The sequence below is a fragment of the Pipistrellus hanaki genome (genome assembly GCF_964339955.1).
Source record: "Pipistrellus hanaki genome assembly, chromosome: 9".
Lineage (NCBI taxonomy): Eukaryota > Metazoa > Chordata > Mammalia > Chiroptera > Vespertilionidae > Pipistrellus > Pipistrellus hanaki.
In genome coordinates this window covers 73,659,106-73,803,284 of record NC_140511.1, presented here as the reverse complement: position 1 = coordinate 73,803,284, position 144,179 = coordinate 73,659,106, and the positions used below count along the sequence as shown (strand labels likewise).

Below are 144,179 nucleotides of genomic sequence, written 5' to 3'. Positions count from 1 at the left end.
GCTGTGCATCCCCTCCCTCTCCCCCCTTCCCCGGTGTTTTCTTGGTAGCACCACCTGCTGACAGGGCTCCTTCCCGTGCCCTCAGCTGCTCTCCGAGAAGATGTCACGGAGGCCAGAGATTCCAATCAGCCCTGTTCTCCCTGGGGCGCCGTGTGCTCTGGCCCTGCCAGAAAGCCAGCCTATTTTTACCTATCATTCTGATACTATCTCGGGGTGTAATTGGAATCAAGCTCCCCATGTGGCAACTCTTAGTCAGAACACAAAGAATGGAAGAGCGCTGGGAGGCTGAACTCCGGGAGGACTCTTGCCGGAGGCCACTTGGCAGGGGCGGCTCTGGTTTCTTGGAGCGACAGTATGGCCCACAGGTGGATGTTTCCTTCGGGAGAGATTTCCTGGTGTTTCAGTAGCTGTGGGCCATGGCGAACACGGCCCCTTTCTGCCTTCTCTGCATTATTGGATGACTATGTGGGTGGGCTGTCCCGTGGTTTCACTCCAATGGCAGAGCACTCACCCTATGTTGGTTCTTCTTGTCCCCATGGGAGCTCTGGTCTGCTTCCCACTGTTTCCCTGATGTTGTCTGTCTGGGGTCCTTCAAACTCCATCAGGGCCCTCTGACCGAGGACACTAAGATTTCAACAAGACACTAAGTCCACGGTCTTACCCGGGAGAGCCACCTGGGTGTGAAAAGTTTTATGAGTGTTACGCACACCAGTAACATCTGCTCAAAGGTGTTCTCTAAGGACACTTATTTCGATGATTCATGAGGTTTCTTTTCTGAGTTTTCCCCTGCACTGTATATGTGCAATGATTTAAAAAATAAGATCCAGTGTATTCCCCCTCTTCATTGTATTTCTCATGTGAGGTTGGTTCCAGTACAATAGCAAACAAATGGATGCACATTTACTGGACAACGTCGTGATTTCATGGGTGAAAGGGGACACAGTGATTTCTGTGAATCCACATGGGATCCGTCTTTTCCTTTCTCAGGTGATATGTCAGTTCTGACAATGCTCAGTAGAAAAAAATCAAGTCGTGACACTTATTTATTTATTTATTTATTTATTTATTTATTTATTTATTACATTTAACTATGATGGAACTAGAGCATGGACAGAAGTTGGCAGAAAGACAAATAGAGTTCTAACTTTGAGCCTCTCCCTGCACAGTGTCTGATCCCCAATCCACTCCCTGACTGCAGATTCTTTTGAAGCATATCTTAGGCATCGTGTCATGTCACACCTAAGTATTGCATTATTATCTGGAAGAGGTAAGCATTACCTTTCAAAGTAGGTACACTAGTATGTACTTTGTAAATGAAGAAAAATTTGAGACATTTCACAGAGGACTCAGGAAGGAATGGAACTCTATTTCTTTCATAAAAACATGTATGAGACAGCTAATCTATGCTTATGTTTCTAACCGAGGTCGCTTTGCAATTGTTAGATAAAATTAAAGTGGGGCTTTATGAAGAACATTGTTATAATTTTTAGTCATGGCTTGAAATCAATAATTTTATTCTTTAGAACACAGTTATTATCAAGATTCAGAATTATATACACGAAATGTATTTTCCCAGAGGTAAGCTCAGATCCGGTCAATTTAATTTTCCATTTGCCCAGCTGGGTGGTTAACCATGTTAGTTTGGTCCAGATGGGTGGTCTCCAAGATTTTTTGACTGCACATTTCTTTCCATCAAGAATGAAGTGTGTACTCATAATACGAACTATTTGTTTTTAAATTGAATATACACTCTGTTTATGGTGGTAAATGAAATTTACTATAAAACATAAAGTAGAAACCAAAGGATGAAATGATAAGCAAAAATGAACAGCCCTTCTAAGATTTTCTCCCTGCTCTCAGTGCAAGGACCCCAATTTGAAAACCACTGGGGAAAGCAGTGAGAGGCAACACACACCACACAGAGGCATCGCCGCAAAGCTGGACTATCTGGGTTCAAATCCTGCTTCACCACACCTTAGCTGTGTGATCTTAGGCACAACACTTAACCTCTCTAAATCTGTCTTCCTATCAGTCACATGAGGGCGTTAATACCTCACAGGGTTTTGTAAGGCTTAATCCTTATGCAGTGCCTGTGCATGGTAAGCATTTGATTCATTGTAGTTAATGATAATTATGAACATAATAATGACAACAATAGAGGGCTGGGCTGGATCTAAGTTTTTATTGATTTTTAAAAATTTTATCTTTATTGTTGAGAGTATTACAGATGTCCTCTCCCCCCTCATCCCCCCACTGATTCCCATCACCCACTATTGTCTGTGTGCATGGATTGGTAATGCATACATGTACATAAGTTCTTTGTAGGTTTTTATTGATTATTATAGAGTACACAGCATGATGTGTGCATTGGCACTTATTCCAGGGTTGTGGTGCTTGTGGTGCTGTGAGGATAGGTACAGGGCTGGTCATGCTGAGTGTGATCAATAGCCCAGTGCACATGTCAGTTCCTTAGTTTGATTTGTGCTGATGATAGAGGTGACAGCGTGACGACGGTTACAGGGATGGTCACAGTGGGGTGGATGAATACGTCCAAAAGAGGAAGTTAGTCCCTACCGGAACTACATCATCAAACTTGCAACTGCCTTTCCTAAGAACCCTTCCCTTAGCCACCCGACAGATATGCTGACTAACTTGTTTGGCTGTGTTTCCCTTTCTGGCCTCTGGTTCTTGCTGATCTGTTTTGCTGCTGTGCCCTCCTGTTGTGTTCCTGTGTCTGTGTCTTTCTCTGCAGTGCTAGCCTGGACACAGAGGTGGATGGGGCGGCGCTTCGTGTACTGCAGGGCCATTCATCAGCCAGTGGCTATTTGGTACTCACGTGGAGGAGCCTGCCTCTCAAGCCCTTAGGACTATGGGAAGAGTGCTGGACCGTGTGGCCCTCTGTGGCCTCATGCAAGTTGTGGCACATGTCTTTTCTGTTGAGAGAGAGAAAGTAGACATTGTAGGGAGCAAACTCATATATTTGGGCAAACTTAGGGCAAATACCCAAACCTGGTCAGGCGGGAGCACCTGGAATGCAGTTGTCCAGGAAATCTGCCACTCAGCTCTGCAGCTTCCACTGCCCAAGATCTCAGAGGCTGAATCCCCGATGATATAGGATCTCAAGAAATCTTTCCCCTTTCCAAAATCAGGACAAAGGAAGGTCAGTGCTGTGCCCACTGGTGCCAAAAGGGAAGACTGAATTAAAATAAAAAGGTGCCTTCAGCTCTTTGTCTGGAGACTTGCGTTTTTCCATTAACTCTGTCTGTTGGGCTTTAGGGACGTGTACCCCACCTTCTCCAAGATGTATATTTTGAAGAAATGCAAGAGGCTGAGGTTAATGCATCAGTGGAAGCACCCAAACTCGTTTGTTCTGGATATTGATTCGGGAATTAATCTCTTTAGCAAATTCCAACCCAGTAGCACCTCATGCCCTCTTATTTTTATTTATTTATATTTTTTACTTTTATGTCCACCCAGGGTATTCTGAAAATGAGCTGTGGCACCTAACAATGTATGCTTATTTCTTCAAAGCCATTTTCCAACTGGGGTGTTGCCTAAGCCTCAAAATTACCTGGTTCCAATTCTAGGGGATGGAGTAGCCATTCTGTAGAATGAGACACCATGTTCTTAGAACACTAACTGCACACACATTATTCTTTAACACAAAAATATTATTCTATGGATTTGAAATAGTTTATCAGTTCTGTACTTAACTCTAAATATTCTTGGGGCTAAACATACCTAATAATAATAATCAAACAGTTATTATATTCCAAACAATTTGAATTTGCCTTCCCAAACTTGTTTTTTTTGTGTGTGTGTGTGGGGGGGGGGGTGGGGGGTGGGGGGTGGTTCCGAGAGCGAGTTTCCTCAACTGGCTGAGAGACCCCAGGCAAGGGAAAAGGAAGAAATTTCTTTTTGTGACACTGTTGGAATGGACTATATCCTTTTTTAAAAAATAAAATATTTTTATTGATTTCAGAGAGGAAGGGAAAGGGAGAGATAGAAACATCAAGGATGAGAGAGAATCGTTGATCAGCTACCTCCTGCATGCCCCCAACTGGGAATCAAACCTGCCACCTGGGCATATGCCCTTGACTGGAATCGAACCCAGGACCTTTCAGTCCGCAGGCTGATGCTTTATTCACTGAACCAAACCAGGGAGGGCGGACTACATTTTTTTTGATGGTCACACAAACAAGGACTGTCACAAAGCTTTTTTTTTTTTTTTTTTAAGTCAGCACATAGAAATAGAGATTATGTGTTTCTTTTAAAAAATATATATTTTCTTTTTTTCTTTTTCTTTTTTTAAAATATATTTTATTGATTTTGTACAGAGAGGAAGGGAGAGAGATAGAGAGCTAGAAACATCGATGAGAGAGAGTCATCGATCAGCTGCCTCCTGCACACCCCCTACTGGGGATGTGCCCGCAACCAAGGTACATGCCCTTGACCGGAATCGAACCTGGGACCCTTCAGTCCCCAAGCCGACGCTCTATCATTGAGCCAAACCGGTCCCGGCTCTTTTAAAAAATATATATTTTCATTGATTTGAGAGAGGAAGAGAGAGGAGAAAGAGATAAAAACAAACATCAATGATGAAAGAGAATCATTGATCAGCTGCCTCCTGCATTCCCCACTGGGGGCTGAGCCCACAACCTGGGCCCGTGCCCTGACCGGGAACTGAACCATGACCTAGGAACCATGGTTTATAAGTTGACGCTCAATCACTGAGCCACGCTGGCTGGGCACAGAGCTTATTTTTTAAACGGAGGTAAGAACCAGTGCCAGGCTGCTGCCTGGCTGGTGAGCTGGCGCTTCCACCATTACTTGGCAGCATTGTTTTGGCTAAACACACTCAGCCCTGGGAACAGGACTTGCGATGTTTTGGTTGGTTGGTTTGCCTCTTTGTAGTTATTGTAAGTCTTCTAGTCCCAGGAACTGCTTTTAACCATGTTGAAACAAAAAAGAAAAGAAATATCCGTTCAAGACAAAACGAGTTAAAAACATATGCCAGTGTGGAGTGTGTCCGTGGCATGCGTGCGTGCCAAGACTGACCGGTGGTGGGGACCTTTCCGTATTCACGCCACAAACGAGTGCAGGTCACTGAAGTTGTTGCTGTGTATGGGGCATGCGGTGTGTGCCAGGCTCCCTGTTATCTCAGTGAATCTTCACAACAACCCGGTGATGGAGGCTCTTAACCTCCTCTTTGCAGACGAGTAAACAGAGAGGGAGGTGCCTTGCCTGGGTTCCTGCAGCCGGCCAGCAGCTCGTAGGTGTGGAATGAGGACTCAGAGCGGGTCTGCGAGACTCAACATCTCGCAGGCGGCACCTGGCAGGCTTCCTGCCTTCCCTCTGCATCTTCATCAAGTATTTTTAGCACCTCATTGCCCCTGCCCCGAGCTGGGCGCTGTCAAGGGGAGTTACACAGGCACCCGGGCACTGTGGCTCTGTGGAGACCCATTGTCTTAGCTTTGGGACCCAGCAAGGAGGAGGTGCAGAGTCCCCAGGGCCCTATTGTTGGGGGACCTGGATGCTAAAGTGCTTCAGGGATGGGGGGCTGGTGGGCAGGGATGTAGAGGAAGGGAGGGGCTCCTCTGGACCAAGCAGAACCCTCCATCACCATGGAAACCTTTCCACTTCTACACATTCTCTCCCAGCCAGGCTGTTCAATTTCTCTTTCTGTTCAAGCCTGGCGTTCTTTAGGTTTCAGAAGCCGATTTTGTTTTTTCCTTTCTTATGAAAGAGCAAGGTGGGCCACTCAAAAATATTTGAGAAATATAGAAATAGAAAAATAAATTACTCAAACACTGTTTGCCATTTCTCATCCTCTTTTACTTTCAATTTATTGCTATTTGTATTACCAAACAAATACATGGTCATAGATTAAGACATTTAAATAGTACTTCCTATAGGCTTAGAATGGCCAATAGTAGCCCGAACTCCCTTTCTTCCCAGCCCTGTTGTACCCTTCATTCTTTCCATTGATGTTCTGGATTTGTACCTCCATGTTTCTTAAAAAAAAAAAAAAAAGCTTGAATGGCTTTATTTATTTAGCTTATTTTTAAAAATGAGGACTTAGATTCCTTCAAGTGGCCTCTTCCCTTTGTGCCCACTCTCACCACTAAATACATAATCCTCCTTCCCCAGCCTCCAGGTAGTAATGGCACCATTTTTTGGGTAAGCCTGGGATCAGTGTTTACATAGTAACTTTGCCAAAGTGCTCACAGCTGAGCCACATAATGTGCTAGGAGTATATATTCTTTCTTTCACAACTCCTCCTCCTCCCTTACTTCCATCTCACCTTGGCATTTACAACTATCTCATTTCCCCTTCATTTCATTTTCTAAATATCTCTCCTCAACTCTTTTTTTTTTTTTAAGGTTTTATTGATTTTGGAGAGAGGAAGGGAGAGGGATAGAGAGACAGAAATATGATTGACTGCCTCCTGTATGATCCACAAAGGATTGAGCGAGCCCACAACCCAGGCATGTGCCCTAACCTGGAATCAAACCAGTGACCTCCTGGTTCATGGATTGATGTTTAACCACTGATCCATACTGGCTGAGCTTCTCCTATCTTAATACAGTCTTCCCATCAGATAGTCTACCAGCTGTATCGTCTCCCCAGGTGCCATCTCTCCCAGAATCCTCCACCTGACCAGTGGCGCTTCCTGCCAGCTGCTCCACTGTCTTCCTGGGTTTTCCAATCTCCCATCTGGCTCCCCAGCAATTCCAGTTGCCCAGTTTCCATGTTGGATCAACTGCGTCCCATATCCCATGTCTTTCTGTCCCTTGCTTTGATTGAACTCACCATCTATGAACTTCTTAAAAAAGAGCAAGAGGTAAATTGTTAGAGTCCTGGACTGAGTTTTGAAGTCACAAGCCTAGAAGCTTCATTGTGCCTTTATTTATACACCAGGACTCCCCCTGGCACTTCCCAACCATAGAGATTCCCTCTTTTGCCCATCTCCCCAGTTCCTGGTGAACCCATCCCCTAGGACAGTGGTCGGCAAACTCATTAGTCAACAGAGCCAAATATCAACAGTACAACAATTGAAATTTCTTTTGAGAGCCAATGTTTTTAAACTTAAACTTCTAATGCCACTTCAAAATAGATTTGCCCAGGCCATGGTATTTTGTGAAAGAGCCTCACTCAAGGGGCCAAAGAGCCGCATGTGGCTCTCGAGCCACAGTTTTCTGACCACAGGACTAGGACAACAGCACTGCATGTCCTCAGCTGGCACGAGGCACTGCCCATGCCCAACAAGTGCCAATCAACAGCACTGTCTTAATAATACCTTAGCCTCAACACCCAAGGTCTGTGCTGCATTAATCACCTAATAAAGAAATCTTCACAGGTTTCTAATTACCAGCCTCATCTTCACACTAGGCCCATTTCAAGAGGTGCCATTTTATATGCTGGAGTGCTTATAGTCATTCAACAAACATTTATTGTCTACCATCTACAAGACACCATGGTAGGGCTTTACCATGGTTTTTCTGATTCAGTCTTTACGGCAATCCTGTGAAGTGGGCATCATTGCCCTTTGTAACTGAGGAAACTGTTTCAGAGATGAAAGCTTCTCCGGCTATTCATTCAAAGCATTGCCTGAGCACCTACTGTGTGAGCACCTACTGTGTGCTAGGTGCTGGGGATCCTGCAGGGGCAGGCACACATGTCCCTGGCTTCTCGAAGTGTCCGGTCCAGCCAAGGACTACGGGCACAAAACGAGTAATTTTAAAAATAGTTTATAAAATGCATTTGAGACAGTGTCATGAAAAAGAAGTACGAGCTGCTGTGTCTTGGGCTGAGGAGTCAGAGGCGAATTTCCAGAGGCACTGCCTTAGGTCTGAAGATCAGTCAGCAGGGAGAGAGGAGGAAGAGCACAAGCGAAGGCTCAGAGGCCTCTGAGAACATGAGGACGCGATGCAATGAAGTGATGAGATTTGCTGTGTCAAAACGCATTCGGTTGTTGTGGGGCCACTACCCATGGAGGGGGTGAAAGTGGACACAGGAAAAGTGGACACAGCCAAGGGGAGGCTGCTCCAGACATTACCCCTGAGGGGGTGGCTGTTTCGCACGAGGGGTGCAGGTGAGGATGGGGAACGGTGGGGGGACCCAGGAGGCATCTGGCTAGAGGGCTTGCTCAAGGTCATGTGGAGCAGAGCCGGGGTCTGCAGCCAGGTCTGGTGGTGGAGAGCTAACACAAAAGCTGCGTTTTCCTCTCTGCAAGGGCGAGCAGGGCCCGGCGCCTTCCCTCCCAGCTCAGAGGCTGGGGGTGCGAAGTAACCGCCCAATAATTACGGGGGATCCCCATCTTCCCTGTGCCCTGCTCACTCTGACAACATGCCTGCAGCATGTCAGTCATCTGGGATGGAGGAGGAAACGCAGCCACGGCCTTTGAGGGCGCACAGCCTAATAAAAACGGTAGGAATGTAGACAAGGCCCCAACCAACATGAAACTCGAGGACATCACAGAGGCTCTGGAAGCATGTCCAGTTCTTCCCAACTCCAGGGCTACAGTTGACTGTTTGACTCCAAACCCCCATCCACCGTCTCCTCAAGCAAGGCCCTGAATGGTCCTGGAACTAGGCAGCATTTCCCTAAAACAGACTTAACATAGCCACCCTCTCAGACTAGCCCCATTCTTGTCTTGGCCACACATTGTCTTTCTCAGGAGCAATAGAAACACATTTGAAATTTTTTTTTTTTTTTTAAATAAGTTTTTATTTTTCATATTATTACAAATGTTCCTTCCCCCCCCCCCCACCATTGCTCTCCTCCACCAGGTTCCCACCCCACCCTCTGCCCTTTCCCCTCTCCCCATTGTCCTCATCCATAGGTGCACAGTTTATGTTCAGTCTCTTCCCACGCCCCCCTCTCCCCTTTTCCCCAAGAATCGTCAGTTCACTCCCCTTCCATACCTCTGATTCTATTATATTCAACAGTTAATATTGTTCATCAGATTTTTTTAATTTCCTTGGTTTTTAGATTCACTTGTTGATAATTACGTATTTGTTGTTCATAATTTTTATCTTTGTTTACTTTCTCTTCTGAAAGAACCCCCTTCAGCAATTCATATAATTCTGGTTTGGTGGTGATGAACTCCTTTAGCTTTTTTTTATTAGTGAAGCTCTTTATCTGGCCTTCGATTCTGAGTGATAGCTTCGCTGGGTAGCTTATTTTTGGCTGTAGGTTCTTGCTATTCATCACCTTGTATATTTCTTGCCATTCCCTTCTGGCCTGCATGGTTTCTGTTGAGAAGTCAGCTGACAATCGTATAGGTGCTCCTTTATAAGTTACTACCTTCTTTGCTCTTGCTTCTTTTAATATTCTCTCTTTATCTTTTGCTCTTGGAATTTTAATAATGATGTGTCTCGGTGTGGTCCTCTTTGGATTCCTTTTGTTTGGAGTTCTGTGCACTTCCTGGACTTGTAAGTCAAATTCTTTCACCAGGTGGGGGAAGTTTTCTGTCACTATTTCTTTCAGTATGTTTTCGATATCTTGCTCTCTCTCATCTTCTGGAACCCCCATAATTCTGATGTTGGTTCGCTTGAAGTTGTCCCAGAGGTTTCTTACATTATCTTCAATTTTCTGGATTCTCTTGCCTTCTAGCTTCTGTGGAGGAGTGTCTTCTGGCTCTTTATGTTCCAAATCTTTGACTTGATTCTTGCGATCTTCCCTTCTGTTTTTAGGACTCTGTAGAATATTTTTTATTTCAGACAATGTATTCTTTATTTCTTGTTGTTCCCTTATCATTTCTTGATGGTCTCTTTTCATATCCTCATAGGCCTTATCCATCTTTTCTAGGAAATTCTTGAAAAACCTTATAAGCGTAGATTTGAACTCTATATCCAGACGCTTTTTGTCCTCCATTGCTTTCGTTTGTGATCTATTTTGTTGTCGCATTTCGCAGTTACAGATGGGACGGGGTTTCAGGGTGGAGCCTGCAGCTTTGGCTTCCGTCAGCCCCGCCCTATGCGGGTCCTTCAGTGCTCGCTGCCGGCGCCTCTGAGAGAAAGGTGCCCTCGATTTTCGCCTGCTGCCAAACAGTCTATGCTCTCCCCCAATGAACCCGGTGTTGGGGTTCAGTTCAGTTGGAAGTGGAGTTGGAGGTGGCGTTCACAGCAGTCTGGAGCCCCAGTCTCCTTCCCGTCAGGGCAATCCCGCGGCACAGCCGACCGTCCCTTCTCTGGGGGCAGTGTGCGCGCCTCCGGGACCTCCTTTCTCCGCTTCCCCGGGGTTCCGACTTACAGCCCAGCTCCCTATGGCTGAGCCTGAGTCCCCGGGGTCTGGCCCAGAACGGGGGTTCAGAGCAGTCAGGGGCCCAGCACAGTCGGAGTTTTATCTCCTTTCCGCTAGGGAACGCCCGCCAGGCACTCGGCCTCCCTCCTCTCCGGCTCCGTCCTCTCCGCGTGCGCCGCGTGTCTCCGTACCTTGGGCTTTTACCGCTCCTCCGTGCTTCCTTCTAGTTTTCTCCTTGCTTCTTGTTGTAGGATTTCCAGTCAGTCGACTTTCCTGTAGTTCTGGGTAATGTCCATTTTATATTTTAGTTGTATTTTATTAAAATTGTTGTGTGCGGCTGCGGCTAGTTGCCTACCCGAGCAGCCATCTTGGATTCTAGAAACACATTTGAAATTATTTTTATTATTTTTTCAGTCCAAATAACCTCTAAGTAATTGATCTGCATGAATTTTATCGGTCCATGTCTTCAAACCTTTTCATTAATGAACTCTTGGTCACGGGGGCAGAACTCCTTGGTCACGGGAGCCCAAGTTCTAAATTTCCTGCAGCGTTCTCAGTTTCCATGTGTAACAACCATTGTTTGACCATGAACCCAAATTTGGTTTTGAAAATAGGATTTACCTCCCCTGAGGGTAGGTAGGGACTTAAGGTAGGGACTTAAGGGTGTGTGTCTCCAATGGAAGCTTTTTTTTTTTTTTTTTTTTTGAGTCCCTTGAGTCCGCAGGCTAAGACTCTATCCATTGGGCCAAACCAGCTAAGGCTCCAACGGAAGCTTTGAGGTTCCGTTTGCAAAGGGGATTCAGGGACCTGCAGATCTCGTGGCTTCTAGACAAGGGACTCCCTTGGGAACGTGGGCTGTGCTCCTTGGGGACCTTCCCTCACCTGCCATGTGGAGAGGGCCAGGATGAATGGGGGCCGAGAGAGGGGAGCACAACTGTTGCTTATGGCACATTGTTTGTTCTCGAAGGTTGTAAAATTCAGTGTTCCCTCGTCCAGGCCTTAACAAAATAGTTTGCAGTACATAAGGAAGTGGTGTTCAGGTTAAGTGTTTATCTCACATAAATAATGTGTCAACACAATTTACAAATAACTCCAAGTGATAAAACATTCTTTATTGTAAATTCCTTATAGCCATTGGATTCCCACAGAATGCTTTTGTTGACTTTTGCTCTGGGCTCTTGTATCCGGAGTGTAGCCAGCCTATTATTTCAATCCATGAATGAGTGTAGTTTTTCACACGAGTTTAAGTGGCTATTTCCCTTTGCGAAGAAGTAAGAAAAAAGGGAAACGGCAAAGCTGTAGGTCAGGCCTTCCATCATTTGTCTGTGACATGAGCAATTTCTTTGCCAAACTGAAAGATAGTTTTCGAATATCAGGATTTTTTGCACTCAATTGTCTGTGCTATTCACAACATGTTGATGACAGACACATGATAAAATTGAATCTGAATTTTTAACATTTCTCCATCACTGTTTTATATTATTTTTATTTTATTTTTTAAAATATATTTTATTGATTTTTTACAGAGAGGAAGGGAGAGAGATAGAGAGCTAGAAACGTCGATGAGAGAGAAACATTGACCAGCTGCCTCTTGCACAGCCCCTACCGGGGACGTGCCTGCAACCAATGTACATGTCCCTGTCCGGAATCGAACCTGGGACCCTTCAGTCTGCAGACTGACGCTCTACCACTGAGCCAAACCGGTTTTGGCTCCATCACTGTTTTAAAAGTCTCGATCAGGGATCAATAAACCATGATCTGTGGGCCCAAGTAAAGTTTATTGGCACAGAATCTGTCCACTGGCTTTCCGCATTGCCTACGGTTATTTTTGCACAACTGCAGATTATACTGTATGGACGCAGAGCTGAAAACATTCATTATCTGGCTCTTTACAGAATAGCATATGCCAACCCCAGGTCAACAAGACAATAAGCCAAGCCTTGGTCTGCAGTGTTTGATTTGTAATGTTTGCTGATTTGTAGCGTTTGGGGAAAACCCTGCATTTTGAAGGGATGTGCTAGTTGGATGCCCAAGACGTTGAGGTATTGAGTAGACAGCTGCATAAATGAGTCGAAATGCATATGGAGAAGCTAGGCTGTGGGTGCATAATTTAGGAATCACCAATAGGTAGGTGGCATTTGAAGGCATGAGACTGGATTGCCCCATTGTTGAGGGAGATCAGATACAGAAAGGATTAGGTTTTGATGAGGATCCAGTAAAGGAGACCCTGTATTTATAAAATGAGGAGGTACAGCCCTGGCTGGTGGATAGAGCATCAGCCTGTGGACTGAAGGGTCCCAGGTTCGATTCCAGTCAAGGGCACATGCCTGAGTTTCAGGCTAGATCCCCAGTAGGCAGCCGATCAATGTTTCTCTCTCTCCCTCCTCTTACTCTCTGAAATAAAATATATTTTTTTAAAATGAGGAGGCACAAAGAATCTTCTTTGTCGGGGCATTTATAAAAACATTATTTGAAGTGGCTTGGGTAGTAAATGGACAAAAAGCCCTCTTACTAGTCCCATGGACCCAAGCTCGTGGCCACTGCTATAGTGAGTGCTTCTTGCTGTATCACTCTTTCTCAGAGAAGACATAGTAATATTTGACAAACTTTCTCCGTATGAGTTTTAAATTAAAAAGCAAGTCATAGGACTTCCTAGTATGTTCTGCAGTCAAGCAAAGAACAGGGGTGGCTGCAGGAACACTGGATGCTTCCGCAGTGGCCAGGCTAGAAGAACAAGAAGTGGAGAGTCCCGGAGGGCCGTGTCCCAGAACCATGCGTGGTGCCTCGCCCACGGTAGCTTCCATAGTAAGTGTGGTAGCTGTGTGGCCTCAGGAAAATTGCTTAACTTCTCTGAGCCTCCATTTCCTTATCAGTAATGACTAATGATTTCCACCATAGGGTGTTTGTAAAGATTAAACCATTTTAAATAGCTTAAAGCAGAGCGAGATGCAAATATAGAAGTGGAAATGATAGCCACCTGTCATAAGGTGGCTCTATGGGCAGAATAATGGATTTTCACACTTTGTATAAACAGTCAGGATTTCTATTCATACTCAACGCCCTTACTACCTTCAGGAGTCCCAAATTCCAAACAGACGTGAAAGCATCCCCTATGGTGATGTCATACGCTTCCTGTTAGCTTGAAGAATTAGGAGGATGAGCTGACTGATCAAGCACCATCACAGCTGCTGACTCCCGAGCTGGAAATATAAAGCACAACAGAATCTCCAGTTCCCCAGTTCATCCATGCTCTTCCCCTCCCGGGTCTGATCTGCCTTGTCTCTATGCCAGGGCCATTGACAACTCCCCTGCTCGTACTCTCCTGCCTCCCATGAAGCTGATGAGCAGCAAGCGGGAACGTGTGGGGTGAAAACAATTATGACCATGCAAGTCTTGATTCTTAATTCATTTTAGGCTAATGCATGGGGTCAATATATATTGAGGGGGTTAGACAGATGGGAGAGAGCTGAATTTCTCACTTACAGGGTCCGTGGATCTGGGTTCTAGCCTTGACATTCACAATCCATCTCTGTACAATGCTCCCATTACTCAATAAAGAAGTGGGATCCAAGCTCCACGGAGCCTTCTAGTTCTTTCTTTATGGAATTCTGTGACTCCACCTTTTTGGAGACCAGAAAGCCATCGGTCTCAGTCTAATTATTTCAATATCAGTCCACCAGGTGGTGATGTTTCCTTAACCCCAAAGCAAGCTTTCACTGCGGGGGATGGGGTAGAAGCCAAGTTTTACCCAGCTTCTTTCCCCCTGAACCTGCAAAAGAATGATTCTCCAACGCTGTGGAGGAAAAAAGCAAACTTGTTTTCTGAACAACGTGGGCAGTTTATGCTGGAAACCGACAGGTACCTTCGTTTAGAGATTTCTCCTCTCTTCAGGGAACACCAGTAGGAACTTTATCTTCTGTGGTTACATACTAGTAAAGAGAGAGCTGGGAGAGGTTGGAACTGGTGGGCCATAGGAAGGCGCAGTGGGCAGTGCAGACATACCCTAGCTGGTGGGCATGTATGAGCCCTGCAAAACTCCATCCAGAGAGGGGCATCAGGTGTCCCCAGGCCACACAGGACTAGGAGTTGCTGGAGGAACGCATGAGCAATGCTGGTTCTGGCAGAATCAGACTGCTTTAGGTGAAGGTCAGAGATGCAAGAGAGCAGCATGTGGGTCCAGCACCCTTCTCAGGCAGACGGGGAAACTGAGGCCCAGGGTGAGTCAGTTCTCCTGATTCTAATTTCTTGCCAAATTACTTTTACTTGCACATTTCAAATAGGCTTTTCCAATGCCTCATCTCATGTTCCTGGCTACCACACCTCACCTTGGTTAAACTGCTGGCCTCGGGCTGCCAAGCCCCTGCACGTGTGCACACTGGACATGCTCACTGAACAAGACTCCAAGAACTGACTGATTTGTTAAAGACAGTAGGGAGAAAAAAAGCCTTTTAAGGTAATTGAGGTAATTGTTTATTCACCTGCAAGATAAATCTCATAGTAGGGATTGCTGTTTTGCTGTTTTTTGTTTTTTTTGGTTTTTTTTTGGTGTGTGTGTGTGTGTGTGTGTGTGTGTGTGTGTGTGTGTGTTTTGTGTTTTTTTTTTTTTTTGCATTTAATAATAATAACAAGCATTTAGTATTTCCTATGGACTAAGCTCTGTGTTAAGCTCTTGACATCATTATAGTAATCCTCCTACCAAAGCTGTGAAGTAGCTATTACTATTCAGTTATTTATAAAGGCTCAGAGAGGTTAAGTAACTCTCCCCAGGTCACACAGCTGGAAAGAGCGGAGGCAACCTTCACACTCTGCCTAATGCCAAATTCACCTCCACATTGTATTTCATGACACTGTCTCCTGGATAGGATCTGAGATAGAAACTTACTGGCGTTTCTTACATCACTTTCCTGTTGTGGCATGAAGGCTCGGTGATAGTGAGCCAGCTCAGAGCCTAGAGACTTGGTGACATCAGTGTCACACCCACAGGACACTCAGAACATGGACCCATGGTTGATGAGAGAGACTCCCAAAAGCTGTCAGTTTCAGAATCGAGGACTCATTAGAAATCTGTTTGGAAGTTCTGGAGGCATGACCTCATTTGGTCCTCATGACTACTGTGTCCCCGTCTCACCGGGGACAACGTCGCAAATACAGGAAATGGTCCCAGAGAAATGGATGTCAGACACTAATGGCCTTCCCAAATCAAGGTTCCTGGTTTCCCCCTAAAGGGTGTGAAATGGAAATCAGATGTAGATGAATTAGCAGTCAGCGCCCAGTGTGGTGCTTACTGTCACAGAAGGAGAGGCGAGGATTTCCAGTCTGACAGAGTTGGCTTCCCGACATCCCCATCCCCTTCTAACCATGGGACCTCGGGCAAGTTACCTCACCTCTTCTGAGTCTCACTTTCCTCATCTTCCAGAAGGGGGTGATTTTATACAGTGCGTCCCAGGGCTGCTGTGACACTAAAGGACATTGTGGATGTAGAGGGCCTGGCAGTAGTTTCGGTAGCATAGTCCGCGTTCAGTAAATACCCGTGATGATGAGGAAGGTGGCTGCTCTCAGTGCTCTTCCAGCTCACTGCCTGCCCTGAGCCCATGTCCTTCTTTATGACCATCGGGAGCCACTTTCGAATCTCTGAACCCATTAAAGCCCAATTACCTCGAAGGCCCCGCTCTGTCTGCTTGCTGAGAGCTCACTTGTCTCTGGATGACCTTCATCCTCCATGTTTCTGATCCATTTAAAACAAAATTTTTTACACCCGGGTGGGTGGGGCTCAGTTGGTTGGACATTGTCCTGGGCACTGAAAAGTCACCTGTTTGATTCCTGGTTGGGGCACATGCCGGTGTTTCAGGCTTTATCCCCAGAAAGGGGGAGGGAGGGTTGCAGGAGGCAACAATCAATGATTCTCATCATTGATGTCTCCCTCTCTCTCTCTCTCTCTCTCTCTCTCTCTCTCTCTCTCTCTCTCTCTCTCTCTTGCTCAATTTAATGAAAAACATTTAAAATTTCTTATTTACTCATTCATTTATTTAATTTTTATTAAATTGATTGGGGTAACATTGGTTAATAACATTATCTACATTTCAGGTGTACAAATTTATAATACAACATCTGTATGTGTTTTTGTCAGACTCCAGAACTGAGGTAGTGAATTCTCAGGGCTTCAGCAGCCAGGGTCTATGATGCAGTTATTCCCCATCCCCAATAAATGTTCAATGGATAAATAAAAGACAATAAGACTATAAAAACCAAGAGTAAAAGTAAGTATCCTTCCATGTGCTTTAGGTCTTAAATTTATATTCAGGCTGCTGAGAGCCAAACGTGTGTCTGGGAAAATTTTACAAAGGGCTGGAGTTGTGTGACCTAAGGAAAAGGGAAGTACCCATCACGGGGAGGCCGGATAGACAGCCACCTGGGTCAAAGGGCAGCTCCATTTTCCATTTTTTGAGGAAACCACCAGTTGGCATTCACACCAACAGTGCACCAGGGTTTCCTTTTCTCCATATCCTCGCCACCACTCGTTGTTTGTTGATTTTATTTATGATAGCCGCCTGGCAGGTGTGAGGGGATGTCTCATTGTGATTTTAATTTGCATCTCTGATAATTAGTAGTGTTTAGCATTTTTTCATATGTCCATTGGCCATCTGTATGTTCTCTTTGAAGAAGTGCCTATTCAGGCCCTTTACCCATTATTTTAATTGTATTGTTTGTCTTCCTGGTGTTGTATGAGTTCTTTATAAATTTTGGAAATCAACCCTTTATCAGATGTATCATTGGCATATATGTTCTCCCATATGGCAGGTTCTCTTTTCAATTGGTTGATGGTTTCTTTTGCTATGCAAAAGCTTTTTAATTTGATGTAGTCCCATTTGTTCCTTTTTCCTTACCCAAGGAGACATATCAGAAAAAATATTGCTATGAGACATATCTGAGATTTTAATGCCCATAGTTACTTCTAGGATTTTTATGGTTTTGTGACTTATATTTATATGTCTTATTCATTTTGAGTTTATTCTTGTGTACGGTGTCAGTTGGTGGTTTAGTTTCATTTTTTTTTTCCATGTATCTCCCTAATTTTTCAACACCATCTATTGATGAGACTCTTCATCCCATTGTATGTTTTTGCCACCTTTGTTAAGTATTAATTGACCTGGGTTGATTTTTGGGCTCTATGTTCTGTTCTATTGATCCATATGCCTGTTCTTATGTTAATACACAGCTGTTTTGATTACTAGAGCCTTGTAGTATAGTTTCATATCATGTATTGTGATATCTCCAACATTGTTGCTCTTGCTCAAGACTGCTGAGACTCTTTTGGATCTTTTTGGGTTCCATATAAATTTTTGCAATATTAGTTCTAGATCTGTGAAATATGTCATTGGCATTTTAATGGAAATTGTGTTGAATCTATGGGTTGCTTTGGGTATTATGGACATTTCATTGATGTTAATTCTTCCAATCAATGAACAGGGTACATGCTTGCACTTATTTGTATCTTCCTCAATTTCTTTCTCCAATATAATATAGTTTTTTGAATACAGGTCTTTTACCTCTTCAGTTAAATATATTCCTAGGTACATTATTTATTTTTTACTCAGCAACAGAAATTGGATTGTTTTCTTAGTTTCTCTTGCTGATAGCTCATTATTGGTATATGGAAATGCCTCCAATTTCTGAATATTAATTTTGTATCCTACTGTCTTGCCAAAATCATTTCTTAGATCTAGTACTTTTTTTGGTGGTGTCTTTAGGGCTTTCTATGTACAATATCATGTCTTCTGTGAATAGTTATAGTTATACTTTTTCCCTTCCAATTTGGATGACTTTTATTTCTTCTTCTTGTCTGATTGCTGGATTTCCACTATTATGCTAGATAAGAGTGGTGAAAGTGGACATCCATGTTTTATTCCTGAACTTAAGGGAAATGCTTTTATGTTTTGCCCATTGAGTATGATGTTGGCTGTGGTTTTGTCATATATGGCATTTATTACTAATATTCCCACTTTGTTCCTTCTATTCCTAATATTCCCACTTTGCTGAGTTTTTTTCTTTTCTTATCATAAATGGGTACTGGATTTTATCAAATGGTTTTCTGCATCTACTGGTATGTTCAAGTGGTTTTTATTTTTCATTTTGCTTATGTGGTGCATCATATTTCTTGATTTGCAGATATTGTACCAATCTTGCATCCCCAGAATAAATCTCACTTGATCATGGTGTATGATATTTTTAATGTATTGCTAGGTCTGATTTGCTAATGCTTTGTTGAGAATTTCAGCATCTATGTTCATCAGAAATATTGGTCTATAATTTTCTTTTTTTATAGTGTCTTTATCTTGTTTTGCGGTTAGGATAATTCTGGCCTAATAAAATGAGCTTGGGAGTTGTCCCTCCTCTTGGATTTTCTGAAATAGTTTGAGAAAAATAAGTTGGTCTTTGAATGTTTGATAAAATTTACCTGTGAAGCCTTTTATTTGTTGGGAGTTTTTTAAGTTACTGTTTCAATTTTACTAGTTGTAATCTGCCCATTCAGATTTTCTGATTCTTCCTGATTCAGTTTTAAAAGATTGTTTGAAGGAATTTATCCATTTCCTCCATATTGTCAAATTTGTTGGCATATAGTTCTTTTAATATTTTCTTAAAATCCTTTGTATTTATCTGGTGTCAATTATTACTTCTCTCTTATTTCTGATTTTATTTATTTGGGTCTTTTTTTTTTTTCTGTGATGAGTCTGGTTAAAGGTTTGTCAATCTTATTTAAATTAAACAACAACAACAACAACAACACCCTGCTCTTGGTTTCATTTATCTTCTTTTGTATTGTTTATTTATTTATTTATTTATTTATTTATTTATTTTAGACTCTATTTATGTCTGCTCTGATGTAATAAATAGGGAGTCTCTATGGTCTCTTCCGCCCTCCCCCCAGATCCGTTAAGTGTAAAATTAAATTGTTATTTGAGATATTTCTTGTTTCTTGAGGTAGGTTTGTAATGCTACAAATTTTTCTCTTAGGATATCTTTTGCAGTGTTGCATGGATTTTGGTTTGTTGTGGTCTCAAGGCAATTTCAAGTATTAAGAAAAAGTAACCATGATGTGATTATATTAAAAGTACAAGCCCTAAGTAAATCCCCAGTTCCCACTGCCAAAAGGGATATTTAGTGATGTCACAAGGGAGTTTCCTATAGGACTCAAAGTGTTCTCTCTCTATGGTACAGAAGCCTGAGGTTCCAGAGGTCTGCAGGGGGCAGGAGAAGGAAGGCAGAACACACTCTGAAAAAGTGAATAGGTATAGAACTCATTGGGAATATCAGAAAAGACTGCTTACAAGCACAATTTACAATAGCTGAGATCTGGAAACAGCTCAAGTGCCCATCAGTAGATGAGTGGATAAAAAAGCTATGGTACATTTATACCATGGAATACTATGCAGCAGTAAAAAAAAAAAAAAGAAGAAGAATCTCTTACCCTTTGAGACAGCATGGAGAGTCCTGGAGAGTATATCCAGGCTAAGTGAAATAAGTCAGAGAAAGACACATATCACATGATCAAACTCTAATGTGGAATCTAAGTAACAAAGTAAACTGATGAACGGAGTGGATCCAGAGACAGGGAAGCATGGTACAGAGTGCGCAATCTCGGAGGGAAGATGGGAGAGGGTGGTGGGTAGGAGGTAATCAACCAAAGACCCTGTATGCTAAAGCCTTGGGGCAGAGGGGGATGGGTTGGAGGAGTCAATGGGGAAAAGGGGGGTCTTTATAATACTTTGAACAATAAAGAATTATTTAAAAAAAAAAAGAGAGAGAAAGGATTGCTTAAGACTAGACTCAAACCCAAGCCTTTGTTCCCTAGTCCCAATGCCCACTCCTAAAATCAGAACTTGACCTCCACTAACCCATTCCTGGCTTCGGGTGTACCATACATGCTTCTAACTCTGGAGAATGGAGACTGTCTATTTGGGACACACAGAACAGATAGGGTCAAGACAAAACATAAAAGATTTAAAGAAAATGAGGAAGTGCTTAATTCTTAAATATGAAACTACTGAACTGGTCTGTCTAAGTGTGTGTGTGCATGCACATGTGCATGTCTGTGTATATGTATGTGTAGACAGCATGCATCATAAGTCTCTGTGAAGTTTTTCTAACTTCAGAAGTGTAAATGCTGCTATCGTAAAACGTATCATTTGGAGCTTTAATTTTTATATTTTTATTATACTTATTTTGTGAATTTTAAGTAACAAATCATTATTTCAGAGTGAAAATGGCAAAGGTTGATGAAAACAATAACAAATTATAGAGACAAATTTAAATAATTATAACGGAAAGGGCAACTTCTGCATGATGAAAGTAAAACTTATTACGTAGGGAAAATAGGCTGAGATTGTAATAACTGGATGAAACCGAAGGGCATTATGCTAAGTGAAATAAGCCAGCCAAAGACAAATAGTGCATATTGTCACTTATTTGGGAAAATAAAACATGCATACAAATTCACAGAAAGAATAAGAAATGACTGCCAGAGGCCGGGGCTGGTAGAATCAGCAGAGAGGCTGGTCACAGGGTTCACATTTTCAGTTACAAGATGAAAACCTGGGATCTAATAGTTGATCACACTGCCTCGTATCTGATATCTGCTGAGAGTAGTACTTAAATATTCCCCACACACACACAAAAAAATAAAGTCAATATGTGCGGTGAAAAAAAACATGGAGTTGAGGACAGAGGAGATCCCTGTGAAATAGCCCAAATTCCCAAGAGAACTTCAGACTTTCAAAAGCTATGGAATTGGAGTTTGGTGGATTCAAGCCAAGATCCCCAAAAGACACAGAAACCAGGCAATACCTGGCTTCCAAGTGGAATACAGAGAAATTGATGAAGGCCTAGGAGGTCCAGGAGAGTGAAGGGTGGAGCTGCTAGGCCGGGTGTGGGCGAGGAGCTGGGGTCCAGCCTACTCCCCTCTGCCCCCTCCCCCACACCCAGGAGCCCTTTATGACCAGACCACAGCCCTGTGATGTGACCCCTGGGCCTGCAGGCCGCAAGCCACTCCCTGCACTCTGTTGCCTGAGGGCAGCAGTGCAGTGCAGTACAGACGATGGAGAACACCCTCTTTTCTCTGAAAAGCGTTATTACTACCTGGCAGAACTCCAGTCCTTCCTGGGTGTTGGACATCGTCTTTGGCCTCCTGTGTGGGCTGCTGTTCTTCTTTGTGTCAGTCTATTTCTGGGGCAGAGGTCAGCCCTTACCACCACCAAGGAGACATAGAAACAGCAGGAAGGTAAGGCACCCTGGGCCAGACACCACAGAGATTATCCTTTTTCTAACCTTCTTTCCACTTTCCTGAATCACCTAGCTGGAAGGGATAGAATGCCTGTTCTTAGGAGAGAATTGAACTCCCTCCTTCACGGAACAAGCCACGTTGGGCAGGGGTCAAGTGGAGAGGATTTCTATGCAAAGATCTCAGACCAGGAGGCCAGGTGTGGTGGAGTGCTCTAGGGCACAACCCCAAATGCAGTGACCAGAGGCCAAGGATCAGATACTAAGAGTTGGATCTCTGTGGGGGATGGGCCCAGAGCCTGGTTCACCAGCCACCTTCCCACAGCAGGCACCTCGGGCCAGCCTCTCCTCTGTTGGGGGCTGAACAAAGGGGTTGGGGCTGGGGCCACAGGAAGAAGAGTCATGCTGGAGGGAGCTCTGATAGGCCTGCTGTCTGAGAATGTGTGTGTTTCTCAAGAGGAGGAACAGTGATGGAAGAAGTCCATGGTCAGTCTCAAATAGAAAATCTTTCTTTACTTTTTGCAAAGAACAAAATCTGGGGTGATGCTGATCCACTTCAAAAATAAAAGGGGGACACCCAGAGAGCCCCAGGCATTTAATGTAGAAAGTCACATTGTTCACGAACCCTGAGCCGCCTGCTGCTTGTCTAGAGAGAGGAGGGTGAGCCCGGGGTCCCAGCCCCTCGTTTGTTTTTGTCTCCCAGCGTTCAGTGGAGCCTAAAAGGAGAAGCAGGAGCAGGAACAGGAAGAAAAGTGGAGTTTTGAAAGGTGAGCTGCTCCTCAGCCCTGCGCCGAAGGGTTTGCCTCCATCCGTCCTGTCCCCAAGGCCCCAGGGCCAGGGCCCGGAGGATGCCCACGGCAGAGCTGGGGAAGGAGGTCAGAAACCGGCTACTTCCCAGCAGGGATGTCAGGGACCAACAGGGCCTGACGGGGAGGTCGGACCTCCAGGTCCAACTGTGGGCATGGTGTTCACTCCCCTCAGATTCCTCTGAGGTGCCCTCTACCCTCCCCTACCCCAACACACACACACACACACACACACACACACACACACACACACACATGCACGCGCACACACACACACGCACACACGCACACACACACACAAGTTGGGCTCCGAAGTCTACTCTCCCAGGTTGTCTCTCTTAAAGGGACACTGGGCCCTGCTCCATCATGTGACCCAGTGTCCTGCTTTGCAGCCTGCAGAGAGTGCCTGCAAGAACTAGAGGAGGCTCGGAGCCTCATTTCTCTTCTTGGAAGGTAAAGCATCTTCCCTTTCTCCCCTGAACTGATGTGACCCGGGGCTATAGGCGGCCCTGGACTCACCTGATTGGGGGCGAGGGGACATGGGTTTGGGTTTGGCTATGGCCCTGGGTGAGGGACAGCAGGAGATGGGGAAGTCAGCATGGGGGCCATGGAAGACCCTGCGCCTCAGGTGCCTGCCACCTCTAGGCCTGCCCATGTGCTCCTGGCTGCAGCTTGTGCCTCCATCCCCTGCAGCCACCTGGGGAGGCCCCCCGAACAGGGCAGCCTTCGTCAGTTCTCCTGTCAAGACTCTTCTGATGAGGTGTGCAAAGCAGCGCCCGCTGGAGCACACCTGCCCGGAGAAGCCCCTATGACCGGTGGAGCTCCTCTGCCCAGCGGACCCCCTCTGCCCGGCGGAAACCTTCTGCCCAGCAGAGCCCCTCTGCCTGGCCGAGCCCCTCTGCCTGGGGAAGCTCGCCTGGCCAGCGGAGACTCTCTACCGGGCAGATCCCACCTGCCCAGCGGAGCCCCTCTGTCCAGTGGATCCCACCTGCCCAGTGGATCCCACCTGCCCAGTGGATCCCACCTGCCCAGCGGAGTCCCTCTGCCCAGCGGAGTCCCTCTGCCCGGCGGAGCCCCTCTTCCCAGTGAAGTCCACCTGCCCAGTGGATCCCACCTGCCCAGCGGATCCCACCCGCCCAGCAGAGCCCCTCTGCCCAGCGGAGCCCCTCTGCCCGGCAGGGAGCCTGTGGAAGATCCTGCTCCTGCCATATCCCCATCGGCTTCCCTGGCTCCTCTGACACCATGTCCTCTACCTCTGGCCTCTTCCCTGTCAGCAGAACATCAAGACCAATCTGACTTGAAGGACACCCCACTGGGTACCATTGTACAGAGCTCATCCCCCAGTAATGCCCTTGTGCCACTTCCCAACCGCGCCATCGTAGGTGTTGGCCGCTCAAGCCGTGCCATTTCAGCCCTGACCTGGTGGCAGGAGGCTGCCCGAGCCTTGTACCTCTCAACCTCATCACAGTGCAAGTCCCAGCAAGAGCACCTGTCCCACCACCCACCCGAGGCCTCCCTCCTGGGAGACCCCGCAGACAGGCAGGTGGAGCCTGGGAGCCTCTCAGTTGTCAACCTTGGCTTCCAGAGGCTGCTGGAGATTCTGCTCACTAAGAGGGCAGAACCGAAGACGTGGCAGGAGAAAGGAAAGGAGGGGTCACTTCCCAAACCAATGGGCCCGGAATGCCACCTGCGCTCTTTGGGGAGTATGTGGAAATCCCTGGGTGCTGAGCAGGACACCACAGCCCCCCAGCCCTTCTGGAGCCTGAGGGACAACCAAGAGCAGCTCTCACACATCAAGTTCTTGGAGGAGCATCTGCAGCGGAAGTACAGCCAGCTCTTCTGGGGTCTCCCCTCTCTGCACAGCGAGTCCCTGGTGGCCACTGCCTGGGTTTCAAAAAGCTCTTCTTGCCTACAGCCTCTTTCAGTTTTATTCAATGGAAACTCGAACAACTTCCCAGTTCCAATTCAGCTTATAGCACCGGCAGGGCTTTCCCAGGCCCCGCCCTTGCCCTTTCCTGGGACCCAACTCCAACCTCAACCCCTGAATGGAAACCTGACCCAGGCCCAGCCCCCACCTCTGGCTCAGACCCAGACCCAGAATATCAGGGCCTCCCTCTCAACCCCACCACCTTCTTCTCCGCACCAGATGGGGACCTTTGAGGTATCTTGCCCTACAGCCCAGAACAAAAATCCCCCTTGCATCCCAATTGAAATTCAACATCTGGAATGTTCCTGGTTGCAGAAGCAACAGCAAAGGGAGAAGGATTTGCCCTCTGTGACCAAAGGAACCCAGGACGTCTTTAGCCAACCCACTCCCAACATTCCCCAGAATAGTGGGGTCTCCCAAGACCATGGGCCAGTTTCTGATTTTCAGAAAGACTTTATCAGCCCGAATTTCCAGAAGCTACATCTTCAAAAGAGGCTCGTGGACGATGAAGGGCGTGGGGGTCTGCACTTCAAGGTCCAGGTGTCTCTGGAATTGAAGCAGCCTCAAGGCCAAGACCCGTGGGTGTGTCAGGCACAAGACAAGCAGGGGCCCTTGCATCAATCTGTGTTTGCAAATAAAAGCAGCCAGAACCCACAGAAGATGGAGTCCGGGTGCCAGAGAAAGTCCCATGGGAAGGACCAACCAGGGAAAGATACCAGTGGGGGTCTACGGCAATGTCGGAGGAAGAAGAACCCAAAAGGTCTTTCCAGAGACTCGGCCACCTTTATAGTGAAGGCTCTGGGGATTAGCTCCAAAAAGAAGTCAGAAAGAGACGTGAAGCCCTCAAAGAGTAACCTGGGAACTTGCTTACCCAGAAGCACAGATCAGAAACACTCAGAAAAATTCATAAAAGACGATTTGGTCAGGAAGTTAGAGCAGATCGATCAGGACTTGGACCCTCTGAGTGGGGGGCAACCCTGGCTTGCTAACAGCCATGCTTTTTTCAAGGGCAACACTCACACTGAAACAAAAAATCTGGCATCCTCGGAGAGTCAGGAACATTACGTGAACACCTCCTATGAGCCTTCCTTCCTCAATCCAAGCACTCGACAGACATTGGAAGAACATCTTCTAAAGTTTCAGGGGAGGCAAAAGTGTGGCCTGCCCCTCCAGGCCTTGGAGCCCATAAATCTCAGGCTACATGAGGCTCAAGATATGCGCCTTTCACAGTCCCCCTTGCCCACTTTCATTGCTTGTGCACCTGAGAAACACTCAAAAGCCAAGTTCACCAAGGCCTTGGGAAAACCTCGTCAGGGCTTTTCGGAAGAGGTGATAACAAAAGAGTCAGGTCGCCTCCCCACCTCCTCTGTGTCTGCAAATAAAAGCACCCAGTGGTCATTTGAGCAAAGCCAGAAGTCCATTAAAGGGACATCGTCTGGTTCTGGCCATGGGCTCTCAGAGGCACCTCAGACTAGAGAGGAGAGCAGGCTGCCTTCTCAGTCCCTCACACCCAGCCTCAGTGGAAAAACCCAGCAGAGTGGCACTGTCATGGATGGTAAGAAGAAGAGCCTGAGGCCAAATCCAAGTTCAACAGGAGCCAGGAAGGAGTCCAAGCGGGAGAAAGGGACTCAGACTCCAGAAGATCCCTGCCAGAGGCCAGCAATGCTAAACATGAACGTATCATCCCACTCTTTTAGGGCTGAAGAGTCCAGGAAGGCAGAGGAGGCTGAGAAGGACCCTGCTTGGGACATCATTATGGGACCCAGTGTGCTGGGCACGGTCCAAACCACTACAACGGATATGAAGAGGTCAGGGTCTCCAGGACCCAGTCAAAGGTCCTCACCACCTGCAAAAACAGTTGCCCAAGATCCAAAAGAGCCGTGCCTTCCCACGAAGATGGCCAATACGTTTGAGCTCCAAGGGAAGGCAGGGCCGGGGAGCCAGCTTCCAGGAGGCCATGCCCGCAGCTTGTTTCTTCCAAACTGTTGCAGTGATGTCCTCCTGCAAGACTATGCCACCGGCATGCTCATCCAAGACGACGTCACCAACGTGCTCCTCCAAGACCCTCACACGGACGTGCTCCTTGCTGCCGACATCTTGGCTTCTCACTGGACCCCGTGCGGTTCCCAGAGGAAAAACACCAGCGGGGACAAGCCAGCTGCCCGGGAGCCCTATAACCTCTTATGGAGCAGACAGAGCAGCCAGGGGCAGCAGGCACCTCGGCTATCAAAAGTTAAGGCCCCGTGGAAGAGCCAAAGAAAAATGTCGGTCCCCACGGATCAGAGGGAGGACCAGAGGAGGCCCAAACGAGGACAGCACAAAGAAGGGCTGGCCGGACGGAGGACCTCACAAGCCAGAGGGATGAGCAACCCTCCTCAGGTGAGTGGTCAAGGAAACATCCGAGGGAGGAAATTCCCCCAACCCCTGCCAGAGGAAGAAACGGCTTTTGAAGAATCCAACTGTACTAAAAAGATGCAGCGCCTGCCAGAGGAAGGAGTGGTTTTCGTGGAATGCAACTGTACAGGAAAAAGGAGGCACTGTCTTCAGGACCAAGGACCAAAAGACCCCCTTCAGAAAGGCCGACCTGCCTCAGCCACCGGCTGGAGCCAGGAACCAGCCCAAAGCAGATCGTGTATGGACACCGGGCCCCTCGGAGCTCAGGCGATCATGACAGCTGTGGGGCAGATCCTGGCGCAGAAATTAGCATGTCACCAAGAACTTCTTGCCCAGGAGGTCAACCAGCACACGAAACAATTCCAGGCCCCAGGAGGCGGGCTTTCTCACAGGTCCTATCCTCTCCAAAGCAGGGAAGAGTGATGAGAGGGCCTCTGGTCTCCGAGCCTGGAGGTGGAGGAAGACTGAGTGGGGATAAATGGTGATGGAAAAAATAATTAAACAATTAAATTTAAAAAATGGTCTCTCCTATGGTCAATTGCAATGTGCTTCTCACCTTTTTCCCCTGGTAGAAAATTAAAAAAAAAAAATCAGTTCATAGAAAACCTGTTTTTTTCTTGTTAGCACATCCCCTGCACTAATGTCTTTTTCCTGCCATATATTTGTTTCCAAAATATATGATTCTCCTCAGAGCTGGTGGCCTCCGTCTGTGCCCTGCAAGGGGAAGAGAGGGATCAGGGTTCGCTCTTTCTGAGAGCTTGCTTTGGATTCTAGAAAGAACGGGGTCATAGGGGGAAGGTGACAACACTGAGGCACACCCACACTCACCCTCATTTCCTCAATAATTCATCTTCACAGACAAATGAAAGCATTTAGGGGTTGTCAAGATCTGGCTCAGCTGTCCTCTCCTGCCTTCTCTCTCTGCTTGAACTTGTGGGCTACAGGGGGAGGGATTGCAGAGGCTGACATGCCCTCGGGCCCCAGGAAGGGTCACAGTGTGGGAAGGGGCCTTTGGGAGTTGTGCTGACCCTGAGTCTGGAGGTGGGAGGGATCTTGTCCTGGATCTCTTGGTGGGCAGTGATGCCTGCCCCGGGGACCCCTCTCTCCCCCAGGAAGCTGGGATGCCGATGGACCAGCCCAGTCCTGTTAGCTCAGTGCTCAGTGTCCCCTTCCTCTGCCTTTCTCATGCTCTGGAGCAGCAGTGAGGACTGGGACAGTGAAATGGCAGCAGGGGCCACTGCTGTAATTATGTTGGCAGCGGTGGCCCCTGCTGCCATTTCACACAGTGTGGGTGGGCCTCAGTGTTGTCAGGCCTTGCGCGGTGCAAGGGGCCAGGGGCCTACAGGAGTAAGTGGGCCAGCAAAGAGGATCAATTTGTGCTCACCAGCTGTGCCGCCAGCACACCATTCGGCACAAAACAGCTCGTGGCAGGTTTGTGAGGTTTGCTTTATTTTTATTATTTATTTATTTATTTAATATATTTTATTGATTTTTTTACAGAGAGGAAGGGAGAGAGAGATAGAGAGCTAGAAACGTCGATGAGAGAGAAACACCGAGGATGTGCCCGCAACCAATGTACATGTCCCTGACTGGAATTGAACCTGGGACCTTTCAGTCCGCAGACCGACGCTCTACCACTGAGCCAAACTGGTTTTGGCATTTGCTTTATTTTTAAATGTGAAAGGACACCTTTTGAAACAAATGAAGCTTTTTCACAAAGGAGAGACAGATTTTTGGAAATATTTCTATTACCAAATAGAAATATTTATACTTCATCTGGAATATTTATACTTACTGCTTAATAATATTAAATAATTAAATGATATGGTTTACATTGCTTCGTTTAACATGTGGTATTATCCTCAGATGGTATTATGCCTATTTCCAGAAAGTGCAATAAATAAATAAATAAATAAATAAATAAATAAATCCTGATGTTCAGCTAACATAACTTAAACTTTTGGACTATTTAGAAAAATTTACATTTCATATATTTCTAAGAAATGCACACTTTCCAAGACTCAGGAGGTTTAGGCTCTGTTTCATAGTCATTGTCTGGCTATAAAACACACCTTGCTTAGAATAATTTTGAAATCTTAGAAAATATGTCTTTAATTTATGCTTGAAATATACATTACCTCAGTCAAATTACTTCAGAACTGGCATTTTAATATATTAAAGAAAGCACGCATTTCATCGCCATGCCTATCATAATAATAAAGGTCTCATTGTCTACCTAATACTTTCCAAATTGTGCACCTCTTTCTCACTGGTCATAAGAATCCTGTTGCCCTTGACTTGGTCAAATCTACACCAAGAACAGATGTCAAGCATGTGTCTGGTTGAAGCTCTTAGGTTACTCAGTGACATCATCATGGCACTTTCAGAAAAGCGGGATGAGCTGATGTGGGGCAGGTTGAGTTCAACTGCTGCTGAGAAGGATGAAGAGGGAGCACTGAAGATGAGGGGAGTGCCAGACATTTCCTCAGAGGGCAGCAGCCCTCTCGGCACCCTTTGGACGGCCATTCTGAGGTGAGAATCCCCCAGCCCTGCCTCCCTCAGTCTCTAGCCGGAGGCTTCACTAGCTGAGCTGATCCAAACAGCAGTGTCAACAGAATGGTGACCAGACACGTACAGCAATGCACTTGGAAAAAAAGCAAAGGCAGCTCAGATGATGCAAGATCCCCCAGATGTCAAGCACCCTGTGCTCGCACACTTGCCCATTCATGTCGGTAACTTTTTAAACATTTGTGATAACAATGCCAGTTGGGCTTCTTCCCTTGGGGCCTCCCTGGATGGATTAATACAGACAGCTGCTGCTTTAGGCGTTCTGATTGGTTCCTACTGGTTTGGGAAGAAACCAAAAGCTTCTGAGCCAAGAGCAAGGTAGAAGAGCATCCAAGAGCCCCTGGGGAAATGCAGGACAATCAAGAAACCATGGGGAACCTCACCTGCCAAGAGACCTTCCTAGCACCTGGGAGGATTAGAAAGGGGTGGGGGAGGGGAGCCCTCCATTCACCTGCCCCCTTTGCAGCTCACTGGCATCTCATTCAGGATAAAGCAAGAAAAAAATCTCAGACCTCTGGGACAGAATGCCCCACAAGGAGCCAGCTCAGCATATAATTATTCCCACAATTGCTTGGAAATGAAGTGGGCTCCATTCTGGGAAGGATGACGTGGATTGACAAGAGCCTGGCTTTGTAGCCAAGCAGAACTTGATTAGAATTTGGGTCATCGCTAGGAGACCCAGTGGCACCTTTTAATCCGTGTCTCAGATTTCTCATGAATAAAATGGGAACTATAATATCTACTTGTAGAGTAAACAGAACCATGTATGTGTAGTGCCTGAAACTAAGCCTGACTCATAGTTGGGTGTCAGAAGTGGTACCTCTTAGGGGGATAGAAGCCTGAAGGGCTGGGCTTTTTTTGATTGGCCAGAAACCAGCCCTCTTATCACCTTGCTGATACCTCCTCCTTATATGTGGACAACGACTACCTTTCTCTTTCTCATGGAACAGTGACCCTCAAAATTTTTTTTTCAGGGGAATCATATGGATTGCTAGTTAAAAATATTCCTTCCCAGGGTCCATTACCCAGACTTTCTATTTCAGTAGGTGAGGATGGGGTCCAGGAATCGCAGTTTTACAAAGAATGCCCGTTCCCCTCCAAATGTAATTCTGAGAAACACTGCTAGTATTTATCATTCTAGGACTTACAGAATGCTGACAAAGCCTGGTTGATGTAAATGCAAAATATTCTCCCAAAGCCCCAAGTAGAAATGAATACTCCCTAACACCCTTGGGTGTGCAATTTGCATAGTTATAGCACCCTTTCACCACGTGCAAATGAGACCCAAATGAATCCTTCTTTGGACCCATAAAGAATGTGTTCTGGTGGTGAGGTTGGGAAGAGAGAAAAGGGCCTGGATGCCATAGGGAAATTACCACCAGCCCACAAGACACATGGATTCTACCTTTTGGTCCATAGTTCACTAGCTGTGTAACCTTGGCATAGTATGTTAGCATCTCTAGATCTATTTTCTCTTCTGTAAAGTGACCATGGTATTCCCTGTCCTGTCTATGTCTCAGGGATACTGTGGGCTTAAGTGAGATGAACAGGTCATGCAAAGGGCAAGGTGGTTGGTGAGTAAGGAAGACTTAAGTGTTAAGAGTATTGACGGGGATGGAAAGTAGGGTATCAGGTGGCGTCTAACCAGGAAAGCAGAAAGGAACTCTCTTGTTTTCAACAGAGAGAATTGAAAGCAGGGGATGGAAGATGTTCCATCTAGTGTTGGAAGATGTTCAGCTAACATAGCTTAAACTTTATTATTATTATAGGCATGGCAATTAAACGCGTGCTTTCTATAATATGCTAAAATGCCAGTTCTGAAGTAATTTAACTGAGGTAATGTATATTTCAAGCATAGGTTATAGACATATTTTCTAAGATTTCAAAATTATTCTAAGGAAGGTGTGTTTTATAGCCAGATAATGACTAGGAAACAGAGCCTCCACAATGACCAAGATTCATGAGAAAAGACATGGCCTGGAATCAAATTTTTATTTGAACTTTTGGTTAATACTATTTTCCCTTGTCCACAGAGACAGTAAGTATGCACAGGGAATCTGGCCAACCTTCGCCTGAACCCTACCTTTAACAACAGTCAACTAATTAATCAGATATCTTGAAGTTTTATAATTAATCATATCTACCATGCGTGTGTTGAAATTTTTAGGTCATTAGAATCCCATTATCTATATTCACTGGGAAATGGCCTCTAAACATAACTTCATGCTTCTCTGATGAAGATGCCTTAGGATGGTGCAGGGCCCACATGGGAATGGAAGGAGCCGGAGATGCCTGTTCATTAACAGGGATTTCTGGTTAAAGGAGCGCTGTTGACTGTAGTGGTGTTGCTGTCGGCTCCCTTAGAAAACTGCCTACTTACTGGGCAACACATCCCTCCAGGGAGAGAACAAAAGTGAGAAAGGGAAGGAAACACCGAGCCACCCTCTGCCCTGGCTTCCTTATTAATCTAAGCAGACTGAGTCCTATAGAGGGAAAACGCAGCCCCAAGCCCCTATCCTGCCTTTATGACCAGAGACCACATGGGGCCCATCTCCATTTGCAGTCCATCTTGAATGACAATGTCAGGATGCATGATCAGATACAACGTGAATCCAAGACCACATGCATTGGCATCACCTGTCACACTAGCACGGACCCCTTTCCTCAGACCCCTTCCCAGATTCAAGCTCAGACTCTGAGGATGCGGCTTGGAAGTCTACCATTTTCACAAACTTTCCTAGGTGGTTCTTACACACATTAATAATAACACATGGACATGTGTTGAATGAAAAATGAATGAAAGAATGAATGAAACAACAAATGTGGATGTTATCCACAATTTAGCCACTCTTCTACTGAAGTACATGACCGTTTCCACTCATTCATTTTACAAACAGCGATGCGATGGCTATCCTGTACTGTCACTTTGGGAGCCTGTGCGGGAGTTTCCGGGACTTGTATGTGGAGGTGGATTTGCTGGGTCACCAGCATGTGTATCTTCCTCTTCACCGGAATTAACAAATCACTGTCCAAAGGGTTCACAGCCATCCACAGTCCTGAACCAGCAGTGGATTGGAGTTCTTTCCTGGTTACTTTCTGCCTAACATTCATCCTCATTGGACTTTTTTAGTGTTGCCAGTTTGAAGGCTATGGGGCGGCCCCTCATGTATTAGTGTCTGATTACCAATGAGCTGAGCATCGTTTCATGCGTTTAAAGATACTCATTTTTAAATTGACTTTTTAAACTATTTTTTAATGAGTTTAAGTAGTGAGGATATATATATATATATATATATATATATATATATACACACATATATATACATACATATATATATATATATATATATATATATATATATATATATATACTTTTTTTTTTTTAACCCAGTATTCCCCTCAATAAAGTAAATTTTATTTGAGTGAAAACGACAATATGTTGTGCAAACATTTGTATTTTCTTTCTGGATTTCACCGGTGCAAAAATAGCCCCTCGCCCCGGAAGAGCTCAGGGCATGCTGTGAGATGAAGGTGCAGCTGGGGAAATCCTTAGGAAGGTCCTGCTCTACCCTGGAAGAGACGGTTCACTGCTGAGTCAGGGCAGTCCACCCGGGCCAGCCTTCTTCACCCGTGGCTTCTGAGGATTGATCTTCCTGTTTCTTCTCTGGGACTGCCGTCTGGTTTTCTTCCTACAGAGGGGAACTTCCTGTTGCCTGCAAAGAGGGACTGTGTGACCCAGATTCTTTGTCTCCCCTGTAATCTTGGGGTCCTCTAGGAGTTCTCGGTAGTTGTTGGTAGAAGCCGCGCTAACAAATGCGGGGAAGGCACAGGGTATCGAGAGTCTTTCGCTGATGTTGTCATCAAGAGCAAACAAAGGAACCAGGCCAAGTTAGGGTTAGGCCTCTTCCAGTTGGCTTCACTAAGACATCAGTCATATTTCTTCTGAAATAAACCTGTCCCCACCTCCACACCCTCCCCTTCTCTCTCTTTGAATTCCCAGGGCGAGTGTTTGTGAGTTTCTCTCTCCTCTTGTCTAAGGAGGCCTGTCCTCTTTCTCAAACCAGCCACCAGAGTAAGAGTCACCACCACTCACAGGAAATACCAGCTAGGTGTGTTGTCACAGCTTATCATGCAGGGAGGTCACTGGGACTGGATTCTCATTGAGCCTGCTGGCTTGGTTTTTCCTAGTCCTGTTTTAGAGCAACCATGATGGGGGCAAGGGGGAGGGTGTGTGCAGTGTCTAATTATAATCCCTCCTTTCTGCTGTATTGTCCACCTTTGCCAACACTCATTCTATTGCTTGTTTTACCGCTGGACCAGTCAAGAGCCTAGAGCTCTGATAGGACAAGCAGAGGGATAGGGACTCTGGGCAGCTCCACAGAGGGGCAGCCGGGCAAAGTGGGGGAGTGGGATGAGAGCCCCCAGGCCTCTTTTGGGGGGATTTTCACATCGCTGACAAGGATCTACCGATGCCACCCACCCTTCTTACGGAAGTGCCCCCACTGGGGTCCTCTACCCTGAGACACGATGGTTCACTGAGCTGAGGTTCTGCATGGTTGATTGTCTACTTTAGTCCTTCAGCAAATGTTTATTGAGTTCCTACGATGTGTCATACATCAGGCTGGGTAGTATGGGTGGTGGTGAAAGTAATACAGAGAAAACCTGGCTTCATTCCCTCTGTCACTTAGTGTGGAGAGCAGACCTTAAGGGATTAAAAGGGACAAGCTAGCTTTGATCTCTGCAGAGAGAAAGGTCTGGAACAGAAAATGCTATGGGAACGGGGTCAGAGCTGAGTGCCTTAATGACAGGAGAGGGGGCTGGTCGGTCAACAAGCAACAGGTACTCAGAGGTAGCACAGCGTCTGGGAATGGAGGCTTCCTGACCAACGAGTTTGCCTCTGCTTGAAGTTTTTATTTTATTATTTTACTTTATTTATTTATTTTTCAAAATATATTTTATTTATTTTTTACAAGAGGAAGGGAGAAGGATAGTTAGAATTATTGATGAGAGAGAAACATCAATCAGCTGCCTCCTGCACACCCCCCACTGGGGATGTGCCCGTAACCAAGGTACATGCCCTTGACTGGAATCAAACATGGGACCTTTCAGTCCACAGGCTGATGCTCCATCCACGGGCAGGGCTCTCCTTGAAGCTTTATCTAGAGCCGAGAACTAAGGTAGGTAAAGCACCAAACCCAGAGCACGGCACATAATAGGTGCTCAATAAGATGTTACTTTTCTTTAAACATTTTTTTTTTTTGCCTTTATTGATTTTTAGAAAGAGAAACATTAATGTGAGAGAGAAACATCAATCAGTTACCTTTCTCATGCACCCTGGCTGGGGATTGAATCTGGACATGTGCCCTGTCTGGGAATCAAACCAGCAACCCTTTGATGCATGGGACTGTGCTCAACCAACTGAGCCACACTGGCCAGAGCTAAGATGTTATTTTTCTTTTCTCCTTATTGTTGCTCTTCTCCTTTCTACCTTTTCTTTTCTTTACTTTCTTTCCCTTCCTCCATTCATTCCTGTATCTGATTGGATTTCACCTCTAGCCCCTTCTTGGCATGAGGTAGAGAAGTGGTTGGCAAGCATTTTTGTAAAGGCCCAGGCTTTGTAGGCCAGACAGTCTCTGTCACAGCTGCTCAGCTCTGCTGCTGTAGTGTGACAGCCGCCATAGAGAATGCTCCAATGGGTGATTCCGATGGAACTTGTTACGGGCACTGAAATGTGAATTTCATATATTTTTTGCATGTGACTACATATTATCTTTCTTTTGATCTTTTCAATCATTTCAAAATGCAGAGGACATTCTTAGCTTGCCAGCTGTACAAAAACAGTGTCTCAGAGGCTCTCGTTTGACTTAGAACAATAATTCTTAATCTGGGGGTTTGCAACCTACCCCTCTGAGGATCTAAGAAAGTTTCACATTCATTCATTCATTCATTCATTCATTCATACATACATCTATCCTGCAAGGTGTGTGAGGTCTCCTGTGTCCCTGTCACTGGGGCTGAATCAGTGAGCGCCAGAAAGTCCTGCCCTCAAGAAGCTTGCATTCTAAACACTAAATAAGCAAGCAAAGCAAGACCTCGTAGGTGATATGAAAATATAAACATGGTGTTCTGGGGGGCTGGGGGACTGGGGGGCAGGAGGGAGTGATGCCACTTCAGGCAGGGCAGGAGGAGCAGGCCTCTCTGAGGGTGAGACATTGGCGGTGAACCTGAGCTGTGAGAAGAAGCATCTGTGAGAAGAGCAGGAGGAAAGCTAGAGGCAGAGAGGGAGCCAGGGTCCGAGTGCTGGGATCCAGGCTGGGGCCAAAGGAGAGGGGGACAGGACAGGCAGGGGCCTCTGCGTAATGATCAAGGTCTGCCCCCACCCCCAAGCTATGGAATAAACAGGAAGTGGTAAAAGCGATTTGGGCTGAGAGGTGACAAGGTCCAATTCAAATGATTTTGGCTGAGCGTGGAAGCCTGTTTCTAGAAGCAAGTACTTAGGACCGCACACCCCATACTTTTGCTAATGGTGTATATTTTTAGGGCTTCAAGGTCTTCCGGAAAGTCCATCTAAGGGAGTCCAAACCTCAAATCAAAAGTCCTGGCATTAAAGAAAGGAAAAGACGGAGCCCACACTCCAGAAGGAAATGGTCTGCATGTCCCTGGGTAGGCCCGTCTACTTGGAGTCCCTGCTGGCCCTCCTGACAAGGGGCCTGCAGTGAGGGGGGTGGGGGCTGCTCCAGCTCAGGCACTAACCCTGACCTGCGTTGCTGCCATCAGATTGCAGCTCTTATCTGATGCCAGACACAGGGCAGGGACTGTGCAGAAGCCCTGGGAGTGGGGTGGAGGCAGGTGGTGAAAGTCAACCTTCTCTCTCCCAGGTCCTGGAGGTCACCCCCCCCCACCCCCAAACACACACACACACACACAGACACACACACACACACACACACGCTTTCAAGGAAACAACACCCACAGAAGCCCTCCCTGGTACCCTTCCCAGTAGCACCCCTGCCAGTTACTGCAGTGCCAACCTCTTGGCTCCGCCCTGCTGGGCCCATGCCCCCGGGGCCGTGCCTCTGGGCACTCCTGGTCTTGCAGAGAGAAATGGGCCCGGAGTCAGGCTCTCTGCTCCAACCCAGTGGCCACCTGCGCTTCTGGGGAACTTCGGAGGCTGGGAACCTTCAAAGAGCAGTTAATCACTAACTAGCCGGAGATAAGAGAGGGAGAGGGAAACAATGGAAAAAAAATGCCCAACCCAGAGCTCAGAGCTCCCTGCCTGCACTTGCCAGGGCCTCGCCCGCCGGAGGAGCTGGCATCAAACGGAGGTTGTTCACGAGGGAGAAGTGACATGCCGTCTTGGCAGGGCTGCAGCAACCCGGGACCGAGGGTCTGACAGGGGGCACTGCCCTTCCCCACTGCCTTTCCTCCCGCTAAGCCTGAGCCCCAAGGTCAAACGGGGCAGGTGCCCAGAGAGATCTCCTTTATCTCTTTGTTGAGGCTCTCAAGTTCAGATGGGCCCATTTGTCACGGCAGCCGGAGCAGGACACAGAGATCAAAGACAAAGCAGACAGTCTCCCTGCCCTCACCTGCCTGTGGTGGGAAGTGGGGGCAAGAAACAGATACGAATGACACAATTTCCAGGAGTCTACCCGCTAAGCTAGGAGAGGGGAAGAGAGACAGGCTGGGATCTAGGAGGAAAGGGCCAGCTCTCCCTGGGGAGGTTAGGAAGGACATCGAGGAATTGCCAATGTCAGCCTCGAGCGTTGTGCTAGGCCCGTGGTCTGCAAATTGTGGCTCGAGAGCCACATGCGGCTCTTTGCCCCCCTGAGTGTGGCTCTTTCATAAAATACCACGGCCTGGGTGAGTCTATTTTGAAGAAGTGGCATTAGAAGAAGTTTAAGTTTAAAAGTGTGGCTCTCCAAAGAAATTTCAATCATTGTCCTGTTGCTATTTGGCTCTGTTAACTAATGAGTTTGCCGACCACTGTCCTAGGCACTTCTCATACAGTCTCTCTTATCCCACAACCCCCTGCGTGGGAGTGGTTAGCCCTCCTTTGCCCATTAGGCACTTTGTGGTTTACCCAAGGGTACACTCAGCTGGTAAGTGCTGGAGCTGGGATTGGAACTCGGGCTTCCTGACCTTAAATAACATCCCTTTCCTTCCAACGACTTGGATTCCGGCGAAAACCAAAGTTCCAGACTTCCCCTCAAGCTCTGGCAGCCATTCACACCTTAGTATGAATGATGTGGATGCTTATGTGGCTTCAGGCCAGAAAGGTGGGGGGTAAGGGATGCTTGCTGAGAGCAGAGGAAAAGGGTCCCCCAGCCAGAGGAAAAAGAGCCAATCTGTGGGCACCTGGTTCTCCTTTTCCCACTTTGCCTACCCTTGCTGACCTGATAGTTTTTCATTTCTGTCTTCTGAGAACTGCCCTGGGAAGCATGCCTGCCTTTCCCCAGATGGTATCAGCAGGGTTCCGCACAGTTACCTCATCATCTTTATTACCTCCTGGCTCTTCAGGATCTTGGAGATAAAAAACTCTGCCTCCTGAGAGGCTTTCAGAGAAACACCCAAAGGGCTGCCAGCTGGAGCCTGAGCTCCCCTGGCCACTGCCTCCGCCCTCCCAGCCCTCCCAGCAGCACCTCCCGGGCTGGGGGTGTCCCGGGCTGCTCCCGCCATCATTTGGCCAGGCGAACTCCTTCTTTTGGGTCTCAGGGCTGTTCGGGGTGGTTTGAACCAAGGCTAGCCTGATGCGGGAGAAAAGCGTGTTGACTCTTCCGGGGTGGGGGCCCAGGACCCAAAGCAGGAGGCCTGCCTTCCCTACTCCAAGGTAGGCCCTCCTTCTACCTGCTGATAGCAGCCAAAGCTTTGGAGGGCCTCGTATGTGGCAGGCACTGGGCAGAGTGCTCAGCACCTGGGAACGAATTAAACGTCCCAATAACTCCATCAAACATTGACTTTTGCTGAAACCGGTTTGGCTCAGTGGATAGAGCGTCGGCCTGTGGACTGAAGGGTCCCCGGCTCGATTCCAGTCAAGGGCATGTGTCTTGGTTGCAGGCACATCCCCAGTGGGGGGTGTGCAGGAGGCAGCTGATCAATGTTTCTCTCCCATTGATGTTTCTGACTTTCTGTCCCTCTTCCTTCCTCTCTGTAAAAAATATATTTAAAAAACAAACAACAACAACAACAACAAAAAACCATTGACTTTTATCAAGCAAACCCGGGACCAGTAACTAGCTCAAGACTGCACTGCTGGCAAGTAGCAGAGCTGGGCTTCGAATCCAGGAGATCGGGCTCCAGGTTATGGTCTGGGGCCAGTTGTCTCAGAATCACCCAGAAGCCTGCTAGGAAAGCAGAATCCCAGTTCATCCCAAACTCCCTGAGTCAGCACCTCTGTTCTGAGACCCGAGGCATTCCAGTCTGAGAGGCGCTGTCCCTGCTAAACCCTCTGCTAAACCCAGTAGGAGGGTTGGTTCATTTATTCAAGAGGTGAATGAATCCCAAGCTCTGGACACTGCCCCAGGCCAGTGATGGAGGCCAAGAGACAAACACCGTCACCGAACTGCTGGCCGGGCCCTCCGTGTGGAGTGGGGTGAGGTGGTGTGAGCTGGGGTGTTGGCAGTGAGACCTTGGCTGAGTCATTTCACCTTTCTGGGTCCCAGGTTCCCAGGGAAGAAAAGGACTCCAGTGCAAGGAGAGGGGAGTGCCTCCCCCTCTGTAGCCAAAGAGACAGGGCTTTCCCAACCCCCTCATCCATGACACGAGGCTCCTCTTGGGGGGCCTCCATCCCCTCATTTATTTCTCTTAGTGCAATCCTGCCTCAGCTGTGAGTGGGTAACTTCGGCCACACGTCCAGTGTGGGTAGGAATCGGGTAGGGCGAGTGGCAAGGAGTGGCTGAGAGTCTCAGCCTCTGACGTTAGGGACCTGGTATTTTGAAGGGAAAGGGGCAGATACGACCTGGACAGTGTGGGTTGTGTTGGGGCTCTCTCTTGCCTTCTGTCCTCTTGTTTTCCTGCAAAACACTTTGAGACCTTTTCAGTTACCAAGACAGAAAACCAACCCCACGTTAACGCTGGCCAGCCTTTCTCTAGCTCCTAGTCCAAGCCAGTCCCCGCACAGGCCCTTCCCATATAAGGAGACGGAATCCTTCAAACAACCCGAGGGCACATGGGAATCATCGTTACTCCCTCTTGAGAGCCAAGAGGGCTGAGGCTCCCAGTGGGTAAGCCACTTATCCGGCCCTCAGCCTCTCCCTCCTCCGGGGAAGCCCGGGATTTGAACCCAGGTTTGTGGAATGCCAAAGTCCAAGTCCTAGACCAATGCACTCACTGCCCTGAGAAGAAAACTGTGGGCAGTCACTCAGCCATGCGGGAAGGGGACTGAGCAGGCAGCTCCCAGAGCCAGCTGGACCTCAGGCTCTTGGAAGGAGCCTGGTGTTCAGCGTCCCAGGCCCCATCTCTCAGGGACTCTGGATGCCACACCTGCGTGGGGCCCAGGTGCCTTACACGTGGGCATTGCCCCTCAGGAGCTCCCGATGCTGAGCCTCTGAGGGGCCCAGGCAGCCGGGGACAAACTGGAGCAGTGGGGGCTGGACCCAGTTCTTCCTCGCTCAGTGCAGGAGAGCTTGTTGGCTTCTGAGGGTGAAGGGTAATTAACCTGGAGGGAGGTTCCCGCCAGTGATCTTTGCCCTCAGCGAAAGTGTGGAGAGGGAGATAAGGGAGATAACTGTTGGCGGAAGGGCACGGGGTTTACTGTCTGAGCTCCTGTGGCCTCTCTCCCCGAGACAGTGTGGGGAGGGCCCAGGGGTGCTGGAGGGTGGTGGGGGGAGGACGAAGGTGACAGGTGTGGGATGAATGAAAGCATGAAGCCGTGATCCTTTGGGCTATCCCCATTCTGGTGCTTAAAAGCCCAAGAACAAGGTGACAGGAGCATTTCTGGGGTTGAGATGCAACGCTGCCCTTGGCCACACTCTTGACACAGCCCGGTTCAAGTCTCCCAGATACCCGGTGCTTTGCCACATCCACTGACCACCTGTCCTCTCAGATCCTGGTGTAAAATGACTCACTGATGAAAAGAGCTAAAAAAGTGATTCTATCACTACCTTGAACAGAACTGTTAATAAACAGTATGGAAACCCAACAATGAGATGAACGTCACACTGGATCCTGCAGCCACGCCCATGCTGGGGAGAGGGGGTAGCTGTGGATGAGGTCTTCTGTAAAGTCTGTGAAGGACTGAAAGAGCTGAAAGGTTTGTCACTATGTGAGTCAATATGGTGGAAATCCAGGCCCATGTATCATCATCCGACAGCCCCTTATAAATATAGCACCAGCCCGAGCTGGTTTGGCTCAGTGGATAGAGCGTCAGCTTGTAGTTTGAAAGGTCCCAGGTTCGATTCCCATCAAGGGCACATGCTTGGGTTCCAGGCTCGATCCCCAGTGAGGGGTGGGTAGGAAATAGCCAATCAATAATTCTTCCTCATCTTTGATGTTTCTCTCTCTCTCTCTCTCTCTCTCTCTCTCTCTCTCTCTCTCTCTCTCCCTCCCTCCCTCTCTGAAATCAGTAAAATATATATATTTTAAAATAAGTAAATAAATAAATACAGCAACAGAATGTAACATCGGTGAGGACAAGCTTGTGTTTGTTTAAGTCTGTTGTAGTTCCCGCTCTATTCCTAGAGCCTGGAGCAGTGCCTGGGACACAATACGTGCTCCTGTACTTACTGAAAGCATGAACTGTGAGACCTGTGGGCTGGGTTATTCCTTTCCCTCTCCTCTTTCCAGACTGAGAAGCAGGATGTCAAATATGGAGGGCATCCGACTGGTAACCAAATAAATCGGTTCCTTGTTCCTGGTCCAGACACTCATGCAGGATTCAGAACTCTAGAAAACCGACCCAGAGTCCGTTTCTGTCCCAGTGTCAGCTTCCCACAACCTGGCTACCCGTGTTACCCGGTGGTGTGGCGAGGACCCAATGAGATCCTGAGTGGGTGAGGTCTTTGAGTGCTGTAAAGCACTGTGCACAGGGGAAGGGTTGAGTAAATGGCAGGGGAGATGCCTGATTGGAACTCCAATGACTCTGTGTACCCCAAACCTGCCTCTAGGACATTCTCTCTGCCCTCTTCTTAGGGAGAACCCACTTGCTTTCCTTCTCTTAGCATTGGGCAATCATGCTAACACGGGGGTCACAGTCCGACCTTACACTGCTGAGACCAAGACCGGTTTCTGTGTTCTACTGACTCCTGGGAGGGGTGACCCAGGAAGGATGTGAGTGCTTATTTTTAGTGCAACCATTATTATACAGCTAATAATATTAATAACAATATAATCCTACTAATCATGCAAGGAGAACACCTACTTGTCTGTGATCGAGCCAACCTTGCCTGAAGGCAGGGAATGACCTCCTGGCCTCCAGAGCCTGTTCGCAGCCCTCCGGTTCTATTACCACCTGGTAAATCCGAGGATGTTCTGCTTTTCACACTAAGATGTGGTAGTTAGAACCTGCCAGAAATTTCTAACAATGTTCTTCCCAAGAGCCACAGCCCTTTGTCACATGTCTTGTCATTTAAGGCTTAAGAGTTCCCAGCCAGGGGCAGAAGATGAAGGCAGCAGCCTTTATGTGACACCTGCCAGGGCTGTGAGGCTAAGGTTCTATTGCTGAAGTCTGGTACCTGTCGTCTACCGTGGGGTGACAGATGTACTGCATCATTCTCTTTTCACTGATTACATATTTAGGGGGTCCACTGTGCTGGTCCCGCCAGAGAGAGAGAAGCAACTAAGCCATGACAATGCAGTGCAGTAAGTGCCAGAGAGAGGAAGACCAAGGGAGAGGGGAGGTAACAACCCAAAAGTGAGGGAAATGGTGGCAGAATGAGCTAATCCATCATGAAAACCCCCTCCCCCTCCCTTTTCCCCTTCCTTCAACCCCCAAGAAGCCAAGCGATGTTTGGGCTGAGATCTGAAGGATGTGTAGCAGTTAGCCAGGGAGAAAGGAAGAGCAAGTGTGCTCCAGATGAAGGGTTTAGCATATGCAATGGATTAACTCAGAGGTGGGGAAATCCGGCCTGTGGGCCATATAAGACCCATAAAATCTTTGGGTCTGGCCCTGCCAAAGCATGACGGGTGAAGTTAATGAATATTTGACCATATATAGCAGGCCAATTTTTAAGTTAATAATTTTGTAGGGCCCTCAAATGATGTTAGAAATATCCAAATGACCCTTGGCAGAAAAAAAGGTTCCCCACCCCTGACATAAGCAGAAAGAGAAAGAGGGGGAAATCGGCTGGCCTGTTTGGGGTCCTGAATGGAGTCAATATGTAGAATGGCAGGTGAGAAATAACTGAAGTTGAGGGTGAAAAAATAAGATGCCAGATCCCACAGGGCCTTGTGAATCCGGGTATCGAGGCTGGACTTGATTCCAAAGGGATCACATGACCAAACAGATGTGCTTCCCAAAAGACCTCAGATCTTCTCCTGCCTGTGGCTCTGAGGACAGATCCCTAAGGGCCTCTGGACATACCTAGGAGGGGAGCAGTCCCACGGCCACACTGGAGTTTAGGCTCAGCTCACATACAGTCTAGAGGCAGATGGTGACAAATGATTTGTCCCTAAACAACGGAGCAGTCATGGGGAGGAGGAATCTGTTTGGGTCTTGCTTACCTGCTGTGCTGATGAACTATACAGTGAATTATTGAATAGGATGCCCAGCCTCTTGGGCCATCTCATAACCTTTTTGATCTCTGTGCTTCACCATGCCTTTCACCTCCCCCTTTTTCTCCTCTACCCTCAAACTTCTTAGCCATGCCCAGGTGTTCTGATTTTCACCTGTGCCAGAGGACTTATGAGGCTGGCGTCACGTGATTTGGATCATGGAAGAAATATTGCAGGCGTCAGCTGGGAGGGCTAGAAAGGTGCCGAGAGATGCTGGAGGCGGACAACTTGGGCTCCTGGTTCTGGCTCTATCAACCACCTGCCATTGACATTGGGGAGAACACATTTCCTCTCTGAGTTTCTCTTCTGTAAACTAGGATCATCTTACAGGAATGGTGTGGTATATAAAGGAGGATTATTTGTGAAAATGCTTTATAAATTGCAAAGCTCTGAATACATGTTTTTTGGGACTATTACATTTTGTCAGAGGATTCTACTGGAGGAATGGCAGGAAGAGAAATGGAGAGATCTGTTGTGTTGGGATATTTAATCATGTAGATATAAATATAGGTAAATATATGTCTGTGACAAAATTTGTACAAAGAGTGTGAACTTTCCTCCCAACCATGTTTCCAGCAGCAACTATTCATCTATCTATCTATATCTATATCTATATCTATATCTATATCTATATCTATATCTATATCTATATCTATATCTATATATCTTTAAATAAAAATACTATCACTTGATAAGCTTTGTTTTTAACGTTTTTGTTTGTTTGTTTGTTTGTTTGTTTTTTGCTGAATATGGACATTTTTTAACACCATAGCACATTGATGTAACTCTATCTTCCTAATATTACTTCACTAGAGGCCCGGTGTACCAATTCGTGCATGGGTGGGCTCCCAAGGGGGGTAGGGTGATGCCAAGATGTGATAGGCCCTCTGGGCAGCCGGTGGGACACCCTTGCCAGCTTGGGATCTGGATCTATCCAGCTGACATTCCTGCAGGTTGTCTGAAGCCCCCTGGTGGTCACTTTTATATTGTTTCTTTCTTGCAGAGTGTCTAGGGAGGCAAGTGGCTGCGGTGCCTGAGGCTGACTTCCAGGAGGCCTACTGTGCTGTTAGGATTGTGCTGGTGGTACTGGTCCATGGTGCCTGGTTGGTTCTCCATTGGACCTGCAGGACTAGTGAGGAAGTGAGTGGCTGCCAGTGGGATGGGTATCAGCTGAGCAATGCTACAGCAGTGGGAGTGCACTGAACACCAGGTGGTCAGTGCACATCATAGTGACTGGTTGTTCAGGTTGTTTGGTCGATTAAGCTTTAATATATATATATATGCTAGTAGATGGTATCTAGTCCACAGTTCTATGTAAGTACTTACGAATCCGTGCACTAGTAGCTCGCTAGTAGCTCGCTACCATCCTCCAGTAGCTCTCTGCCCACTATCCCACCCTCCTGTAGATTCCCCCATCCCTCTCCCCCTAATTCCCCTCATAGCTTGCTGTCCTTCCCCCTCCTGTAGCTCTCTGCCACCAACTTGTAGCTCACTGCCTCACCCTCCTGCTGATCCATGATTCTGTCGTTATGCTTCAAGGCATAACTACCATTTGCATATTACATTTTTATTATATAGGATTCCCCTACTGATGGACTCTAGTGTTATTTTCAGTAAATATTTCTGTGGTCTTATGTACAAATATCTAGGGGGAAATTCTGAGAAGTGGGGTTTTCAAGGATACGAACATTCACATTTTGATAAGATACCACCAATTTACTCTCCATAAAGATTATACACGCATACCCTCCACAAGCGGTGTGCCTGCCTCCCCAATCCCGAACCAAGTGTGGTGTCATCCGTTCTGGTGGGACTTTAATGATGAAATCCTCCTCCTCTCTCCCCTGGCCATGCGGCTGCTGAGCAGCTTTGTCCCCCTGCCCCTGAGCCTGACAGGCAGGGTGCTCTGTGACACAGGAGGCAGGAGCCATCTGAGAAATGGTTAACCAACAAAATGGTAGAAATCCGGCCTGAGGATATATGAAAAATTGCTTTGAAGTTTAAATGGCATAGCAGAGATTTTTGTTGTGTTTGGAGGGATGGTAGTTTGAGAGGGGAGAGAGGAGTAAATAAGATGGAAGGTGTTAGTTTGATAAAGTATGACTTTGGCCTGACTGGTGTGCCTCAGTGGTTGAGCATTGACCTATGAACCAGGTCATGGCTTGATTCCTGAGCAGGGCACATGTCTGGGTTGTGGGCTCAACTCCCAGTGTGGGGTGTGCAGGAGGCAGCTGATCAATGAGTCTCTCTCATCATTGATGTTTCTATCTTTCTCCCCCTCTCTCTCCTTCCTCTTTGAAATCAATTATATATATTTACATATATATAAATATTTAAATTTTTTAAAAAATGTGTGACTTTGTTATTGTCAAGCTGTGGCTGGTCACGTGTCCTGGTCACATCCAGGCCTTGGGTGTTACAACATGCAAAACACCAGGTAACCAAATAGCATTTCCATGGAAAGAGCCCGTGACCTTTGGTGTTGTGTGCAGGTAAGACTCTCAGAAGAAAAAAAAAAGAAGAAAAAAAAATGGGGCGGGTAGAGGGAGGGTAAGGAGCCTCTCTAGCCTCTGCAACCTAAAACAAGAGGCCTTTGGAAAGTTCCAGAACCTGATTACGGACAACACAGGACCCACTGCTGGCACGTCTGGTGTAACCAAAGGCTTAAGAACCTGGGCTTGTAGTTGGTAGCCAATTCAACTGGCCCCATTTTAAAGCTCCCATAAGTAGGGACAGGAAGTTAACTCCCAAGGAACAATGGGGAGATGGTGACCAATGAAAATCGTGAAAGACAGAAAGGAGGAGGCAGAATTCAGATTATGGAAGTAACAAATCAAATACCCTACAAAAGTTGCTCTTTACATGTATTATCTAATTTAGTCCCCTTAAAAGGCCCTACAGAGTTAGTAGTGTCATAGCCTACATTTAATAAACGAGGAAGTGGAAACTCAGAGAGGTAAGTCACTTGGCCAAGGTCACACAGCCAGTTGTGGAACACAAACTGAGATCTATCTGACCCTAAACCAAAACGCTGCCATAAATCGCCGGGTTTGATAGTGGCAGGTTTTTATTTTCTATCTTGATGAAAAGGGACCCATTGATAACCGGTTGTAGGTAACACAAGGAGCCACGAATTCTGTCTTTCAAGCACATTGCTATTTCCTGTATACTTGATAATTCTATCACCCTTCCTCCCACCCTTTCTGAGAGTTTTGGGCCAGTGGGGGCAGTATTGGGGGACTTAGACATGGGGTTATGGAGAGAGGCAAGGCAAGGAGGTCATGGGAGGTGGTAGTTGGAAGGGGTGTGGGGAGCTTCTAGTGCTTTTGTTTAAACAGTTCTAGTTGGGTCCCCAGTGGCCTGGTGGAACCTCGAGACCTCCTCAGAGACTGAGGTTGTGACTCATCCTCGAAGTCCTATAAACCAGGCAGCCCTTTGCCTCCTGCTGCCTCTCGGCCTGTAATTACCTTTGCCACAGGTTACTGCCTGGCTTTGTTCTGCGGTGTGGTGCTCTGGCTGGGTCCCTGGGGGTTGCTGAGTCACTCTCAGGCTCACAGATGCTTATCAGGACTGCTGAATAATTTGCTGTCACCACTGTTAGGGAAGGAGGGGGTGCTCCACGGAGGGCCTACGCCCACTGGGAGCCCCTTGCTCTCCTTTCCAGGAACTATAAGAAGCAAGACACTGAGAATTGTGGACAAGCATGTTCCTGTGAGCCGGGCACTTTCACGTGTGTCATCTCATTGAAAGCTTTACAGAACATGCTCCAAGAGGTAGCACACAGGGTAATGAAAGAGAGAAGGTAGAGAGCAAGGTTCTTGGTTGGACCGCCTGGGTTTAAGACCCAGCTCTGCCACTTTCGATGTAGGACTTTGGCCACATTTTCTACCTTCTCTGAGCCTCGATTTTCTCAATTGTAAAATACAGATTAAAAACAGTAACTACATCCATGGGCTTTTGAGAGGATTTGATGCAAAGATCGGAGTGCCAAGCACACTCTAAGTACTTCACAAGGGGTGATGATGCTGCTGATGATGCTGGATGAACATTTTGCCCATGTTACAGATGGGAAAACTGAGCCCCGAGTTGTCTGAAGTGGCATTGCTTGTCTGTAGTAGAACTGGGATGAAAGCCCGTCTGTTTCCAAGTGAGAAACCCATTCCTTTGTGCTGGATGGTTTTCAAGAAGGAGTCTGCTTAATAGACTGTTGAAAAAAATATATGTTCAAACTTCAGTGGTTCACAGGCCTGAGTCGGTTCTGTGCTTTCTCCTCAGGCTGCAGCGAGGAGCAGTGTAGTGCGATTATGTAAATATTTATTCAGGGTTCTGGGAAGCCCAGCAGGGTTTCAGAGTAAGCCACCTCGCAGCAAGCAAGGGCTCGCCTGCTAATTCCTCTTCTCTCCAAGGCTGATCAGATTGCCCCGTGTCCCATCAAATGCCAGTTTCCTTCTATTTGAAGGGGAGAAAAGTGGTTGGCTTCTGCCGAGGCATGGGGAGAGGGTGCTCCTGCATATGGTTAGGTGGTGGTTAGTGCTAGAGGCCCTGAGGTCTGTCCTTCCCAGCAGTGTGGCCGTGGGCAAGTGATCAAATCTCTCTCGGCTTCAGTTTCCTCATCCTCCACATCGGGGATTAGATTGCTACGCGGAGAGGCCGTTGTGAGGATCAATTGCGCACACGGTACTTAGTCTCTGGCACATAGCAAGTGCTTGATAAAGGCAGTAACACAGAGCTGGGCGGATCGTGCGTTTCTTTTGCTTTACTGGCAAGTCTCCTGTTTGCTGCCATTCAGAGGCCCTGGTGGAGACTACCTCTGTTGTGGCTACATGATCCTTGGTATGTCAGCTTCCAAAAGAGATATTCAGCAGATATTTATAATCTCATAGGTCCTTTGCCACTGCGGCAATCTCTTCTTACACTGTTCGCAGTCCAGCCTCCAAAGGTATTAAGAGCAGAACGACTTAGGATGCTCTGGCCAACTCCCTAAATACACATTCCTTCTGTCATCCCCACCGCAGCCCTGGGGAATGGTATTATCTCCATTTGCAGAGGAGAACATAGGAACTCAGAGATGGTAGGTAACTGCCTAAGGACACGCTGCTGTTAGGAGTGATCAGATGGGAGCGCAGCCTACGTGACCTACAGCTGGCTTGACAGACCTTTCTGGTTTGCTCAGGGACACTCAGTACTAAAGCTGGGGAAGTTTAGATGAGTTGGTTGGTGACTACATGGCAGCCAGCTTCGGCTGTGGTTCTGGAACAGAGCTGGTGAGAGGGAGCTGCCAGGAGAGGACAGCAAGACAACTCTGCACTGTTTCTTTCTGGAAAGATGTCCAGGCTTTTCCCATCCCTGCCAGAGCTTTGGGAGGTCTCCTCTCTTCAGCAGTCGCCACAGAGCCTAGCACCAGTAGGTGCTCAGTCTATTCTGTGGGTCTGATTCCTGTTGGGAATCAGAGTTGTCTGTGCTGAAGGCGTCTCCCTGAGGCTCACCACAGAGCCAGAGGAGCCACTGGGAGCCATGGACTTGACCACTAATGCGTGGCCTCCGGAAAGACGCGAAGCCCAATGGGGGCATCCTTTAACCCATTTTGTGTGCATCACACGTTCTGGGATGTGGGGGAGGATCTCAGGAGCTACACAGAGGAAACAATCTCTAAGGTGCCACAGACACACAGGATATGTGGGTTATGAGACCAGACACCAGAGGGTTTTCAACCTCTGAGCAATGTCCATTTTCAGGAGTCATGTTAGGCTTTTCTGGGGACAGGACAGTGAAGATGCTGTCTACCCAGGAATCCAGATTCACTGGGCAAAGCCACACCCCAAAGTGGCCCCATGCAGCAGAACAGGACACATGCCGATGCCTCACTTCATCAGAATCTTTGTTTCATGACAGCAGCATTTTCATCCTTTTGTCCCTCCTAAGGCTGAGTTCCCATCCTCTGGCATCATGTCTAGCACCTGGTAGGAGCTCAATGAGTATTTGTAGAATGTTGACTCTTGAATGGCTCCAAGTCCTTACACACTGTTCTGGGAGATTTAAATTTTGATGAAGCAATTGGGGTTGACTGATGAGAAAATGGGTTGAGTTCCACTGAGCCAAGATACGACAGGGCAGTCCACATGGCAGGATGAGCAGGAAGCAGGGAAGCAGGCAATACCTGTGCAGAAACGACCTGGCCCACTCTGTCTGGGATGTAGCTTATGGGTTCATCGGAGACCAAGGGACTTAGCACATGGGTGAAGAACCGTTGGTGGAGGATGGGTCAAGGGCACACCCTCAGGGAGTTTGCCCTGTCTGTCTCTGAGCCACTATTTCTAAAACTTCACATTTCATTGCCACTATTTTTGCTATCTCTGTATACCCACCTCTATTATTTACTTAATGATTTTCACATTGATTCTCTACTTTACTTTACTAAGTTTGTTTTCATATCAAAATGATGTGACCGTTAAAATAAAAATTATTAATTGCATTTAAAAGCATCTTGCACAACAGCCTTGGGAGGTTGTTGGCCAGGGCATCTTAAGTAGTTCTGTTCTTAATACCTCTGAGGAGCACAGCCCTAAAAAAGGGGAAATTGGCAGAGATTTTTGAACAAGGGTATGATCTAGTTGCTTTCTGAGAAGGCAGCCAAGGAATGGGAGTGTGTGTAATAAAATTCTGGTCGTTGTGATACAATGATAAGAAATATTACTAGGTGAGTTTTGGGGGCACTGGGATAAAACATGCAGAAACTCCGCCCCCTCCTCCGCCCCGCCCACTCCCCAGTCTGTTTCCTTCTTGGTCTCACTTTACTCTCTTTCCCAGCAACTCTCTCTATTGCTGGCGCTTGCTGCCAAGAGCTCTGTGGGATGGAGAGGATCTGCAGAGAGAGGAATGAACAGTCCACTCCCAGTGAGGCTGTGGGCCATGCAGTGACCTAGGGTGGATATGGATACCCGGTAATCGTGTTCATTTTGACACAGTACTGTGGCTTCCTAGGCATCTTACCTTTCAACAAATGTTACCCCCAGCCAAGGCTCAAATTCACAGAGCATTGACCCAACCCCTAATAAACACATTTTTTCCCAGCTGCCCATTCAATTTCCAAGTTAAGGTGACCTGTCAAGCTAGAAAGAAAAGGGATTAGCAAATCTCAGACCTTAGCCAAGGATAGCCGCCTCCACCACAACTACACACAATTGTGAGATCTAAGGTTGGACTCGCTGAAGTTTTCTGCTCTAGTGGTCTGGCAACTCTTGGAGAACCACAAACTGGTGGGTCGAAGAACAGTGAACCCTGGGTAGACTTTGAAGTCTTCAAGTGTTTGTGGGAAAAGTCCATCAGAGCTGGACTTTGGTGTGGATGGAGAATGTCCACAGCAGGCTGACCATGGCGTTCATGCACACTCACCTTGTCAGGGGTGGCTCCTGACCCTTGCCCTGTGTATCCCATTCTTTCCAGCACAACAGAGTTCAAGGGCCTCCTTGTTTTCCACTGTAAGGAAGGGGTAGACTGTGGCTGGTCCCTTGCACAGCTGGGCTGTCCTCCCAGAAGTTTTCAGATTAACCGACTGTAGATTTGGGGCTGGGTTTGTGGAGGAGTTCCTCATTTCACTTTTACTGTACACCCACCTACACAATATTTTTTGGTTCCCAGAATTTCAGAGCTATTAACCTTCAACCTTAAATCAGGATTCTCACAAAACTTTCCTGGGGCACTGTCATAAAAGAAACTAGGTCTCAAAATGTGACTGTTCTGTTTGCAGTCCCTGTTCAGGAACACAGAATGACTAATTCCAAACCCTGAACTCACATGTGGTCACCAAGAATGGGGGTGGGGGAGAGAAAGGGGAAACCAATCATATACACACCATGATACACGTGGGAGATTCATCTGGACTTCCCCCCAATATGGAATTATTCTGAAATAACTCCAAGGGCTTCTTTCTTGACATTCCACCAGCCTACAGGTGCATATGTTTTGAATGGACCCAATGGATCATTTATTTATGCAAAGGAGGTGTTTGGTGTTTTTTTTGTGTTTTTTTTTTTTTTTTTTTTTTTTTTTTGCATAGTTCCGGTGCTTATCAATTCTCTGATATCATTTCTAGGAGGTTTCTAGATGTGTTCTTTCCAGAGAACTGATCAGGTCCAGAACTCCCGATTTCTATCTGAAGGACATTTAGGAACAGAATCTGGTTGAGGATCATTTCACATTTTCTTGAGGCACTCACAATTGCTTATGAAAAATGGGGATTGAGAAACTGATTTAGTGGGGGCAACTCCATCCCCAACAAGGTTCCACTGCTGCCCTCAACCTTCATACTTAATGCCTTCATAATCACTCCATCTCTTTGCTCTACTCCTTTGTGTTTCTGGGTCCAGATGCTGAAGGATTCCTCACTGTGTTATTTAACCTGAATCAGCACCATGAGGCCTGGGGGGGCATGATGACCTTTGTGTTTAAAAGAGTCTCATGACTTCCCAAGCAAGACCAAGTCACAGCTTCTTCCAATGGGTTTCCCCTCAATTCTTTTATTCTGAACATTTAACATTTAAAATATTTGGTGTTGAAGGGCAGGGGCTGAAGACTGTCCTAGGAGATCCATCACATGCCCGTTTCCCTACTTCAGACTTTCTTTTTTCAACTTGACAATCTGTCTTCTAAGAAACATTTACACTTCTAATCGCCTTCCAGAATTCAGCTTGGTTCTCCCTGTCAGTGTAAGATATTATAGTCCAAATTTCAACAGGCTGTTAAGCTTCTCTTTTTTGAAGAGAGTTGTGGTTAAGAAATCTTCTTTTGGAATGACAGTAACTCTGGCCACTTGCTCCACTGTGTGACCCTGGCCAAGCTACTTATCAAGCCTGCGAGGCTCAGTTTTCTCATCTGTAAAGTGAGAACAGCCATGGTACATTTCTGATGGAGTCTAGTAAGAATTAAATGAGGTGATGCGAGTTAAATTCTTAGTCTAGGGACTGGGACATGGTTAAAGCTGAATACATGTGAATGGTCATGATTACTCTTCCTTTTTCCTAGAACTTTTCCACTTTTGTCCCCTTCTCCTGCTTTGTATTTTGAAATGTGGAGTTATCTAACCACCTGCAGGTGACTTCATCTATTATGGGGGGAGGAGGGGTCCTTTGGGATTCAAGTTCTATATTTGGGGATGAGGTAAATATTTCCCAAGACCCCACCAAGTGCCAGGCACTCTGAAAGTGCTTTATACAATTTCTCACTTAACTTTCCAAAAAGAGAACATATGTATTCTCAATGATCAGATGGAGAAAGTGAGACTTAAAATTTTACTTAAATGTGACAAGTTTTTCCTGGTCTGTTTGGCTTCAAAACCAATGTTCTTTCTACCGCACAGGCTATTTCTGAGAAAGCTGAGCCAGCTTGTATTTTAGGGTAAAGAAATAGATTCTGAGCACCCCTAGTCTGAACACACCAATATCAAGGTTCTCCTAAATCGTTTGACATTTAGATGGTAATTTTAAACATTTTCTAGATGGGTTGAAAGTTTGCTATCTCTCATGATCTCTGGGTTAGAGAGACCAAGTACTGAGACCCACACCCAAGTCAGCTCAATTAAAATGTCTCCTGAGATGGTAGGAACCATGTCTTCTGGTTTATCATAGTGAAATGATAGGGGAGTCCACACCATCTAAATGGTTGGTGATGGGTGCAACATTCATTATTATCTCTGCTATCACTCCACCCTCTAGAGGTGCCGATTATGTAGCGAAGAACTCAAAAATCAGAACCTGTGAAAGGGATTCTGATGCCCCATTACCCAGGAGTGAGGACACAGAGCCTAAAGCATGATATAGCAGAAAAGGCTGAGTGCTGATGGGTGAGGGGAAGGGTGACTGATTAAAGGAGACTCCAGCTGCCTCACCTCCATCCCCTATGCAGCCACAGCTCTATAATCTGCTTTATATTTGGGGGTTCCATGATCACAGAAAAGGAATTCTTATGCTAAAATAATGTGTAAAAACAACTGCTATAATTATAAGAAAGTCTTCCCCACGCAGACAGTCCTAATATTCTTAGGTGTCTCTCACTAAAGAGTTGTCATGTTCTGCCCTGGAGGTAACTCCATGTCATCAGGAGGGGATGATAGATGGAACATATATAAACACACACTTGCTTTCAAAAATAAATATAGGGCTTCTAAAAGGTGCTGTGTAAAGTAAGCAAGCATCCTCTTCCTTGCAAAGCAGGCACACAACTCTCATCCACCTTGTAACCACAGCCTGTGTTGGTATTAAGACTCAGACCCCTGAGGGCTTGATACTTGGCTAAGAGTGATTCTTTGTCTTGGCCTTGATTTAGGAATTAAGGTCTTTGGGCTTCTTTGGTTCTGTGATGTATATCTTCTCGTAGACAATCCAGCCAAAAGCAGGATCCCCAGGCTGCTGCACACAACTTCTTCTGGTTTGCTCCGCCCCTTTTTCCTCCATGGGAACCAGCATAAGGACTCCATTCAAATCCTCCATGTTTTCGTGTGGGTCAGGGACAGTAATAGGGAAGGCCAGGAAGATCTATTTGCAGAGCAATTGGGTCTGTAAAGTTGGTTCCAGTCCCAAGTGATATCTTAATCTTGGCCTGAGGATTTAAAGGCTCTGGTGTGTTTGATCTTTTTATGATTACATTTTTAAACTTCTGATCCATGAGAGACATGGTTGACTATTTGAGACTCTTGTGATAGAAGTCCTCAGTCTTAAATCCAAGTTTTAGCATTCTCAGTTAAATATCAGAACTGTATCCAGTCTATCTATCAATTTATCTATCTATCTATCTATCTATCTATCATTGGTCTATCTATCTCTAGCATCTATTTTTAATGCAAGTACCGTACTATTGAGAAGTTGACCATAGGGTAAAAGACCTCATCTATAATAATAAATGTATAATATGCTATTTAGACCGGACAGCTGTGAGGGCTGAGCCCTTTGCACTAATTTCATGCATCGGGCTTCTAGTACATACATACGCTGAAGGAATTTCTCTATGCATGCAACATGTCTAAAAAATCTAGTTTTTGGGGGGAGTGAGGAGGAGGAGGGGGTATTGTTTTTGTTTGTCTTCTGTGTAGTTCAACTAAGTCCCAAGTAAAGAAGAGAACCAATAGTAAGTATCCACTAAATACTAGACACATTGTTAAGTACTTTATAGACATAAAAACTCCACAAATACAGTGGCTCATGAGTATGAGGTGACTTCTTTTCATCCCCTGTAGTCTCCACCATCCCAAAATAACTCGTCTCAAGAGTGTCTTAAGGGAGCTGTCCTCTGATCTCAAATAGGCAGGATAAAAAAATTAAGATGTTCCTGGAACCTTTCAGCTAGAAAAAAAAGGGCTTACCATTAAAGGTGGTTGGCACTGGCCCATAGAGAGACGTCACTTTTGAAGTTCACCACTTCTTGACCACACAGTCCCTCTCCACCTCCCCTCTGTGCCCTCTGTTGTCTTCAGGCTGACCTCAGGCAAAGCTGGAAAAGAGTCCCACTGGCACTAAAAATAATACCCTGCCTCTCCAACACACACACACACACACACACACACACACACACACAAACACACACACACACACCCTGTAGCAGGTGGAATGCTACTTTAGTTGCTTCTCCTGATTCATCACTCAAGAAAAAAAAAACAAAAACAAAAAAAAAACACACACACACAAAAAAAACACCACACCAAACAAACAAACAAAAACCCCCACACAGGCTGTTCCTTCAGGCCCTGCTCTCAGATCTGGAGCTGATAGACTAATTGGGGCTAATGTGATAATGGGCAATAATGACATTTAGTGTTTTTATCAGACATTTGCATTTTAACAAGGCCCTTGGGAGAAACATGATTAAAGGGAGGGAACCTGAGGAATGTTTAGTGAAGGAAAGGAGGCAGAGGGGCTTTTCAGAGCCTCCCCAAGTGGCACTCCCTAACCTCAAAAACCTTCCCCACCTGCCTGAGTTCCAAGACCCTATCAAACTCACCCGAACCCTCCCACTAACGCTTCTCCACCTTCACAGACCTTGCCATTCATGTTGCATTAAGCTGGGCAAACAAGCAAGAAAGGAATGTAACTACTGCTCACTCACCTTAACATGACAACCTGACTTTGTTGTTCGATTCAGCCTTTGCTCATACACAGACTTTTCTTTTTCACACAAGGAACTTCTTGGTTTTAATCATAGAATCTTTGTGTCTTTGCCAAAACTCAATTTCCCCTTCCTCTCCCACAGAGGGGCGGCCTGGTGAGTTAAAGAAATCTGCCTGGACGCTTAGCTCATACCAGGCCAGGGGCCAGAAAGACCTGAGAGAAAGTTAATGGTTAGGGGAGGGAATGTCTTCCGTGCCAGGAACAGTCTCTCACCTGTGTGGGTGGGTGTGCCCCGGGGGCCCAGGGAAGGAGGCCCTTGTCCCAAGGGGGTTGGGATTGCTTGGGTCTTTAAAATCCAAAGAGTCTCCCCAGGGGGCTCTTGCCCAACAGGTGTTGTTTTATTTCTGGCTTCAGCATCTTGGTATTTTCCTCTGGCAATAAATAGCTAAAAAGGCCATGTAAGTGTCAAGAGGAAGAAGAAAAGACCCTGGGTAACCCACCAACCAGAGAGTCAGCTGTTCCACCTGAAAGGAACTCAGGGGGTCCTCTCTCCTAGGATCCTCCCTTTAAACTTTCTCTCTAGGCTCTTACCTGGGGGTCGGGTGGGGGAATGGCTTTTCAAAGTCCATTGAAATTACCACAGGTGATTGTGGTGCCTAAGAAGAGGACCTATGTGTGTGTATCGGGGAGGGACTACCTGGCTGGGAGCCCCTTCAGTACCTGCCACCTGCACAGCCAGGGTGAAGTTCTTGATGCCAAAGCAGAGGGGACTGAATAGAAGTTAGTACACGAGACAGATGTCACTCCCTTATCCCATGTCTCCTCCAGATTTGCATTTCTGCTCACTTTGCTTTTCCCTTCTCCCTTCCTGATGGGAAGGGAGAGCGCAGGTACTTTTCACCTGAAACAGCCGAAAAGAACAGTCACCGGCAAATCAATTCCTCACCCATTAATAGGTTGTCTCTCTGTTCCTGAGACACAGGCATAACCTGGTTAGACCTGTTTTGTTTGAACACTAACGTGTGAGTTGGCCAAATGCAAATGAGCTAATGTTTGTAATCCTTTATTTTATTTTTTTAAAGGGCCCGGCGGCCAATCAGAAGAGGAGGAAGTGACTTAGGGAATTCCCGGTTGGTGGCTTATTGCTTAACATCCTACAAAATGATTTAAAATTATTGTCATATGCATTTATCTTCACTCCGATGAGGGCTCAGATGTGATAACAGCTGAGCCGGTTCCCCATCCCCGCAGGAGCTGGCTTGAGTGAGGGCTGCCGGCCGCCTCCCCTCCATTAGCCATAGCGATTGGATTTCCCACCCAGAATCTTTAGCAAATGAGGTAAGTCCTTATTTTTAAGCCTTCTTTGGAATCTGGAATTGAACCACCTGAGTGGAAAGAGAAGCCTGCTGGAGTCTGACAGATGAAACTGAACAGACTTCCCGAGGCAGCAGGCAGGAAGTAAAGCTCGCCTCACCTGTGCTTGCCTCACTGGGTCTGAATAGACGTGTACGTTGGGGGGCAGTTGGGCTATTCTGGACGTGAGCTGTGAGTTCCTTGCACTGAGCCTGGACATCTAGTCACTGTGAGCTTTCCCTTTGTCTGTGTGACAAAGCCATTTCCCTGGGCTGAATTCTGAACTGGATAGGCAGCTAGCTCGGTGAAGAACTGGTTGGCTCAGTAGCTGTTGGGGTTCATATTCTCACTTTCTAGAGATGTCTTCTGCTGGTAATTTTTCTGACTCAGTTGTAGGGAAAGGCAAAGTCCTTTTTGGTATATTTGGTCTATTCGGTGTTGGGAGATGGCCGGAAATAAGCAGGGGCGTTCGCATCCACAGCGGGAAAAGTGGCCAGGCAGCTCAGTTAGGCAAGGGCACTGGGGAGAGCTGCTTGCCTAAAAACGACTTTGTCCAGAAAAAAAAAAAAAATTGGCACAAAGTTTCGCCATATCACAAGATGACAAAATAACCTTTTGTTTGTCCCGTAAGGGACTACTATGACCACACAGGCAGAACGTGAGTCAGCAGCACCAAATGCCTTCTCAGTCAGGGACTCTTGTGATTTGGTTTGGACACCATGGAGAGATATTGGGCCCAGGGTGGGTGCAGCTAGGACCAGGGAAGAATTCATCTTCTTGTTGGTAAATAACAATACCAAGTAGGGAAGGTGGCGTGTTCGCCATCTGCCTTTGCCAAGGTCTGGTATACCCGGTACTGAGGGAGGATGTGTCTTTTCCAGATGAAGTGTGCAATTCTGTGAGCCTGTGTACACAGGGGTATCTGTTGGTCACTTACCTTAGGGGCAGGTGCAGAGGGAGTATTCAAGTTCTGAGAACCTTCAGACAGAAGGTCTAGTTCAGGTTTTGATTCTATAGACGTGGGTATGAGAATATAGTCAGGAAGAGCCTTTCCTTGTATAAAAGGGAAGCTGGGGATCATGTGTGGACGTGTGCTAATTTCAGAGGCCATTGGAAGAGCCGGTTTCCAATAGGGGAGATGAAGTTCTGTTGCACGGAGAAGCGACACTATCCGAAAAGGCTCTTCAGAGCTTGTAAGAGTGACTTTCATCGCTGCCTCTGGAGGTTGGAGAAGGCCTCCCTGGTCCTTCTTTTGAGATACAGAATCCTGAGATGGTAAAATAACTTTAAAAGCCAGTTTTTAATCTGAAGTCCTGTAGGATCATGCCACTTCGCCGATGGCTTATGTGGCTAGATATTTAAAAAGCTGGAACATGGAAACATGAAATGAGGGTCATTTGGAAGTTTGTAATCACATTTGAAAAAATGAATACAATGGAGACCATCCTTTTCCATGTTTCCAAAGTATTTTATAAAGACATGTTACAAAAAAAAAAAAGTAACTTTGAGGGAACCCCTGTGCTGGAAGTCCTCTCCTGTTACTCTCTGAGATGGCGGCCAGACTGGGCCGTCTCAGGGTGGCTCTGGGTAGGGCGATTCCTTTGATCCCAGTGCCATAGGTACAGAAGAGCTCCAATTCAATGATATATTTTCTTTTGTGCTAATAAGCATCTACTTGTGAAATTCAAACAATCCTTTTTGTGACATGTTTATTTCTTTAAAAAAATATGTTGCGAGCTCCCCAGCATGGAAATGCCGTGTTCCTTCCTGAACCTCCGAGAGGTTCACCTTCACACTTCCCATCCCCGGTCCATGCACCCCTTTATTCACCAACTTTACCCAGATCCCCTTTCGATACCTTTTCAACTCCTGGAGAGGCTGAGGAAAAATGAAATCGGAGAGGCTAAACTATTTACTCAATTGCATTCAGTGGTGAATTGGAAACTGGAAGGAATTCATAGCAGGTCTCGGGTCAGAATGTGAGTGCGTTGGGCCACAGTTCCCTGCTAGGAAGTGGAATTTAGCTTTTGTGACTCTTGTGCTGTTTTATTTCCCCTTCACACTCCCCCACCCCCTTCTCCAAATGAGGGGATTTTAGCCCCGGGTTGTATTCTTTAGACCATCTCGCTTTTCTGAGAGCCCAGCGCTAAGAACCTTGTTCAGTGTTAAAGCATCAACCAGAGACACAGAGGTTTATACAAGTCATTAAAAAGTGATTCGGTCTCCCCTGACCTCAGATACAGTCAATTATAAATCCTTTCAAAGAGAGGTGATTTTCAAAGGCCTCTGGGTGGGGTGAGCACCGAGACAGCCATGGCAGAACCTGCTAACACACAGGAGAAGCGATGCCACTGTTTTAAGGAACAAGATACTATAAAGTTGGAACCTGATTTTTTGGTGACACCCTTTCGCTGCTTTTCAGCCCATTTCTCTTATGAAGATAGCTTTCTGGTAGAATTAAAGTGACAATCATTTCTGTGCTGGGTGGGGCCCTGGTCGGGAGGTGTTGACTCCACTGCAGGCTTGGTGTTTAGAGACCACATGTTCTCACCCTAGCATGGTTATGGGGGGGTAACTGGCCCAGTGGGGCAGCTAAAGACAGAGTCAGGATGGCAGCCATATCTTGTCAGGATTCCCTTAAATCCATTGGATGAGTGCAGAGGTGAAAAAGATAAACTTTATTTAGTATGTTCTGACTGCAGTTTTTTGTTTTTTTTTAAAAAAAATTAAATAATATGATTTGTCCTAAGGAACAGGCAATTGTGCTCTTATTAGAAATATGTGACTGCTATGCTTTTATTTAAATTGGACATGGTATTGAAGGGCCAGACCATTAAGCTGTGCAGGAAATGAACAGTGTGGTAGGGAGAATGGTGCTAATATTGAGTGGGGCATGTGTTCAAGCTGAATAGCACTGAGGGCAGGAAGCTGGGATGTGCTGGGGGAGAAATTTCCATGGATCCCTCAGAGTTATTTGATTAAAAAAAAATGTATTGGATTTCAGAAGGGAAACACACACACATTTATTTAAGAATTTTCCCTGAAGAATTTCAGATTCACCTTGTGAGAGTGACTGGAGCAGAGTGTGGACAGCAGGGGTGGGGGTCGGGGTATGTGCAGGACAGCACCTGGGACTGGCAGTCAGAAGGCCTGCTTTTCTAGCTCCGGCAAAGCTACGTGCTCAGAGCAACGCACTCCACCTCTCTGGAATTTAGTCACTCATCAGGATAAAGGAGCTTGACTCTGATTGTCTTTGAGATTCATTTTAACCCCTAGAATCTGATGACCGGGAAAGAATGGAAGGTCAGCAGAATCCATACCGACCCCTAGCTGCTGACGATCTTCCTGTGCCTGGAGGTCAGCAGGTTTGCCTGGAGTCTGTGAAAGCTGAGAATGGGGTGGAGACGCCCTCCCTCCTCAGGATGAAAGAAAACCATTAGGAGCCTTAAATGGCTTCCTTGGGGTCTTCAGAATGTTGGCTAAGGGGTAGAGGTGGAGGTGCCAAGACCAGATAATCTAGAGCCTCTGTTGGGGTGTTAGAGTCTGTTCCCATGTCAGCATCCCATCTTGATCAATCTGTGTCCAAAGTTGGTGGGAGTGTAGAGGCGGATGAAGCTGTTTTATGACCATAGGGAGCGGTGGATGTACACAAGAAGGCACTCTACTGACGTCTTCTATAAGATACCAAAGCCATCTGCTGGAAAGTGAACATTCAGACACTCGTGGAGCCGCTCAGCTTGTGTGGTGCTGATCAGCTCACTTGACTGGCAGTCTATGGATTATTGGGTAAATTGGATGAATAGGGACCCACTTCTCCTAGAGGAGGACCCTTGGGCCCTAGGGGTAGCAGGAGGGGTGCCTGATTGGCTCAGTCACTGGGCAGCCCACCTGGGGACGTGGGTGTTCTCCGAGGGCCTCAGTCTATGTCGGCAGCAACCAGGCCTGCGCCAGGGTCAAGCAGGGTGGCCCATTTAAAGAGGCTCCCAGGGTTTTAATTGGCCTTGCTTTAAAAGAGACGTGTTGTAAAAATACCCCTTTAAAAATTGATTTCACTAGCACCTAACCACACTCTGTCTCCAGTTTGTTTTACAGGGCCGGGCCCCTCTTGTAGTTCATTAGATCCACATTATCTTTTTTTTTTCTTCCCCCCTCTACAATCTTCTTCCATACCCTGACCCTCAGAGCCCCCTTTTCTTCCTTTCTCAGAAGCATCTTCATCGTTATGAACATTGTCTGCCTACTTATTTAAAATACGGCCAGCGTAAGTCCATTCAAAACATGCTTTCTGATGAAAACAAAGCCGAAGATAAAAAGGAGCCCCAATGCCTATTATAATATTTTTGATTATTAGACTAAGAGACCACCCCATGAACCCCACTATTTTAACATAAGGACTTGCTTTTACGTTTGTATGACCTTATCTAGATGCATACATCCTTTGATACTGTTGTAATTGTGGTGACCTTAAACTTTCATGTCCTTCCCCCCCCCCCAGCCCCCCCCCACACACTCTATATTATTAACACAATCTTGGGGGTTAGCTGTTATTTGCCCAATTATGGATTTGAGAAATTTCCACCACCCTGCTGGCCCTTTTTTTTTTTGGCTGAATGTAAACTTCTTCTAAAGGTCTGAATAGTCTTTCTTGGAATCTGAAGGTCTTTTATTTTTTTGCATATGACAAAGGATTTGGGAGAATGTGGCTGTCTTGTCTCTGATTTTGGGATCTCTCTCAGGACCCTTTTCAGTAGTTCCCTTAGTGAAGATAATGGTGTGTTCTGGTGGCTCAGGTAAGTGTGGTCTAAAAGGCTGTTTTCAGCCTTGTCTGCATGCCGACTCGACTACCAACAAGGCTTATTTGCTGTTTGCAGTGGGTGTTAAATTTGGCCCAAATCCAACCTCCGTTTCAATTATGAACACCTGTAAAGTAGAAGCACCTTGGTCTCACTGTAATTCCACTGGTCAGAAGATGACGGGTTGAGGAATGCAGATAAAGGGCAGACTTTGCTTGTACATTAAAGGGGCAGGAGGCTATGAGTTTTGGTTGCCTGGAAACAGCTGGAAGGGTCCAAAGAACATTAGGTTTAGGGTTAAAATACCTGGATTCAAATCTGACTGCGCCGTGGGTAGCTGAGTGACTCTGAGTGCGTTCTGTAAACCCCAGGACCTAAGTTTCCTTACCTGGGAAATAGGATTAATGACATCTGCACAAGACTGCTGTTGGGATTAAGTTAGACACAGAATCTGAAAGCACCAAGACAAATGCTTGTGAGTAAATATTTGGTAATACATAGAGTGGAAATCGAGGATAAAGCCTCCATATGAGTGTGTTTCGTGAGTCTCTGTTGGGTTGAAGTGTATAAATAATTCCTGGGTTTGATTTTTTGAAATGATTGCACTGGTTCTGCACTGTGATCTTGGGAAAGAAATGCTACAGGCTTTCACTGGGGAAGGCGGGTGGCAGGGAGATGGGCTAAATCATCGTAACTGAGCTTTGTCTCAGGCTGGCTGCAAACCACACACCATGGGCTTGCCGGAAGACCTCACTGGGGAGACAGCTCGTTCCTATCCCTGTCTCTGGATGCCTGGCAGGAAAGAGCCTCCAAAAGAAATGGATCCCCCTCTGGGCAGTGCACATGACTAACTGCAACTTCACCTACCATTGCCCACCCCTCCAATTCTGGAGCGTGCTTCCACATACCTACTGCTCAACGCAGGGAAGGCAATGCCCTGTGTAATCCAGAGGCTTCAGAAAAAATTCCTACTTATTATGCCAAGACACTCTGGGGCCTGCCTCCTGTAATGTGTTCAAATGAGGTTTCTGGCCACATGGAAGTGATTTCTAGAAGCTGTTGGAGTTGAACAAGCAGTCTGTGTTGTTAATAAAACAGGAAGCTTCCTGATCTGGGATCCGAGGGTCTATTGGTATCCATAGAGAGAATCCAGGGAATTTGTGATCTTGGATGTGAAGAAGTTGTTTTTATGTTCAGCAAGCTAATTAGAATTTAACAGTTTCCTTTGATACCAATGAAGGCAAAACTCGCCAGTCGCATGAACTGTAACTGTGACTGTCACCCGGATATGGTACAGGCATGTCCCTGTCACATTACACTTGTCACAAATTGTCTCCAAACAGTGACATTCAGCACTCCTATATTTCACTGAGGTTATTAGACCTGCACTACATAATCTTAGTTTATATCTTAATAAAGATGTACATATATTGTTGTATCCCCAATTTATTTTAAAAAGTGTTTTGATCATTGTAGTTCAATAGGCACCTGCTTTCTAGTCTTATATAATGGATTTTGTCATTCAAAACCATTTTGAGGAGGGGTCCGTAGGCCTCATCAGACTTCAAACATGGGTCTATGTTATAAATCAAGGGGGAAGAGCTCCTAATTGAGAGCATTCTCTCGCACGGGGCTAACAAAAAGGCTTCTGAACAGCGTTAGCTAATGGACGGTCTCTGTCAAAACACGAGTCTGTATTTCCCAAGCATTGTTCGTGCCTATGGGGAGCTTTGGAGTTGCGGTGGGACGTTGGCATCATGAGAATAATTAATAATTATTAATAACAGCAATAATAATAATGGTGATCATAGCTAACTTTGTGCAGGGCTGCTATAAGCCAGGTGCCTTCATAGGCATGCTCAACGTCCTCTTTAGTTTATCTTTTTATTTTATCTTTTTGTGTGTGTCATATTTAGTTTAATTTTCCCCACAACTTCCAATGGCCATTGATGGGGCAAAGGCAGAAAAGATCTCCCTCCTGTCCCCCGTGGGGATAGAGCATTGGTGCGGATGAAGGCCAAAGTGGGGACCGGCCCCTGGACCAATCAGTGTCCAGATCTGCAACCTGTGCGTCACCCAGGGCCCCTCCCTTGGAAAGACCCTGTGCCCGGTTGTTGCTGCCTTGGGATTCGCAGTACACTGTGACCAGGGGCCCCGCGTTTCCCGTGGGCACGGAGCCCTACGAAGCACGGAGCTGAGCCTGCCTCTGGATGCGGTGACATTGTTCCAACAGGTGGCGACTCCCGAGGCCGGGACGCTCCTGAGAGAGCCAGCCCCTGCTTCTTCTCCTCTGGCCCATCTGGCTGAGCGCTGGGGGAAAGCTGAGGCCTGGCCAGCAGGATGCTGTATTTTTTATTATTTTTTTTGAGTTGGTTCGTCTTTTCATGTTGTTAGAGCACCAGAGACTTCCTCTGAATCCCCTGGAAGAGAGCGAGAATAGCTGGAAGGAATTTGATTCCTTGGAAAACCTTTCTGGTGAGCAGTTGTTTGCTTTGCGGATGATCTCCCCTCACCCCCAAACCCTCCCATCAGCTTTTAAAATAATTTAAAAATAGGACTGAAAGTATTCCTAGGTCCATTTTTAAAAAAATACAAACTGACTTCAATATCACTTAGAATACATATGCCAGACTGATGTTAAGAAGCATTTTGTAAACAATATTTATTTAATAAATTTTACTAATTTTATGTCAAAAATAAAATAAAATAAAATAAAATAAAATATTTTTCAGTTACAGTTGGCATACAATATTGTATTAGTTTCAGGTATACAAATAGTGTTTAGACATTTATATACCTTACAAAGTGACCTCCCCCCATAAGTCTAGAACTCATCTGACACCATGTATAGTAATGACAATATTATGGACTGTATTCTCTCTGCATGTTTTTTAATTTTATTTTCCAGAGAGTTTACTGCATAGACCAGTGAGCTAGGACAGGCAAAGTAAAGTGTGTTCCGGAAGGGACAATGGGACACAGTGAGCCAAGTCTGTCCTTCCTGTGTGAAGGCACTAAAAAGAAACTCGAGCTTTCTTGCTGTCATGTAGTACAAAAAGAAAACCCCAATTCTTCTAAATCGGATATCCTCCAATCGGTGAGAAAAATTCAGATGTTACCCTCGCCGGTTTGGGTCAGTGGATTGAGTTTCAGCCTGTTGACCAAAGAGTCCTGGGTGTGATTCCGATCAAGAGCATGTACGTTGGTTGCAGATTCCTCTTCGACCTGGGCCCTGGTCAGGGCTGCTGCAGGAGGCAACCAATCGATGTGTTGCTCTCACATCCGTGTTTCTCTCTGTCATTCCCTCTCTCTTCCACTCTCCCTAAAAATCAATGGAAAAAATATCCTTATGTGAGGATAAAAAAAAAAAAAAAAAAAAAAAAGGAAAGAGAGAAAACTCAGATATTATTTGCTTCCTAAACTGCAACCACGATCATGGAATAAGCCTTGTAAGGTTCTGTCTCCAAGGTTTCAAACAGGATGGTGGACTCGGTGGCAGAGGGTGAGACCTCTCCTGGATTGATTGTTGGAGTGATGGGTTTATTTATTCAGGCTCCAAGAATGGCACAGCCACAGTCTTTCTCTCGTTGCTGCGATGCCCATAATATGGCAGTTCTGTCATTGGGACCCGTGACAGCTCAGACATCAGATGCTTTTCCCAAGGAGCCCTGGTCCCCGCTTAATCTTTCAGTAACAATAGCTGCTCTTTCGTCATGGCTAATAAGTCAAGCCCAACCCCTGCGTCAACCAGAGGCCTTCAGCAGGAAGCCAGGCTGAAGTGTTGATGGACAGGTGTGAGTGGCTGTGAAATAATGCTTCTGTAGCGTCCGCACTGATGTATGCTAGAGGGAGCTTTCATACCAGGACACAGGATGATTAGCATGCCTCCTCCTCCCATGTAGGGGGGAAATGATAGGACCTGTATTTAAAGGAATCTCAACTTCCAAAATAGAAGTATGAAATGCTCAGAGACATCCCTCCCCCCACCCCCCCACTTTAGAAATATAAGAATTCGTTTTCAAAGCTACAAAGAATTATGTGGCACTCCCCCCTTCGATGTATTTATTATAATAAATCCAGTTCATTCACTAGCTCTGTGTCTTTGGGCAAGTTGCTTAACCTCTCTGTGCCTCCTCATCTATAAAATTATTAATATTAGTACCAATGTCCAGGATTACTGCAAGGAGTCAATGAGGTCATTCCTGTCAAGCGTAGCTCAATTCCTGCCGCATCGTGAATGCTCAGTAAATAGGAACTGTCATCACTGTCATAGTTTGAGGTGTTGTTTTGTAATTAATTATACAGTCTTTGAGATTCCAAATTAGTGGCTGTTGACCTTTCCTTAGATAGAGTGTCTTGATCTTTTCTTGGGAAGAAACATGAAATCTTAAAATGGTCAAGACCATTGTCCCATTGTCCCATCCCAGCCCCTCCCTGACTCCATTCCCCTGCTCTCACCTCCCTCCACCCTTTCTGCATTCCTGCGCAGTTGATCTTATTTATTTTTCAGTCAACTGAGGGTGTTGTTAAATCTTTTCTTTTTCGGGCTGCCCGGTTTGGTTCTGAGGCACTCCACTCCCTGCCCCGCTCATGACAAGAATGCTTGGGAATGCTCAGCCAGCCACATCCCTCCCCTGTCGGAACACCCTGTTCTTAATGCTCCTTGAGAAGCAGAGTTTTCTGAGGCCTTTCCCACTGCCCTGACCCCCCACTGAGCCAGTGGTCTGGTGGTAATGAAGGTCAAGGGCACAGAGACAGCTGGGGAAGGTGGCCGTCTAGGGGAACATCGTGCGTGGCCCACGCCCAGTGCTTTCTTCTCGAAGCTTAAAAAGAGATATTAAGAGGCTTCTTCTGCTCTCTGGGTGATGATGCCATTGCTTAATTAGTGTTGTCATGATCTCCATTTGAGAGATTTGTTTAGCTCTCTGTGGCCCTTTTTGGCTTGAGCTCATCATGTGACATTGACAGAGTGATGAGAAATGAGAGTGTGATGATGCTTGGATTAATGCAGAAATCACACCTTGAGCTTAGGTCCTTTCCACCTGGGACAAGTCGCTTGGCAGAACATGAGTGAGTCTGCACAGCCTGCCTTTGAGGTAGGTCTGGGTAACCTCATTTCCCCAGTGGGAAAGCTATGGTCTGGGGACTGGGTTTTCAAATTATACTGTTTGCCCAGGGCTGGACGTAGGAGGTCTGTGGGAGAGGCCATACTGAGATTCAGGCATTCTGAGTCTCTGTTTTAGGAGGTAACCTGCAGACCACACCTTCTCCCAGGACCGTATTGACTTTCAGAAGTCGGCAATTTGGAGGAGTGCGGTTTGGTTTTGATCCTATCCCAGCAACCCCTTCTCTGCCCATGTTAATCTGATTCACGATCTGACCCTGGGCTGGCTGGAGGCTGGCCATGTCATTCTGCAGATCTTGGACACCCCTCAGGGCCGCCAGAGAGCCAGCCAATGGAAAAGTACAGTGTCTTCCGGCCTCTAGGCCCGACCAGCTCTTGCTGGCCTACCTGATCCCTCTTACTTCCGAGGGAGTGGGTGGGTAGCATCCAAATGAAAATGCAAGGTTTTGTGTATGTATTGGTTTTTGTTGGTTTTTGGGGGGGGTTTGGTTTTTATAGTAAAAATAAATTGGCATGAATGCTCAGTGAAACCAGCTTAGGCTGTTTGGGCAGATGCCTTTCTTTGCTTTTTTTTTTTTTTTTTTTTCTGTTTATTTTCCAACAAATCAATGCTTAACTGGTTGTTATCGGAGCAGAGCAACAGGTGCAAAAAAAATAACTCTGCTGCCAACTCAAATGAAAAGGTAGGGCTTATGCCCTCTGGGAGGTATTCTGAAGATAACAGAAGCCCCTGCCAGCACCCGAATTAACAGCTCTGCTTACGGTGGGTTTCATGTTAACAACCTGTTCCTAGCCCTCCTACACATAGACACGCCATTGTCTCAGGAGAGACATTCAGCCACCCAGACAACCAACGACTTTATTCTGCCCCAGTGGCGATTGGTTTTGGCTGGGGCTGCTCTGTGAAACTCAGGGGCCTTACCCTGCCTGCCAACCTGACATCTTCGTAACCTCTCTGTGCCTCCTTTGGGAGGGTTTCCATGGGAAGGCAAGGTTATGGGGTTGCAGGAGCGAAGAGAATCAGTCCTGCTTTTAAACATAGTTCAAGTTCTTTTCAAGGCTGGTCATTTCCAAATGCCAGAGAAGGTTGTCTGTCTCTCTCTGCTCTTGCTCCCCTCTGTCTCCCCAACCGGAGATGGGGACTGAGCTCAGATGACTTTGGAGAGAGCTACCATTGTTTGATGAATAGTCTACTGGGGGAGGGTAGCATCTGGGTTTTGTCCCCAGCACCCAGCACAGTGCCCAGCATCAAGTAGATGCTATACATCTATATGTATACAGATGATATATAAGTAAGAAAGCAAGAATAGAATCTCTCAGGCCTTCTCTTGTTGGTTGGAGTAAAGGTGTCTTCCAGCTCCATATACACTGAGTGGCCAGATTATTATGATCTCTGAATGCATAATAATCTGGCCATTCAGTATATATATTTTAGAGGCCTGGTGCATGAATTCGTGCATGGGTGGGGTCCAGCCAGCCTGGTCAGGGAGATGGGACATGGGCAGTTGGTCGGCCTGCCTGCTGGTCCAACTCCTGGTTGAGGGGACAATTTGCATATTAGCCTTTTATTATATAGAATATACACTGAGTGGCCAGATTATTATGCATTCAGAGATCATATTAACCTGGCCTCTCAGTGTAAATATGGAGATGGATAAATATTTATAGTAGTATGACAAGAATTTCTTGATCATCATTTCTCTCCCCTGAAGGTTCAAAGGCTCAGACACCCATTTTCCTGGGTATAAAGCCTCAAATCCAGGGTGGTTAAGTAACCTTTGAAAGGCTAAGGTGAGGGTGGGATCAGGTAAGGGGTGACTCAGCTAGCCACCAGATTCTCTTTGTAGGAGGAACCGTCATAAAAATCCTCTGCAAATGCTGTGCTCTGAGGCCGGGTTTGTTTGTTCAGGCTTCAGAGACTCATCCTCGTAAGCAGCTGAGCCCTGCCGAATTCCCCAGCGAGGTGGTCCCGGGCATTGGGACCTGCTTTCGTTCAAGCTGACAGACAACGTGGTGGTGATAGAATCACACAGACAGATTGGAGCATGAGTTCTCCTGATTGAATGCGTAGTCTCTGACTTTTCAAGGATTTCCTGGCATTTTTTGGATGTTTCCTTCTAGACTGGTATCTTCTTATTGTGGGAAATGAGGGAAGGCACGTAAGTGAATCTATGACCAGAAGTTCTTATCGTGAGAGGGCTTAAGTGTTGGTGAAGGGTGGTTGGTAAAAATGTAGGTCCTGACTCCAAGATCATGGGTAGGGTCCCAGGAAACCTCAAGTTTAACCCCTCCTAGGGTGAGGAGGATACAGGTGGTCTATTGAAACACCTTTATGGCCTCTTAGCTAAGCAGGAAAATAAAGTCATAAGGGTCATCCTAGATGCCACAGTCCCGCTGCCTCTCCTAAGACCTGCAAAAGCCTTTGGTTGTAATAAGAGGTGAGGCCTCTTTTTTTGTTTTGTTTTGTTTTTGCTATACTTCCTTTATTTTAGGATCATTTGGTTTTGGAATAGAGAAAGAGGGGTAGTGGGAAGACAGATGTTGAAGTTTAGGATGGTAGGAAATCTGCTGAATTTTTCACTTCTTTGACTAACAGAGGTCCAGGGTGACCTTGTTGGATTCACGGCTCCCCTTTCAGCTGCTAAAGGAGAAGGACAGCGGGGACCTCCTGGTGTCCCTGTAGGGAAACAAGGCAACAACAAGGTGGCGTAAGAGCAAGAATAGAACTCTCAGGCCTTCTCTTGTTGGTTGGAGTAAAAGTGTCTCCCAACCCCGACTCCACTAAAAAAGTCTTCTTTAAATTTCAATCCAACCGGAGATCGAGAGAGAATTCTTAAAGATCCCTGGTGTCCATAAATCTGTAGGGGTCCATGGAAGGTCTTTGGAAAACCCAGAGCCCACAAAATACACGCAAAACCAGGTGTGGACATGCGGTTTTGGTAACAGGAGAGAGCCCTGGCTTCTACCGAGATCTCAAAAGGCTCTGTGACCTTTAGATACAAAGCTTGCCTTATTCTCTGTAGTTTGTTACATCTGAATGCAACCGATAAAGGCTCCAGAGGCCATGTACAGGCATCTTGTCTTTCAATCAACTTCAGGGCTTGTCTGCTGTCAGTATCTTCATCTGTCTGAGTCTGGCACCAAGAATGATAAAGATCAGCATAATATGTATGTTTGTTTCCAAATGGCACACAGTCTGTAAAGTGTATCTATAATGGATCAACACTTGGCCTTCCAAACCTGCATCATTGCTCACGAAAGCGCTTGAAAGCCCAGGAATAGTACCTCAGATGTTGCCCCTGGGAGCGTGAAATGTCTGCTTCCAAACACATCACAGGGTTATGAAATTACCTGTGATGTCATCCCGAGAAGATCAAATGCATTCCCCGAGCCTGATTCACATTTTGATTCACTTGAAAAACACGAGTTTTGCCTGTATTGCATTCAGTGGGACTTCGCACGTACGTGAATTTTCTTCCCTCCTGGTTGGGAGTGTAGTTCCTTTGAAAGGACAGTCATACTGAAACAGGAAGTCAGGACGCTGTTGCAACACCCGTAAGGCAAAGGCTTGGACTTCACCTGCTGGCAACCACTGAAGGACCGAGAATGGTCTGGATGTTGCTGTCGTTGCCACAACAATTATTCCAAATGCCTAATTGCTCTGCTTGCTGGAGGAGTAGAATTACCCAGGTTTGTGGCAGTTGGGGGCTGGTGTGGTTGAACGAATGGCAGACCATGGCTTGGATTCCAGTCCCCCGGGGCTGGGCACAGAGAATACAGGCACAAGCTCTGTGAGCAGGCTGTGCTTTCTGGCCTGAGGTCTCATTCAGATAAAGCACAAATAATGATGAACCAATTTAGTTCCAAAATGGAAAAGAAAATGCCTTTATAGGGTCGTAAAGAAAATATTTTGCCAGGCTGTAACAAAAGGAGGTGTACAGTTGTGAGTACATAAAACACAGAGTTTATTCTTGTATTATTATGATGTCATAATGATTGTATTGTTTTCCATACAAACAACTAAGCCTGCATTTGTCCTATCCTGTATACATGTATGTGTATATGTATGCATGTATGTGTGTACCTATGTATCTATAGCTCTGCTTTAATGGCTATCATGAGTGAAACTGTTCAGCTTTGGGACCACTAGCATGTTCCTACCTAAGCATATTGTGGAAGAGGCAGAATGAAGGCAGCTTTCTATTCTTTCATCCTGAAAGGGGTTCTTGGATGTATCAGAAGGAGAGGTGGCCTGAGATTGCTCTGGCAAAAGGGAAAGAGGGTCTCCAACAGTGTCCCGCATGATTGAACGGGCCAGAGAATTTTATAATCTTGGAGAAGCATGGTAAAGGCATATGGCCCCAAATGGCATAGTGAGAATGCATGGCTATTTTATAGAAGGGTGTGGGGGCGAGGAAAAGCTGAGGGTAACATTCTTCTCCGGCAAATACCTTCTTCTCAGCACAAAGTGGTTAAATTCCTAGGGTTTGTTGCTAGGCAGTCCAAGATTGAATTCTGTTCTAGCTCCAATTCTTGCTAAGCTGTGCAACCTTGGACAAGTTACCTAGCTTCTCTGAGCTTCAGATTGGCCATTTGTGAAATAACTTAATGTTAGCCTTATGGAGTTATTGTTTCAACTGAGGTAAAGCATTTAAAACTATTAACAAAGAACTGGCACATTTTAAGTGTCCAATAAGCCCTAGATACTTTAGTGTAATCTATAATAATAAAAGCATAATTTGCTAATTAGACTGGACAGCTGAGTGACCTTCTGGACGTCCTTCCAGACAAAGCCACGGTGGCAGGGGCTAAGGCAGAGGCAGTTAGGGGCAATCAGGCAGGCATGCAGAGTGGTTGGGCTGATCAGGCAGGCAGGCGAGCAGTTGGGGCAGTCAGGCAGGCAGGCAAGCAGATAGGGGTGATCAGGCAGGCAGGGAAATGGTTAGGGGCAATCAGGCAGGCAGAGGCAGTTAGGGGTGATCAGACAGGCAGGCAGGTGAGCGGTTAGGAACCAGCAGTCCCAGATTGCGAGAGGGAAGTTAAACTGGCAGTCAGACATCCCCCGAGGGGTCCCAGATTGTGAGAGGGTGCAGTCTGGGCTGAGGGACACCCCCCCAACCCCCATGCATGAATTTTGTGCACCAGATCTTTAGTAATAATAATAATTATCATTATATTTACAGCACTCAGTCCTAGGTCTCAGTAACCCACCATGGAGCAAAAGACATTCCCTCCAGCTGAGCAAGCCCAAGCTGGGCTGCATTTGCCTTTGCTGGGAGGGTCTCTCTCAGCATTTAAGAAGGAAAGCCAGTTGAGCCATCCTTGGCCTTGATAGGAGTCCTGCAACTTGACATAGCCTCCTGGATTCTGGGGTACATGGCCCCAGCTCCCTGCCAGAGTCCCAGTGGTGCACCTTCCTCTTGCTTTCTTGTCTCTATTAGCTCTAATCCCAGGCCCTATGCTCTGCAGGAACTGAGCATTCCTCATGCGAAGAGGCCCTGGAGGTGAAAGGACCCCTCTGGCCATCCTCTGGCAGGAGTTCGCATTCAGACGTGGTGCTTTCCTTTGCACCTGTCCGCCAGCTGTGGTGTGGGAGTGCAAGGCAGAGCGATACCCGGGGTCTGTGGAGGTGTGCCCTCCCACGGCTCCTGGCAGCCTCGGGCACAGTGTGCCTTGTGGGAGGAATGGGGGCAGGAGGAATGGCTTTCAGTCCCTCAAGCAGGCACCATATCCACAGGGGCATAGCACGGCTTCTGTGAGCAATGGCTGAGAGACACTGCTCACAGCTCAGCCTAATGGTGCATCCACACAGCAGCCCCGAATGGGGGGCGGGGAGGCAGGAAACCCAGCTCTAGGCTCTGTGATGCCAGCTAGTATAGGTTGCGTAGGTGGAAGAGGCTAGAGCCCTTGCTTGAAGTGAACTTGGCCCTCAATTTCCTTCTTGGATATTCAACAAAATAGTGTCCACACAACAAATAACAAGGATTATTATAAGAACCAGCTCACATTTACGAGTGCTTACTATGGATCAAACACCTTTCTATGAATTTTACATGTAACTTCTCGTTTTATCTCTCAACAACCCTTTTCATATCGCCTTCGTTTTGTAAATGAGGAGGCGAAGGCCCAGAGAAGTTGAATTCTTTGTCCAAACTTGTCCCTTCAGCAAATTGGCAAAGCCGGGCAGGATTTGAATGTGGCTCTCTGACTCCTGAGGTGGGGGGGCACTAACCATTATACAATCCTGCCTCTGAAGAGTCCTCCCTGGTTCCAAGGATGTCTCCAAATCCAACCAACACAGTTGCAGGAGACTCAGGGGCAGAGGGTGGGGAGTGGGTAGGGGAAGAGCAGGCCCTGTGACAATTGCTAACATTGCCTGGCACTTGCCAGGGATGAGATGACATGCTGAGGATTTTACATTCTCGTTGGATCTGCACATCAACTCCATCCCCTCCTGCTTTTTGTCATATGGGAAAACTGAGGCTTTAGAGAGGGTAGTACTTCCATAAGGTCAACACAGCCAGCTGGTGGGCGAAATAGAGATTTCCACCCTCGCTGTTCACTCTCGCTTTCAATCTGAGGCAGAAGCTCTGACGTGGCCCCGAGAAACACAGCGACGCTGGGCTGGTGTGAAGCTCCCCTCACCTTGAACTTGCCCTTTCAGTGAGCTCCAGCCTCTGTGGCCAGGCTCCCCTTCTCCCATGGGTGCCACAGAGACGCAGGCAAAATGTGAGACTCTTACACGTTAGGGTCACGCCAAGCGTTGTGGTCCCTGCCCACCTGGCGTCGAGCTGGAGCCGGAAGGGACTCTAACTTGGAAGAAGACCTAGGAGAGGTATGGGCACAGGGTGGTGGGTCCTCTCGATGTGTGGGTGGCACAGAAGCAACCTGGGCCTGTGTGGGAGTTGGTGTTGAACCTGAAACTGCCCATTCACGAAGTGGGGAGCAGAGAGTGGCCTAGCTCTCCCACCACCACGCAGGCTGGGGCCACCCCACCCCAGCACAGCACAGCACAGCACAGCGCTGCTTCTGCAAAAACGAGTTTCGGATTGGCCAAGCCCTCCTGGCCCGTCCTGTGCAGGGGAGCTGCTGCCTAAGAGGTCCTGGCTGGAAGCCTGCTGGGCAGGGCGTGGTGCCTCCTCTTCCAAGACATGGTGCATGTCTGTCTCCAGAAGCGTCAGTCTTAGAAACTTGTGCACAGAGGTAAAGTCTTGGTCAGTGTGAACCTTTGGATGATGAATGGGAGTCTGGAGCCAAGTACTATTCCTCCCATTTTTCTTACATGTGAAAGCGGATAAGGGAATGTAGATGAAAAGCTCCCTGGGTAGCCTACCTTGCATTTCAGTCCATGGGTTTGAAATGCAATTTATAATTTGTGTAGGTGTGTGTAATGTTTAATAGCCCAAGCAACAAAGAATGCTATATTTCCAGAATGCCAGAATGGGGATAGACAAAGTTGGCCTTGTACCCAGTGCATTTTCTTAAACCTCCACTTAGGACGCCATTACTTGGATGACTTGGTTTGGACCAGGCACTGTACTGGGGCCTTACTGTCCCCTCTCTCATTCCATCCTCCCGCAGGCCTAGGTGGTCGGGTGCCTGTTTCCCAGGAGAGAAGAGAGAAACTCACAAAGGGTAGGGGACAGCCCAAGGTCATCACACTAGGAAGATCAAAGTCAAAGCTGTCACTGCCATAGGCCCTACTTTTAACCTGGTTTTCTCAGGGGGGCAGGGAGATAATTTAGCTTTAGGGGACATTTTTGGGTTTGGGGATGCTACTAGATTCTAGAGGCCAGGGATGCAGCTAAACATCCTGCAATGCACAGCATGATCCTGCAACAAAGAACCACCCCAGCCCCAAACATCAGTCATGCAGAGATTGAAAAATGCTGCTTTTCACCTACATGACTGAGGACCACCTTTTCTTCTCCCTTCTTCTCCCCCCTCCTTCTCCCCCCCCCACCCCCCGCTGCTGCCCAGAATCCCCCCTTGAGCTAGAGATGAGGAGGGGGGAGTCCTTTCTCTGGCTTGATTTTGACTCAAAGGGTGTGGAGTCAGTGTTACTTTAGCTCTGAATTTACTTCTTCAATCCTGGAGAAAGTAAAGTGTGTTAGAGAAATATCTTGAGAACGGGTGTTTAAAGAAAGGAAAAGACACCGGTTTTTGTTGAGGACACGTGTGCCGGTGCTGGGTTAGATTCCTTTAAATCCATTAGGTTAGGTATCTTTCCAAGCAGTCCTAGGCTTGAGGGACATCCATGTTTTCCCTGACTCCCCATTCAAACCAGGAAGAAATAAGTTAACATACTCCAAGTCGCCTGGCTCAGGATGGAGCCCGGATTCTAACCCAGGCTTCAAAGATCCCAAGTCTCCACCTCACATCCTTAATGCTTTGCTGTTTGTTTTTGTTTGTTTGTTTGTTTGTTTGTTTTGTTTTTAAATTTTTATTTTGGTAGGAAACAATAAAAGCTATGCTGAATGTAAAGTAGGAAGCTTAAAGAAGGGCATTAAAGGATCCCCCTACTTTTAAATGAAAAACATTGCTTTTCATATCCCATAAAGTGGTCACAAGGTACGTTAGAAATTCTGCATTAGTATATGGGAGCGTGGGCGAGTTGGTTATAATAATGCTTCTTAAAAACAATAAATTTCAAGGCACATTTATTATCCATGATCTTATTTGATCTCCACAACAGTCCTCGGAGCTGTTGGGGTGCAAATGCCCTCATTTTACACCTGAAGGACTGCGTCCCGGGGCGGTGGGGGGAGAAAAGGGGTGACAGAGTAGGGCTTGGGGAAAGGCCTTCAGCTGTGTGAGCCTGGGGCCTCCTGTGCCCATCCTGGGGGCACTGTCCCTGCAGCGACATGCTGGACTAGAGACACTGACTTCCTTTTCTCACAAGCCTGGGTGAGCTCAACTGAACTCTGACTCACTAAGGATTAAGCCACATAAATGCTTTTATGAGTAGTAACCATTTACTGTGCCCTATAAAAAAGGGGCCCTCTCTATGCTGGCTGCTTTCCCTACGAAAGGGGGTGCCAGCAGGGAGCAGTGCTCATGTATGCCAGCCTCTTGGGAGCGGGGAGGGCAGGTGGCGACGGGGCAGCTGCGACCTTGTAGTCCTCAAGGTTCTTCTCTGGGCTGAGGAGTTCTGGATGCCTCCTGAAGGTCATGGCAAGAGGGATGTCTGCCCTGAGGAAGGGGGCTTGTGGGCACCAGATCACCAGGGGGAACTGGTCCACGTTGTCCTGGACATTCCCCAAATTCTTTTCTGCTGCCCGCTAAGTTCTCTCCATGCATGGCCTCATTGGCGTCCTGGGACTTTGAGGCTGGGATTGTTCCTGTTTTGCAGGTGGAGAAAGTGAACATCAGAAAGTTTTTGGCTAAAGAGACTTGGAAGCGGCTCAAGGTCATGTACGGTACCCTAACTGGGGGTTCCAAAACCAGGGAGCTTAGCCCTTACATCATCTGCCTCCTGGGGTTTTCTTTTGGGAAGTGGTGGCAGATCTGAGCCAACCAAGGAGGTAACTCAGAATTGGCCAGGGCAGGTCTTGCTTCCACCGAAATGGCCTCTTAGAAACAGCCCTGCAGGCAAATCCTTGTGAAATAATAGTTTCAGGGAAGACTTCCCTGCCCATCCCCCCCTCTGTCCTCCCCCCCTCCCGCCCCCCCCCCCCCCCCCCCAGCCTGGAGGGCCTATTCCTCCCCGCAGATGGGCTGGGCTCTGAGCTTCAGCCCTTTCAGGGTTAAACAGTAACCTTTTTACTGCTTGTGGTTGAGCAAATTTTGGCGAGGAACAAGCCCAGCCTTGAGCAAACAGGAGACAGGCCATGCCCGTTCCCTTCCCCAGCCACCCCTCTGGGGACTGAGAGGTTTTCTTTCGCCTTCAAGTCCCTCATCTGATTCCTTAGCTTTAGGGTGATTGTTCTAAAAAGTTGGATGGGAAAAGGCCCAGTTATTATGGAAAAGAGAAAGCCTTCAGTTGGGTTGTTTTTCCCCCCCTCATTCTCTGAGGGTAAGAATCAAAGAGGTTTCTGTAAGGGAATTTAATAATCAATTTAGTCGCCCTGGCCAGGGTGGCTCAGTTGGTTGAGCGTCATCCTGTGCATGGGAAGGGATCCGGTTCGATGCCTGGTCAAGGCACATGACCCGGTTGTGGGTTCAATCCCTGCTCAGGGTGCGTACAGGAGACAATGGATTGATGTTTCTCTCTCTGAGTCTTTCCCTCTCCCTTCCTCTCTCTCTAAAATTCAATAACATACTTTAAAAAAAAAAATCAATTTAGTCTCTTTCGTGCCTGGGTCGGAGAGCTGAAACCCATGGCTGTTTCTGGTCCGGGTTACCCGGGTTTTCCAAAAAGGTTGCGTTTCTCCTCCTAGTGACACCTGCTATGGTGCCATGCCCTATGTCCTGCCAAGTGCTTCCCGTGTAGGAACTAATTTAATCTCCAATCAAGGCCCTTTCCACCTTCTACATAGACAGCATTTAGGCCCAATTTTTGCCAAACAACCATGATGATGATAAAGAACAGACTCAGATCTAGTTACTAGTTAATAATCATCACAAAGATTCTGTCTAATCTAATTAACTCTTCATCACTGCTCTGTCCCCAGGACCTAAGACGGTGCCCAGCCTATTATAGGGCTGATACATTTTTGTTGAATAAATGAATACATGAATAATGTTGTATTCCTTTTTCCAGGCCCCTCCCCTCCCCTCTCAGGCCTTCCACAGAAACAAAGGAGCAGTGGCTAAATCAGAGCAAGGGATTTTGAGGGCTGGGACCACTCTGGGTGCGCACTTTGATTCTGGGGGACACTTAAGGATGCAAGCTTCCTCTACTCCCCCCCCCCCCCCGCTCTCCCCCCAATCACTCCAAAAAGAAAATGTTCCATGATCTGCTGCGTGTTACCTTCCAGATCCCCGGTAATGGTTAAGCACCTCCGGAACCTGGCTGATCTCTTTTTGAATGACTGAGCGTTCATTCCTATGGGGCTGAGGTCTGAAGGTGGAGGGGGCCTGGCTTGGGGTGAGAACATGACAGATGCTGGGGAAGTGAAGAAGTTTACGTTGTTTAAAAAACTCAAGCAAGCCCCTGGAAGAAAGGCTCTTCTTACTGAGAAAATGAGCCCTCAGACTGGAAAAGTCACTTTTCGGTCACTTTCGGGGCTTCTGATAGTCTAAGAGGAGAGAGAAAGCTGGTCAGAACTCGTACCAGGGAGGAAGGGGAGGGGCGGTATCTTGTCAGGGAAACCAAGAATTCCGACATTATCTTGCAGCCAGATACTGGGGGAGCTCTAGATGAACTAGGACAGAGGCCCTCTGACCCCTGCCCACCCACGGCAGGTATCTGTGCTGAGGATACCTGCTGGGTTCCCGGGTGAGGGCCTCACTGGTGGGCTAGGCCTCCCACACAGGTGCCAGGTCTGTGCCTCTACCAGCTTGGGTTTTCATTGTTTGCAATTCCACTTTAAACAAAATCTCCTTGGCATTTTCACTATTGTAAAAAAAAAAATAAATAAAAAAAAAAAGGCTTGGCTTCTGGCCAGACTCGCCCTGTGAGTAGGTATTGCATTTTCCCTTCGCTTCATTCCTGATCAGAGATTATTCATTTATGAATAGGTGGCTGTAAAAACTTGCCTCGTGCATATGAAAACGGAACCTGGAAATTTTTAATTGCCAGTGAGTTTTGGTTTTACCGAAAGGGCCGTGGAAATAGGCTTTGGAGGCAATGGTGGGGAAGGGCACACTCTTTTTTTCCTTTCTTCTTAAGTTAACTCTCTGACCTGTACTCTCAGATGATGTGTGTCCAAGAGGCACTGACTGAATGGGCTGTTTGATTGCCTTACAGATCATGATTCTGGAAGGAAGTGGTGTAATGAATCTCAACCCCAGCAACAACCTCCTCCACCAGCAGCCCGCCTGGACCGACAGCTACCCCATGTGCAATGGTAAGGCCCTCCCCTATTTCCCCCCCTGGGTTGGGGGGTGGTTTGCTTTGCTTTCTTTATGTTTTCCAACGTAAGGTATGAGAAATGCAGCAGGAGCTGTGAGGAGCCGCCGCAGGGATGGGGAAAACTCTTCATGCTGGAGTTCTCGCTGACGCCCACTTGATACCTTTCATGGTTTTCTCCCAAGATTCAAGGTTCTGGGTGGGCAGCCTGGCAGACAGGGTTGCAGAGGAGATGCTCAAAGGGAAGACCACCTGTTGAAACTTTTAACAGTATTTGGCTTAGGATATCAAGATAGGATAGGAGAGAAAGGCGTGTGTGTGTGTGTGTGTGTGTGTGTGTGCGTGTGTGTGTGGCACGGAAGCAGGAGGAGAGGGTTATAGCAGTGTCATCTTTTTATTTCCTGCTCCAAGGACCTACCTTTGTCAGGGGAGAAGAGACTTGTCAGGAGACCAGGAGCCCCCCTTGGGTGCTTTGATCCAGAACCTATTGATTAGAAGAGGGAGGGGTGGGTGGTAGGGCTTAGAGAGGGTTTGATGACCAAGCCCGTGGCTTACTGTAGAAACGAAACTGAACGGAGTGGTTGCTGAATCAGGGCCCACACCCCATGTGAAGGCATTCGATTTGGGCAGACTGCTGTGTGGCGAGCTGCGGGGCCTTAGGAGCTCAGAGTCTTCTCCGACCCTCACATCCTGCTGCTGATCTCTACCCCAGAGGCTGCTGCTCCGACTCCCCTAAAAAATGGGAAAGGCCTGTTGTGAGCAGAGTCTGAGGAGGAGTGGGAGGATAATGGATGGATTATGCTCTCCAATTGCAGCTGGTCCATGTGCAGCTCCGCCTCTTACTGCGGATCCCTAGCCAAACATGGTTGAAAGCGTGTTTCCCTTGTCTGGTCCCCTGGCCCACCCAACTGGTGCCTTTTCTGGGCAGTGACATTTTCTGTTGCCGTGGGACCTCCAAGGAGGACTCCAAACAGAGCAGGAAGGGTCTTCAGACCGGACCCTCCATTAAGGCAGTGCTTTTCCTGTTTGCTTAGTTAAAAGCCGGGACCATTTGTTCAGGGGGGAGTAGAATGTAGGTGCTGCTTTTACTTCTTAATTTCCAGAGGCCTCCCAGAAGGCCCAGCTCCTGGTCATGATTGATGGAATGGGGGAAGTTCTTTGAAGATCGAGAAGAGCCGAACTCTTAGGAATCTAAAATCTCAGGAATCTGAGGAGTCCACTGGCCAATGAAGAGAATTTCCCAGTCAACTTCCTATAAAAGTCTCTGGTTCTTTCAAGTTCTGACAAGATGCACTGTCAGGAACTATCGTTTCATCTGGGTCATGTGCAGTTGAGAGAAGAAATCACTGCAGGCCAGTTGTTGGGTTGTTGAGAGTGATTGCCCTTGTTTGCACTCACAGAGATGCCCTGTCATAACAGCACAATTATTTAGAAAAAGAGAACTAAGATTCATGGAACCACCCAAAAATATCCCATCCTATGTATTGTGAGATCCCCAAAATGGAGAGGAAATGGAAACTTCCCATCTAAGTTCCGTGTGTTTATATATTTGGAAATATTTCTATGTAATTTAACTTTTGGACTAGATTTTTCCCAAATCCTTGTCCCCATTCTTCTCTACCAATGGCTTCTTCTTCTGGGCCCATGCTGAGAGTGTAGGGCTGCTTTTGTCTGGCTCTGAGGCGTGAGGAGTAAAGTACATACTGTGAGTGGCAGCTATTACCCAGCAGCCACCTTTATGCCTAAATCATCTCGACCTCCTGGTCTTAGTGATCCTAGAATCTGGAAGTGGAAGATGGATTCTGAAGGTGTGAGCAAAAGTGAGGTTAGGCTGGAAACATTCCCCCTTCAGCCTCTCCTTGGGAGGTGTTGAGAGCTAGGTCCTGGGCATCATGGGAAATCCAATCTTTAGGGGTTCTTCAGCTTCTTGCAACTCAAGCTGTATCTACAGATGATCACCATTATCATCATCATTATCATCAAGTGGAAGCTTGCAAGGAATGCAGAAGCTCAGGATTCTGTGGAATCAGAATCTGCATTTGAACTACATTCCCTGGTGATTCATATTTACCCCAGAGGTTGAGAAGTACTGATGTATCATTACCTTGAAGCAGAAGTTAGGGACAGTTTTCTCGTGCTATGCATTCTACCCTTGAGATTGTGGGGATATCTGTGTGTCGTGTTTGGCTAGATTTCCCCTGCTTCAGCTAGGTGGGCTGCAATAGTATATTCCCCTAGCCCCTCACCTTTCCAGAAGAGAGCTATTCCCTGTAGATCTCTGTTTACAAGGAGACTATAAGATATCTCAGCCCTGTTACATGCCCCAAGGCTGCCTCTCTCTTGTCCATCCCCCAGGACTTTGGGCTGACAATGTTCTCTTAAGAGAGCATGAGATGGTAGTCATACATCGGTGATTAGCCTATACTAAATGTAGAAACTTTTGTTGGCTCGAGTGAAATTTGCTTCACTGATATTTGAATTAACCATCTTGTGAATGCACCTCACAATTCTTTCAGGTTCCCACAATATTTCTTTTCAGCAACAAGTTCCAGTAGAGAAACCTATAGAGAGCACCTAAGATGGCAAGGCCTCTAAGGTGGTTTTCCTTGGAGGTACAAAGATGCGTGAGACAGGGCCCATGACCTTGAGCATACAATATACAGAGGAGCATAAGACAGTACTTAGATACTCCTAAAGGAAAGCAGAACATGACAAATGTCAGTATGAGAGATACTCAAAACGTCTCCTGGAGATTCCGAGGACAGCAGCCCTCACAGTGAATGGGAATCTGTGATGACTTCCCTCATGGGATATTCAGAGTTTGAAAGCTGTGTAGGAATTTAACAGGAAGTGATTGGTAGAATAGAAACTGGCCTGAAAGAACAACAAAGAAAAAAAGCCAAAGTCATAGGTCACTTGAAGAATCAATAGCTAGTGAAGAACCTCCATGCGTGGCTTGGAAGTTTTGTACCTAATTTCAGTGGATGATGGGAAGCAACCTAAGTTAAGGTAACTGAGTAAGGAAATGACCTCGTCGTAGCTATAATAACCAGTGTGGGGCAGGAGTGGATCAAAACAGTTAGTGTATGAGGAATCTGGACCACTTTGGGGAGAAGCAAAGGCATCATAGAGAAAAGAACTTACTCCCAGGCCTCACTTTTGGCTCACAATGTCTGAATTTGAGATGTGTATGTGTATGTGTGTGTGTAAGAGAGAGTAGAAGATGGGAAGGAGACAGGGGGAAGAAGAGAGAAAGATAACTACGTAGGGGTGAGCAATAGCTGATAAGTTGCGGAAACTAGCAATGCTTTCTCTTTCATGGAACCTTGGGGGAAGGTGGGGAATAAACTCAAGATCTCAGAGTATTTCAGGTCTCATGTCCTCATCCAGCTCCCAGGGGTAAGTATTTGATACTGAAGAGGGCATCAAGATGCAGAGAGGCTAAATGAATGGCCCCCATCACAACTAGAGAAAGAACCACACTTCCAAGAGCCTCCTCTCCAGAGCTTGTCTCATGCTCCGGCCCCCTCTGGTGCAAAGGGACTGTGATTGTGATCCTCATGGCTTCTGGAAGCCAGTGATGCATCCCCCCGTCTGGGATTATGCCCAGGAACAACTACGGATCACTCAGAACCACCCCCTGTTTTGCAGTTTCCAGCGGCTTTTTTGGAGGCCAGTGGCATGAAATCCACCCTCAATATTGGACCAAGTACCAGGTGTGGGAATGGCTTCAGCACCTGCTGGACACCAACCAGCTGGACGCCAGCTGCATCCCTTTCCAGGAGTTCGACATCAACGGCGAGCACCTGTGCAACATGAGTTTGCAGGAGTTCATCCGGGCGGCAGGGACGGCGGGGCAGCTCCTTTACAGCAACTTGCAGCATCTCAAGTGGAACGGTGATTATCTCTCTTTCCACCTCCCTAGGAGTCAGCTGAGAAGAGCAAAGTCCCTACAGCCAGCAGGGATCCTAGTCAGGGGCATCCAAGGATGGTCTCACCTCCAAATTACTGTTTCCAGGACAGAGAGGTAGAAGGGAGGCAAGAGAACAAGCACAAAGCCTAGGCTGCAAGTAGGTCAAGTCCCATACAAGCCTAGCGTAATTTAACTCTCTCCTTATAGCTGATGATCCCGGAGATGTGCTAGCAAGGTATTCACAGAATACACGTCCCTCTCAGAAAACCTTCTCTTCTTTGCCTTGCAAACAGGATTTGATAGTTTAATTCCCAATAACTTGCTTGCTAAGGTCATCATGGCTATTTTTTTTTAAACTTACAGACCTAGGTTCTTAAGATGGAACCTAACATGATAAGAAGATAGGCAAAATTAGATCTATGTTTGTGTTTTGAGAGGGAAGGGGAGCAGACTTACAATATTTCAGCAGATTCTTAAAAGTTCTGTTAAGTAACAATAACAAAAAAGGGGAGTTGGAGCCAATGTTCTGGGCACATGTTGGAAGTTTCTGCGGTGATTTCTGGAGTTGGTGCTGCCCTTAGAGCCAAATGTCTTTCTTAAAATATCTGTAATAATAAAAGCTATAATAATATGCTAATTAGACTAGACATCCAGATGTCCTTCAAGACGTCGCCATGGTGGGGGCTGAGGCAGAGGCAGTTAGGGGTGATCAGGAGGTAGGCGAGCAGTTAGGGGTGATCAAGCAGGCAGGCAGAGGGGTTAAGGTGATCAGGCAGGCAGGCAAATGGTTAGTGGCAAACAGGCAGGAAGGAGAGCAGTTAGGGGTGATTAGGCAGGAAGGTAGGGAAGCGAGAAGGAGCCAGTGGTCCCAGATTATGAGAGGGATGTCTGACTGTTGGTTTAGGCTGAGGGGTCCTGGATTCTGAGAGGGTGCAGGCCAGACTGAGCAACTCTGCCCCCTGTGCACAAATTTCATGTACTGGGCCTCTAATATATATATATATATATATATATATATATATATATATATATATATATATATATATATATATATATATATTTCAGAGAGGAAGGGAGAGGAAGAGAGATAGAAACATCAATGATGAGAGTCATTGATCTGCAGCCTCCTGCATGCCCTGCACTGGGGTTTGAGCCTGCAACCAGGGCATGTGCCCTGACTGGTAATCAAACTGTGACCTCCAGGTTCACAAGTTGATGCTCAACCAATGAGCCTCTCAGGCCAGGCCAAATGTCTCTCTTTCAAGGTCTCACCTAGCATCCTGCCAGCCACCATTTAAACACTGTGCACTGTGATAGCTTATACACACATGCACACATGTAGACGACTTGTCTTGCAGAATGTCTTTGACACTGGCATAAAGTTGCACTGATAATGGCTATAAAACAAACAAACAAAACAAAACACGAGCTCCTCTGAGAACAATAGCTATTTTGGAAAGCAGTGATGTATAACTAGAGTGAGCTGGCCTGTCCACATCAGAATGGTCAAGTCTGTCTTAGCAGAACCTGGATGTAGGCAGGTAGCTGGGGCTTTGGAAAACATGAGACCCAGGACTATGTGCCATATTCGGTCCCTGACAGCTGCCATCAACACTGAGCAGGTCCCAGTCTGGGCACAGAGCTGGCTTTGGTGCTGGCCATTTTGGATGACTTCATTCAGCTCCTGGGCATTTCCTTCTCTCCCTCCACCCCCCCCCCCCCCCACACACACACACACAGACATGGTTGCACATTTTCCTTTTACTAGAACCAAACCAAACAAGGCTCTATAAATAGCCCCCAAGAATCTTCAGAAACAGCAGACTTACACTTGAGGAATTAAAAATATTTACAACCCACCTCAAATTAAAGCCAATCCTTTAAAGCTTTGCCCTGATTGAAGCCCAAGGCGGGGAGTCCTGGGAGGTGATGTGGCTGTCTTTGACCTTCCATCTCTGACCTTCCATGACTTGTTTAGTCCCATTGGGTGCTGCTGATGCCTCTGGAAGTGGCTAATGACCAGATTTCTCACCTTTTATTGTTGTTTGCCTTTTGGTGGACATTCCATTAACTTACATTTATTAAGTGTTTATGTATCCTAGGCACGCTAAGTGAGTTGATTCATTTAATGACTTTCTGAGAAAAATAAATATTGTACCCACTTTTACAGATGGGACAACTGAAGGTCAGAGAGGTTAAAGCATGACCCCTGCTCCTGAGATATTTATAATCTGGCTAGGGAGGAAAATCATATGATCCTATATTCAACTGTATATACGTGCTTTTTAAAATTTTTTTTATTAATGACACATCCAGAGAGGAGTTGCAAGGCATAAAAAAGGGGAGAATCACTGCATTTACCCAGACATCTCTCATAGTTTGGATCTAATTAGAATATATTTGGTTACCTTTACCATCAAAGACGAATAAAGCCAGTTAAATTAAACTGGTTTTCCTTGTATTTGCGTTTTCATGTTGTGTCATATCTTAGTATGGGGAAGCACCTTAGACACCATCTAGTAATGACTTTATCTAGTTTAATCCCCTAAATTTACAGATGAGGAAAATAAGACTCAGGAAGGCAGTGTCTTGCAGTTATTAGTGGAACACTGGTCTTCTGACTTCTGACGTCCTATTTCCACCAGACTGGATGCCTTTCCTGTACAGGGCCAAATAATTACCTCCAATGTGGGTGCCCGAGCTACTGACTTTTCTGTGCCAGGAAGTTCAGGCTTGAGTTTGTAGATCCAGAGAGGGAAGCCCCCTCCCACAAGCAAACAGAGGCGATCAGGCCATCAGGCAGTGGGATCGGCAGAAGCTCTTCCAAGAAGTCAGCTCCGTCCTTGTTTAAGTTTTAGCTCCATGTGGGCCCCCTCTGACTTTCCCCATTTGCCCTTCACAGGCCAGTGCAGCAGTGACCTGTTCCAGTCCACGCACAATGTCATTGTCAAGACTGAACAAACGGGTGAGTAGCAGCAAAGAGAGCCGACTTGGTAGGCAAATCCCTGGCGGGGACAATGGGGAGTGAGCGCGAGGGAGTGTGGGAGCAGGAAGGAGCCAGTATTTTGGCAGGAAACCCAGGGACGCCTCTTCCCTGGCTGTCTCCAACGGGCCACCCTCGGTGAGCCTCATTCCCTGGGCTTGGGACTGGCGACCGCCAACTATTTCTGATTTCTAGACGGATGGTGAGACCAATTCTGCCCACACTTCTCTGCTTCCCACTGCTGGTCAGGGCACCATCCAGGCTCTGCTCCAGGAGCTGGAAAAGTTGCAGAGTCTACATGGGCCTCCTTCTCACCACAGAGTCAGGGCACTTGACCAAGTTGGGAGACGCAAGGGGAGAGAAGAGGAAGAGTTTTTGCTGTTGTACTTACTGTGGTTTCTAGGGCTCTCAGAGGTTCCGTAGGAATGTCAAAGGCAGCTACCAACTTCTGCTTTATGTGAAATCTTTAGTGAAAGATTTCTCTGGGCTCTGAATGGGGTCTCCAGTCCTGTGGTATCTATATTCATTTTTGTTCTCCTTCCCCCATCCCAATCTCTCACCTGGATACTTGCAGGGGGCAATAATTGCCTCAAGAAGTTGTGCCCAGTGGCCTTGCACCCATCAGAGTTCCTTAGACGTTGACCTTTGGCCTATGGCCTCTTGGTCTAAGGAGAGCTGTGCAAGTTCCTGACTGTGCAGCTGTCACTGCTCCAGGGTCGCTCCCCAGGTCCTCATCAGTGAGCCTGCAAGCCATGAGCACCCACAGGCCTGCCTGAGGGTTGCGTGCCAGTCATTAAGGGGAGAATTGCACCTCGGGGTGATTTGTGAGCCACCCAGAGCCCAAATTGGCCCCATGCAGTTATTTACTCTTTTATAAGGGGGCTAGTCTACTATTATTAAAGAAAAAAATAATAGCTGCTAAGTATGTTAATTAGCTTTTCCTCGCCCTGCCTTCCCCCACAGACCAGGGGTTGGATTACCTGGATGGCCTGTGCTTTATGGTCTGCCTGTCATAGAGGCAGGCACAGGGGTTACCAGAGAGATGGTGTGCCCCACCCCCACAGTGACCGGGCAGAGAGCCCCAATGTAGCCAGGATGGCATGCAGAGGTCCCGAGTAACTTGATAATTCCTCCTTGACCGTCCAGACATTCTTGTGTTGCCAGTTCAGAAAAGCTAAGCCAAAGGGTGGAGGAGAAGGTCCGCCCAGGGAGGAGGGGAGAAGAGGCTCACAGAGGGGCCAACACCTCCAAACCTTTTGGTTCAGTTTGTTTTCAGAGACAACAACAGGTGTACGAGGTGACCCAACAAGGAGAGAGGGTGTAACCCCAAGAGATTGGGCTTGGAGTGCCCAAACATGTAGCTATTAGTTAAAATACCAGCTAAATCCCTGTGTCGTAAACAAGAGGACTTAGCCAGTGACTCAGGTTTTATACCTTTTATGTTGTAAAAACAAAATGAAACTCTGTCAGTGACTTACCACCCGGCCCAGAGATTCAGAAGCTGGGCAGGAAGGGAGCCGAGGGCAGCCTTGGTCTGTGAAGAGAAGAAAGCAGGAAGTTCCTGGTAGGGACGAGGTGAGAACTTTTTGCCAGATCTTGCAGCTCTTGGCCAGCCAGGAAAGAAAATGCTTCTGTTGGAGACTAGCCCAGATGTGGGGGTTGCGTAGGAGTTGGGCTTCAGTTGGGGTAAGGTAGAGGGGAGTTTCCTTTGAATCTGAAATCTGAAGAGTCAATCAGAGTGAGACATGCTTGCTGAGAGAGAGAGAGAGAGAGAGAGAGAGAGATACGCTTTTGCAAGATGAGGCAATGGGGCCCTACTCTTAAAAGTTGTTGGATTTGCCCTAACAGTTTGGCTCAGTGGATAGATCGTCAGCCTGCGGACTGAAGGGTCCCAGGTTTGATTCCAGTCAAGGACATGTACCTTGGTTGTAGGTACATCCCCAGTGGGGAGTATGCAAGAGGCAGCTGGTGGATGTTTCTAGCTCTCTACCCCTCTCCCTTTCTCTCTGTAAAAAAAATCAATAAAATATATATATTAAAATATATTCAATAAAATATATTTTTTAAAAAGAGAGGGAAAAAAAGTTGTTGGATTTGTGTTTTGAGAATTTTACATTGTCCCTTAAGCTAATTGGAGAAATCCTAGAGGGAGGAGAGATCTCTCTGGATTGCAGCAATGAAGACACTATGATGAAACTGACTGGACCTTTTTTTTTTTTTTTTTTTTCTAGTCAGAAACATCATTAATTCCTCCAGGAATGTATTACTGGAAAAAGTTGTTCATTTAATCCTGAATTTATTTGTCTCGAACAATGTCTTTTTCTAGTGTAAACATATTCTGGTCTCTGTGTAGTAGAATGCAAGACAAGGCCAGGCGCCTGAACCCACCCCCTGCCGGGTTCAATCTGAGAAAATTCCCAGGAACCCCAAGCATTGGTCTAGGTCAGAATTTCACTGTTGCAACTTCCCCACAATGCAACAGGTGCAGAACACATGGATAGAGCTATAGCAAAGTCCATTTTCCCAGGACACTGGAAGAAACAGGGAGTAACATTATTATCAAGTAACAGGTGGCTGAAGTAGCATTGTCTCCCTACTCTCTGGAGGCCACCCCCCAGCTCCTCTGCCTCCCCAATGAGCCCTGAGTTAGAAAAGGGAAGCTCTTCCTCAGGGGTGATGATTGCTGACCATTCCCATTTTCTGTCCTTTGTAGACCCTTCCATCATGAATACCTGGAAAGAAGAAAACTATTTATATGACACCAACTATGGTAGCACAGTAGGTAACTAACACCCCAGCACCGAATGCCCTTTTCCATTCTGATTTTGCCATCTCAATAGCCAAAAAGTTCTGTTGTCAGAGGGGGCTCTCAATGTCCTTTATCTTTTCGTGGCTACAGATTTGTTGGACAGCAAAACCTTCTGCCGAGCCCAGATCTCCATGACTACCACCAGTCACCTTCCTGTAGGTAAGTTGTCCTGACATCAGAGGCTGTGCCTCATGCTGTCGCTTACTGAGCGGTAATGAGAATTACCAATGTCCTATGTTTCCACGTTGCTGCAGTCTTTCTGATTTAAAAGCAGGGAAAGGGACAGAGTTACTATTCATAAAAGATCTGCTTTTGAGCCAATGTTTGTCCATTGAATATGCCCGGCATGGGTGCCTCTGGGAAAAGTGTTTGTCTCCTGTGAAACCACGTGACTCTTCTTGTGTGACAAAAACTCTCTTTGCAATAGAAACTGGCTCTTGGGAAACTACCTGATAAAATTATTCCTACTTGAGTATGCTCATGGGGGAAGAAGTTGATTTTGGACAAATTATTTGGCTTTAGAGAAAGAATGTCTAGCGGAGGTCCGTAAACCTGTGGCAATGGTCTTTTGGGTAGAGGGGTAGCAACTGGAAATGTTCAGAACCCCAGAAATCACACTCTTTTGCCAGTTCTTGAAGTCTGGCTCATCAGGACTTTCCAGCCACTTTTTAAATTCTGTTCACGTTACCGGTAGTTGTAATTGGTTAAGATTAGATGCACCTGTTGGCTATTCATGACGCCATCAAGGTTACACTGAATGAGAGGGTTGGTCTGCTCAAAGTCTGGGAGAGGGGCTTGCAGGCTATACTCCCCGCTCCTTACAAAGAGCTACCTTGGCATGTACCAGGCTGGAATGCCTGCATTAGGGAGATGAATAGAGGGTTTCATGTTGACCCTCAATCTGAGTACGCACCTTGTGAATCTCTCCGGGTCCGTGAAATGGAGCTTAGACTTGTCCCAAGTGAATCACTCTTTTCTTGGAACTGAATTTGGGACAACTTCAGACCTTGGGTTTAAGTGAGTGTTTGGGGAAGAAAGCACAGAATCAAACAACAACCCCTCCTCCCTCTTTTTTTTTTTTTCTTTTTTTTTTGTTGCTTTTATTGAGTATGTTTTTGAGAACTGAAATAATGAAAGCTTTTGGTTTGAGGTTTTGTACGGGTCAAGCCCCTTGAATGAGACAGGCTGGGAGCCAGTGTAAATGCTTCTGGAATTGAGGTTAGGAACCGAGGCCAATTCATTTCTCTACCTATCTGTGGAAATTAAGAAACAGATTCAACACTGGATTTTCCCTTCTGGGGGAACTGAGCCAATGGAGGCAACAGTTCTGTAGTAATCGCAGCCACCCAGTCCGGAGCAGGGTTTCAGAGCCGAGGGAACCACCCGCCTGCTCCCCCTCTGACTTCCTCTCGCATTTCCTAAGGTGTCGCCTCCCACATCTTTCTGGCTTATGGCAAAGGATTCCAACTAGAAGTAAGGTGGAACCAACTACTTCCTGAGCCTCAGGGGTTGTTAGGTCTTGAGGCACCTAGGAAACCTAAACGCCATAATCAGAGCCCAGATTCCCTCCCTCTCTTCCGTGTCCTGACTTCTGAACCTCAGAGTCTGTGGGCTCAGAGGCCAGTTCCTGCTTTCAGACTGACAGTGGCAGAAAACTCAGTCTCCTATTTTTTAAAAAAATATATTTTTATTGATTTTTTTACAGAGAGGAAGGGAGAGAGATACAGAGTAGAGAGATAGAAACATCGATGAGAGTCATCGATCAGCTGCCTCCTTCACGTCCCCTACTGGGGATGTGCCCGCAACCAAAATACATGCCCTTGACCGGAATCGAACTCAGGACCTTTCAGTCCACAGGCTGATGCTCTATCCACTGAGCCAAACTGGTTTCGGCCAGTCTCCTAATTTTGAAAAGGCCTTCTTTAAATGGGCTTTACCAATCTGCTCCCCATGAGCTCCCCTGATCCTTGGTGCCCCTGCCCCTCATTCCTACCCCCACCAGGAGAGAGTGTACCACAGGCTGGAAAATGAGATAATAAATTCATGTCTCCCACCAGAATTATTCTTTAAAGAACCCACTGAGTGGACTGAAAGGTCCCGGGTTCGATTCTGGTCAAGGGCATGTACCTTGGTTGCGGGCACATCCGCAGTAGGGGGTGTGCAGGAGGCAGCTGATCCATGTTTCTCTCTCATTGATGTTTCTAACTCTCTCTCTCTCTCTCCCTTCCTCTCTGTAAGAAATCAATAAAAATATATTTAAAAATAATAACAAAAAATAAAGAAAGAACCCACTGAGTGTCAGGGGTTGCCACATTCTTTGGCATAACAGCCCTCTAGTAGGATATTTGATTATCCATTTCTTTCAGTATATTATAGTGTCTGTTGGGTGGGCCCAGAGGGGAAAAAAAAGACCTTTGTCGTTTGTCTGAGTCTTTATCTTTCCTGCTCCCATTAGACTGAATGCAGTTAAGTACCTTTCTATGTTTTAATGCAAGTTACCAGCGGAGCGAAGGTGAGGCCCAGTAAACTGATGCCCTCGGTGATAAAGGCGGGTGGGGCAGCGGGCTCTGTTTTGATTTCCCTGCCATCTGCCCATTCCATAAAATGGCTGCTGCCAGTGTTCCTGATCTGCCCGATAAGTCCCTGAGCCAAGATAGTCCCCGAGCCAATCACGCCAACTCGGGCCTGATGTGTTTATTCACCAACTTGCTGAGCCCAGAGCTAGGGTGGCGCGGTCTATTATAACACTGAAATTTGTATATCCCGTAAAGAAATGGCTCACCGCTGAATCATATGCAAATGCTCCTAATCTTCGCTTCTTGCGAAGCAGCTTAGCTGAAGTCACCCTCTGGCTCTTGCATCAGGCACCCCGGGCCTTCGTGCTGCCCTTGCCCTGGCCGGACCTTGGCCTTGAGAGGCCTGGGCGCCCAGCGAGAGAAAGTCAAGCTGGACCACTTCCCCAGAGCGAGTCCTCCTTTTATAAGCGTGAATCACCTAACCACATGGCTGCCTTCAAAGGTTTTGACTTTTATTGGGGGGGAGGGGGGGTTTTGAGGGGCATATGGAAGGGGAGAGGCCATCATATTAAAGGGAGGTTTCATTCAGATCAAAAGATTGGAGTGTGAAGGCAGCTCAGGGGTTCCACAGCTTGCCCTCACATGCGGGACAAGGAGGCTGGAGGAATCAAGGTTTCCTTTAGCTTTTGGCTGCATCCTCCTCCGTGTGATAATGGAAACATTTGTATGGGGGAATCGTTTTTATTTGGTCTTTGCCAAACTGAACGGAGGTCTAGCTTAGAGGTAAATGGGTGACATCTCAGAGAGAAAATTCCCTCATGGTCTATCTGGTCTGGGGTTTTTTAATTTTGGAGTCCGTGGACTTGGACATGAGCCACAAGCCCCTGCGATTCTGGGGAGAAGGGTTTAAGATTTCCATCTTATTCATTAAGTCACCTTAACCCCAAAGTAATTGATTCAACACCAGCGTAGAACCCATATGCAATGATTGGGACCAAAAAACTGGGAGACTTTTTTTTTTTTCTGAATTCAACCCTGGCTTTGAAATAAAGGCCCTGCCATTTGAAGACGAGCTTTGCTTGTGGCCTGCTGGGTAAATGCCACTCTTTGTCTGAAGAACAACGTGGCCCTGTCAGGGTGATGTATCACTTGGAAACCGGGGTGAGCGCCAGACCTGTTGCAATATTGTCACATCCTGATGGGATGTTGCAACCTCACCCTGAAACCTGCGGGGAGGGAGAGTGAAGTCTCCTTGCGTTTCCTGTGAATTTGTCCTGGATTTCAGAGAAACCCAAAGCAGGTGCGGGTCTCTGGCTGACAAAGCCGGGGGAGGAATTCTTCACCAGAACAAGAGATCCCTTATCTAACCAGATCTTATTAAATCCCTCTTCCCTACCTTGCCAGGGCTCTCAGGGAAACTGCTGGGAGCCCGAGACCTGGCAGGCTGGGTGATCAGAGAGGCAAATGTGTCCGTGCGATACGGAATCTTCAACTTGGACTTACTTTTTCCCACTAACTATAGCATGATTAGAGAGCTGGCCCTGATTCTCGGCAGGGAAGACTCGTCAAATCTGTTATGTGCCAGCAGCTCAAGAAATGGCAGAGACTAGTGGTTATAGTAAAGGCTCTGGGTTCAAACCGACTGTGCTAGCATCTTGGCACCTCTCAGGCTGTGTGACTTTAGACAAGTCATTTGACCTCTCTGTGTCTCAGCTCCTCCATCACTGTAAACGTTGGGTCTTAACAGTACCTACCTCATAGGGTTATTGTGTGAATGAAATAGAGTCCTGTAACACGCCTAGCTCCGTGCCTCGTACATAGTAAGTGCTCAATAACAGCAGCTGTTCTTCTTAACTACTTAAAATAGGAGCACATGGGCCCTAACCAGTTTGGCTCAGTGGCTAGAGCATCTGCCTGTGAACTGAAAGGTCCCAGGTTCGATTCCGGTCAAGGGCATGTACCTTGGTTGCGGGCACATCCGCAGCTGGAGGTGTACAGGAGGCAGTTGATTAGTATTTCTCTCTCATCAATGTTTCTGACTCTCTATCCTTCTCCCTTTCTCTCTGTAAAAAATCAATAACATATATTTTTTAAAAATAAGAGCTAGTGGTTATTCAAACATTTTTTGAATAATGGACTACTCTTGACAATTGAATGAATGCGTCAGACCCTCTCCACTCTGAAATGTCCGAAGGCCACACCTAACTTAGTGAAGCCTAGGTTAGGAAGTCCCAATGTAACACACGCAGAAGCGATGCATTTTGCTGGCCCAGTTTCTTAACAAAGCTGGCTTGCATTTAGGGAGTACTCTGTATTCAAATGGGTGGATTTTTGATTGTGTGATTTGTACGTGTGTGTTAAGATCTGCCTTGGACATCCGAAGGACCCACTCACTCACACACACACACATACACACACATACACATACACACAGCTAGATCATTTATTTTTCTTTTCAAGAAGTTTTATTCCGCCTCTGTCATCTCCTCGCTGGTGATAGTCACAGGGTTACCATAATGAGTCATTTGTTAAACTAATCTGTGTTTCCATAGCCCGGGTGGCCCTCGGTACTGAGCTCAGGCCAGTCAATGGCCTCTTTGTCAGGCTGATTAAAATGTAAACTTGCATGCCAAAAAAAGGCACACCTTTGGCTTAAAAGCTATCTTTCTTTGTTATAAATGTTTACATTTTTTGTATCATGAAAAACAAAAACCCTTTCAATGACCTAGATCCTTCAGTGGCTGTCCATATCTCTCAGAATAAAGGCCAAAATCCCACAAATCCTTAATAGTTTGAACCTCCTACCCTCTGCCCCTTGCTCACTGGCACACTGGCTTACTGCTGCTCTGTGGACATAACAAACTCACACTGACCCCAGGGCCTTTGCAGGTACTATTCTCATTCTTGGAAGACTCTTGCACTAGCTCTCTGTATGGCTGTCTCCCTCACACCCTTCTGGTCTCTTCTGTAACCACCACCTTATATTAAATTGCCAATTAGTCTCATCTCCATACTTCTATCCTCAGTTCTTACCCCGCAATATTTTTCTCCATAGCACTTATCCTCTCTGTTGTGTATTGGAAATGTGCCAGGCATGCAGTAGGTACACAGTAAATATTGGTTATGTGGGTATATGAAGAAATGAAAATGTCAGTTGAAGAGGTAAATTAAACCACTCTCGTTTCTCTCTCTAGCAGAGTCACCTGATGTAAAGAAGGAGCAAGACCACCCTGTCAAGTCCCACACCAAAAAGCACAGTAAGTCGGCTGGCTTTCAGATAGCACTTAGCCCGTCCTTCAACTTGGGTGTAATTGGAGGCCACTAGTTCCTAGAGAAATATTCCCTCTGCCTGCTGCCTCCAATTCTTCACCTCAGACTGGGGAGGGTGAGAAAATAGAGGTAACACTTACTGGCAGAGTAACCCTCTGAAGTGGAGCCCCAACGAATATATGCCCTCATTCTGCTCTTTGTTCTACAGATACTGAGATTTCCTGTAGGTGAGGGGTTAGCAGGTTCCCTTTCTCCAGAAAAAAAAAAGAGGGTGGGAGGAGGAGAAAGATGAGGAGAAGCAGCTGAGATGCAGTATTATTTGCTTTTGCTGAAGGTTGGCTTCTTAACTTCGTGGACTTGTTCCAAAAAATGACCTTATTCTTAAGATTCAACCGTGCTCCTTGGGAGTTGTATTTCTCCCAATAATAAAACCTTATGAAGTGAATGAAATATCAGAGATAAGGTGTGTGTGTTGAAGTGGAGGCGAGTTGTGCAGAAATAAATGAGATGGTATAATCTAGAAATTGCAGGGAATTGGCCATCTTCCTTTTTGCTACTCCAGGTCACCCCACAGAGCAGTAGGAACACTCAAACTGGTAGGCATGGTGGGTTTGTGTGTCACAAGTCTACAGGGGGATATCATTGAATTCGCTATTCTTATTACAGTTACCCCTTCATTTTCAAATTGACTCCCTGAACCCCAGGGAGACCTCACCCCCTTCTATTCTAGGAGTCACAATCCTAGAACCCAATCCGTGTGCACAGTTGCTGGGTGGGAGTGATTTAATTGATGAAGTGCTTGCTAAATAAAAGTGGTTGGAAGTTGCCTTCTGGGGAAGTAACAAGTTGAAATGAATCCCAGAACAGTTGTCAACAATACTTAGAAGATACGCTAAAAATAGGACACCTAACACCTATTATTTCCTCTTGATTTTGCCACAAGTTAACTATGGAACTGTGATGATCAAGTCACTTAAATTCTGTGTCTCAGTTTCCTGTTTTGCAAACTAAAAGCAAAACAAACTGTGCCAGTTCATTGTCAAACATCTTTTTAATATGCACAATATTTGGTCATTCTGTGATCTGGCTTCAAGGGTGGATAGGGGGAGAATTGAGGAACTCCCATCCGATGGAAGATGTTCCAACTCAGTGCTTGCTTGTCGCCTGGTTCAGCCATCACTAAACTCCCCTTTCTGCTTCTCAGACCCGCGAGGGACTCACTTATGGGAATTCATCCGGGACATCCTCCTCAATCCAGACAAGAACCCAGGGTTAATCAAGTGGGAGGACAGGTCAGAGGGCATCTTCAGGTTCTTGAAGTCGGAGGCAGTGGCTCAGCTGTGGGGCAAAAAGAAGAACAACAGCAGCATGACCTATGAGAAGCTCAGCCGGGCCATGAGGTAAGGAGTTGCTGGTCTCCGAGACCAGATAGCCGCACAACCAGGTAGTCCCCGGCAGGCTCCATCTGAGCAGCCACCTTACCAATGTCCTCTGTTACAGATATTACTACAAAAGAGAAATCCTAGAGCGGGTGGACGGACGGAGACTGGTGTATAAATTTGGGAAGAACGCACGTGGATGGAGAGAAAATGAAAACTGACCCTCGAAACACAACCCAAAACAGACCCCATATCCTAGCAAGCTGGGAACTCCTGGATGTAAATATGTCCAAGACGACTTTTCTCTGCTATTTATGTACCATGAGGGAGAGAGGGAGGAAAAAAAAATCGACTTCTAACGGGAAGAAGGAACACTACAGTTGATAAACTCATTTTGTTATTTTGAAGTACATCCTGTATGGGAAGCCAACGTACAGTTTCCTGTGAATTATGACTCTGTATGTGGTTGTGATTGGTGTTTGCCTTTATTGTGAAGTTCATGTCCACTTGCAAGAAGAATGGGTGTGTGGCCTTCATGCTTCTTGCCGAGAGAAAGGGGGGAAATTGGAGGGCATTAAACATGTTTATATGCAAGTGATTTAGGAAAAGGTGGCATGTGTCCTTCGCACCTAAGCAACTACATGGCCTCATTAAGAGAGATGGGTGTGGTCGCAAGGATGAACTCCATCCGGGGTCTCCTACTGACGGCACGAACCAGAGGCAGCTGGGAAGTTTCACCTGACCCTTAGGAGCCACTGCGTGGAGAATGAGGACTTCCAAGAACCCAGGTGGACTGTAATCTCTGCATAATCACGTGACTTGCAATCTGTAAATTAGCCAGAAGAATAAGGGTGGGGGCTTTTTTCTCACTCAGAAATGATTCTGATGCCAAGGCTATCTTCCTCCCTTCCCCTTGGATGTGGTGAAAAAAAACTTCAATTACCACCTCTGCTCACTTCTGGTTACTAAAGAAAGGGCCCAGTCTTGGTTATTTTTATCCCAATTGCTGAAAAACTAAATGGGAAAATGGAGGTGTCTACGCGCTTGCTCTTGTATTCCTAGAGTCCATGGTTTCTCAATGAACACAGTTGTCATTTTGGCTGAATAATTCTTTGTTGTGCATTATAGAATGTGTGGCAGTGTACATGACCTCTACCCTCTAGAGGCCAGTAGCACCTCTGTCTCTGAAGTTGTGACAACCAAAAATGTCTTCAGATGTTTTCAAATGTCCCCCCAGAGCAAGGTGGGGGTGTGGGGGCGCACAAGCAAAACTGTACTTGAGAACCACCAATTTAGCCAGTCAAGATGACGATGGTGACTTATTCTCAGAAGAGTAAGATATGTAAGATCTTTTAGTCCCTAAGGAGAAGCAGAAGCAAGATTCAAAGCCCAGCTTCTTTTTAATTTTTTAAAATATTAAGGAACATGGGCTTATGGTAAGTAACTAGAGGAGAACCCCAGATGAGAGCCAAAGTCAGATACATTGAACAAGGTAATGTAATAAGAACGAAAAGAAGACATTGTCTCTGGAATCACAAAGCAGACTAAAAATTATATTGTAGAAAGAAATGCTGAGAGAAAATGTGTGTGTGTATGTGTGAGGGGGGGGGGAAGAGAGAGAGAGAGAGAGAGAGTGTGTGTGTGTGTGTGTGTGTGTGTGTTCCAGGGGAAAACTGCTTTGCAGATATTAATTCTTATAGTCTTTCCTCTTTAGAATCATTTTTTTTGTGTCTCATATGAAATCATCCCAAAGTGAACGAAGTATTGTGCAGATTTGCAACCAGAGGAAAGTTAAAAAAATATAGACATAGAAATGAAAGGATGAAAGAGAAAAGCAGAAAAGAGCCTAGGCGCGATGGTCAGGAAGGAGCTGGAGACTCCAATGGTGGGGTTGTTGGGGGGGGGGGGGGTACCTGGAGACTTATCACTGGGCCTTGTAACCTGGGAGGACTGTGAACCTGTAGACACTTTGCAAATGGATTTGAACATCCACCCTTTTGCAACTTTTCTTTTTGGCTCCCCATGTCCTTGGCTTTCTCCTCCCTCCCGCCTCTCTTGAGCAATACCATGGGGCTGAAGACATGGACCAATAAAAGGGAGTGCACTTCATCAACTGATGGATCGCCTGCCACCGTGTCTTAGCCAGCAGAGGTGAGCAATGCTTAGTCAGAGATTGCAAAGTCTTTGTAATGCATCTAGAAGGCTAGAAGTAAGAACTCACCATTTGTCTTCCTTATAATGACAACCATTATGAATGGTGACCTTGGCACACCAGGATGGTGAGACGAATGACCTTATGAAGGTACAACCAAGTCCATTTTTGTTTCTGCCTGGCTTGGTCACCTCCACAAAGATGTGACTTAGTGTTGTCAAGTAGTAGTTACTGAGGGAACCAAGAGAAATAACACTGAGCAGCCCAGCTCCGACACATTCCGGTAAAAGGCACACCTTCTTTTCCAAGCCAGGCTAAGAACCTTGAGGCCTTCCCAGCATCTGACCCTACTCCACACAGAATGAATTAAACATCCAGATATTTGAATTGGTGTCAACACGTGACTGTGTGAGTGTCCGTGTGCATCCAAATTGTGTGAATAGATTAGGGGCACCTGCTAATTCTCTCTCTGCTATTCCTTCCTTGGCTTGGCTTATTTGTCACCTGAGACGGCTAGGTTTTCCTCTGAGTTTGCCCTTGCCCTGTAAGTTTCTTGCATTCCTCCAAACTGTCTCTTTCTGCACCTCCTCCGTGGAAGAGCTATTTTTGCTAGGTAGTAAGCAAGGCCAGGAGTACTGACTGGAACAGTTGTGCAGATAATTAGCAGATGGTGTTATTTATTGAAAGTGACGGTTTCTTGGCACCCAGTTCCTACTTAAATACGCTGGAGTATTAAGTTCTCAGATTATCTCGCTATTGTCTTGGCTTGAGTTTGCTGCATTTTCTCTGTGCTGTTCGTGACTTGGAGAACTCAAGGTAATTAAGCCATGCCAACTTGGGGTGTGAACAGAATACTTCCCACCACAGTGTTGAAAGGGAGGGTAAAATCCCAGAGATAAGCCAGCATCAGGTGAAGCAACCCCTTCTTTTGGGGGGACACACAGCTTCTCCCTTGAGAAGCTTGTCTGTGCTGGGTACTCACATGGTCTTAAACCTTCCTTAAGCTAAAGACTTAGGCTCTTATATGTAGTTTTCATGGGAACCCGAGGCAGGAAATGTATTGCTAAGGCTTTACCAGACTCAGGTTATCCATGGTGCCTAGTTATTTGACTTGATGAAACTTGAGTACGGCTCTGGTTCCCAGGGCCATACCTACAGCTTCTTGAACTTGCCTTCTGAGCCAGGCAGACCCAGGTTATGAGTTTTCCTTTAGACAAGCTAGTCCTTTCTCAAAGTGTTTGCCTTTCTAGACTGTAAGCTCTTTGTGGGCAGGGACTACATCTTATCAATACCCGCCCCCTCACCCCATCCCCCCGTGCCTAGCATGAGATAGGTGCTCAATACATATTTGTTGAGTTAATAAATGAATGTCTTCTGGAAGACTCCTTGGATTGGGAGGCCAGACCCAGAATTGGGATGTGAATCATTTCTTCACCGAAATAAGAGCCCAACGGCCGTAACATCAAGGACATGTGACCTATTCGATGAACATTTTATTGTGAGACTCCTGACTTTGCCTTCTAACCATCACTGAAATGAAACCAAAACTGCTTGCTCCCGAAAGTCATGAGACTTGGATGAGGCTTCTATTGCTTTATTAGGAACTGTGAGATTTGTCTGGTATAAGAAACCAGGAATGTGCCTTTGACCTGTTTTAACTGATGAAGATTATGAATGTGTTTATATGATGTAAATTGCTATTTAAGTGTAAAGCAGTTCTAAGTTTTAGTATTTGGGGATTGGTTTATATATGTATTTTTTTTCTTTTTGAAAAGTATGGAGGGATCTTTTGATAAGGTGAGTCATGCATGTTAGATTTTAGTTTTGCAAGTGTGTTTTCCAAATGTATAAAAGATAGGAAAAATAGTAAGAGGGAAAGCAATTATATTATTCTTCTGTAGTTGAAAAAAAAAAAAAAAACAACCACATTTGTTGAGTGCCTACTATATACATGAAACCAAGTCCATGAAGAGTTTATCTAATTCTATGGGGTGGCATAGGCACTCCATATGAACATAATGGGTGATGAGCACGTACTGTCTTAAAGGAAGAGCAACCTGGCAGTCACAATATCAGAGCTGAATTAGCCTCAGTGTTGGTTCTCAGGATCCCATTTCTGCAATAAGAGATACAGCATTTAATAAAAACCCATTCAAGCTGTGCCTTATGAACCACTGAAATGTATAAGCCGTCACAAACTTAGCTAAATTGGGATTAATCTTTTCATAGCTATCTGCACAAATCTCGCTTTTCTTTCCGTCTGATTTCTGGGTAGACACTTTGTAGGAAATGACCCTATTGCAACTGTTTTTTAAAGATTAGAAATCTCACCCTTTAAACTATGTTAAATTCAAATGGAGTACTCCTCTTCTATGAAAGAATTATATTTTTCAAAATACGTTTGTTGTTGTTTTTGTTTGTTTGTTTGTTTTCTGGGTCCCGGAAAGCACTAATAAAAGCCACATAGACCATCTTGTAACTGTGTGTTCCATGCTTCCACAAGCCATCCACAGCTGGGCTTAGAGGAAATGCATGTAGTCTATAGCAACAAAACCTAGGCAGTTCCCACATTTATTGATATAGTAAGCGTTTATTGAGCATACTCTCTGTGCCAGGCATTGTCCTAGGCACTGAGTTATGGCAGAGAATGAGAGACAAAACACACTGCTCTCATGACGTTTATGTTCTGTCAAATGGAAACGGGCAAGAAACAAAGCACTAATGGACAAAACAGAGCAAGACTGATGTGGGGTCAAGAAAGGAAGAGCAAGAAAGAGAAGAGTGCCGGAGTATGTAGGGCTATATTGCAAGTGTAGGCAGGGTTAAGAATGAAACATTCCAGTAAAGATCTGAAGGATATAAGGGAAGGAGCCATGATTATAATTGGGGAAATGATTCTTTATTAAAGGGACCAACCAAGTGCAAAGGTCCTGAGGTAAGTGTGTTTCTAACATATCCAAGGAACAGCAAGAAAATGTGTTTATCAGAGTAGATAGATTAAGCAATAGAAGGAAATAGTGTAAAAGAGGCCCCTGTCAGCCAGGTCATGTAGAACTTAGAGGCCATTAATGAAGGCTCTAGGTTTTATTTTGAGTGAGATGGGGGGCGGGGTGCACAGAAGAGTGACATGCTCCAACTTCTGGTTTAAAGGGACCCCTCTGGCTGTTGTGTTGAGAATGAATGCAGGAAGGCATTTAATGTTGAGTGTCCATTTTTAGTGAGGGATATACAAAGGAAGGTAAAAAGATTGCTCTCGCATTCAGGTTTCCAATGCAATACTTTAAAATATTTCAAAGTAGTAGTGAGTGCTACCAGTTCATGACATATTTCTCCCGGGCCCAGAAAGTCCCAGTCATTCAGTCATTTGACCTCATAAATAATAATGAAAATAATAATAGCCAATCATTTTGGAAAAATCCCCTTGGTCCCAGGATCTGTGAGGTATTCTTGACATCCATTTGATCTTCATGGAAGTCTGTGATATAAAGATATTACTCCCAATTTTTAAATGAGGGAAAAATGAAGGTCAGAAAAGGTTAAACGACTTTCTCAAGGCTGTACGACTAGAAATAAGTGGGACTTTTCCCAAAGTCCATACACTTAACTCTAATATTCTCTACTTTGCCATGATACTAATATCACACACACACACACAATTTCATGGTTAATACTGAGTTAAACTATGTATTTCAGGGTTACCTACTGTTAGAATTTCTCAGAGCCTTTATTGTGACAATGTGCATTGTGAATCTATGAGAGGGAAAAAGTGTTCCCAATTTCCCAAGCATATTTGAAAACAGATGCTTTTCATCAAAGAAAATTTCATGAAACCAGTACTCTTTAAAACATACTTAGGGAAATTATGTTCTTTAAATATCACTTCTCTGACGTAGAAGAAGCAGTATTTTCACATTGGGCCAAATTAGTATGCTGAAAATATTCATGTGCATCAAACTTGGCCAACTTTGTATATATCCCTTTTCTTTTTCTTTTTCTCATTGAAAAGAAATCCCCTCACTGCCTTAGGCATTACTTATTTGCATTGATGCATTTCTCAGTAATCACCATGAACTTGCAAAATGACTTCTTTGGGAAATATAAACTCTCCTGAATTTTTTAAAAATATATTTTTATTGATTTCAGAGAGGAAAGGAGAGGGAGAGAGAGATAAAAACATCAATGATGAATGAGAATCGTTGATCAGTAGCCTCCTGCATGCCCCACACTGGGGATCAAGCAGGCAACCCGGGCATATGCCCTGACCAGGAATTGAACCTGGTCAAGGCTGTACAGCTAGAAATATAGCTAGGTCGATGTTCAACCACTGAGCCACACTGTCCAGGCTCCCTGAGTGTTAACTTTTTATAACTATCTGTGCAAAACTACTGGGACTAGCCACATGTGGCTATTTAGGTTTAACTTAGTTCAAATTATATTAATAAAAAATGTAGTTCCTTAATTGCACTATCCGCATCCCAAATGCTGAATAGCCACATGTGGCTGATGGTTACTGTATTGGACAGTGCAGATATAGAACATTTCCATAATCAATGAAAGTTCTATTGGACAGAACTACTCTAGAATCTAGCCTGGGAGGATGGGGTAAGGGTGGGAAAGGTAGTGAGTGAAACTAACCAACAGTGAAATAAGATCCAGTTAGCCATAGAAACCAAAGGTGACCCTGAATCATAGAGAACAAAAAAATAACGATCCAAAGCAAATATCTCTGTGTTTGCTGGAATGGTGACAGCATCTACCAGTGCAAACAAGTTTGATGCTGTCAGTGGAGTCTTGGAGTGGGAGGATTTGATTATTCTTATCGCCAAACCCCACAAATACCCTACAGTCATTAATATGAATGTTCGTTCCAAGGATGTGTCTTTCAGGTTGAGAATCCTGGCAGTGCAGGGAGATCATGAAATGGCAAGGGAAAGGCAAGATCCCCAAATAGGAATGGTTGGCACTGCCCACTCTCTGCTCTAAAAGGCTGTGGTACCATTTTTTTCCCTTCTTTTTAAGGCCACCTTCCTGAATAAGTAGTCCACCCACTGAGGCAATCTATTTCCCTGTAAGTCAGTTCTCTTCCATCGTCTATCATAATGTGGCTTCTGTTCACATCAAGTCACTGCAAATGCCCTATTAAAAACATAGTCAAATTCATTCTGGCCTCAGAGACTAGAGGATCCTTCTTTCTAAAATGCACTTTGGATCTTCCCGAGGCTGGCTCCTTCTAGTCATGCAGGTCTCAGTTCAAGAAGTCGCCTTTGCTAACTGATCACACTGGCTCCAGTGGCTCACCTACCTCCCATCAGTTCCTAGTACATTATCTTCCTTTTACCTTCTTCTCAGAACTTACACTATCTGACATTATATTTTTTAATTTATTAGTTTACTTTTCTAGTACTTTACTTTTCCTGCCAAATAGTAAGCTCCAGGAGAGGGAGGACCTTGTCTGCCATGTGCACCAACGTATTCCTAGAGCTAGGAGGTGCCTAACGTATGTACGGGTCTCCATCAATATTTGTTGAATTAAATATGTTCAGATTCAAAGTCCTTTCTCTTGACTTTATGTTGTTTGACACAGGTGGCCTGCTATCTACTTTTGGAAAAGATCTATTCCCTTGATTTTTGTAATAGTTTTCTTCTGCTGCTTTCCTGAGTACTCCTTCTTCAGTTCTTATTCTCCCCATCCTTCTAATTGTATGTGCTTCCCAAGATTAAATCTCAGCTCTTCCTCTCTCTTCACATGCTCTCCATCAAAGCTTAGCCCCTTGAAAGCTCAGTTCAGAGAGGTTATAAGGATACAGGTAGCTGAAACCAGCTTGGCTTAGTGGATAGAGCGTCGGCCTGCAGACTCAAGGGTCCTGGGTTTGATTCCTATAAAGGGCATATACCTTGGTTGCGGGCACATCCCCAGTGGTGTGTGTGCAGGAGGCAGCTGATCGATGTTTCTCTCTCATTGATGTTTCTAGCTCTCTATCCCTCTCCCTTCCTCTCTATAAAAAAAAAATCAAAAAATATACAATATATTTTTTAAAAAGGATATAGGTAGATAGAGGTTGTTTTCTTTCTGGTCCTGGCTTCAACTTTAGCTTCAGACTGTGGACATGTCACTCAAATTCTCTCTTAGTTTCTTCACCTTTTAGATGGGGATAAAAACAAACTTCCTACTGGTATTGTGGGAATGGAGAGATTCTAATATTTAATAATTCTATAATTTATGGATGATTTATACATGAAGGCACTGTGCTAAGCACTTAGCTTCTCTCTCTCTCTCTCTCTCTCTCTCTCTCTCTCTCTCTCTCTCTGTCTCTCTCTCTCTCTTTCTCTCTCTCAGGCTCATTCTAACCCCATGAGATAGTTACTACTGTTTTCTCCATTTTGCAGATGAGTAAATTGAGGTTCATAGAGGTAGAGACTCTTGCTTGAACTCACCTTCCTGGTTTGTGTCTGAGCTGAGATTTTAACTGCTGTCTAGCTGAGTCCAGACTTCTGGTCTTTATCATGATAGTCTATTGTCTCTTTTGGAAAGTTTATGAAAGGAATTGGGCACTGAATGAAGTAAAGGAATTATTACTAAATTTGTGACAACTATTTAGAGTGGTTAGTCTGGGAGCACAATGATATCTAGCCAACAGGGGTGTTTTCAAGCCATTTTACTCCGAATTAAAGTCATACTTGATGGTTTCTAACCAGACACTAAAATTCAAAGAGGACGTGGTGCGCGATCCAAATACTTTTTAGTCTAAGAGATGCTCATCTGGTGCAAACTCCCATCATAAGAACACAGAGAGCTTAATTCACAGACTCTAAGTCACCCAGGCTCTTAGTTAGGAGGGGAAGCCAGTTTTCCACTTTTCCCATTCATGCATCCTTTCGTCCACACGTGAGCTTTCCGAGTCATGTGTTTCTCATAATCACATGGATCTTCCATCCCCAACATAGAGACGTCCTGTCCTCAATAAGGCTCCTTTTCCTCTTGGCCTTCCTGCTGATGCCTGGCAACCTTCTTACGCAGATTCTTCTAATCCAGCCAACATCATCTCCCTTCTTGGTCCCAACCAGGTCTGGGAGGAAAAATTGCACATCCTAGATGTTAGTGGAAGCTGGTGTGGAGCCAGAAAGATTGAGAAACGATGCATACATTTGGGGTCCCTAGCAGTGCTAAGGAAGGAACACATAGAGTGTGGTATCTGGTAAAAGATCCCATTAAGCATCAAATCATCAGCTCTCTGCTTCATTGTGCACCTGTGTGCATGCGCATGCATGTGGTTGTGTGCACGCCTGTCCTCCTCTCTCTCCCTTGCTCTCTGTGTCTCTTTCAGTATTCTGGTTTCTTTCTCATACCCTTCCCTCCCCTTAATCACAGTCTCTTTCAGACTCCTATTTTTTTCAAACCTGTCTTTCCAGGTTGCTGAAAGACAGAACTGACAAAAGTTCAGTCCCGGACCAGGAATGGTGCCACCTCTCTTAAAGCCTCAGAGTGACAATAACAAGTGGTATTTACCTAAGAGCTATAAACACACCAACTGTTCTCTCCTTCACTGTTTAGTCATGTCATTCAGCATGAATGGACTTTTCCAATGGCAAACAGAAAGAGAAGAAGAAAAACAAACAGTGTATTCACATAAGATAGAGTCTGGGATCCCTCTTGAAGCTGTGAAAACAGAGGACATCTCTTAAATTTGACCTGAGGACACATCTCATCTTAATGGGGGTACACGGAATTCTGGGCCCATGTTGGACTCTGTCCTGAGGTTCCCAGTGAGAGAGAAAGCAAAAAGTAAAGGATGTGGCTGTCCAGCATGTACAGGGGATAAAGTGCTTCACCTAGTCAACAGTTGTTAACTATGTGCTGATCACAACCCAGGCATCCAGCACTGCACCAGCTGCTGCCACAGTGCCCACAACAGAGTAAAGGCAAAGTCAAGCGACAGGTCCAAGTTCACATGGCAGGTCAGTGTGAGAGCTCACTTGACTTCCATGCTTTACCATGCTGCCTCCATTGATGCCCATTCTTTCTTTGGGAAGGGGATATCTTTAAGTCCCAGGACTGAAAAACAGGCTCATAGAGTACAAAAAACACACCCTTTTAGTGGGAACAACCCAAGTTCCAAATCTCACACCTGAACCTACAAGCTGGGATTTAACATTTTAAAGCCTCAGCTGCCTCATGAACAAGCAGGCATTCTAGGTTGGAGCTTATGCTTTATGGGGGAGACAGCCAAATAACCAGCATGATCAATAATAGAAAAATGCAGGAAGATGGAACTTGGGTTCCAGTCATAATTCCATCATTAAGTGGCCATGTGACCTTAAGCAACTTTTTAAAACTCTCTTGCTTTGGTTTCTTCATCTGTAAATCAACAGGTTAGACCAGGCCATCTCTAAGGTTGTTTCAGGAATTTATGAAAATAAGTTTGAATCTAACCCAACATTTATTTCAATCTTTATAATTTTGTCAAACTACTTATTTGTTTTGAGAATCAACTAAATTATATTTATTAAAGTGACTTAATAAATTCTTTCTATTTTATTTTGTTAGTTGATTCTAGAAAGAGGGGGAGATAGAAAGAGAGAGAGACATTGATTTGTTCTACTTATTTATGCATTCATTGGTTGATTCCCATATATATGTGCCCTGACTGGGGATTAAATTCTCAACTGAGGTATATTAGGACATCTCTAACCCACTGAGCTACTTGGACAGGGCTAACTTCTTTTTTTTTATGAAATGAATTTGATGAGTTTTGAATTTCAAATTATACTCAATGCCCCAGGGACCTGTTTATTTTTGTGTTTTCAGCAAAATTCTACTTCTTGTTTCTAAGAAAGCGTACTCAAAGAAGGAATTCATTCATCTGTTCAAACCTCCCTTCTTTGAGTAAGCTTTCTTAGAATTAGGAAGTAAAATTTTGCCAAAACCACAAAATTCAAGACTCATGAGAGATACTGACTTTTCTTGAGTCTGATTGGTCCCAGGAATAATAGTGGTGGAACCCCAGATTGGTCTCAGTCTAGTTCCTGTAGCAAGAATGCATGCGTGTTCACAAATAGCACTGGTCTTAAGGAGTATGTATGTGGTGTGTGAGTGGTGCAGAGTGAGAGATTCAAGCACAGAGAAGAGAAAGCTTAATTTCTCATCCTGACAATCATCAAACTCTTCACAAAGAAGTGTGATCATCATTGGCCATCGAAGGAAAGGAATTATTTTTCTTTTTAATATAACTTTAAAAATTATGTTGGGTGATTTTTTTTTAAAGAAATATATAAAAATAGTAAGAAAGTTAAAAAAATACATCAAATCCCACCACTCAAAATAACCATTGTGTACATTTGATGGACTTCAGTACAGGCTTCCAGAATAATAAGACAAATGGATTGAGGGCTGAGAATTGGGAGAGTGGAGGATGTGTGTGAAAGCAAGATGTTTCACTGTAAAACTTTATATCTCAATCATAAATTTATTCAGTAAACATAGATAGGTGTATAGATATAAAAGATTTTATAAAATTTACATATTATTCAAAAATTAAAAACCATTTAATCTGACTTGAACTCAACTTGGAGAAAAAGAAATGAGAAGAATGTCTGAATTCAAATAAAATTTTCTTAATATAAGGTATACTAGTTCATGAAAGGTATCTCAACATTCATGACACTAAAGTATGAAAATATTGACATTTGAGTAATTATACTTTCTAAAAGTGTAAGTTTCCGTTTTAGACAGGATTGATTAACTTTTGTTATAAGAGATAGAATCAGCCCTTCTATCATTTGCTGATTTGGGTTACTATATTTTTATTTTTACATTGCTGAGTATAAAATCCTTTTATCCTTTTTGAGAAAATTAAAGCCCAAATTTCAAAGTTGTTTAGCTTTCATCTAAACTTAAGTGCAATAAGTGTTTGCCACCAGTCCGTTTACCTTAGTTACTCATTTTCTATTTCTTTCTTTCTTTTTTTATTTTGTTATTTTTTTGTTTTGTTAATCTCCACCAGAGGATATTTTTCCATTGATTTTTTTAGGAAAGAGTGGAAGAGAGAGGGAAAGACAGAGAGAAACATCGATGTGAAAGAAACACATCGGTTGGTTGCCTCTTGCAGGAGCTGACCAGGGCCCATGCTGGGGAGGAGCTTGCAACCAAGGTACATGATCTTGACTGGAATTGAACCCGGTACCTGCTGGTCCTCAGGCCTATGGATAGAGCCCATTTCATTCTCTGGGAGTGTTTTAAGGCATTGGGAGTGTTTTAAGGCATCAGTCCTGGGACATAGAGACAGAATATTGAGTCAGAGAAACATTAACTCATACTAATGAAAGTGACAACTTTATATTAGAAAATTTGATTACAGTTGTCTGTCTACTGGACAAAGTCTTCTTCTATAAGCTCTTTAATGAGTGTAGCATTGGAGTCATGGACCTCTGATCTGATTGAATCTCTGATCTGGATGCACCGGAATAACTTTAGGACTTGGATGATCTTGAGAGGGTCCCTGTTGCCTCCAAACTTAATCTGCACAATGGAGGATATTGTGTTTTGAAAAATTGTGACTTGAGGATTTTCTCAACAATTGATGCTTTTCAGAGAATCAGTGTATTATAGTATTTAAACATTTGATTCCAGGGTCAGGTTGCTTAAGTTTGAATTGTGGCTCAACCATGATACTAAAAATCACATTTAATCTGTAAAATAACTCTATGTGGTGTTCGTATTCCCATTTTACAGATAAAAATGAGGTTCAGAAAGTTTGTGATTTTACCAAATGTATACAGTTAGTGGCAGAGATAGGATTTGAACCAAAGCCTGCATGGCTTCAGAGTCCTTATTTTTACTCTTGAACTACCTTTTTATCACTTCTTTTAGGAAGCATCATCCATAAGCTCACTGTTGCAAGGGGAACACCTTTTCCCAATTTTTCCAGAGCAAGGAACAGGAGCCTGAAAGGTTGGGTCATTTCTCAAGCAGGGACAAGACGGGAAACAATTGCTGATTTCTCCACTTCCTGCCTCTCCCACCTCCATTCCATTCCTTCCCATTCCCTTCTGCCAAGAAATGCCTCATAATACACAGTATCCATCATGTCATCTCCGGGCTATGAAGTAAAATCGTCCCATTATCTACAGATCAGAATCTTCATTTGCATGTCCCCCTCTTAACCTTCATAAAAATAAAATAAATGGTTGGTCCAAGGAAATAAAACATTCTTCTAATTTGAAATAACATGATAAACTTTTATTTACAACCGTAATACAGTGGCTCCTAGCAAAATGATCAGAAAAGTTTGAAGTCATGGAGAGCTGCTAAGGCAACCAGAACCTGAGAGGACAAAATCCCAAGGGGAAAAAAATCATGCAAAAAAAGTGAACTGACATTTTAAGTGACATTTTATTTTCAGGGCATTTTTCAATTTTAGGTTTGAGACAAAGGGCCCAGGCAGGAGGCAGCTACTAAGAGTCAGAGAACATAATGATTGTGATAGTCTTGTGGGGCTGGAGAGACAAAAAGAAGTTAGTGGAGCATCAGAATAGTAATGAAAAAGAGAGGACTGGAGAAGTTATTCTAATATTCCATCAGATTTCCCACTCCTCAGAATATTCCAAATTCTGAAACTACAAATGAGAGGAGACTAATAAACCTAGGCTCTCAAAGAAAAAATAAAGTTTTGGTAGTGTCATCATGCCAAAGGGACAAGGCTTAGGAATCAGGACTAAGCAGGTAGAAAAATCTCCAATAAACACTCCCAGAATCTTACTGGGAATTTCAGAAAGGGAAAATAAACTGGAAGTGATAGATCCTTGCCATAACTGCAGATCTACTTCAGATCAGCTTAGTACTTGATTAGTGGAAGTTAATAGCCCCAATCTCTCTGATGAAAGCATCATTTTAAAATTGTTGCATTCTGGCCCTATCTGGTTTGGCTCAGTGGATAGAGCATTGGCCTGCAGATTGAAGGGTCCAGGGTTTGATTCTGGTCAAGGGCACATGCCTGGGTTGCAGGCTCGATCCCCACTAGGGGGGGCGTATAGGCGGCAGCCAACCTATGATTCTCTCTCATCATTGATGTTTCTATCTCTCTCCTCCTCTTCCTTTCTCTCTGAAATCAATATATATATATATATATATATATATATATATATATATATATATATATATATATATATATATATTTTTTTTTTTTTTAAATAAATAAAATAAAATTGTTGCATCCTGATCCCTGTATATTTTTCCTGAGAATAGATTGCGGTGGAGCGGGTACTCATGGGAAAGAAAAAGACTTTTTATATCATCTTATTATACCAGAACCTGGGCAAAATTAAGGCAGAGGATAAATAATGAATCCTAGGGCCACACCAGACTCAGAAAAGATACAGACCTGAGCTGATGAGACCTCCAGGAAGCCTGACCCATAGGAGAAGTCTGTGGTGATTTTCTGCTGTAACAAGAACCAGGAGAGGTTTTCCAGGGTCCAGGACTCCATGCTGCTGCATTGTTATATTCTGCTATTTGCCACACTGGGAAGAGTTGGGAAATGGTGTGTGTGTGTGTGTGTGTGTGTGTGTGTGTGTGTGATTGTGCATACGCTGGACTGTAAGTACACTAGTTATGTTGCCTGTTTCACCTAATTTCCACACAACTGTTAATGTTGAATAAAAGCAAGGATGTGCCTTTTTCAGGCTTTATGACTATAATGCTTGTTATAAGATGTATTTTCTTTATTCATTTTGGCTTTTAAAAAAACTTCTTCCTCTTTTCACCAAAATAAAACAAACCACCAAAACAAAACAAGCCACAACAAAATCCCAGATTGGCAATGTGATCACTAGCAATTGTTTCTCTTCTTCTGCAAATCGTTTGCTGTCTGAGACTATTGTCATCTATCATTGCATTTCCCCCTCCATGACTTTCTTGGGTTGGGAGCAGAGCTCCTTTTTCCACAAGAAGAGACATGCTCGGAAAGGTTGTTTTCCTTCCCTCCAATTACACCCAATTTGCCCACTACAATGGCGACAGGTACTTTTCAAGAAAGTTTCAAAGTCTATCCTATCTCCATCCTCAGGCAACTTAGCACCTACCTTTTGTGGATAATTTGGAGTGATGTGAGCCTCTGTTTTTTTCCTGAGATTGTTTCTTCTCTGAACCTATAAGCTTGAATGGACACAAATACAGCTTTGGTCCCTGTAAACAAACGCAGTGACACAGCCACATGACTCACCCACCGGTCATTTCCAGTGGCTTTCCAAAGCATGGGCATGGCATGGCCCTGACCACCTGTTCTGTTATTCTGTTTCCCTGGAAACTGGCTCTGAGGTCATACGTGGGAGGACTGGTCTATGTGTCAGTCACACACTGTGTCATTCTGGTTGGATGGAAGTGAGGAAGGGGGATTTATGACTGCTGGGAAAGAAGGAGATCTTTTTGCTAGGAAAATTGATCATTGGGCAACCAATCAATTTAGAATCTGTTGAGAGCTAGGTCCCTGAAACACAAAAAGGGATGAGTACATGGGACCTTAGAGGCAAAACCAAGGTTGGAACACATTGCCTGACCAGCCCTAGTGGTGAAATAATTGCTGTTATGACTGTTGAGAAAAACTTGGAATTCTGTCATAGATTTAAAACTTGAGTCTCTGCCATTAATCCTATCTTTTTGGTAAAGGAAATTAAAGTTGTTGAGGTTGAAAGGTACCTTTTTTCAGATCTCCCATCCCATATTGGGAATTCCACCTTGAGTTTTTGTCTTTAGCCTAAAGTTTTGATCTTGTGATCAAATATATCAGCAGTTAACATATAAATACCCCGGGTAGGAATAATGCATGAAGGCAGAGCTAGGCTTCACCGCTGTACTACTTCAATTGATAAAAAGGAAAGAACCGAGCTTCTGAATTGAGAAGAATTGTAAGTTTCAGGTAGGGTTCAGGGGGAGAGTCATGGGGGCTGTGATTGATTGGCTGTATCCGTTTCTAGATGGAATGAGAAGTGATATGATAGACACATTGGTTGACCCTCCAATCTGTGCATTCCTTTACTCATTCAGTGGTGGCACCCAACTTGATTTCTTATCACTGTTGATATCAGGGCACCTTTCACTCCCACCTGACAGTTACTATTATTGTAGTCTACACCTTACCCAGCTAGTTCCTACTTGATATTCCCAATCAGTTCAGCCCACATCCCTGTTCATGGAGCGGCATTGGCAGCTTTGATGGACTATTTCTGATCATGCTGGAAGGAAGCAGGGGTAGGCCTTGCGAGCAGTGTTTATAAAGTCTAAAGTTGTGTCCAGGAATGTTCTAGGCCAGGGGTCTTCAAACTACGGCCTGCGGGCCACATGCGGCCCGCAGAGGAGTCTGATCCTGCCCGCCAGGTTTTTTGGGCAGTGAGCGCAGCCGAGGTGTTACAGTAGGAATTAGTAGTTCATATAGTCCGGCCCTCCAGCTCTCTGAGGGACCGTGATCTGGCCCCCACTTTAAAAAGTTTGAGGACCCCTGTTCTAGGCCTTCACGTTCACTCACCACTTACTCACTGACTCAGAGCAACTTCCAATCCTGCAAAAAACACCCATGGTAAGTGTCCTATACTAACTAACACTTTTATCTTTTATACTATATTTTATGTACCTTTTATTCTATGTTTAGATATGTTTTGATGCACAAATACTTACCATTGTGTTACAATTGCCTACAGTTTTCAGTTTCTCAGTGCAGTAACATTTTGCACAGGTTTGTAGCCTAGGACCAATAGCCTATGCCATATGTAGGTTTGTAGTAGACAGTAACATCTAGGTTTGTGTAAGTACACTCTATGATGTTCACACAACCATGAAATAGCTTAATGTCACATTTCTCAAAGTGTGTCTCCGTCGTTAAGCGACGCGTGACTGTATATTTATACCTAATCCATTGTTTCTCAATGCCCAAGGTAAGTGTCTCCACAATTTACTTCTCTCCTCTTCCACCCATCAATATGCTGCCTGTCTCCAGTGCTCTGCCAGCACTGTGATAGCACTGCAGGACTTGGTCTCTTATGGGATTTGGTAAAGAATTCATTTACAATGTACACCTAGGATGGAATTGCTGAGTCTAAACTCCCACTCGTAGTGCCTGATGGTTCTTGTGTGTCCTCACCAAGACTTCATTATCAAGCTCTGGGAAACTTGTTGATAAAGTGATATCTGATCTCAAATTGCTTTTCTCTGGTTACTAATAACTTTGAGTGTCTTTCATATCTACCTAATAAAAAAGCAACATGCTAATTGACTGTACCTTTGTGACACCCACCAGCCAATCAGGAGTGAGTATGCAAATTAACCCAACAAAGATGGTGGATTAATTTGTATATGCAGACGCTGAGTGTCGAGAGGTGGGGAGGGGCGGGGTGTTCTGCACCACCCTTGGCTGCTCCGGGCCTCTGGGCAGCATGGGAAGGCAGAAAGGCTGCTCTAGCCAGAGTGAAGGTGGTGCTGGCAGCCAGCGGAAGGAAGGCCCATTCTTGCATGAATCTTCATGCATCAGACTTCTAGTATTAAATAACCTTCTGTATTTCCTCTTCTATAAATTGCTCTTTAACACCCTCTGCTCATTTTTCTATTAGGGCTATATTGAATTTCCTTAAAAATTTTAGGTATTGGTTTTAGAGATAACTCTTTTCTTATTCTGTTATTCACCTATTACTTTTGTTCATGGTGTCCTTCAGGGAACAAAAAATACCTAGTTTTGTTAGAGTAAAATTCATTCTTTTTTTCTTGTGAGAGCATTAGTGTTCTGGAAGTTTTATGAAACTTCACTAACTCCTAGGTCACAAAGGTATTCTGCATTTTCTCTATTAATTCTATAGTTTTGCTGTTCACATTTAGGTTTCTAATCCATGGAATTAGATAGAAATCTAGTTTTTATTTTCTTCCTGTAGTAGTCAGTTTTCTATAATAGTTTCCCAATGCTATTTATTAATCAAGTGTCCCTCTCAATTATCTGTGGGTCTATCTATCTATCTGTCATCAAGCTTATCTAGACACTAATTTCTTCTCTATCGTCAGCTGATTTGTCTGTGTCTGAACCAAGATCACACTGTTTTTATTATTTTTTAAAATATGTCTTAAAATTAATGATGTGTTGATTAGTTGTGAGCCAATATAAATGTTAGATCAAGTTCCTGAAAAACAATCAGACTGGAATTGCTATTGGGATTGCATTAATGGTACGGGTCCTCATCTGGAGCCCAAGAGTGTTTTTTGGCTCTTGGTGACCTTGTGACCCCTGGCAAGGGTCCGGATGTGGCGCTCGGTGTGAGGAGAAGGCTTGGTGATGCCAGCACATCTGGTGAAGCCAGCACTTCAAGACACTCCTCAGGCTCCTGGAAATCCTCACCAATAGAGATGACTCATGGTTTCGTAAAAAGCTGCTGATCTCATTAGATTCTGAAACAATTGCATGACTGGGCAGGGCCTCTCAGTAGATACAGTGCTGACTGGGGCCCCCAGAGCAACACCCCCACTTGTCCTAAGATGGTGAAATAGCCAGAAACTGGTTTCTATCCAAACCCTGGAAACCACCGTCGGTGAGGTCATTCCATACATGCCAAGACCTTTATGAGATTACCATCTGCAGAGTCCGGAAAAATCAGTTTTCCACCCAATGTTCTAAATGATTAATAGAGGGAAAAAAATTTTCTCATGCTTAATTTTATTTTTTTAAAAATTTTCTTTTATTGATTTCAGAGAGGAAGGGAGAGGGAGAGGAAGAGAGACAGAAACATTAATGATGAGAGAGAATCATTGATCGGCTGCCTCCTGCACACTCACCACTGGGGTTTGAGCTCACAGGCCAGTCATGTGCTTTGACTGGGAATCAAACCATGACCTCCTGGTTCATAAATCAACGTTCAACCACAGCCATGCTGGTCAGGCTCATAGTTAATTTTATGCTTTTGCTACCTATGTATCTACCCCTAAGCTGTAAGTAGCCAAGTTTTGCACATTTTAAAACTTTATATAGATGGTTTTATGCTGTCTGTATCATTCTGTAATTGAAGTTTTACCAATATTCACATATGCTCCTTTCTTACCTTCATTTTAAGTGCTAAATGAAGCACTTAAAATTCTATAATATACATATGTCTCAATTTTTACATTCTTCTGTTGATAGATAGTTAAATCCTTTCCAACTGTTTGTTCCTATGAAAAAGATGCACATACTTTCTTGTGCACATGTTGGAATTTCTCCAGAATGCTCGTAGATAATGCCAACATGCTTTCCAAAGCAGTGGTGTCTATTCAAACCTCCCACCAGCAGGCATGAGGGTCACCATTGTTCAGTGTCCCTACAAACTCTTGGCATGCCTTTACTTTGAATTGTTACTAATATGACGGATGTGAAATGATATCCCATTGTTAAAATTTACATCCCACAAAAATTAATGAGGTTGAGCACATTTTCACATATTTTTCATCTTTTCAATTTTTCTTTACTGCAAATTGTCTGTTAATATTCTTTTTAAAAAATATATATATATTTTATTGATTTTTTACAGAGAGGAAGGGAGAGGGATAGAGAGCTAGAAACGTCGATGAGAGAGAAACATCGACCAGCTGCCTCTTGCACACCCCCTACCGGGGATGTGCCCGCAACCAAGGTACATGCCTCTGACCAGAATCGAACCTGGGACCTTTCAGTCCGAAGGCCAATGCTCTACCACTGAGTCAAACCGGTTTCGGCTGCCTGTTAATATTCTTGTTCCATTTTTCATGACATTGATTTTTTTTGTAAATATTTTTAATATATTCTGAATATGAGGCATTTTGGCTATATATTTTGCAAGTACCTATGCTTTGTACATATCTTGTCTTTTTTAAAAAAAATCAAGGGTGCTTTTTAGAGCAGTTTTAGGTTCACAGCAAAATAGAGGGGAAAGTATGGAGATTTTCCATATATTCCTTACCCCAGACATGTATAGTCTCCTTCACTATCAACATTCTTTACCAGAGTGTGTATACATGTTCCAACTGATGAACCTACATTGACACATCATTATCACCAAAGCCCATGGTTTACCTCAAGATTCACTCTTGGTGTTGTACATTCTATGGATTTAGACAAATGTCTAATAGCATATATCCAGCGTTATAATATCACAGAATATTTTCACTGTCCTAAAAATCCTCTGTGCTCTTCCTATTATTCATCCCTCTCTCTCACAGCAATCTCAAATAATCCCTGACCTTTTTACTGCCTTTTCTAGTTTTGCTTTTTCCAGATGTCACGTAGTTAGAATCATATAGTATATCACCTTTTCATATTATCTTCTTTCATTTAGTAAGTGCATTAAACTTTCCTCCATATTTTCCCATGGCTTCCTAGCTCATTTCTTTTTACCTCTGAATAATGTTCCATTGTCTGGCTATCCCACAGTTTTTCCATGCACCCACTGAAGGACATCTTGGTTGCTTCCAACTGTTGGCAATTGTGAATAAAGCTGCTATAAACATCTAGGAGCCTGTTTTTGTGTAAACTCCTTTAAGTAAATACCCAAGGTATATGATTGCTGGATCACATGGAAAAAATATGTTGACTTTGGTAAGAAATTGCCAAACTTACTTCCAAAGTGGCTGCACCATTTTGCATTCCCATTGGCAAAGAACAAGAGTCCCTGTCCACATCCTTGCCAACATTTGGTGTTATCGGTGTTCTGGATTTTGGCAATTCTAATAGGTTTGTAGTGGTGTCTTATTGCTTTAATTTGCGTTGTCCTAATGACTTATGATGTGGAACATCTTTTCATATTTTATTTGTCATTCCTATATCTTCTTTGATTTGGACTTTGACCCATTTTTAAGTCAGGCTATTTGTTTTCTTATTGTTGTCTTAAGAGTTCTTTGTATATTTTGGATAACAGTCCTTTATCAGACGGATCTTTTGCAAATATTTTCTACCACTCTGTGACTTATCATCTCATTCTTTTGACTTTGTCTTTTGCAGAGCTGAAGATTTTAATTTTAATGAAGTCCAGCTTATCAATTATTTTTTTCATGGGCTGACCCTTGGATGTCATGTCTAAATCTAGACTACCTTTGGGCATAGATTGAAGTCACTGCCATGCCCAAGGTAGTCTAAATTTTCTCTGATGTTATCTTCTAGCACTTTTATAAATTTGCATTTTACTTGTAGGTCTGTGATCCATTTTGAGTTCATTTTGGTGAAAGATAGCTATCTCAGTTAAATTTGAATTTCAGGTAAACAATGAGTCATTTTTAGCATATATATGTCACAAATATTACACAGGACATATTTATATTAAAATTATTTGTTATTTATTTTTATATGAAATTTAAATGAGTATCCTGCATTTTATCTGGCAACTCCCATCTGGAAACAGAGGAGAACGAGATTATGGTGAAATACATGCTGGCTCTTAAGACCTTCCACTTGGAAATAACACATATTATTCCCACCTGCATTTCAATGACCAAAGAAGTCAAATGGCCAAGTCTACTGTCAATAATTCAGAAAACCGCAATTACTCCAAAGAGAGGGCAGCCTCACAAGAAGCATAAAATATGTTGAACAGGGTTATAACGTGCCACACATGATTCAACATGTTTTTTTCCTAATAAAGTCTGAAGTTAGTCAACACATTGTATGTCTAACTTTCCATACACAAAACAGCACTTAGCCCATGCTAAATGTATACATTGCATATTCCTCATCTTGTTTGAGGTGTCTTACTTTCCAAAATACATAAAATGCAATTATTAAAGTAATAGTTATCAGTGAATTACATTTATTGGCATATTTTATACATTTTTATACTCATCGTTGCTCTCACATACTTTTTATGAGTCTGCTTTTCTTCTTAATAAAACATATCCTTTAGTAGGTCTTAGAATTGTGAGGTAATTTTTCTTGATACTTTTATGTCTGAATTGTCTTAATTTTGCCTTCACTCTTAAATAATTGATTGATCATAAAATTTTAAACTTTCATCTATTTTGTCTCATTAGCTAGAAGAGATTTCTCTATTACCTTCTGAGGCCTGTCTGTTTTTTTCAGTGGATGTTTTTAGTTCCCTTTAATGTTACGAAATTTTACCACATTTTACCTAAGTATAGATTTATTTTTATTTATCTCACTTATATTTACACTTGATCTTAGCCAAAAGGCTGAGAAGTAATATTCCACTTATGTTTAGAATATATTTTGAATTTGAAGATTCTTCTTTAATGACAAAAAATTCTTAGCTACTACTTTTTCAACTATTGCTTTCCTACCATTGCCTGCTTGCTCTCCTTCTGGAGTTCCTATTAAATGGTTTCGGAAGCCTTGACAATCCATCCTTCACATCTTTTATCGCTTTCCTTAATGCTTTGCAATAGTTGTCTCTTTGTGTTGTGCTTGGTTGAGTTCCCCAGCACAATGTTATAATTAACTAGTACTCTCTTTGAGTATGTTTATCTAGAGCTGATCCTATCTTTTGTATTTACAGTGGAACCTCCATTCTTAAACTTAATTCATTCTGAAGGCTGCTCCAGAAGCGATTTGTTAAAAAAGCTGAATCATTTTTTCTCATTAGAAATAATGTACATTGAATTAATTTGTTCCAGATCTCCCAATGAGTCCCTACTTAACCTTTCTGGTATACAATAAATGTCTAATGTACTGATTCATCTATATAGAAACTTTTATTTTCTTAAATTTATCGAACCACCCCTACCAGCTTTTAATGAATCATTTTCAGCACTCTTCCAGGGAAGTCCGTATGAGGCATCTTAGCTTTTTCACATATGACTGCCTTTAAAATGCTGTAATTGGCTAACTGCTTTTCATTTATCCAAATCAAGAACAGTTTTTCTACCTTTTCAGTTGCCTGTGGTCACTGTTTCTTTTTCATCCTCTTACTTGTCTCATTTCTATTTTTTTAAATATATTTTTATTGATTTTTTTACAGAGAGGAAGAAAGAGGAATAGAGAGCTAGAAACATTGACCCAGCTGTCTCCTGCACATCCTCCATCAGGGATGTGCCCGCAACCAAGGTACATGCCCTTGACTGGAATCGAACCTGGGACCCTTCAGTCTGCAGGCTAACGCTCTTCCCACTGAGCCAAACTGGTTTTGGCTCACTTCTATTTTTAAAAATATATATTTTTATTCATTTCAGGGAGGAAGAAAAAGGGAGAGAGAGATAAAACATCAGTGATGAGAGATAATCATTGATCAGCTGCCTCCTGCACACTCCCTATTGAGGATCGAGCCCATAACCCTGGCATATGCCTTTGACTGGGATGGAACTTGGGACCCTTCAATCCACAGGCTGATGCTCTATCCACTGAGTTAAACCAGCTAGGGCTGTTTCATTTTTATTTTTGTTGTATAATTTTTTGCTTTCCCTTGGGAGTTATGTTTTTTATTTAATTATGTAAGTGTCTAAAAAAGATTTCTTTGAAAGTCTTTGTCAGAGAGCTGCATAACATTAATCTCAATTGGAGAGAATCTGTGCCTTGATTGTTGATTTTGAGTGCAGTCTTTCTCAGCATTTGATTTCTCCTTGGTGGTGGAATTTTGGTATGAAGTCTTATTTTGTGTGAATATTTTATATTCGTTCTTGGCTCCCTACACCCCAAACTTTGTGCCCATACTCTTCTATGGCTTGTGATTGCTTCCATCTGGCTCTCCTGAGCCTTCCCATTCAGAACCAAGTTTCATAATGGCATTTTGGAGCTCCTGCTCCTACCACGAGTTGGATCTCCCAGAGAGAGTCCCCTGCTGTAACAGATGCTGGTTTTGCTCCACGAGCTGTTCTGGGTGTTGATGCTAAAGGACCACACCTGTATTCTTCTCCAGCCAGTTGCCTTGACTGACAGAAGCTCCACTAGCTGTTCTGGGTGTTGATGCTAAAGGACCATACTTGTATTCTTCTCCAGCCAGTTGCCTTGACTGACAGAAGCTCTATTCCTGAAGGATTCACAGCTTTGCTTTGGGAGTAGGCATGTGCCCATTGACTGATTAAAACAGGAGTATAAGAGCTTATCCCCCTTTCAAAAGCTCTGAGAAGGGCAACCTTCATGACACAATTTATCTCCAAGGCTCCTTGTGGGGTTGGGCTGAGATGAGCCTTTCCCTGAAATGATATCTGTGCTGAGCTTCTACATTATTCTGCTTTCCTCGTGTCATTACAGGTTTGTCCTGAGAGAAGTCTCTCAGTTAATCTGTCACCCCATCTCAGACTTTGCTTCTTGGGAACCCAACCCAAGATAAACTTAAGGTGGTTTGGTCACAAGTTTATGTCTCTTTTGGGCCCACAGCTTTCTTAAACCATTGCGTCAAATGGTTAGCAATACTCTTCTTAGGAAAATGATGTGTAACACCAATGAGAGAAGAAGTTCCCACCTGCCTCTGAATAATCTCAGGATATCAGCAAAGACAAGTAAGCCCACGAGCGTTCACCATGTCTTAAGATCGTACAATGAACTGAGAGAATGAATTATGCTACCCAGACCTCATGTAATAATAGCACCCAATAAATATAAATAAAACGCATACAGAGTGGAAAGAGTAATGAAAAATGCATTTTAGAAAAAAAAAATCTTACATAGGAAATCCTTTTAAAACTCCATAAAATGATCATTAAAATTAATGTGAATTTAGCAAAGTTACAAGATATTGGTTGACATACAAAAACCAGTTGTGTTCTATATACTAGAAGCTGATAGCATAGGCTCTGGGGCAGGAGACAACTTGGTGTATTCAAATAAAAGGAGACCAGTGTGGCTGGAGCAGAGTAGGAGGGGGAGGAGGTACATAGGAATGAGAGCAGGCAGGTAGCTGAGCTGATTACTCAGGGCCTGTTGGCTATTGCTAAGTCTCATTTTGAATGAGAGACAAAGCTGCTACTTTGAGCATGTTTTTCAAACTTACTCTAATCTTTGGGGGGGAAAATGAACTTGGCAGCTGTGTTGAGAAAAATGGGTGGTGATGGGGGAGTGGGGAAATGGAGGGTGTAAGGTAGAAATGAGATCAGCTAAAGGCTATTGCAACAATCCAGGAAACAAATGATGGTGGCTTGAACCACAAAGGGTAGCAGTGAAGATGATAAATGATTAGATGCATTATCATGATCTGGATATATTTTGAAGATAAAATGTCTTCATTTGCCTGGCCAATGTGGCTTAGTGGTTGAGCATTGACCCATGAATCAGGAGGTCATGGTTCATTTCCCAGTTGGGGGGGCACATGCCCAGGTTATGGGTTAGATCCCCACCCAGTTGGGGGTGTGCAAGAGGCAGCTGATAAATGATTCTCATCATTGGTGTTTCTATCTCTTGCTTCCTCTCCTTCCTCTCTTTGAAATAAATAAAAATATATTACAATTTTTTTAAATTTCATAATTTGTTGTGGAACACAAGGAAAAAGAGAAGTCAGGGATGGTGAGGATTTTGGCCTGAGAAGACGAAAAGATGGAGTCATCAATACCTGAATAGGGAGTCTTCTTGAGGGCAGATCTAGAGGGGTAAAGGAAGGAGCTCAGGTTTGAGCAAGTTAAGTGAGATGATTATCAGACGTTCAAATGGAGATACTAAGTAGGCAGGTGGATATACATGTCTGAGGTGAGGGAGAAGTATGAGCTACTGGTGAAAACTTGGGCTCTGTCAGCATGGAGATAATATTGACATTTATAAAACTGGATGAGATCATCTAAGTGAGTGTAAATACAGAGAATATTTTAAGATGTATTGGCCTTACTACCTTCAAGTGTTAGAAGCTGCCTTCCTCTTTGTTACCACTATTTAGCACCCAGACCACAGTCCCTTTCCATGCAAGTAAGAGGGGCTCCTGAGCCAGGCCTCACCCTTCAGAAGGTTCCACTCTAGGCTTCTTTCAATAAGGTAAAGGGCCCATGGGAGCAAAGGAAGGGGCTCACCTGGAGCCCATATCCTTCCTTCAAGACCATGCTTCTAAACCCCAAAATCCCCCTGTTCAAATGATCTTGAACTTGCTTGTTGGGTTTATATAGGCTTCTTCCCTAGGTCTAGTCTCCTGAGAACCACTGTGCCTCCAGGAGAATTAGCCGTCAGGCACCAATTTGTGAGAAGTATGGTGAAGGTTGGATGTGTGGGCTATGATATCTACATATGTGTGCATGTAGGACTCTATTTAGTGTAGGATGGTGTCAGGGGTGGGATAAGAAGGAGGTTTCCTGGAAAATGTCAGAAGCTGTTTTCTTCCCAAATTGAAACCTGACCTTTTATGTTGTTTTCAAGGTGTATTTGTCAAGGTAGGAGCCTAGAACATACTTTATTTAATGGTGTGAACTTAGTTTATAACTTTTAAATATTTAAAAATATTGTATGTGGGTCTTCATTTTAACGCTTGCTTTGAGCTCATTTAAATGTCCTCTCATCCCAGATACCTCATACTGCAATCCAGCATGATTTGGGGAAGGTAGTCCTGGGAGTCCACTCCTTATAAAAGGACCAGGTGGTTAAACATACCACCCCAACTCTCTGCCTAGAGAGCTGGATAGTCGGTGTTATTTGGCTTGGCCAAATTAATATTTCAGGACACTTTATTTCATGCCAAATCAACAGGTGAACAGAACTAAGAAAGTTTGAAAAGCTCCTCAGTCTTGCCTACCTGTCCACAACCTCATGAACTTGTGGTCTGGCTTGGTTGGTTTTTCAAAAAACACTTCTCTTGGTAAACCAGTTTGAAGTTCTTTTCTGACGTCATTGTGGTTTCTGGTCTGGCACAACAAGCTGGATGTAACTTCGCCACAGAAATAAACTGTGGCCACCCTGAGATTCTTCATAGCAGAAAGTTATCAAGCTGAAAAATATCCCTTGCCCTCACGTAGCTCACATACACAGACAGCTGACTTATGAGATAAATGCCAGCATGGAAATATCAAGTGGGAGCAAAGAGCAGTAAAATGAATTCCAGAGGAGACTTGCTGGGTAAAACCTTTGGGAAAGAAGTGGGATCTTGGTATTTTGACAAAAGTATTGGGAGATAGGCAACTGATAAGAATAGGTCAGGCAGAGGGGACAAGTTGAACCAAAATGCCATTGTAGACCTATTCAGGGGATAATGATTGGTTCATTGCTATTGTGGCAGAGTGAGTGAGAGGAAGGAGTGGGTGAATTCATTGGGCCCCTTCTTGCCTAAGAGCTTTCCAGCTATTCAGTTTGCCTGCGATGCTCTTCCCACCAACACATCACCACATTTTGCTGAGTATCTCATAGAGTTCCTATCTCTCCTTCATAACACTTATCACAATTAAATAAATATTGATGTAGCTACTTATTAATATTTGTTCCTCTTTACTAACAAACTCTATGAAGAGGAAGGTCATATTTGTCTTATTCATGGAGATATTCCCTCTATTTGGCATAGAGTCTTTCACCTACTAGTTACTCAAAAAATAACTGGATAACCAATAAATGTATGAATGACTGAATTAATAGATAACCTACACATGAATTAACAATGCATTACTTGAGTAATAAGGCTGGAGGAGGAGTTAGATTGTGGAGGTACCTGAGTGACATGCTAATGAGTTTGGGCTTCATTTGGCAAACAGTGATGTTTCATTCATTTATGTATTCAAATTCAAATAGCTATGTTTATTTTGTTTCCTGCGCTGTGTTAAATATCCAACTTAGAATGATAATTAACACAGTCCGCCAGGAACTTGCAGACTAGTAGGAGGAAACCAGATAAGCAAATAACTACAATAAAAAAATGTGGGAAGTCTTTATTCAAGGTACGTTTTAAGAATGTGAGAACATGGACAATGGACTAGCTTATTCTGCTTCCTAGGGGATAGTGAATGTTCTCCAGAGGAGATATCTCAGTTAGGACTTTAAGGATGAACGCAAGCTTTCCAGGTGGGGAAAAAAATGGGAGCAAGAACATTATGGGGTTTTCTATTTTCAGTGAGATAGAGGACTGTATAGTGTAAAATTCTTCTGGGAGGAAAAAAAAATAGAAAGACTGAAAAAGTAAGGAGGGAAAACTACAAATGCTAAGTAGAATGTTAAGCAAAAATCTTTTGAGCAGCCTAAGTGATATTATGAGAAGAGAACCCTTCAGATACTAAATCCAAAATTGGAATGCAAACTCCTTGAGAGAAGTAAGAGCCACACCTGGACTCTTCTCTGGTAACCTATAACCTCATTTTGTTTTCTTTGCTTTCGACAACCACACTTGTAATAAATGAAAACAAGGGACAGGGCTTGGATCCTCAAGGTGGGAGTCAGAACAGAGGTTCCTGTACAACATTAAGACCCTGAGAGGACTCCTTCCTCTGTGAAACAATGTCTAAGAAAACAAGGTCCACCCAGAAAGAGGGCTGGTGAGGAAAGGGGTGTGTCAGCTTTGGCTCTGAGCAGAGGAGAATGGCTTCCTCGAGGAGTTCCTATCTGCAAGCATGTCCTATTATGAACTTAGAGCTAAAATGTATACTACCTGTGTGGTACAAAACACTCCAACCCAAATGTCAAAAGTAGTTCCTGAGTTAACTCTCTCAGGTAACTGGCAGGTGCAAACATGAGTCCTCTGGTGAGTTGTCACTTAAACCCAACCCATTGGTCATGTCTTAATGATCACATAAATAAAAATCCAATATACATGAAAAAACAAGCCACAATAAATGAGAAATAGGTCTCCCAAAATGAAGCTACTTGATTAACAGATAGAGCATAAAAATTGAATAGTAAAGATATGACAAATAGATAGGGCCCTCTAGATTTAAATAATAATCAAATAGAACATCTAATAATGGGGGAAAACAGTAATAGGAGTGAAAATCATTCTAGAAATCAAAACCTTCTGGCTGATGGGTTAATTATTGACTTAAAGATACATCTGAAGAGATTATATGTAGCATATTGAAATCAAGAAATAGGAAATCTGAAAAAAGATTAAAAGACATGGAAAGATGAAAGAAAAAACTGGGTTGGTCAACACAAGAAAAGCTAACCTATCTAATTGGAGTTGCAGAAGGAGGGAAAAGAAAGATTTGGAGAAAACAATATTGAGAAGATACATACTAAGAATTTTCCAGATTTTAAGAAATATACCGATTAGAAAGTCCAACAAGTCACAAGCGGGATAAATTTACTGAAATCAATAGCTATTGTAGTGAAATGTACATCACCTAAGAAAAAGAAAAGATGATATAGATTTAAAAAAATAATCATCACAGCATTATTTACAATAGCCAAGATTTGGAAGCAGCCCAAATGCCCATCAGTCGATGAGTGGATAGAAAAATTGTGGTACATTTACACCACAGAGTACTACTGTGCTGTAAAAAGAAGGAAATCTTATCTTTTGCAACACCATGGATGGACCTGGAGATTATTATGCTAAGTGAAATACGCAAGTCACAGAACGATAAATGCCATGTGATTTCACTTATATGTGGAATCTCATGAACAAAATAAACAAAATAGAAACCGACTGGTAGGTACAGAAAACAGATTGACAGCTGTCAGAGGGGAGTGGGGCTAAGGGGCTGGGTGAAATAGTGGAGGGATTAAACAAAACAAACAAAACAAACAATGCAAACTTCATAGATACAGACAACAGTACCGTATATCACATGCAAAACACCCAGCACTTCAGTAATGTTCGGATGCCAACTAACATTACTGGGCCATGGGACAGGTCACACAGTGACCTACAAAGAAGACAGAAGGGAGGATGGGAGTCAGCTACTGGCTGAGCATCTCAAACCTCTCGGGTCACTCCCCTAAAGAAGGACAGATAAAATCTTTAGGGCGGTAACTCCACATTAAAAGAGTATTCCCTCTGGGTAAAATGTGAAGCCTGGCATGAGGGTGCGGACTTAGAGCCCTGTGACCTGCATCTGAGTCCAGCCTTCACCACGTATTAGATCTGGCGAGACAGTGAAGCTCTTTAAGTCTCAGTTTATTCTACATAAAGAGAAAGGCTGCTGTGAGGATTTGGAGAGAAAATATGCACAAAAGGCCTAATCTGCAAAGAGTTGTACGAAAGTCTTAATAATATCAATAGTATTTTCCACCTTTCTTTGGAAAATTCTCCTCTCTGAAACTTTTTGGTACCCAGCATTCCATTGCTGGTTCCAGGGTTTCTGCTTCCTTGAACTCTCACAACCATTTATCAAAATCACTCACCCCAAGTCCCATATCTCATGATCTGGCTAGAGAACAGGCTGGCCTGATGATAAATATACTGTATATGGATTTACCAGTAGATGACCTTGGGTTCTTCTATTTCTCCCCATCTAGTTATTATATGTCAACTGTCATGTAGGCACTTTTTAAGAAATAGATTTTATTGATTTTTAGAGAGAGAGGAAGGGAGAAAGAGAAACATCAATGAGAGAGGAACATCAACGATCAACTACCTCCTACATAGCCCCTACTGGGGACTAAGCTTGCAACCCAGGCATTTGCCCTAACCAGGACTTGAACCTGCAACCTCTTGGTTCCTGGGTCAATGCTCAACCCTGAACCACACCAGCTAGGCTCATGTGGGCACTTTAAAGGTGAACCTTCAGGAGGGAAAATTCTTTCATGAAAACCCTGAGAACTGCTCAAAATGTTAGGTGCTTGTGGCTGACTGTTGGGTGAAACACATTTGCCATGTAGGCTTCCTCACATGACACCCTGAGGCCTCTTCTTCCTCATTGATTCAAGTGTCAAACTTAAGACATTTCTAGCCCCAAGTGCAGTTTGAAAAAGTGTCTGGGAGACATAGATACAGTTCAGACTCTGACACTGAAGATCATAATTATAGAGATAACTAGGGGCCCAGTGCACAAAATTCGTGTTGGGGGGGGGGCTCAGCCCAACCCGCACCCTTTCTATTCCAGGATCCCTCTTGCAATTTGGGACCACTGGCTCCTAACTACTCACCTGCCTGCCTGCCTGATCACCCCTAACCACTCTGCATGCATGCTTGGTCACCCCTAACTGCCCTCCCCTGCTGGCCTGGTTGCCCCTAATTGCCTATGTCTCAGCCCCCGCCACTATGGCTTTGGCCAAGAAGGATGTCCAGAAGGATGTTTGGAAGATGTTCAGGCTAATTAGCATTTTACCCTTTTATTAGTATAGATAGTCAACTAGCATTTTATGCTGTACAAAGAACTTTGATATCTGTTGTTTCTTTCAATATTGACATTAATCCTTGGAGGATAAAACTGAGATAGGGTTTTTGACCCCCAGTTTTTTAGATGAAAAGATGGAGGCTAAGAAGTTTAAGGAATAATTTGCACAAAATCACACACCTGTCTTAGTGGCTGAGTTTAGCCTCACCTTTCTTGTGTTCCTCCTCCCTACCTGGTCTGTAGAACTCTTTTTCACACCTGCCTACAGTAGGTGTGGAGCCACCACACACAGGTTCCTCTTATTAGTGCTTGGGGGTCCCAATTCCTGGGAGAGCTAATTGTCAGGTAGGATCATGGTGAAAAGACCAACAGCCCAGAAAACCCATTACAGATACCACTCTTCATATTTCTAATACATGCCACTATTGTTACATGGAGAGTAGAAAGACCCAGTTTTCCAGCACAGGCTGAGAACAAGTGGTGAGGGCTACACTTCTGTCCCTTCCACCTTCCCCACCCCTTTCCACAGCTCTCTCAAGGTTTTCCACATCTAGAGCAACAGGTAGTTGCCCCCTTCCATTAGCGACTTTTGAAATGATAATTAACAAGTCCTCCTAATAACTTAATAATCATGCCTTGCATATCAGTGGGCTTGTGTTTCAAGCTTCTTCATAGTCATTAATTAATTCTGCACCCAGATGCCCCGAGCTGTAGGTCACCTTGATCGCCTTCAGGGTGTGGCTGAGTCACCAAGATAGTCCAGGGATTGGCTAAGGTCACCAACAGTGTCTGCAGCCTTCACCTCACCAGCCAGTGGGAATCAAGGTCAGGAAGTCAGCCCTGCTCTCACACACACCTTCCCAGGATCCAAAGTGTCCCTACTACCGTTCTCCCCAATCCACTTGTCTCCAGAGAGCCTCCCATCCAGTTTATGTGTCCTGGTTCATGTTAAATAAGGAGAGAGTCCAGTGCAATAATTTACATGAAAGCATTACTGTTCATTATCCCTTATTTTATCTCCCCCCCCCCCACGTATGTGCATTTTAACAGAGGGTCTTCCGAAGCTCTGAAGCTGTAATCCATAAATATGAACTTCTAATGGTGGAATGCCAGGCACCTGTCACCATCAGTAGACAAGCTGCACTAGCAATGGTGCTCTTTGGGGAGAAGTTTCTCACACAATCCTGCAGTCCATGTAAGCTTGAGGATCTTGCTGACCCTGCCCCTGAGCCCCTTGTCATGCTTGAGTTTCATCATTAGCTCCCTCTGTAGGAACTGAAGAGGAACAACCATCCTAGATATAGGAGGAGCATATTAATTAAGTGCTGGAAGCCAGTTCTTCCTTAATTAACTCCACCTGGATCCACATGCCTCAGACAGCCAAGCTGTGTGCCAAGCCAACCTTTGCCCTGGTGTGATCTGGGCCGGCCCAGCATATGGTGCCAGATTTTTGGATATTCAAACACATGACTCACAGTGGCTCAATGTGTGCATGCATGTGTGATGTGTGTGTGAATGTAATGTGCATGTGTGTGCCTATGTGTGAGACAGAGCAGCGAAGGTGACTTAAAAAGGATGAATCCTGCTCAAGTCACTCTAGCTGGGAGGCCTGTGGGAACCAAATGAATGAAGTCTAATAAAGTACCAATGAATGACAAATTTGAACTTTGTTTAAGTCAGTTCTCAATTATGACTCTAATGAGGGTCTAGAGAAGTATAGGGATGCAGTGGCCAATTTCAGAGTATTTATAAGGGTTTAAGAATAACCAGTTGGTTACTGGAAGAGTTTCAATTTATAGTTGGGTGGTTATTATTAACAAGGAATTGACTGATTGGAAATAAAGACAGCCAGGGAGGATTGGGTTTGCCCAGGGTTTGGGAAGTCCATCATGAATAGTTGTGGTTTTCTCACAGGACCTTATCCAAAGGGAATTTTTGAAGCAAAAAATCTGGATTGAAATGATTGGCTACAAATCCGTTTAGTTGATGGCACCGAGAAGGTTCTGGAGCAAACCATCTTAGCTCAGACTAAAAATGCTATGGAAACTTTGCTCTCTCTCTCTCTCTTTGTTCGCCTTTTTAGGGCAGCACTGATATTGTGCTTTTAATCAAATAAATCTGGGTTCACATCCTGAATTTACACCTTATAACTTATGTAGACTGAGTAAATGACTTATCTGAGCCTCATTTGTTTGTTTTTCACCTGTTATCATTTGGCAGAGTTTCTGTGATGATTAAGCAAGATAATAGTCATTATGATTCTGGTTTGTGATAACGATAATTGTTAACATGTATGGAATATATTTACATATATGTTACCAGTTTACAAATACCTTGCAAGATATACGCAGGAACGGAGGGTTCAGAGAGGTGGCATACAGGTGCTTAATAAATATTCATATTCTCAAGATAGCATATGCACCGTCATTTCGTTTTGGTTAAATTGAAAAAGTGCTTGTGTGGGAATAAAATGAAAAGGAAATTATAAAATATTAATGATTTCATCTAGGAGGTGGGTCTGTACCTGAATCTTCTTGTTTAGTAATTTGTCTTTTCCAAAATCACTACTTATCACCTTGGCCGTATAAAAAAAAACTGGTCATAGCTGGGGTGGAGGTTGTGGTGGTGAGGATAACAGGCATTGCTCCGATCTACTGCCTGCCTTGATGGGGGCAATACGAGCTTGAAGTCCTGTGCTGTTCTCTTAGCAGGGTTTGAACTAGCTCCAGAGCCTTGCAGAGAAAATTAAGAACTGAAAGCTTATTGTTAACTCTGATACACCTGTTTCTCCTCCTTCATTTGCTTTTTAGCTTAAAGTTACAAAGTGCTTCAGAATCAACAATTCCGGAAGTAAAGTTATTGATGTACGCATGCATACATACTATCTTCCTATGGATCCCCTCCCCCAAATCCTCTGGAGATGGGTTCTAAACACTTTACTCCAGTTCAATTATGCGGAACACCCACATCATGGTAGGGGGACCCCAGAATGTATAGACTGAGAAACAAAGATCTGGACAGACCACGCTCACTACCTGGGGTCATAGAAGAATGTGTTGGTAAGAGCCCCCTTTCAGGGCACGGGGACAGTTCTGTTTGAGGATTGGTCTTGATACTGTCCCTTTGTTCCTCATGGTTAAGCGCAGTGCCAGGACAAGTTCAGGGTGGGCAGCTTTTGCAGACTAAGCCGGGCTCTCCCCTCAGGGCACAACAAAGGCATCTGGTGTGTGGGAAAGTCACCCACGCAACGCATGGAGTTGGCTCTGGAGGTGGGTGAGGAGGCTGGGCAGAATTCTCCTACAGACACCTGTCTGGTTCTCCCAGATTCTGTGCCCTCAGTGCAGGTGGCCCAACCACTGAATCTAATAGCAGCACCCTTCATTACATCTTAAGCACTTTGGATGTTATCTTAATTAAGCCTCCCAACAACCCTATGGAATAGGTACTATTGTTAGCAGTTTCTGTTCCCAGTCGAGGCAGTTGACATGCACAGCAGCTGTCAACTTGTTATCATCACGCAACGAAGTGGCAGAGCCGAGACTCAAACCCAGATCCGTCTGACTTCACAGCCCCCACGGGCTCATCTCCAGCAACATGCTGCCTCGCCAAACTCACCAAGTCAAGCCGCCTCATCTTCATGTTCTGCCTAACCTCCCAGGTCTCCACTCCCCCCATTGCAGGCACACTAGCCAACTCTCAGTTCCATGAACACACCAGGCACAAACTGTCTTCTTTATGCATGCTCCACCCTCAGTTTGCAATCCCCCACTGCTGTCTGTTCAAGTATGAGTAAATTCCTTCTGGCCAGATCTGGTCTTCCCTATCTTCCTATTGGGAATTAATCTTTCCCTTCTTGGCTCAATCACAATGATATATATGTACACAGACACCCATGTTAACGCATGTACAATTTATATGTATATGGCTTTAAAAACTCCCTTGGGAGACAGAATAATGGTTCCTCAAATATATTCATGTCCTAGTCCCTGGAATCTATAATCATGGTACCTTATGTGTCAAAAGGAACTTTGCAAATATGCTTAAGATTAAGGATCTTGAGAGCAGAGATTTTCCTGAGATATCTGGGTAGTCTAAATCTTATCACTGTGTCTTTAAAAGAGAAAGAAAGAAGAAAAAAAAAAAGAGGGTCAGAGAGATGAGAAGAGCCCACTATTAATAGCTTTGAAGATAAAGGGGTGGGGATTATGAACCAAGGAATGTGGTGGCTTCTAGAAACTGGGAATAGTCCTCAGCTGATAGCCAACAAAAAAATGGGTTGACAGTCCTACAACCCCAAGGAACTGAATTCTGCCAACAAACTGAATGAGCAGGAAATGAATTCAAGAGCCTTTTGGAAGAAATACAGCCTGCCAGCATCTTGATTATAGTTCAGCAAGATCTGTGTTAGACCTCTGACTTATGGAACTGTAAACTAATAAATCTGTGTTGTTTTAAGGCACTAAATATGTGGTTATTTGTTACAGTAGCATAGGAAACTAATATACTTTCATAGGGTGTTATAACTTTATTATACCATTCCTGTCACTGTACCCACTGCCATTGCTGGAGTATGGCTAACTTCTTATTAAGTGGACTAAGCCTTACTCATGTTTATATTTTCTTCCAGAGTCTCAAACAGTATCTGAATTCTACTGTATGGCATTAAACCATCTGTATTACTAGAGTGAACACGATATGCCCAACATTATCTTGAATAGAGACATAAAGCTAAGTCAGTGGCATGGTCAGCCAAGTACTTCATAGATATCTGGACTCTCCCTTCTTCCAGGCACAAGAGAAGATTTCACCTCTCTGTGCACTTGAAGTTCACCTTTACAAAGACCTTCTAATGGGAGATGACCTTTCTGTGAAGTTCAGTGTGGCCATGTCACTTACTTCCTCCAAGAGCTATGAGCAAAGGCTTTCTCCCTCTATCTTTTCCCTTCAACAGGCTCCCTAGTAACATTTGAGATGGCAGTGGTCTGGCAGCTTTGCATCTCAGTGACCTTGAATGTGTAGAGCCTGCCAGAAGCACAGTGGACATGGATTTCCCACAAGTGAGGAATAACCTTGTTCTTCCAGCACTGAGATTTTGAGTTGGTTACCACTGAATAATTAACCCATTGTAAGTGAGAAAGTCAGTTTTTGCCTTTCATATTTTTACATACATACAAACAACTACTGTATAGAATACTCACAGTGGTTTTAACTATAAGGGTTAATAGTTAAGTGTATATACTTCCAGACTTTATATAGATACTCACACACAAACACATCTATAAGTCTGCAAATTTACAAAATTTATGACAATGGGGTCATGCTCTACACATTATTTTTTAATTTGACTCCTTGATGCTTGTGAGAAAGGGCACTTAGCTCTCATCACAACTTACTTAAAAGGTGGGCATTTTCCCTTTTTAACAGATTAAGGAGCTGAGTCTCTGAGGAGTTAAGCAACCTTTTCAAAGTCACTCTGCTTGGAGGTGATGAATTGGGACTTGAACCCAGTTCTCTCTGGCTCCAACATCACTGAATAATGCAACACAGCCGAAACCGGTTTGGCTCAGTGGTAGAGCGTCGGTCTGCGGACTGAAGGGTGGCAGGTTCAATTCCGGTAGGGGGTGTGCAAGAGGCAGCTGGTCGATGTTTCTCCCTCATCGACGTTTCTAGTTCTCTAGCTCTCTCCCTTCCTCTCTGTAAAAAATCAATAAAATATATTTTAAAAAATAATAATGCAACACATTCCCTACCTTTGTGGGACACACAAAACACCTTCCACCTATAAGACAGAGCATTCTGAGTGGCAAACATGTGGTTTTACGTGTTGTGAGTGAACCATTCGCTTTGTGGGCAGGGATGTTGGGGGAAAGGCTTCATAGAGATGGGGGAGGGGACTGGAGCTTGACCCTGGAGGAAGGGCAGGACTTAACTAGATGAAGTGGAAGGCATTCATGCATCCATTTGCCATGCGTTGACTCATTCAACAACTATTTATTGAGTGCTTCCTCCAGGTCAGGCACTCCAGGCAGTGCACACACTGGGGACACAGCCTTGGAGGTGGGGATGTTTAGGAACAAAAGGAAGCCCTGAGGACTGACTGGCCTTGAGGACTGAGGTGAGGGAAGGCAGGTGTCAAGGCAGGACAGGCAGGTGAAGAAACAGCCAGAGGAGACCCGGGTGCCCTTCCTGCCACCACTGCTTGAGAATACCTTCAAGCTTTGGAAGAATTTTGAATATCACCATAGACATTTAGGATGGGGCAGGGGTTGAGGGGAGGTGGAAGATGGGGGTGTGGGTTGCAATTCTTCCTAAGACGGTTTCACTAGCCCTGAACTTTGATTTCCTTCATTCACAATGGTCCAGTACATGGCGGGGCACTCAGTGAATCCCAGAGGAAGGGAGACACAGTTCCGGACACAGCTAAAAACAATGGGGTCCACCACAAAGCAGTCTATAGGTGATGCTAGACTATGGGCAGAAGAACTGAAAGCAGCCTTGTGTGTGAAGTGACACAGACCTGGTTCAAATCCCAGCTCGGCTCTTTCATATGAGATGCTGGGCATGTCACTGAGTTCAATGTTCTGCTTTGAAAAGTAGAGACAATTATGTCTGGCTTACAGAATTGCAAGGATTGGGAAACAATGTATATAGACAAATCTAGCATGGTGTCTGGCTCATAGCTGGTGATCAATAGACGGCTGTGAATGGTCAATATCTTGTTCTGAGAATGAGCAGTTAGTTTGGGGCAGGTAGTGAGCATAGTTGCCCCTAAGCTAAACGTTAACTAGAAGGCAGGTGAAATGCAGTTCAGGGCTGTGGGGTGGCTTCCAGAATCTGCCCTAAGGAAAGGCTTCCTCCACCACATTGTCACCTTTATAAGGGCTTCTGATGGGAGATGACCTTCCTGTGAACTCCAGGTTTGATGCTTGGCTGCTTCTTGCAACAGCATAGAGCAAGCCCTGACTCACCAACCTTATGTGGGTGGCCGGGACCCTTGTGATCACAGCCAACATCTAACCTCCTGGCCACCTGCAGCCTTGGCTGCTCAAGCATGTGCTACAGCAAGCCAGAAACCATAGGCTTCTGGAATAAGGGTTGCAAAGAGGGGGCTCCTGGGAAATCATGCCTCTTGGGGAAGCCTCTTTCAAGATTACTAAAGCCCTTCCATTTTCCTTTACCCTATATATTTAAAAATACTTGACATTGTTGTTTTCTTATTGCAAAAGCAAAGTGGGATTATTGTGGAAATAATAGGTAAGAAAATAAATGAAGAAAAGGAAAAACCAACCAACCATTATTCTATCAACCCAGCGATAACCATTCTTAACTCCTTGGTATTCTCACTATTTTCTTCTGACTATATGTGTGTATATATGTACATATATGTATAAATGTACATACAAATGTACAAAATAGTATACATTATAAACATCTTTCTTGAGGGTACTGCCAAATTCTTAATCAAGGAGATGTTTAGGCTATTTTTAGTTTTTAATTTTATAGCCATATTTCAGTAAATATTTTTAAGATTATATCCTTTCTCACATCATTCATCATTTTGTATCTTTCATTATTTCCTTGGGATAAAGTCTCAGGTTAGAAAAAAAATGCATTTTTTAAGGACAGTAGTCCATACTTTTGGTTGGGTCCCTTTCTTGGAAGTTCCCTTATTGATAATTAAAACCATCTCTGGGATCTGAAGCAGAGGTGAATGTATTCACTTAATGTTACTGAGTCCTTACCATAGCACTCGTGTTCTAAATCACCCTCTTAAAGTGGTATTTTCCTCTGGCTTCACCAGCTACAATAACAACGATTATAGTTGTTGTTTGTACACAGTTGTTACTATGTCCTATGTTGTAATCTTTCTCTGAGATCCTCTTCATTTGGGCTCATGATGAAGGAACGGGCCACCTACTGGGAGCTCCGTGGTCTTCCAATGGAGCATAGCGCAGAAGTTCTGGAACATTCTCTGTCTGAGCAGGGGAGGCAAGCTTTTTCTGACCCCTCAGAGCCCCTAACCTCTAGACAATAGATCTTCTATCTGGTTTGCCCAGTGGCACCTGCAGGAGTCTAATGTTCATTGTTATGCCCTCCTCTTGGCAGGCTCACCTATTGAGTTTGGCTTCTGCTGACTAAAATAAGGGAAGCTGACCTAGTTGAGAAGAGTCGCTTGAAAGAAAAGTCTTAGTGTTGCCATATGGCCTGAGGCCTCCATGTGAACCTGTCAAAATAAATGCATACAGATTATGCATCCCGAATCAAAACAAGTCCCAGCACTGAGCACAGTCCAGGGCACATAGTATAAGCACTATTCTCCAAGTGTTTGCTAAGTGAAAATATGGATGGCACATGAAGGACAGTGCTAATTATCTCTTGCCTTATCTTGCTGTAGAGGGCATGTCATGTCCCCAGAGTCAGATAGCTATGTCTCCAGGAATCTTTTCACAAGTGAGGTGGAGGATCATGCCTCCTGTACAGAGTTAAACACATACCTATTCTTCAAGTCTTGGGCAGACAGAGCAAAATGCTTGGTTCTAACAAGTGCCATTGAAAAAAGACTGATCTGCCAGGTAGAGTGTGTGAGCATGGTCTCAAAAAAAAGTCACTTCCCAAGCACCTTCTTTGGGACACTACAAAAGGATACATTTCACTGAAAAAGGGGAGGAAACCAAGCCGTGAAATCTGGGAACCAGGGATCAGCCCAGGAGACAGGCTTAAGGAGTTCTCAGGATGTTGATGAGAAGTAGACCATAATGTTAGCAGCACAGCAGACTTACAGAGCAACCAGCATAGACTGTGGGAGGAGGACCGAGGGTGTTCAGGAGGAATCTGTCCCCCCAAGAAAAAATGGAACCCTCTGACTACAGGAGGGATTTGACTTCACTGGGAGAAGTTTTATAGCTTTGGTGAATTTGGGGGATGAATTAATGTTAAGTACACAAAACCACAAATGAAAAATGAGGCAATTGTTAACTACAGGGAAAAAATATATACCAGAAAGGAAATATAATCATGGGATGTCGTGTGGCTCATCTGTGAACAATATTTTGGGGGATGTTAATATTGGATTAACAAATATTTGATGTAGTTATATGTGAGTGAACAGGGGAGGGAAAGTGTGTGTGAGTGTTGGTGGACAGGACTTGAGCAAACAAAGGCGGCTGGGTCCTGATATTCCAACACAGTAAGCCAAAGGATAAATGTCTAAGACTGAGAAATGAACAACTAGCAGCATAAGCATGTCATTTCAAGATAGGGAGGGAAATTCCAAAGAAATATCTAAAAGGTAAGTGTTCTGTCTTAAAAGTCATTGGCATTTGGGAGAGCAGTTTAGGGTGGGCAGAAATAGAGCAGGGACTGTTGTTTTGCATTATAAGACTGACTTTTAAAAATGATGTCCATATATTATTATTGTAATATTTTATTTTTAATATGGAATTAATAAAAGTGCCAGGGTTGAGAAACTGAGGGAGTTGATGCAGACTTCTTCTCTCGGGATTTTTTTTATAACTAAGCTTGCATTGGTGTTTCCTACAGCAGCTTTGGGACAGTCACAGAGAGAAAAGGGGTGGCTGAGAAGATGCAGCTCTTTGACCTTGTGCTGGTTTTATTGGGGGTTTCTGGTGAGATGTCAATTGAATCAATCAGTTGCTTTAGAAATAGTTTTGTGTGTTGTGGTTTTCTTCTTTTTATTTTTTTTTAAAAGTTTGAAAGCACAGACCTAGACACAACTTGCTTGGGATTAGATTTTTTTTGATAGCTCAATGGTCCAGGTGCCAAGCCCAGGGTCTCACAGGTGCAATGCATTCTCCTTCAGGCCAGAGAAAGACCCTCCCTCATCACTATGGCCTTAAGCTGTTCTGTCCAGAAGGAAGGATGGATGTGTGTGATGCACTCTGTACACCTTTTGATTTATCACCTTCTGGGACCAAAGGCCTGTGTCCCTGAGCTTAGTGACTTGGGATTAGGAGTGCGGTCTGATTCCAGAAAGAGACTGAGCTACCAATCAGACCTGAGGTCTCAATGATCAGTTGAACCAAGCCACGGCCAGCGCAAAGCCGGGAGCTCGCTAATGCGGCTCCTCTAGCAGTAAAAGCCGCAGTCGTTGAGACGGTATAATTTGCCAGGTACTGCTCTAAGCACCTCACATGTATGGACTCCTTTAATCAAAACAACCACACTAAAGGTGCTGCTACTTTTCACAGTGTGCAGAGGAGGAAACTGACAGTGCCAGGATTTGAACCTAGAGAACTAAATCCAGAGCCTATCCTCTCAGCAGCTTTACTGTCTCCCTAATACACACACACTTTAATAGTCCTTTTCCTTAAACACAACCATATTCCCCTTCATGGAGACTTTTAATGAGGTATTCAAAGCCCTTTTCATTATTTCACTCATCTGTGTGTGTGTTTTTATTTCTGTGCTTTTTAAAAAATAATAATAAACTGAAGTTTCAGCAAACACCAGACTCACTTGAAACCAAAGCCAGGAGAGAAATCCTTCATTGACAAAATGTCTGGTGCACACAAGCAAACCATTTAAAGTAATCAACAGCAATTGGATACCCATGTCGTAATGGCTTGGAATTAAGAGTTTAAGTCTCACACCCAAGGACTGACACCCAGAGAAATCGCTCACTAATCTCAGTGCTTGGTGCTTGGGCGAGGACATAGGGGGCTGGGTTCCTCAGGGGTGGGGTGAGGGGCCACATGGAGCCCCAAGTCTCCTTCACGCAACAGAAAGTAGAGACTTTCCAACCCAGCGTCAGGTACCCTGAAACTAGATGGACCCAGGCAGAGTAAGGGGCAGGGCATTATGGATGGGCCCAGTGCTGAGGAGCCAGGAAGGAGCTTGGAGGTGGGCCCTGCCTCCATGACTTCCTGGAACACCCTCGATGCCCCATCACTCACTCTAGCCTCAATGAAACTTCTCTGTGTTTCCCCAACTTGCCAGGCTTGCGACTACCTCCAAGCCTTTGTATTTGCTGTTCCCTATGTCTGGAATGCTCTTCCGCTGCCTCTGTCTCCTCACGTGGATCTCATCTTAATGTTACCTCTTCAGAGATGGCATCTGTTCACCATAATTTAGTCACACATTTCCCACATTTGTTTCTTCCCCATATCCTGTTTTTGTTTTTGTTTTGTTTTGTTTTGTTTTTTGGGGGGAGGACGGGGAGGGGGGCGAAGGGTAGCTTATCACACTCATTCCTATCTGAATTTTATTTATTTATTTATTTATTTATTTATTCATTGTACAATATTTCTCTTTCTCTGTCATGAAAGCAGAGACTTTGTCTTGTGTAAATTTCACACCCCCAGAGCCTAGAATAGTAGAAATCCAATGACTATTTCTTAAATGAATGAATGAATGATTTTCACAAACTAGATAGGAAGGCTTGGTCTTGAGCCTGTGTTTTAGAAGAAAGAATAAGGACTTTCCAATTGGGGCATTATCCTTCTTGTCAGCCCTTAGCAAGTCACCTCAATTTCCAGTCCTCCCTCCTACCTACTCAGCATCAAAGACCTTGACTCCATGCTGAAGGAAAGAGCATGACCACTTCCTATTGGGAACCCTATGATTTCCCTGAGAGATTAAGGTCATGATAAGTCAAGGCAGAAGGAGATCTGAGTTCCTTTCAACCCTGTTGCTGTGGATCATTTGGGAGGGGGTCAGTGAGGGGAAAGGCCATTCTTCATGGATGCCTCCCTCACCTAATACCATGCCCATGTAATGTCATGGCAACCTGGCCTATGTCATTGACCCTGGCTGTCCAGTCAGTGCTTTCCTGACTCCACTTCTCCCCCTCAAGGGCCTCTAGCTAAGGACACCTCTAGGCAGATAAGCAGGGCCAGGCAACACTTGAAACAGGGGCTGAAACTTAGTCACGTGGGCCGATGTTCCTCTCCCTTTTTCTTGCTCTGATTTGAACAGTGAGAACACTCATCTCTAAGAAATTCCCGTCTTGCCAGGATTATGGAAACCATGACAGCCAACAAGTCAAACCCAGTTTCAGTGGGCTTCCAACTCAAGCCTTTTCCCTCCCTCCCCTCAAACCCCACCCCAGTGTGGTGCAACCCCATCCTAATGGGTCACCAGACTGGTGAAACCTGAACAGTTGGAGGCCATGGGAAGCACTTGATGACAAGAGGGTGGGGAGGTGAGCAAGTGGAGGAGGAATGGGGGCTTCAGGAAGGGAGCTGGGCGGGGGAAAGGGGGAGAGGGCCCAGAGAAGAACAGGGTTATTTATTTCCAAATGGGGATGGCTTTTATATTTCAACCTCAGTGTTTTTGTCATAGTGAAATCTTATGAGGTCGATGTGAACGGGGTCCTGTATGCATTGTTATGCTATTTGGTTTTGATAAAAAGTGGCATTGTACAGGATGTTCTTTGGCCACGTAAAAGCTCGCTGCATAGCTAGTGGTGGCACGGAGCCATACCACAAGTTGTGCAATGCAGTGGCGGGGAAAACAGAGCTGCTTCTCAGGGATTAAGGCTGGTATTTTAATGTGAACTTTAAGAAAGAGATTGGAGAAACAGGAGCAACAACAAGAAAGAAAAAGAAAGAAGGGGGGCGGGGAGAATGGAAGGAAGACATGAAGGAATGTGGAAGGAATGAAAGAACAAAGGCAGAACAAAGAGAATAAGAGAATGATGTCGTTACATGGGGAAGAGCCTCTTCTTTAAAAAGGAGAGGGCTAACAGGTTCTGAAAGAGGAAATTTCTTTTCTTTTATTCTTTCTTCTTCTTCTTCTTCTTCTTCTTCTTCTTCTTCTTCTTCTTCTTCTTCTTCTTTTTTCTTTTTTCTTTTTTTTCTGCTTTCTTTCCCATCTACTTTTGTTCCTAAGTGTTTCTGTATCTGTAAGTATATTCTTTTCTCTCCTTCTTTCCATTTAAGACTAGGAGTCAAAATGTCTGAGGTGCCCCTCTTGGTTTTGCAGGTTTACAATAGTCTAGCAATGCTCTTTCATTTGCTCCAAGGCCTGGGTGTTTTCCTCACTTAAATCTAAGCCTGGAACCCTGGGTGTCAGTGGCCTCAATGAGGTGTGAGGACGGAAAGAAAAAGCCATTTTCTTCTCGTCATTTTCTTTTCATTTTGCTCCTGAGAAGCTAACTGACCGACCCCAGGCTCTTTGAGAAGATCTGTTAGAGGCTGGCTGGTATTGAGGGAGGGGTGCTGCTATTGGAATCAGGAGGTGTGCATCCGAATATCATGTGGGGTGTTGAGAAGGTTAAAAAGCACCTAGCACATTTCAGATATTTGATCATTCTTGGTTTTCTACTGACAATTCATTTTATAGAAAATTGTGCATCCTTGCTCATAAAATAGGTATTTCTTAATCTGTAACTCCTAACCTTATACTTGAGCAAGGAACTTGTAGATAGTAGAAGATATGACCCCATTTCCACTCAAAACTCAACCATGGTATTGGAATTCAAACAAAGCTTGCGCCTTACGCTGTTTCTGGTGACTATGACCTGATTTAGAAACAAAAAGTCAATCCAGTTGTCGTTGAGCCCTTGAAAACCCCAAAGAACCATGTCCAGCCCCCCATCAACACGACAGAGCAATGACCTGCCAACGTGAGTGGTTGGCAGTTGAGTTGAGACACAATGAGTTGCTCTTCTGTTGTCACCAACAGTTGTGCAGCATCTGATGTCCTCTCTTCCCGAGCAGACATGCATTTGCTTAGAGAGAACCAGTTAGGACTTCCAGCTCCTTTTCTCTTTGGGTCCACCACACTGTACTCTCCTCTCTACCACTGCCACTTGGGTGTAGTTTCCAGATTATACAGGGTTATTGCACATGCACATACTCACTGTTCATTCTGCATGCAGTTCCCATCTTTACCACCTCTATCTGGTGAACATCTACTCACACTCTTCTCTGGACCTCTAATGTCATCTTCCATTAAGTGACAAATTTAAACACTTCGGAATGCATAAAGAAATTTTATTTTTTCATCCTACATTCTGTTAAATTCTTGTTGGCTTTCAGAGATGTGCATACTTGAACAAGCTGCCTTGGAAAGAAGAGCAAACGCTTCTCTAAGGGCCTTATAGGTACAATTTAATTTAATTTACCCTAATGGTGGTAACCATATAGTAGAATTCACACTTTTTAGGTGTACTTTATGAGTTTTGACAAGATATATATATATATGTGTATATGTGTGTCTATATATATATATATATATATATATATATATATATCCACAACCAAGCTGTCAAATAGTTCCATTAATCTTGAAAGTGACCTTTTGCCCCTTTTAGTCAATCCCATCCCTCCACTTCTAGACATCCCATCTCTGTAAATGTAAAGAACTATGGAAATGTAAATAAAATAATACAGAATGTAGCTTTTTGTTCTGCCTTCTTTCACTTAGCATGATACTTGTGAGATTCATCCATGTTGTGAATTACTTTTATTATCCTACTCTACATATGAAGACTAAATCCCAGGTTGGTTAAGTGACTCACTCAAGCTTACAAGTGGTGGAGCCAGAACTGAAACCCAGCCAGCCTGATCCCAGTGGCTTTACTCAGCTCCCTACACCTCTGCACTTGGGGCCAAGGCTTCTGGCCCAAGCCTGGTCTGTGTCATAGCACACTGAGAGGGCGTGACTAAATGTTTCACTTGTTTGGGTTGACCCCACTGTACAATCATAACAGTAGTTTTAAATATGCACACCCCTCCCAGATGTTGTACAAAGAACATGAGCTTTTTTTGTGTGTGTTTTTGTTGTATGTTTTGTTGTTGTTGTTGTTGTTCTCAGTTTTAAGGTTTGACCAGAAAATGTTCTAGCATAAAGCTACAGCAAAAAAACCCTTTGTTCAGATGTCAGGAATAATATGGACTTGTGCTCCTCTATACTTGAACTCCCTGGGAGGTATCTTTGCCTGTCCTCTGACTCTCTGAAACCTAGTCCTTAGCTCTTGCTGACACACTGTAGGAACTGAATGAGTATTTATGGATTGGTAAACTGTTCCTATTCAGTCACTAGCTAGTTGAGTCACTTGCTAGCTGGGTGACTTTGAGGAAATAACTTAGCCTCCTGAAGCCTCAGTCTCCTTCCCCATAGGGCTCAAAGACTGCATTGACTATTAAGTAGAAATAATGCATAGAAAGCACAGAGCCAAAAATCTAGCAACATCTCCATCAGTATTGGGCCCTTTTTGTTTTTCTTCTGTCACAATGATCCCTGGAATTGAATTAAAATTCAAGTGGGATCATGTTTCGAAACACAAAGAACTATGAAAACGCAAGACTTAATAAATACATTGACCACCTACTATGTGCTAGAACCACCTACTATGTGCTAGGACCTGGGCTAGACTTGGATGCAGCAGTGAACCCAAAGGCTCATCCTAACAAGGGAGGCGATGATGCTGCTCTCCTGAGTCACTCCTGCCCACCAAAACCTCCTCCCTCCAGTATATTAATTTTGTCAAATAAATTTCAATAGTGAGGATAATAATTGCTAATGTTTATCAGGTCTTTTCTGGGTGCCAACTGTGGTGCTGAGAGCTCTTCACCTATACGTCACTTTAGTTAATCCTCATGATAATCCTCTGAGGCTCCAGAATTCCTGCTGTCCACAGGAGGAAGAAGAAGCTCAGAGCGTTGAGTGACAGTGCAGGTAAAGACTGCTGGGATTTGGAACCAAAGCCTAAGCTTTAAATCGCTGTAGTCAATGGTCTTTCATGATCTCATTTCACTGAAAATGGAAGCGCAAGAGCTGGCAGCAGGGCTACCATACAGTACAACTCCTAGGACACACCACCGTCTTCGCTGCCCGGGTGAGTCACATCCCTGCAGTGGTGCGGGGCCTGGCGTGATGAAGGCAAGGCTTATCCTTGGCAGCTAGTCATTGGAAAGGATGCGCTTGTCACTTAGCAGGTCCTTAGTAATTAATTGCTGAATTTTTATAAATGAGCTTGGCTTTGTGCTGATTCAAGTGCTCGCACAAGCGTTTACAGTCGGAAACAAAGCCATCTATGGCAGAGAGGTAGGAAAACATACCCTCTCTGTGAGAGCTGGAGTCACCCATGCCGCCTGAGCTCATCGCCCTGTCATCCTGCGCTCATGTTCCCAAGTTTGAGGAGGCAAGGAAGGAGGTACGCAATCACGTGCTTCCTCTTAGTCACAGCAGGTGTGCTTCTCAGAGATCTGTGACAGTGGGGAAGAGGGAGGCACCGAGGAAGCCAGCAAATTTTTTCAAGACAAAAACTGCAGCATAAGACATGATCACATGTACACAGTGGTAAGTAATATGACAATTATGATGTGGCACATAAAAAAAGAAGAATCGTCCAGGATTCCTTTTTTAAAGAGGAGGACTCTCTAAGAGGAAGAATAAAAAAGGGCATTTCTACTATTCTTCAAATAACCTTCCTCATTCCACTCTGCACAAATACATCTTTAATGTTTATTCATGTTGAAGTCAGAGGTTCCCAAGCCTTCTCAGGTCAGGCACTCTGAATGTTCCCTCACAGTTCTATTATTAAGTGGTGAGGTTCATATGACTTAATAAGCATGTATGCGCTAACAACTTAGCAACTATTACAAAATAGAATACATATACATCAAAAGAAAAAACCTTTAATTTTAAATAACCACAATTACTCCCTAATGAGATATCGTGCCTTTAAGGCACTAAACAACTTCTCAAACTTGGAAGTCAGGTTGGGTACCACCACCCTAATTCCCTATTCTACAATGATTTTCACAAAATTGAGGCTATATGTAATCTGCAATCTCCCACATGGAAGGAAGCCACAGAGATGGGCAAGCTGTGTTGACCTAACATCCAGAGGAAGGTGGCTGCAGGCACTGGTCCAGGAATTCAATCGTCAACACTTGACCTTTTCCTTTTGTTTGTATGACAGCTGCTACAGTCCCCCCAAATAAAATGAACAAAGCCAGGAAGAAGGAGGAAAAAGTGGTGCCAACTTCATCTGATCTCTCCTTAACAAGGAAGCGAAAGCTTCTGTTCCCCACCCTGGAAGATATCCCCCAGTGAATCTCAGGGGCCAGAAACTGTCATATGCCCATTACTGGCTACATGGAAGGCTGAAAAAGTCAGTATTTAGCTGGGTATAAAATGCAAGTCAGGGCTCAGTAGAAGAGAGGAGGGGTGGATACTGGTGAACAAACAACAGCATCTACCATAGAGCCACAGCTATTCATCCAAAGATCAGCAAGACAAGAATTAATTCCTGCTCTCAATAACCTCAGGTCTAATTTGGAAACAAATCTGACCTTCTCTGAAATGTTGACTACTATACAAAAAGATAATCAGAGATATATGCTGTAAGAAGGTATGTAAGTTGTTGCCTGGGAGGGTCAGAGAAAGTTCTAGGAAGAAGCTGACCACACTGTAAAATAACGGCATTCAGGAAGAGGCACAAAAGCATGGAGGTCCAGGTGTGTGAAAAAAATGGTGTTGCTTGATTTGAATAGCACATGAACCATTGTCTAGAGCACAGGATGGATGGCAAGAGGGTCGGGATGGCAGGAAATGATACAGAACAGGTCATGGAGTCAGCCCACCAGCTCTGTGAATAGTACGACAGGCAATGGGCACCTACCATTTCTTTTTTTCCTTGAATTCCTTGGGGGAAACACTATTTTATAATCTACAGGTCAGTCAGGCCAGTGACACCCACTTCCTGTTGACCTATGAACCAAAAGGTCATGGTATGGTTCCCAATCAGGACATATGCCCTGATTGTGAGCTTGATCCCCAATTGTCCAGGAGACAGCCAATCGATGATTCTCTCTCTTCATTGATGTTTCTCTTTTTCACTCTCCCTTGCTCTCTGA

At 44.8% G+C, this 144,179-nt stretch overlaps 1 protein-coding gene across 2 annotated transcripts; it reads left to right on the top strand.

Moving 5' to 3' along the window:
* Nucleotides 1–56,099: 56,099 nt before the first annotated feature.
* Nucleotides 56,100–96,906, top strand: EHF (ETS homologous factor). Of its 2 annotated transcripts, none has more exons than XM_084893742.1 (9): nucleotides 56,100–56,357; nucleotides 78,142–78,241; nucleotides 81,895–82,140; nucleotides 85,059–85,121; nucleotides 87,853–87,921; nucleotides 88,039–88,107; nucleotides 93,659–93,721; nucleotides 94,939–95,134; nucleotides 95,235–96,906. In XM_084893742.1, exons 2-9 carry the CDS (start codon nucleotides 78,145–78,147, stop codon nucleotides 95,332–95,334), a joined length of 903 nt encoding a protein of 300 aa, XP_084749868.1. In that variant the 5' UTR covers nucleotides 56,100–56,357; nucleotides 78,142–78,144; the 3' UTR covers nucleotides 95,335–96,906. The 2 variants fall into 2 exon arrangements, with proteins under 2 accessions (XP_084749868.1, XP_084749869.1); XM_084893743.1 differs by lacking the exon at nucleotides 56,100–56,357 and adding an exon at nucleotides 77,886–77,972.
* The last annotated feature ends 47,273 nt before the right edge of the window (nucleotides 96,907–144,179 follow it).

Bases quoted from the DNA above. Each gene is read 5' to 3' on its own strand.
- EHF (XM_084893742.1), top strand. From the start codon at position 78,145: ATGATTCTGGAAGGAAGTGGTGTAATGAATCTCAACCCCAGCAACAAC. The intron at 82,141-85,058 runs GTGATTATCTCT...TGCCCTTCACAG, and splicing joins GCAGCATCTCAAGTGGAACG to GCCAGTGCAGCAGTGACCTG. The intron at 87,922-88,038 runs GTAACTAACACC...TCGTGGCTACAG, and splicing joins CAACTATGGTAGCACAGTAG to ATTTGTTGGACAGCAAAACC.